At 33.0% G+C, this 121,896-nt stretch overlaps 1 protein-coding gene across 1 annotated transcript; it reads left to right on the plus strand.

The window, feature by feature from the left end:
- Positions 1-23,650: 23,650 nt before the first annotated feature.
- Positions 23,651-112,462, plus strand: OdsH (Ods-site homeobox). Its single transcript, XM_089637969.1, has 5 exons — positions 23,651-23,675; positions 24,122-24,418; positions 85,796-85,968; positions 109,936-110,075; positions 111,064-112,462. The coding sequence occupies exons 1-5, from the start codon at positions 23,651-23,653 to the stop codon at positions 111,620-111,622; spliced, it is 1,194 nt and encodes a 397-aa protein (XP_089494095.1). The 3' UTR covers positions 111,623-112,462.
- Positions 112,463-121,896: the final 9,434 nt, after the last annotated feature.

Raw genomic sequence — 121,896 nt, forward strand, 5'->3', positions numbered from 1 at the left:
TTGTATAGCGCCGTTTTTGTGCAAAAACACCTCAAGGGCGCTGTAATCTATATGGGATATACTTTCCAGGATGGTAGATACTCTTAGTATCGCACTGGATAAAGACCACCATTAAGAATCGAAACGTTACTTAAAATGGCTTAAGCCGTGTTTAGTGACCATATCTGAATCGAGTTTAATCTCCCCACCTTCCTTCTACCACATCTATATCCCTCCCTCCACTCCTACGAGCCATATTCCCACTATCTTCGCTTAGTTGGGAGTAGTTGGAACTCTTGTGCGTATTCATATTTTAAAAAAAATACATGTAGGTACAAAATAGAGACCACTTTGAGAATATGTAGAAATTGCCCCAAAAGTAAAGGTAGTACCTGAGTAGGTACAGGGTGTTAAGATACATACCTGACTGACTAACTAGGGATTCGTCGCCTTATTTAGAGTTAATAAATGTTTTAAACGACATTTTGGTCTCCGGTGACCAAAATTTTCCGTAGCAAAAATAACCAAAAATCATTCACTGGTCACTCAGCCCAACCCCCACCCCGATTAAAACTGTCCCATATCTACCGATTCTTTATGTTTTTAGTTGAAATTTAAAAAAAAGTCACCGGAGACCAAAATGTCGTCTACATGTTTTACTTAATAATAATAATAATAACATAACATTTATATAGCGCAGTTTTGTGTTGTTTCACTTCAAGTGCGCTTAACTATAATAAACTTAAAATAAAATTTCGTATAGTGTTCCTTTAAAAAAAATTAATTACATAATATGAAATAAAGAATAAACGGTTTACACAAAAGCAGAGAATAAAATTTAACAATAACAGTGCTATTTTAGTAGAGGACAACAATAAAAGACAGTGACAGTGCACGAAAAAAACTTTAAAATTAAAATATTATATAAAACAGGAAAACATTAAAATATTATATAATAGGTGTGTTAAACATAAAAGTACAATAAGGAGGAAACCGAAACCAAACAATTACCGGAAAACTTCAAAACCTGGCTTTTTATAGTATATTAAAAAAGAAGCTTAGATTCATGAGAATATAAATGATTTTAAATTATTAAATATGATTTTTTGAACAATTTTGTTTTTAAAACCCGTTTAAATTCAGCCAAATTTTGTATATTGGTTAGGGCTGGGGGAAGTTTATTCCAAATGAGTGGGCCAGCTACACGAAAAGAGCGATCATAGTAAACAGCTCGATTTGACCGAGAAAGTTCGATTAAACGATTGGTAACATCTATATCTGCTGACCTCAGAGTAAGCTGTCTATCGCTTAGGTTTTGTCGGACACATAATTCCGATATATAGGCTGGCGCCATTCCCTGCAATGCTTTGAAGGTCATTAAGCAGATCTTGAACTCTATTCTTTCAGGGCATCGAAGCCAATGAAGACGATCCCTTAGAAGCGGGGTTATACGACAATGCTTAGATTCACCAAAAATCATTCTCGCCGCAGCATTGAAAACGGACTGGATTCTGTTGAATTGTTTTTTAGGTAGGCCAGCATATGCACTATTACAATAGTCCATACGTGAGACAACGAACGAATTTATGAGTGATTTTGCTCCATCAAAGGGAAGGCATCTCCTAATTGATTTTATCTGCCTTAGATGGAAAAAGCCAGCACTTACAGTTTTTGAAATTTGCGATTCAAGAGAAAGACAATTGTCTAAAGTGAAACCTAGAAATTTTATTTCTGTAGAAGGGATTATATTTGTATTCTGAATACGGATTGGACTGGAGTCGATGAGGGCTTGTCTTCCAGGAGAAGCTATCCAAATAAATTCCGTCTTTGTCGGATTAAGTTTGAGTTTATTAACAGACATCCAACTTGAAACCGTGTCAATGAAACTAACCACCTCGTTTTTAAGGACGTCTTTTTCATCCGGGGAGCAAAACTTGAAAATCAAACGATCATCCGCGTAGCCTTGTGATTCAAAGCCAGCTGAGTGAATGAGTCGTTCGAGACGATTAGTATATAGAATGAAGAGAATGGGACCCAGTACAGAACCCTGGGGAACTCCAAATTCGATGGGAGTTTCCGGAGATGTTTATTTATTGAAAGTTACTGAAGCTACTCGTCCAGACAGGTACGATGACATCCATTGGAGTACATCACCTCGAACGCCAAATTCGGTTTCAAGCACATTTAATAAAATACTATGATCTACAGTGTCAAATGCCGCACTCATATCAAGAACAGATACCAAACCCAACTTACCTGCTTCCATCCCGATGATCAAATCTGAAATTACCCGCAAAAGGACAGTTTCCGTTGAATGAAACTGTCGATAAGCAGATTGATTTTTGGCAAATAGACCGGCCGAGTTCAAGTACCCCACCAATTGTTTGGCAACGATTTTCTCAAGCAGTTTTGACAGAAATGGTAGGTTAGATATTGGCCTGTAATTATCCGTATTTTCTGTATCAAGATTTTGTTTTTTTAGAATCGGAGTTATAATTGATTTTTTGAGTGTTCCCGGTACAAGTGAATTTACTAGTGACTTCTGGATAATTGCGGTAATTATAGGCGTTATATCCGGAAGACATTTCTTTAAGAGCCAGGTAGGTATGGGGTCTTGTGTGCATTGTTTATTAGGACAAGACATCACAGCACGCGTGACATCTTCTTCCGTTACAGCTGCGAAAGTAGTGAAGTCACCAGAGAGCGGACTTGGTGCTGCGACAGAAGGCGATCCTACTACACTGAGGGCCCGAATGTTTTCAACCTTATTTCTGAAGTGTGTTGCGAGGCTGTTTGCTTCAAGGGAGGAATCAACCTTGATGTTGCTCTCTCCAGACAGAGTCTTTATGTTTTGCCAGAGCTTTCGAGGGTCCTTTTCTGACTCAATTTGGTCACACCAAAAGTTTGATTTTTTCTTCGTCACTTCTTCCTTATACACTTTTTGCTTTGCAATCCAAAGCTGCCGATTGCTGAGAGTTGGGTTCCGTCTGTAAGCCCTCTCCAATTTACGCATTTCCCTTTTCCTTTGAAGACATTCTACATCGAACCATTTACTGCAATTTCTAATGCGGCAGATCTTTTCTGTGAAAGGAGCATTTTTATCAATTAATGCCAGTAGGGTAGAATTATAGAGAGTAACTAACTCTTCTACCTGCATTTCGCAATACTTTTCCTTATCACAGAGAGGCGAGGTTTTTAATTCGATGCAAAATGTCTCGAAGTCGAATTCTCTCCAATTTCTAGAGATAATAGATTTAAACTCCAGTTTTGGAGGATCGAAGGCAAACACGGATGTGACGAGACGATGATCCGATAGTCCAATGTCCGTAACATCTACGATTTTCGGAGGAAAACCGACCCGGGAAATTATTGCGTCAAGTGTGCCTCCTGCATCATGAGTAGGTGAGTTAACCCACTGGTCGCAGCCGAAGTCACGCAGAATTTTATTAAATTTTTTAGTCATGGGATTGGCTTTCTTTTCCAAGTGAATATTTATATCTCCCAGAATAACAACGTCGCAATTGTAATTGGAGGTGCACTCCAGGAGAGATCTAAATTCATTGAAAAAAATTGCAGTCGGTGTGCATGACCCGGGACGATAGATGGAAATTATCACGAGGGATGCACCATTAGCTGAAGCCTTGCAGCCGACAAACTCAAAAGTGGTATACACCTGACGTATTCCTATACTGTCTAAGCGAATACCATTTTGCGCTACAATTGCAACCCCCCCGTGATTTGTAAAATTAACGTTGCTTGTGTCCGTTTTGATCGGTCTTGCAGCTTCATACACCGAGAAACCGCTTGACCGAAGTGTTTTGATGGAGTATGAGTCTGCATTCTCATGCCAAGTCTCCGATAGCGCCAAAATATGAATATCTTTGCCCTTTATCAGATCCACAATATCTTCGTGTTTATTAGCAATGGATCTCGCATTCCAAGCCGCAACATTCAGAGACTTAGGTGGACGCAAATTTCTGGTTTGTGCTAACCGCAGATTTTTCACTAATTTTACCTTCCTTCCGGCTCTACACCCTCGTTTCCTTCCCTTACGTTGGGGAAGAAGTACACCATTGTCCTTTTCATTATCACCACTATTAAAACTATTATGATTGTTTATTACCGGTAAGGGTCGTAAGCCATACAGTTCGTCCAAAGTATATCTTATCATGATTTATGACCTTACTACCCATTTCGAAATGTTCCCACAAAAAATAAAACGTAACCTTACACCGGTCATCGCTCCACCCCGGCAGAAAAACATGTGGCATCCATCTGTGAACCCACACTGCACTTTTAAATACAGCTATGTCTGTTAAAAGTTTTTGAATAAAACTCTTACTTCAATATTTTAAATTGTCATATCTATTAGAATTTACACTAAACAACTATTTTAACATAAAAAACACAACAATTTTAATATTTCACTTATAAGGGCGAACTTTCAGAACACTAGTATAAGAACTACCCCGTCAGGAGAATTAAAATCCGGGAGCTTATATAGATACGTGTCTGCAGCTTCTAAGCGCGAACACTACCTTCATTAATCTCTGGAATCACTGGTTAAAGTAAATCAGGTAGGTCTCTTAATATCTTATATGTTTCCAATGTCTATCATTCTAACTAATTGACTTATATATCATGTCTCTGTAAGGGTAGATAGAGAGAATGGACTGACCAGAGCCGGGCCTAAGCTAAACAACGCTAGCGTCTAGAGCAAATCAAATTTAAGCGACTCTTGTCAAAACCAGTAGTAGATGCCTGGGTAGGTGACCACTGTAATCAATAATATTTGGACGATTTTTTGATATGTTTGTGTAGCGCCTTTTTTATGAAAAATAAGCTCAAGGGCGATATGTTAGGGATTGGTGTTACCAGCGCTTTGATGCTTGACGCCTTGGCAAAAGCCGGCGCCCGCATAGTTTGCCGGACCTGGGACTGAAACATAACTCTGTATTGATACGCACTCCTAGTTTCTGCACCAAATCCTCTTTCCCATTCCCATAACGTTCAGTGGCAGCTCGTGACTTTTGTGTGTGATAGAGTGTTGTTTAGTCCAAAAATTCGATCTTTTGTATAAAGATTTTCAGAAAATTTTAGTTTAGCCGTTCGCCGCACTGATTTCCCGGAAATTTTAACACAGAAAACCGAATTTTCGAATAAACCAAAAACCCTTTCGGGTAAAATAACATCAATAATGCCATTTTTTTTAATATTAGCACTCTAGTGCAACCAAAATTCACAAGCCGCATCTGATTGCGTTACGCCTCGTTGCATTTTCCAAATGGTTGTGCCATGGCCCTACAGTCCTACTGGAAATTTGAATTAAATATTAAAGTAATGTTTGAATTTAATAGGGGAAATTACACGAAATGTGCCTACTTTAATTTTTTCTCGAAATAAAGATAAATATTGTCAGGTTACAAAAATCATGAAAATATTTCAATTCCCCCCACTACAGGAAAATTTAAATAAATTAAACCAAAAATGTTGGTTAAGTATTGAGGAGGTTTTTAACAAGGCAGAGGGTTTAACAGATTAAAAATAATATTATATTATAGGTAGGTACTTTTCGCTAGTCTGGATTTTTAAAACAAAACACTCGAAAATGAAGCTTAAATTCAAATTCAAAGTTCGTTGTTCCGAAGTTACACACAACAGAAATTAATGTTTTTGATTACTGCGTTGTTGTTTTTAAAAAACAATTGTTTCGTTACTTTTATGTCTATTTTTTAATCTAACCTCACTAATAAGGTTGTACTTGGCTAGCGAATCGATTACTTTGTTTATCTTAACGTTTTACGGTTGCAAAATAATTGTTACAACTAGGCAGATAGGTAGACTAGCCTTTATCTACAATATTTTTAACCTTTGAACTCTGGCAACACAAAAGTTGGGCAGGCAGCCCGCCGTTTCAGTAACGACCCGCTCGTTATCCCGCCGAAAGGCTCGCCGGCCATTTTGCCCGTTCCTAATTTGATTATGCCCTTTTAAGCGAAGTATTACTTTAAAGCCCATTCGCCAGATTGGGGTTAAGCGGCGGACATTTTGTTGGCGGTGTTGCCATCGCGCAAAATTATCATTCCGCAAACTCAAAATTGCAATGAATTATGTCATTAGGATCGGGAAACGAAACGTGAACAAATTCGCTCCCGAGTAGGTACCAATCTACCTGGCCCTAACTGCGCTTTTATTGTCGGTCAGTCTGTCTTAATGAGGGAAAAGTTTTCATGGATAAATAAAATAGGGAAAATACAGTAGGTAAACTTAATAATAATAAAAACAAATTATAGCAAGGGACAGTGCTGGATCTAGGAATAAAGTCCTCCCCCCCCCACAAGATTTATTTTTATTTGCATCATCTCTTTTATCAATGATTAGTTGTAGTAAATAGAGAACCCAAAAACCTTCTAATAACTTTTTGAACCCCTCTGTGTCCCTTTATTTTCAGACTTTCTTTCAGGTTGCTGTTTGTTTCAATGTTTTTCTTTTGTTTTAAACTTATTTCCTATGATAACGTAATGAACACCTTTTTTTACACATCTCTTGTCCCACATCCAAGTTCCAGTATGACTACGGTGTTCCCAATTGGATGGATTCGTGATGTATATAGAAGAGCAGAGGAGTAGGTAGAGGCAAATAATTTTAAAGAGGGCATGACGTTTTAATGATATGTGCACACTCTAGTGGTTCAAACTGGTTCGAATTAGTTTAAAACACCCGCCCAAAATTCCCGCTTTAGCAAAGTAGACCTATGACACTGTACACTACTACACAAACAATAATCAGCATATTATAAATAAGCTGTACATGTTTAATCTTTTTATCTAGTAGATAAAACCATGTGAAGCAATGAATCGAAGCTAAATATTGGTCTAAAAATCTCTCACCAAGGCAATTCTGACAGTATGTTATAGTCCTTACCGCTAAGCTACCGATGACGTCTATTGAGATATAAAACTCCTTTGGATGCTTCAGACTTAATGCTTTAGAAGTTTTTATTTTTATTTTTGGGTGATGGGTCAAGAGTGCGGGGGTACGCGTACGTGGATACTTGGGTGCGTACACTTATCCTATTATATAACTTTTTGATTTATGAATTGTAGGAAGTTTTGTTTATGTTTGAATTACATTAATAATCAATTATCAAATCTATTATTAAACAAATAGTGTAATACAATATCCATGACATATAATATAAAAATCCTAATGTAAAAATTGCGTACAGTTACCCCACGTGACTCTGCACGAACACAAATATTCTAAAAATACCAAATGAGACTTAGTTTCCTCGCAGTATCTTCAAAGTACCTGTCAGACCTCACCTTTGCACAGATAATAATAATTATTATATATATCCAGGGAAGTCCCTTTATTTTTAGTGCCCACACATCGAAGTGTTCGCATCTCGTAGATACTATACACTCAGGTTCACATCTCCAGCAGAACCTACGAGGAGAGTAATGAGAAGTAACTGCCGACGCGTGACGTGGCTCGGTTTTAGGAATCGCAATCTTTCAAATTTACCTAACGGGAAAATAAACCTATAAATAATTTGTAAAAAATCAACAATAATGTTGTGTTGTTTTATATACCTACTACATCAATCGCATCTGATAACCATGGCAATGCACTACGAAGTAATGAAAAATCAAGTGTTTTTGGTTAGAAATTTCGATTGCTTCGAAATATTTTGGAAACTTTAATAAAACATAGTGAGTAGAATACAATTAGGCCTTTGAAATAATCGAGTGTTTTTATAAGCTCAGAAAAAAAATATGTTCAAAATCTCCTACTTACGAACCTATTTTCGGTTATAATTTATTGTTAAATGTGGCAAATTAAATTATTTATAAAATGATGGTAAAATATTTAAATATTTAACATAAAGTGGTGACCAATAGAGATGTAACAGTATAATCGTTATGTTTCACAAGGTTAACCGAATTAATGTTAATGAATACATACAAAATGTGTATTATTAATAATTAATTGCACATCATCGGAATAAAAGTGATAGTTGGGCAGGTAAATAAAATATAGTAACCAATAATTAAATAGGTGAATCAAATTAATTAACTTATTCATGGGTAATTAGGTACCCATTTAACGAGAAGCTGAGAAGAACTTCAACTGGCGGTAACTCGTCCCAATACTGAAATCATCCTTACTTTTTTAATAGGTTTTCAATGGCAAATGAAGCAAAAAATAATACCTAGTGAATCACTTTTCATAGATTATTCCATTTGAATATTTTGATATAAAAAACGTTGAAGTGGATACATTAGATTACCTAGCCCACACGAAGAAAACTTACTGATAAAACATATTGCAAATTTATAAAGAATTTCTTTATAAATTTGTCTGAACTATTCGTTATCCGGTTATAAACGGGATTTGCAGGCCATTAACGAATAAATTGATAGGTGTCCTGATAAACTTTTAGTAAAATACCAATTAATTGTCATGACTGCGAAACAAGTGTGCGCAAAAATCCACATAACATAACATTTTCACATTTCGTAATTAGATATATATTATCAAGATAAACGCTGTTGCATGAACACGTGTTCCGTTATTATTACAAATTTACTAAAATTTTATCAGGAAACGGCCTGTAGTCCTGTTTTTTTTTTTTAACAGGATTGCCAATCATTTGAAGATATTCTTAATAAATTAGCAATACCAAATTTTCTCCGTCCAATTGAAACTTTTTGAAATGCTGTTTCAATAAAAGTTTTACTTTAATCCTTAACAATTGACTGAATAATTTTTAATAATTATCTGAAAGTCTTACTCGCCACAAACATATATTTCCAACACAAAAATGTAGCACCACTTTTGGTCAACATCATTAAATATGTCTAGAGAAAAAATACTTCAAAAGCCTACCCGAAAATATCAGAACAATAGAAAACGATAAACACCTACTAAAAGCAATTAAAGAGAAGTTGAATGTAAAAATACCAAAATGATGTAACTATCTATTTAATTAATTATAAATTTTAATATTCATAATTACAACCAATAATATTCTTAATCTTGATGCTCACCACTCTTCTAGACACAAGCGCCAGCTTCTATAGAAGAGAAACATTAAAAAATCAAAAGCAGTGAAAACTAATTTGTATGAATTATTTCAGTTAACATTATTGATTATACTCTGTAATACTATTATACTGTAAATTGATTAATTATTTAATAAATACTTACCTACTTTAAAAAAAATCCTCTTTTGGCCGGCTGCACAGTTAACTATGTCGACTTGTACCTACCTATTTACAGTAAAACCAAGTAGGTAGGTAAATAGGTACTTTTATATTATCCACATAGTAATACAAATTTTAATACGAATATATCTTGTTCCAAATCTTTTTAATAATCATGGCAACACTATCCGCTATGTGTGTAACCGAAAAGTGAGATGAATGTCTTAAGGGTGAGCATTGAAAATAGAAAGAGACTAACATAGGTAGGAAAATGGGAGGGGGAGGGAGGTGAAAATAGGAAGGAGAAAATACTCCTACGTTCCTGGAATATGAAAGAAAACTAAATGAATTAACTATCTGCGGGCGTCTATGGACTGTAAAATAATACCATAGACAAAGGCGAGTGATTTATTTATTTGAAATTATTATTGTGCCTTTTTTGACAGTTTGTCACATGACTTGAATGATTTATGTAATGGCGGATTTGATGCGTTGATATTACGAGGCCATGACGGGAAATTTAATGGATTGCTTATAGTGTTATAATTTACCGCTCACCTTGGATAGCTTCTGATTACTTGGATTACTTATTCCTTATTCGATTACTTTTCATATTAAGGAAGATAGGTATTAGATTAGAAAGGCAATTAGGTTACCTAGGTAACCTAACCGAACAGTGGAGTGCATTGCTCCATGACCAAAGGTAGCCAATGTGTTTTTTTCTCAATATTTGGGTATTAAATTGAATATTTGAAAACACTCTTCTATTATCACCTTCCTTTGATTGATGTGGCTAACTGAATATATAAGCCTAAAAGTCTTTACTGCTCCGAGGAACTAGCGACATTAATCCCTTCAGCACCGGTGCATAGTCTCAAAACACCCCAAACGCGCGCACAACATACGTACACGGTTGATATCTTATTGTTGGTCTCTTCAAGACCTATCGTCACTCTTTCCTCTCCTCAAAAATACTCTCAACACAGCATCCGCAAAGATGATATAGCCCTTGAGGGAAAATATGTTCCTCAGGGCCTCCTGTGTGGAATTAATGTGACAAAAATGTAAAAAAAAAAAACATTTTGATCAGAAATTTGTCGTGTGTAGGTAGGTGCGTTTTTTTATATCACGAACTGTATTACAACCAATTTACATCCATTAGACACCCATGCAATTAGTAATTTTTTAATACCTATAGTTCTTGTAAAATCGTGAAAAGGGATTTCGTCCACCGCACAGTGGCTTAAATTTGAGCGCTGGCGCGACATTGACCCCAGACCGGCATGTTCCCGAAATGATTTTTTTTTTACCAATGCGTTCTCAGTTAATCACTGACATTAAATCATCACGCGATGATTATCACGCGATCGGAATTCAGGTTGGAAAACTCGCTGTATTTAATATCTACAAACCTCCCAATGAACTATGGCAGTCACCAGCTCTTCCTGCATACAATCACCCGGCGGTGTATGTGGGAGATTTCAACAGCCACCACTTCCTATGGGGCTACTCGACGACCGATAAAGCTGGAGAGCAGATCACGGATTGGGCGTCAGCACAGGATTGCCAACTTATTTACGATGCTAAGCAAAAGGGAACATTTTTCTCTGCGCGATGGCGACGTGAATATACGCCAGACTTGTGTTTTGTCTCTACAGCGCCGGACGGAAAACCTATGAGGGCTTCGAGAACTATATTGAACAGTTTCCCACATAGCCAACACAGGCCAGTCATGCTAAGCATAGGCATACAGATTCCGTGTATTTCCAGCAATCCGTTGCCGCGATGGAATCTAAGAAAGGCAGAATGGCGAGACTTCTCGGAATATGTTGACAGGGTTGTGGATAACATACCACCAAAGCCGAATTCCTACGACCGTTTTTCAAACCTTTTATTTATAGCCGCAAAGAAATTTATACCTAGAGGCTACAGAAAAGTGTATATTCCAACATGGAGCTCAGAAAGTGAACAGCTTCTAGCCGAATTCGAGAGGACGAATGACCCAGACACTGCCTCTGACCTTCTCCAGTCTCTGGACGACGGACGTATGAAACGGTGGAATGAATTAATGGAGGAAATGAATTTCGAGCACTCGAGCAGAAAAGCATGGCAAACACTAAGGCGACTTGGAGCTGCAGATCAGCCAACTAAAACAATGCCCAAAGTGTCACCAAATGCTGTTGCTCAGCAACTACTCCGTAGTTCAAAAACGACAACAAGGTCTAACATAAACCACCAGGTCCAAAAATCTCTGAAGGCGGCGCGGCTAAAATGGCCGGTGAACCCCAACACTGTGGTCGCCGTTACAGCTGACGATGTAGATATCGCCCTCACTTCAACAAAAGCTGGGAAAGCAGCTGGATGTGATGGAGTTCTCCCAGACTTTCTGAAACATGCTGGACCACGGACAAAAATATGGATCGCAAAACTATTTACTGAAATTTTCAAAACTGGAGAAATACCAAATACCTGGAGAAAGTCTAAAGTTATTGCGATCCTCAAACCCAACAAGCCAGCAGAGGATCCGAACAGCTACCGGCCAATTTCACTTTTAAGTACCATGTACAAACTTCTTGAGCGAGTTGTGCTCCGCAGACTTACTCCAATTTTGGAGAAAGTGGTCCCACAAGAGCAAGCTGGCTTCAGACCAGGCCGTAACTGCTGCGATCAGGTGTTAGCACTGACAACACACATTGAATCTGGTTTCCAGAAACGGCTGAAGACTGCGGCAGCGTTCATTGATCTCTCTGCGGCCTACGACACGGTGTGGCACAAAGGCCTCCTTGTTAAACTGTACGACACCATAGAGGATGGCAACACAGTACGACTCATTGAGCAACTGCTAACTGGCCGTACCTTCAGGGTTTTTCTAGGAGGGCGAAAAAGCAAAAAAATACCCCTCAATAATGGCCTTGCCCAGGGCTCAGTGCTGGCCCCATCGCTATTTAACATCTACACTCGAGACCTCCCTCACACTGAAGGCAGAAAATTTGCTTACGCAGATGACATCGCCGTCACAGCTCAAGCCAAAACCCTTAAAGCAGCAGAAGATATCCTCAATTCTGACCTAAAGGCTTTGGAAGAATATTTCCTCAATTGGCGACTAAAGCCAAATGGGTCGAAAACAGTTGCGACAGCTTTTCATCTTAGCAATTCACAAGCGGATGCCAAACTCTGTGTTCAGTTTGATGGAAAAAATATTTACCATGACCCCCACCCCCGCTATCTCGGAGTTACTTTGGACAGGAGCTTGAACTACCGGCAACACATGGAAACAGTGGGTAAAAAAACCAGGACAAGGCTTAACTTAGTTAATAAGCTAGCTGGAACTAGCTGGGGATGCGACGCCAACACGCTCAGAACAGCATCCATTGCCCTGGTTTTCTCAACGGCTGAATACTGTGCTCCAGTATGGGCTAGAAGCGCCCACACTTCCATGGTAGACGTTCAGCTTAATGCCACAATGCGAACCATCAGCGGGACTTTAAAATCTACTCCTCTCCCTTGGCTCCCCGTACTTGCAAACATAACCCCGCCAAACATCAGGCGAGAAATTGCAACACTGAGGGAATACAAGAAGGCGCTGCAAAAAAGCGCAATACCTCTACACGAAGATGTCGTCTCCCACCCGGCATGCCGCTTGAAGTCCCGAAAGCCCTTCTGGGCGGAAGGAGAGAGGCTCCTCCGACTACCTCTCACCCCAGAAGATAGGTGGAAACTTGAGTGGCAAACGGCCAACGTGGGAAATGCCCATCTCATACAGGACCCCACCGAGAGACAGCCTGGGTTCTCACTGCCTCGCAAAACCTGGTCCGCCATCAATAGGTTAAGGTGCTCCCATAGCCGCTGTGCCCACATGATGCACAGATGGGGCCTTAAAGAGTCGGCGATGTGTGAATGTGGTGCGGTGCAGACTACCGAACATGTGGTCAACGAATGCCCGCTCCATTCATTCCCCGGCGGGATTGATGAGGTCCACATGGCGACGCCTGAGGCCCTAAAATGGCTCGCAGATCTAGATGTCCCCCTCTGACCCCCCACCATACGAAAGAAGAAGAAGACTGACATTAAAAAAACCATTGAAAATAACATCCGAAGCTTACTTACTCGGTAATTACGCACAGAACTGAGATGTTCGGGCGCGCAACTATGCTTGCTGTATCTAGGCGAGTTTGAAGGCGTGCGGAATCAGGTTGTTTGTGTACTTGTTTCACAAAATAAGTATTTTTAAAAATTACTTGACATATTTTTTAAGATACGTTCTTTATTTAAATAACTGAAAAAAAATTTTTTTTTCATAAATTATAACTGTTGCCTTGGTTCAAAGTTTACCTTTTTTTACAATATTTTTTATCAAAGTTTTGCCTTTAATGGAGTAGGAATAAAAATCTTCACAAGTCTTCACGCTAATTTTAATAGGATATTATTGCTGTGTTTTTTTTTTGTACACGCACAAAAAAAATCACCACCAACTTTAGCCAGCCACTCCAGTAATTGCATTTTTAAGAAATGATTGTACTTAATTTTCGTCAATTTTTTTTCAGAATCCAATATTTGACTCCGATATGTCAAAGAAAGATCAACTGTATGTAATATTTAGTTCTTCGTAGCGCTAGAATAAAATTTAAGCTATTCAAAATTATTCACTGTCAATTTAAATTAACATCTGAAACTCAATTATTATGTAATTAGTCGCAGAATAGGGGTACACTGATATTCGGGCGCGCAACTATGCTGATGTATCTAGGCGAGTTGGAAGGCGTGCGAAATCATGTTGTTTGTGTACTTGTTTTACAAAAAAGTATGTATAAAAAAAATCTTGAGATATTCCTTAAGATACGTGCTTTATTTAAATAACTGAAAAAAAATTTTTTTTTAATAAATTATAACTGTTGCCTTGGTTCAAAGTTTACCTATTTTTAATTTTTTTTTTACCAAAGTTTTGCCTTTAATGGAGTAGGAATAAAAATCTTCACAAGTCTTCACGCTATTTTTAAAAAGATATTATTGCTTTATCTTTTTTGTACACGGACAAAAAAAATCACCACCAATTTTAACCAGCCACTCCAGTAATTGCATTTTTAAGAAATGATTGTACTTAATTTTCGTCATTTTTTTTTCAGAATCCAATATTTGACTCCGATATGTCAAAGAAAGATCAACTGTATGTAATATTCAGTTCTTCGTACCGTTAGAATAAAATTTAAGTTATTCAAAATTATTCACTGTCAATTTAAATTAACATCTGAAACTCAATTATTATGTAATTTGTCGCAGAACAGGGGTACACTGATATTCGGGCGCGCAACTATGCTGCTGTATCTAGGCGAGTTTAAAGGCGTTCGAAATCGGGTTGTTTGTGAACTTATTATACAAAAAAGTACTTTTAAAAATTACTTGAAATATTCTTTAAGATACGTGCTTTATTTAAGTAACTGAAAAAAAATATTTTTTCATAAATTACAACTGTTGCCTTGGTTCAAAGTTTAACTTTTTTTCAATTTTTTTTCCTTTAATGGAGTAGGAATAAAAATCGTCACTAGTCTTCACGCAAATTTAAATAGGATATTATTGCTGTGTCTTTTTTGTTCACGGAAAAAAAATCACCACCAACTTAAGCCAGCCACTCCAGTAATTGCATTTTTAAGAAATTATTGTATTTAATTTTCATAAAATACAAACTTAGCGCCCAAGTTACACGCTACTTTTTATAAAAGCATTAAAATTATTATCAACATTTCAACTAATAAGAATTAACAAAAAATAAGTGGTATTTATTATTAATACTTAAAAAACATCAATGGTGCCAAATAGTCGAACGCCGAGAGCGATGTCGCGCCAAATCATCATAATTGTCCACTGTGCACCGGTTCGTCGATCACTAATACAAAACTACATGTACAAACCATTTGACCAATGAATGTGATGGTGCGTTATAATGTAGATACATAGGTACATTTTTATTTATTTATATTCTGTACAGACACATAATATACAGGACCATACTTACCTGGGAGGTCATTTGAGGTTAACGCTGTTTATTGTTTATTAGAGAAATTTAGATACGGTTTGCGAACAGAGAGAATAATTTTAACACATTTAATGTGAAATACCATTATTAATTCCAGTATTTATTTTAATAATATATATTGATGATTGTTTTTCGGAGAGGAGAAGGAAATTTTAAATATTATAAATTGTACAAGGATTTGATTAGAAACTATCTATGTCATCTTTGGGGATGCTGTGTGGAGGTTTTTTTAAGGAAAGAAAGGAGAGGAAGTTCTAGGAAGGAAAAGGTACGAGAAACGGGTAGGTAATTAGGTATCAGTGTGTTCAGGAGTGACGGACGTATGATCTATCCTTCCCGCTGCCGCGCAAGGCGATGGGTCGAGAGCGACCAGTTGGAGAGGTCAAAGAGCTCAAAAAACCAACCACGCCACATAGCTGATGGGTAGGCGCAAACTGAACATACCTCACCCGATGAACCCGGGCACCCCTGCTAAGCCACCAAACGTAACGAACTACTTGGGTGTTGGTTATCCAATAAATGGTTCGCGGGGCGACGGTACCCAAAACCGCCTTCCTAAATGTGGTTCGTCGCTCGATATGTTATTATTATTATGTAAATACATGACACAATATAGGTAAGTACCTACGTACCAAACGATAAAGTTATTAAAATTGGTAAATATATATATATCTACACTAGGTATTAGGTACTTACCCAAGAACCTTGTAAAACCTGCCCAGTTAATTTATTTCGAAAAAGGTTTGACCCAATTTGAATTTCCCCCCGAAAATGTAATATAATATTCATAAATCCGGGACCTTTTGAATGTGTCGCAAATAGAATAAATTTATTCAAATCTAATTTAGAGCCTGTTCGGAAATGTCCGCGAATTTTGCCGTCAATTTTCTCAATGGAGATCTTCAGGGAATCACCCATAAAATGTTTCGTGAAACCCGAAACGACCAAAATAAAATAAATAAATAAAACATCGGAGTCAAAAAAATAATGTTTGTAGTTGTAACATAATAATATTACATTTTTTGATAATAGTTAGGTAGATGCCTACCGATCTATCCCTACTCTCCTAGACTGTTGTTTTTTAATTATTTTTAGAATAATTAATGAAAAAACATCATTGAAGAAAATATTAGCTATTCTAAAGCGAATACCTATATCTGAAACAAAACACCAGAAAAAGACTCGGCTACAAATTGTATTTGAACCCAGGACCTCTGTCTTGCCGGCGCATTGATCCTCGCAAATCCTAAAGAGCGAAGCTCCAGCAAGGATCTCAGCCGTCAATTCCAAGATGTAAACGAATTTCTTTCTTATTTTATAAGCAATAATTATTAGCCTGAAACATTCATCCACATTGAAAAATCTCCTGATAAAAGATACATGACGCCAACGGGACTTGAACCCGTGTCCTTTCGATTTCCGGTCGACAGCTCTGACCGCTGAGCTATGGCGGCTTATCTCTTATCCGAGAAATAATTCAATATATACTAGTGTTTCATTCAACAATTACTGCTTGTTACATTTTTCACCTGAAACAACCAAAAAATAATAATTAATATTTGACAAGTTCTAATATTCTCACCAAAAAATGTAGACAATTTGTCTCGACGCCATCTAGTGAGAGAGTTAGCACTTACAATGCCTTTCTCATATAAAATAAAGTTGGTTGTTTCAGGTGAAAAATGTAATAAGTAGTAATTGTTGAATGAAACACTAGTATATAGGTATTGAATTATTTCGCAGATAAGAGATAAGCCGCCATAGCTCAGTGGTCAGAGCTGTCGACCGGAAATCGAAAGGACACGGGTTCAAGTCCCGTTGGCGTCATGTATCTTTTATCAGGAGATTTTTCAATGTGGATGAGTGTTTCAGGCTAATAATTATTGCTTATAAAATAATTGTTACCCTTTGTGCTATGCATAAAAAATCTTGTCTTACCAAAAAAAATAATAATAATTTCTTTCTGATTTTCGTTTGAGAGTCGTTAATAATGTCGTCATTGATAAAATTAATTAGGTATTCACTGAAATTACCGGAAGAGATTTTTCATTTATGTGTGATCGATTTTTATAATCTTTTGGTTACTAAATACATGCTTAAATATATTTTTAGTAGGTACCTAAAAGTATATAAAATTATTTTCATAGTATTATCTTCAAGTTATCCACCATAATAGGTATAAATTTACACATGAAAATTGTCCTCAATAAGTGTGAAGGACAATAATACAATTTCTAATAATAATAAACACATTTAGATGAAAAATACAAATATATGTACTATTTTTAGGTATATATTATATAGGTAGTCCTGTAGGTATAGGGAGGTTGTACGTAGGTAGGTACCTACTTTCAACGAAACAAATTTGAGCTTTATTTTATAGCTTTTCAGGAAACTTATTTTAATTTGTCAATTTATTTATGTTTGAAACATTTTATCTTTAAATATTCATATAATTGGAGTAAAGTTTTTTTAATACATTGCCAGAAAGTATCAGAATTTTCATAAAAAATTTCATCTCAAAGAACACATTGAAAATATAAACTGAATATATATAGATATAAATAAAGAACTAAGGAACATATAATAACAATAATACATCCCCAATACACACTAGCCTGGCCTTATCATGGTAGTATCTCATTTAAAACATTATGTGAAATGTGCAAATTAACACATTTTCTATAAATGACCAAACATTTTTTTTTAATAAACATATATGGGAAGGTAGGTATATATTATTTGACAGTGTTAGCAAGTTCTGATAGAATAATATTTGTGTTTGAAGTATTAACCGCTGACAATTATAAAACCTACAGACAAAATTTTTATGTATAAAAACATTAATTTAAATGTACATTTTTAAATTTCTCATCAGCTTAAATTTTTGTGTCTGTTGAGAGATATTTATTTACGAAAGTCGAAACCATTTTAAATACATTTTTCAAGCCATACTTTTAATTAAATGCTATCCCAATCATCTAGAATTTATTATCAACCTGTTTCGTTATATGCGGGTGTGATAAATTCCGAGTTAATTATTTACGTAGTTCGCTCTCCGCCGCCCCGCTTTAAACACTTTGTAGGTGTCGCTAATTAAATTTGAATTCCTTCCCCGGTATCATCCCCTCCCCTCATTTCCCCGAGGGCGGACTTCGACAACGGACCAATGGCGGACTACGGAGGATCGGCCACCATCATCATGGGCGGACCTTGTTACTGAACTCCGCCCAGGCGATGTTTTTTTTTGTTCCGACAAAACCGTCAACTTCACACCGCGAGTGTGAAACGTCTTTCGAGTAAAATGAATAATGTAATTAATTAAGTTGGTAGTTGGGAGATGTTCACATTAATTAGCGCGTCATTAAAAATGGTTTATTTCATAGTATTTTTTGTTATTTTATTAGAACGGCAATATCGATTGTAATGTTCGATTATAAATATTTAAATTTGCTTGTTATTACCTAAATAAGAAGATAAAAAATTTACAGATAAAATACTGGCGCAATTGTTCACCATAAAGTAGTTCGTAAGTACTATGTATTTCCAGGGATAATTTTATTGGTTTCTTGGTTGTATTCTTGATTCTTGATTCTTGAATCTTGATTCTTGATTCTTGATTATTGATTCTTGATTCTTGATTCTTGATTCTTGATTCTTGATTCTTGATTCTTGATTCTTGATTCTTGATTCTTGATTCTTGATTCTTGATTCTTGATTCTTGATTCTTGATTCTTGATTCTTGATTCTTCATTCTTGATTCTTAATTCTTGATTCTTGATTCTTATACCCGACCACTACATTTTTGGAAAAAGAAGTGAGTTATTTTTATATTTTCGTGGATAGTATTTTACGCAAAAGTTGTAAACCAGTATCAGATACCTACCTAGTGTAGGTACAGTCAAAACAGATTAAAGGAAAACTCGTGGAAAAAGAAAGGCTTATAAAGTATTTGATTATTTCATTGCAAGTGACCATTGGAAAAGAAATGATTTTGCGTTAAATCCACGAACATCGCTCCTACCTATGTTTTTTGAACTGTACAAAAATGAACTTATACATCGTTAACAATGAATTCCAACTACATACACTATTCCATTCATTAGAAATATTTGTCAGGGAAAAAAAACATACCTGAAAGTTTTCAGCTATTTTCAGAAAACTGAAATACACTCTTCCCATTACTAAAATCAATCGACTTAAATAAATGCAAGATTTTTCCACGCCTTAAAAACATTTGAAATTTTTTAGATTTTCATTAAAATTTTCGCAAAAAGCGTCGAATTAACTGAAATTGTTTAATGTTAGTCGCATTAAAATCAACAGATTTTCATTTATTTGGTCCAATTTTCTTTTGCTTTCCCTGTCACGTGCCTTAAGTTGACTGCTCCATGTGCTACCTTTGGAGTGGGAGAGAGTGAGAAAGGTAATACAACACCTCCAATACAAAATTCTATGCGAATGAAGGAGAAAACCCATTTATCCTCCAAACGAAAGGGGACATCACAGCTTGAGTGTGAAAATTATATCATTGAAACGTGCGAGAGAACGAGAGGTCATAAAGATTAGACAGAGAGATAAAATATGTTTAAAGATAAACAGAATACAGCTTTACATGAGATGGCGATATTGAATTTGTTTTATAATGAAAGAGATAGAAGATGATATTGCAACGTGAAATAGATTGTTATAGGATCGCATGAGGAAAAAAGAGACAGTATGATTTAATATGAAACAGCTGGATAAGCTTTGAATAAAATTAAAAGCGACCGCGACAGAGTATTATGATGTATGGAGGCAGCCTTTGAATAACGCGTTGGAGCGAGACAAAACTAGTCTGCGTGTAATATTTTGAGGCGGTTTCACGCGGCAGAGAGGGAGAGGTGCATTTTACTAGAGAGGGATGGAGCAATACGAATTGTCGCGGGGAGCTTTTTGAATTTCGAGCGGCAGTTGGCGAAGGGAGCGCGAGAAATGTTCCACGCGTTCGGTATTTGAATTTGAATGTTTTCCATAGAACAGAATGACAGTTCTATTCGTTGACAGTTCGTTGTTTGGTTGTCATTCTAACTAGAAAAGTATGAACATTACTACGTATTGAAAATATTATTTAACAACGTTTATTTATTATCAGGTATTTATCGATACAGAATAAAATAAAAACAAACAAAATAGTAATATGTCTCCATTAAAAAATTAAATAATGTGAAGTGCCGTGATCAAAATATTGAACTATATACCACCAACTAAATTTAAATCTAAGACTTATTTAATTGAATTATTTTGTATTTAGATATACACTTTTTTCGAAAAGATTTAAGTGTCATCGATGTATTGTTTTGTAGATGAATTTTAGTGTTGTGATTTTATTTTGAGATGTTAGTGAAGAAAAAAAAAATAATGTTTGAAATGAAAGGATGAAATAAAAAAATGCCATGTAAAAGTGAGTCAGTGATAATTTTTTTTTTTATTTCGTTGACATTGCCTATTTGAATCACTAAACCACAGGGTTCAATTCCCGTGTAGAATTCTGAGAAACAGAAAAAAAGATAAACACTAGATAGTTTCAGTACAGATTTTTTTTCCATATGATATGATTCTGTAACATTTTATTTCTTAGTTGATACAAAATAATTAAACGGCAGATTAAATTCAATGGATATGGGATAAGATACGTCTTAACAAAAAAATAAGATACATAGTCTCTATCTGTTTCCCACTAAAAACTGTGATATCTGATGTCAATGCAGCTACGAGTATGTTCCCCTGGCAATGCAATATTCGTTTTTTGTGATGATGATGATTTTGTGATTAAATTGTGAAATAGGGAACTATAAAATATCTATTAGACTTACAGGCACCTAATACATGATGCCGTGTAGACTGTTTTATATATACAGGGTTTTCCAATAAGAGGTGTTATTTTGATATTCAATCTTAAAAGATCAATAGGTTAGTTGCTTGAGTGGCATGTAGCGCCGTTTTTTGAAAATAAACGTTGTTCAGATCAATACCATACAATTTCGGCCATACAAAATCATTAATAATCTCTCGATAGCGCAATCCATTCACCGTAACTGTTGCTCCAGCCTCATTTTCAAAAAGTAAGGTCCAATGACTCCGCCAGACCATAAACTGCACCAAACAGTCACACGTTGAAGATAAAAAGGCTTTTCAACAATAATTCTTAGATTTTCCGAGCCCCAGATGCGACAATTTTGCTTGTCAACGAAGCCACCGAGGTGGAAATGGGCCTCATCACTCAAGATGATTTGCATTTGATTCACTCAAGTGAATTTTAATAATTTAAATGCGTTGTTAAAGTGTTTATTGTTCCATTTTTAATAATGGCCTAGTTTCTACTTGTCAAATGTCAAAAAATAACAACTTCAAAAGTAACATCTACCGAAATAGCGGGCTATTTAAAATAACACCTCTTATTGGAAAACCCTGTATTTAAAAAAAATTATAAAAGAAAAAGTATTTTTAAAAAACATACCTAGTTGTAATTTGGTAGACGCTGGGTACGGTAAATAGCTCTAATCTAAAACTCACAGTATCTTCAAACTGTTATAATTATTAAACTCGTATCATTTCAAATTTGTTTTCATTCCCTTGACAGTTAGTTTATAAATTGATTTGTTACATTAGTAGAAAATTATTGCGATTATTATAATAATATGTATAATGAAGACGGGTAGGTACCCACAGCATATTATTTTAGATTTTGTAACATTTTAAGTACATACTTCTAGTAATTTATAGCATTAAATAAGTTTAATGTCCATCACTATTTCAAATTGAACACCCACAAACACAATATAAACCGCCCATGAATCAGGGGTGGACTTACCGGCAAGCTACCAAGAATTTAATGTAGGCCCAAGAGTGAAATCCGATCGGTCGATATGCCTAGCTGATCAAAAAACTGTCCCAAATTTTCATGTTACCTTAGTTAAGCTAGGCACAATAAAAAAATAATATCTGTGTATTTGCGCAGTTTGCTGTTCGATTTAGAGGTTATCACCGTCATTGTTGGATACCGGCATAATCAATCACAACCATTGCCGTATATTTATGTAATAATGGACATTGCTAAAATACAAACATAATATCTATGAATTGAATATCTTAATATCCATATCCATTACTTAAAAGTCAAATAGATGATACGGAACAATCGCCAGCGTTAATTTAACCATCTTCAATAAAGAATAAACAATAATACTAGAAGTGAGTTCGATATGAATTTGAATTGAAACGAATGTTCCATATGGCCCAATGGCTTAGCGCTTTGCCTCACTTATACATCCCATTTGAATTTTGTGAATACAGTTTTATTTTGGAAATTTAAGCCTCGATTAGGTTAATTTTTGGATCACGAAACACGTCCACAAGGCACTTCTGTGGTTATTCTTTATTCTATGGTTTCACCGAACCTTTCATGGCCCATTATTGGTGCATATATTTCTCTTACACTCTATGAAGTTTTAACTTTACCTGAACAAAACTTACAATGTCATAAAGGTTTAATTTTTGTTTATATAGGGAGTGATATTGTGTGTAAAAAAAATGATCGCATTTCGCAGTAAGACGAATGCAAAGAACATGAACGTTGGTATGGCAAGTTTTGTGTTATTAAATATTTGGGCCTATTTTAAGCTCCAATTCGCCCCTGTTTGCTGTGTAATAAAGACGAGAGTAATTCGATTGCAAGTTATTATGTCGTGGTGCTGTGACACTGACTCTGTAACAGCAGTGACAGGTGATACCACTAACTGTCACCGGTCTCGTGTCGCATGTGGCTGTAGATTGGTACAATGGGATGAAGCGTTTAGCGCTTTGTCACAGAATAGCTTTATCAGTTGATTTATTGTCACGCCATTTTTTATAATATGATAAAATTTTGGATTTTGAAACGTTTCCTGAATTATTATATGAAATTTATATGTAAGAAATTTTATATATAGGTATTATTATAGACAGATAGTTAGTAGTGGAAGTGTTCTAGTTGGCGTAATCAAGTCGAGTGGGGTTCAGAAGAATGTAAATCCGCTAAATATGAGACGAAATGACGTAGAAGATGAATGAAGATTAATATATTGGTAATAAGTTGTGTAAGAATAGTGGTATTGTTATAGAGTTAGGTAAATTACATCAACGATCTTTTTAAAGCCAATCAAAACCAATGTACTCAACGTATATCTATTGTATTGGCTTAGATGTGAAATGGTTTTCCAAAACCTTTATTTGTCAGGAAATTTTACTAATAAATTTCTCATTTTCAGAAGTAAAATACAACAACTAAGAAACAACAAATTTAAATCAGACATTTGAAAAATTTAAAACCCCAATGAAATAAACTTTTCAACATTAAATTACAAGTGAAATCATCAGTGAAAACAGACAAAACAACATTATCGTTAATTTAATGCAAATAAGCTTTGGACACCAAAGTGATTGATTTGATAATAATTACTTTGTAACACAAAAATCATTACTCTATATGCAATTTATTCACTGACACTATTATAGTAATATAGTGTGACAAAATTTAATATCAAAGATTCTAATCATAGATAAAAACATCGTTATTAATTTTTTTGTACGCTAAAATCACTGCTGTGAATTACTACCATAAAATTGATTGTTGAACATAGAATTCAAACACATATAAAAGTTAAATATTTGACCCAAGTGCGAAAAAAGAAACCTTATTTTAGTGATTTAAATTTATTGAAACAAATAACAGCAAAGTTTTTGAAAGAAACAGGAAATAACGACATTGAAAAAGAGTTAACTACTATAATTTTATCAACAGTTGAAGACAAATTAACGACTATTATTAACTGTTGGTCCTAAAAAACAACGGTCTATTCAATTTAATTAGTGTTAAATTAAGTCGTCAAGATTGTCGAGTCGTTCTTCGAGCTCAATGGTGACCAGGACAAGACGGTGAAGCTCTCGGGCCCGTCGTTGTTCGAGCCCCATGGGCGGGGGCCTGTAGCCGCCTTGCTGCTGGGCGCCGGCGCCGTGGAGCTCGCGTGGGGGCCCGGGGGGCGCCTGTGGGGCGGGGGGCGCGCGCCCTGCTGGCCGCCGCTGCTGCCCTTCCTGCCGGTGCCGCCCTTCGTGGCCCGCCCGCAGGCCCACCCGCTGGGGCAGCCTAGGAGGCCCCCTTCTACTGATTCCAATGATGATGGTGAGTTTCAATATAATTTATTAATCTACCTATAGACCGCAAGTGAAATAAGGTGCGCAGATGCACGTCTGTTGCTATGCATGGAAAGGGCGTGATTTATTAGTAGATCGCTAGCGTTCGTTGGTGGCTTGGGGTGCCGCACTCACCTCCCGTATAGCGCTTAATTCTGGACGACGTGTAAATAATGTGTAAAAGTCCTTCACATGAAGCAGGTACTTTGTTATGTGACATTATAATTTGAAATAAAACAATAAATTTGTATATACATAGTTATATCTACTATGTGGTGGTGGAATTGATTTCACTTTGAATTTTTGTAGAATTTAAAACGATTTCTAGAGCAGACTATTTTAATTTAACTTTATTTTTATTTAAGATAGGTATATAGTATAATAACACATGCACAGTCCTTCTCACTGGAGATTCCAATTCAGGATGGACTGTAGGTTGAAGTTACCATGAAATATACGTTTGCACTTGTTTGAGTAGGCCTTGATTGATTATTTATTATTTTAGATCTCAATTGTATCAGGGTAAAGCCTTTTTGTTTAGGTGTTTACGTTGAAGAATACAAATTAATGAGTGATAGTTGCGAAGAATGGACAAAAATGGAGGCATTTGAACTCAGAATGAGCCAACATGTGACAAAAGCATATGGGTTGTACCTCATATCATACATGTATTTGCCTATCCCATTAGAAAACGGCGGAGAACTTTATGATAGGTGTAAACTAACTAGAAATATCGGTACAAGTTATAGGTGTTACAATATTTATGTATTTATATTATACACCAATACGGACTTTAACAAACATGTGATATACCTACATAATAATTTAGTGGAATAGTAGGTATTCATGTAAAATTTGCTATTTAAATTGTATATAAATAACCCTTGCAGGAGAATAAATGGTACTATGCTAACTAATTAATTGTTATTAATATTGAGGTGTGTTATTATAGCCTTCTTGTAACTAAAGGGTTTTCCAATAAGAGGTGTTATTTTGAATAGTCGGCTATTTCGGTAGATGTTACTTTTGAAGCTGACATTCTTTGTCATTTGACAAGTAGAAACTACGCCATTAATAAAAATGGGACGATACATGCTTCAACAACGCATTGAAATTCACTTGAGTGAATCAAATGCAAATCATCTTGAGTGATGAGGCCCATTTCCACCTCGGTGGCTTCGTCAACAAGTAAAATTGTCGCATCTGGGGCTCGGAAAACCCAAGAGTTATTGTTGAAAAGCCTCTCTATCTTCAACGTGTGACTGTTTGGTGCGGTTTATGGTCCGGCGGAGTCATTGGTCCTTATTTTTTTGAAAATGAGGCTGGAGCAACAGTTACGGTGAATAGATTGCGCTATCGAGAGATGATTGATGATTTTTTATGGCCGAAATATGATGTTATTGATTTGGACAACGTTTACTTTCAACAAGACGGCGCTACGTGCCACACAAGCAACAAAATCATTGATCTTTTACGATTGAATATCAAAATTACACCTCTTATTGGATAATCCTGTATATTCCGTGCAGTTGAACAAGTCTACTATTTCACATGCAATGTAGGTACAAGCGAATATCTAAATAGCTCCTGATATTGTTGATATTGTCAAAAAAATTTTCGATCGAGTAGTTCTAGTTAATATGTGATAGGTAATTAGGTTGAGTAAATCAGGTCTGTCTATAATTCCATTAACAATTTTAAACATAAAATTCTAGTCAGAAATAGGTCTTTTTTCTAGAGAGTTTAAAGTATTTCTCCCATAAGTTATTATATTCTTCTCCATATAGTTAGAGAAATGATGGCGACTACAAAGGATGCTGAGATTTTCAGCCATTAAATTATATCCAGCGTCGTGCAGCATCAATGTGCCCCCGGGTAACTGGTGGAGTGGACACTATTAAACAACTTGCTTTAGAGTTTGAAGTTGTGCATTATGTATCAAATATCTACAGTTCATCAACAAAAATATACCTTAGCGCACTGTATACCAATATTATCGCCCCAAAAGCAAGATAACGTTTTTAATTAAATATTTATTTTAGAATTATTGCATTATAAGTAATTATGGTAAAAAATATTATTAAAATAATTCATCAAATTGATCGCGTGTTTCATCGTAAAAACCACTGTCATCTAATTAACATCAACGTCACCTAATCAATTTTAGCGAATATTTATAAAAAATACAAAAAACCTAACATTAGTCAACAGACTGATATCAGCAATTAACTTTCAATAGACTCGGGTGAGCTCATCAATAACGCACGGATAAAAGGGAGTATTGCTAATTTATTAAATTCGCGGTGAAAACAGGACAGTAGGCCGCCTCCTAATAAAATCTTAGTACTTTCTGAATACGTCAGAACACGTGTTCATGAACCTGCGTTTAGCCTGTCAATATATAATGACGAAATGTACCATTAAAACTTACTTTTTTAAGCTATCGTACCCTTAAATTAAATATACCATTCCTAAGAGTCCAGTTATATTCAATTTTTCAATTAAGACCTAAATCCTGTATCTAAATTTCGCCAATAAACCATTAGATAATGTTAATTAAGTGTTAATCTCAAGTGACCTACCAGGTAAGTATTGTACTGTATATTTTCTCCATAAATAGTTAAGTAATAACATAGATCACTGTAGAAATGTATTATAAGTTTGTACAGCGCCCTTGAGGTGATTTTACACAAAAACGGCGCTATACAAGTCATCCAATTATTATTATTATTTTATTATTATTATAACACGTGTTCCGACGTCGCGTTGATATAAACTTTTTTACTAAAAAAATAACCAAAAACCTAAAAATTCACTCGGAAAGGTTCACTTGCATTCCCGTTTTTTAACAGGAATAAGCATTATTTTAAATCAGTTATCAGAGGTTATAATTTCAAACGGATCTCTCAGCGGCAGGATCATACGTAAAAGGTACCTACGACTAAATGTATTACGCTAAATTCAATGAATCACCGCATAGCGCGTAAACAGACTGATGCAACGAAATCAACTAATATTGATAATACATACCTACCTAATATATCAATTTAGGTCTTCAGATACATTTTTTTATTAGTCCATTAATAATTATCTGTGTAACTAAGTGTGGGTGGTGACTCCGAAAGGAAATTACTTCCATTGAATTAAAATGATGACTTCCTCTAGGCGACTGCGCTTATATTTAATGGCTCAATCACAGATCATTATTGCCGTGGTCGAAGCTGGCCTGGTCGGTTGAGTGAGTACACTGTTAGGCAGGTAGATACTTGCCGACTTGCGTGTATTTTGTTATTTAGATGCTCGACTTTGTTACTTAGATGCTCAAATGACACAAAACTGCCAATAATGCAGGGATTGAGAATTGGATAAATAAGATTGCAAATCTAGTAGCGATGCCCAGAATTACTCCTACCACCTACTAATAAAGCTATCGGAGCTCATTGTAATCTATCACTAAATAACGTCTGTCTTACTAATTAGATTCTTACACGCCCGTTCAACGTTGGTGTGGTAAAGCCGGTTGGTTTAAGACCGTTTAAGCCAAAAATGTGTTTTGTTGACCCCGGTGTTTTTTATGTTAAAAGTTTTGAGACAAACCAAGCACCTGAACAACTAACAGTGTTTAATTTAGTTATTCAGGTGCTTAATTTGAATTATCATTAAGTGCCTTATAGAGTTTTGACGTTCACAAATAATCTTTAAGGATAAGTTAATAAACTTATGTCTACCCATTCAAACAATCAATCAATTCATTCGTTTGGCACATTAGTAAGAACCAACATTATAAATACTAATGAAACTGAGTAAAATCACTTTATTTGTAAATAAATACATACATAATAATTAATTTACCAATAATTTTCCTAATATCTCACCTTTTAACTTAAATACCAGTATTATTATTATTATAATGACTGTACGGTTTAGGATATTTGTAAACGGAAGTGGAGCCCTCTGTTATTTTAAATATGTTTTCAAACCTTTTTATCTGCTAGTTTTTTTTTGTTTTTTCAAATATCGAATGTCACCAAAACATTCTAAATCTGACGGGATACACATGACGTCATACGTACCTTGGTTTTGTCAAACAACAATTATTTCGGAAAAACATGAATTATTTTGAAATAATTTGTGATCCACGGTAGTGACCCGTGTGTGAGTATAGGAAGTGCAACTTGGCACATAATTCACGCGGTCGGCCAATCCGTGAGGTAGCCGTTTAAGTACGATCAGAACCCGCCGACCAATCACAGGGATATTGAATGCCTGACGGTTTTAATCGTTTTTAATTTACGATTTATTAAATGTACGCGTAATGATACGCATATGAGATATATTCAGAATCAGCGTTTATTGATCTACGAGTATATACATGTTTATTGAGCCATAATATTTTTCACTCAAGTACTGGCGATATCAATGCTCACAGGCTACTGACGGTTGTGTGCAGTTGGGACTCTTGTCCCTATATAATATTTAATGACTATAATTATTATTATTACATTATTTAGGTCTCCATCAAACATCACGACTTTAAATATTGAATTGTTAATCAAACGATACCTATCTCTCATAATTCTAGCCTGTGGTCTTAGAAACAAACACCACCTTTTCTAATACGATTAAATTACTTACGTCGACGTATTTTGAACCTATTTAGATGAATATTATTTATCAACTCGTTACAGATTTAAAAAAAATAACGTCTATTTTCCAATTCTATTCGACCACGAAAATTATTTTAAAATATAATTTATCCATTCCTACTAATAATAATACTTGAATCTCAGTATAGTTAATCTACGTAAGTACCTACGTAGGTACCATTATAAATTGTTTAATCGGTGTTTCGCATAAATGAAAGACGATTAAACACGAAAAATTTGCATAATTACGTACCGTTTTTTGTTCACATTTCAATAGTCGGTAATTATCGTTCTTTAATTTTGTCTGATTATGTAATGAAATCATGGAATTTTCGCGTATTGTGAGATTAATTATTATCCATACTAATTATTACCGAATTAATTGTACTAAAGCTGGGTTGCCACCTATGTTCTATTTCATGGAATGGAAACCGTTTAGAAATGGAAATTGTTGTGCGTTCACACTTGCTCTATTCTATTATATGGTCAGTTCTATGTAGAATATAATGAAATTTTATTCATCATTACACGGAGAAAATAAGTATTGCTAATTTATTGAGAATCTCTTCAAATTATGAGTAATCCGGTTTAAAACGGGATTGCAGGTGGTTTCATAATAAACTTTTTAGTACATTCGTAATATATCTTAACACGTGTTCGTGCATCTTCGTTTGTCCTGATAATACGCAATGACAAAAGGCGAAAATATTTTTTTATGAACACATGTTCCGACATCGCCATAACAAATTCGTGCTATACTGATAGTTTATTAGGAATCCTGTCAATTCATTCGTTAAAGGCATGAAGTCCCGTTTTTAACAGGAATACGAATAATTTAAAGAAATACTCAAAGAGGTGATTTTTCACAGAAACTGCGCTAAACAAAAAAAAAACAATTTTATTACTTTGGAATTCGTAATTCTCAGGTAATCGAGGCAAACCAAAACTTCCTAGATCACAAGGCCGGAACACTGAATGAAATCATCCTCCTAACTTGTATGGGATTTTACAAAAAATTTCGTTTTAATTTTTTTAACGTTTTAGTAAAATTTAAAAAAATACATATTTTTGAAGTTCTCAGATTGGGCAAATTAACCGTTTCTCTTCTTAGTAAAGATTTTGCAGAAATTTTACTTCGTAATCTAATATACCGTATATTTTTTGGACAACCTACCACGAATATTTTATCAATAACAAAACGTTTAATACTAAGTAATGGTTAGGTAGGTACCTATCCATAGGCAAGCCGCTGATAGCCCATTGTAACCTTTTCATCTTTCTAACAAATGTCGCATATAACAGAAAGAGATGTTAGAACGGAGCTCTCAGCGGCCGAACCATTACCTGATATCTCGGTAGGTACTTGATAAATTATTATTTATTCGACCGGTCTGTGACTACCGGTTGAGATCACTATTTTATAACTCAATTCGCGGAACCGGTTTGCTCGGTTGGTTCAGATGAATTCAATAAGATTAAATTTATTGTTACTAATAATTATTAGCTATTATAATCGGCAGACATTGAATTTACTTTTTTTAATGCCTTTATTAACGATTAACTTTTCCAAGAAAGATTTCTGAATCATTTAATTGAATCTGAATTTGAACAATATGAAGGCCAAGAAAAAAACCTACCAATCTACTAATGGTGCGAAAAGACTTTTTTCGAAAAAGACAATTTTCGCTAGGCTTAAATGTTTTATAGTTTTTATTTAAAACCCTAGATTTGCTGGCGGCTAAGATTAGGTATCTATCATTTTGTAATTCATCTTTTCTTAGGAAAAACTGGAAAAGCGTTCGTTTCAAAGTTCGACCAAATTTTGTGATATTTTCATAATTCTTGTAAAGAAACTGCTTTTTGTAAGAAAAACGTTGATGGTGATTAAAAACAACTAGTTTTTTTATTAGTTATTAATTCTTTTGTGAAATATTTAGGTGCAAACATTCCCAGGTTATAGAAAACCTGACAACTTTAATTATTCCTGTTACCATCGTCATTAAAAGCGGGAAATGTTGTTTATCCAATGATGGGAGACATACTACTTTGGCACTCGTTTTTTAAAAATGGGATCCTAACAATGTTAATTTACTTATTTAAGAAAAAAATGCAATGAATTTAAATGCAACTAATTATAAAAATACGGTTTAGGTTTCGAAGTAGTTGCTAACAACTTCGTTAACTGTTAGATATATCTTCTTACTAAAAGATTAATAAATACGAAATTATAATATTAATACCAAATAATTAATTTCAATTTGGGAGGCGGGTTTGGGTACCGCTGCCCCGGGAACCATTTATTGGATAACTAACACCTCTGCCATAGGTCACCCCAAGTGGTTTGCTATGTTTGGTGACTTAGCAGGGGTGCCGGGGTTTATGGGATGAGGATAGGTCTGGGCTGTGGATGCGTCTACCCACTTTCAGCGTTGCGGACCGGATCGAGAGAGATTGGTTGAGTGAGGCCCCTTGACCTCACTGGCTGGACTCATTCGACCCATCGCCTTGCACGGCAGTTGAAAGGATTGATACATACGTCTGTCACTCCTGGATATACTGACTCTCAGTTTCCTACCCACCCCTCGTACCTTTATCCTTCTCAAAACTTCCTCGTCTTCCTTTCCTTAAAATGCCAAAAAAATTCCTACATTTGAATGCCAAAAAAATCAGATAGACTCGGAAGAAGCAGGGAAATTAATACAGTAATAATGGACTGAGCGAAGCGAATTCTGTTTTAACTCGACCTTTTCACATTTCGTCCATTTGTATTTTTTATGTGTACGTCTCGTTTCCGATTCAAGATGGTGGCAATGTTAATGGTCCAGTAAAGATTCTTTTTTCAATCAATGTGAAATCGTGGTCTTTATTTGATATTTTTTACTCGCATTTTTTCAATACTATGGTACCTACCAAAAATGTCTAAAAAAAAAAAAATAATAATTAAGATAATGAAGTTTCTTTGGACAATGCGCATAATTCCTTATTTTTAATATTCAAAAAATATTACGTAAAATACACGTAGTTTATAGCAACGTAACTATGTAGGTATTTAAGTTTCTTTGGACAATGTGCATAATTCCTTATTTTTAATAATTAAAAAAATATTACGTAAAATACATGTAGTTTATAGTAACGTAACTATGTAGGTATTTAAGTATCTATTTAGAAATCTTATGATTTATCAAATAATATTACAAAAATACAAACAATATTTTTTAGTCAAGAGGTTTACAGTTCACAGAACTACTATTATAAAGTATAACAAATCTTAATACCTAAGCTAACCATTAAAAGAATCAACTTTTTACAAAGGTAAACCGAACATAAAAATGTTAGGTTTTAGGTCCTGGGCATCTGGTCGGTACTATTGAGTGTCCAGTTTCAAATGTGTTCAGAAAGGGTCTAAACGATTGAAACAGCATGTTTATGTTTTATAGCTTGGAAAACATTGTTCTTTTCCCAAATAACATGTCGTGTTAGTGGTTCATTTATTTCATTGTGTTTTGTACCGCGATTGGCCTGCCGCATGCTATACATATATGATCTTAGAAAGAGCATGGTTTTATTAAAATAATATCTGAAACTTGAAGCACCCATTCCGATTTCCAGCGTCTGTTAGGTGAATTCGTTTATCTATAATAAGCTATTTCGGGTTTCATTTCATTGAACTGCGTTTGTTGGCCGCGTGTTTGAAAGAATTTTAAAAATACGATCGTTATAATAAAATCACGGAAGGAAATCAAATCGTTTGGGGAGATCCTTTGACCTCTCCAACTAGTCTCTCGACCAATCACCTTGCCCCCAGTGGGAGGGATATACTCATATGCCCGTCACTTCATATCTTAAAAAAGACCCTCCACACAGCATCCCATAGGATGACATAGGCCTTGAGGGTAGATAATTATTTTCCGCAGAGCCTCCCGTGTGGGGTTACTGTAAAAAAGTAGGATATGTGAAGCTGAAGTATTTATAAAAAAATATATTTACCTCAGGATCACTTTTCAAATTATCACCTTTCAAATTACGGTTCAAAATTTACCTTTATAAAATCTGTAACATTTAAATTTTCCGTCAAAAATTTAAACAAAAGAAATACACATTTCAAATTTAGACCTATTTACCAATAAAACAATATTGATACCTGCTTTATCTCGTTGTCTGAATCGGGCCGACAAGGCAAATCCCAGTTCTAGAGGTCATTAAACTGGAGTTGCACAGAGACGCACCACCGAAATTATTATTGTTAATAACGTCTTCAACGCTGATATCTTCTGAACGCAGGGCTCATCAGATGAACGTATTTATAATAAGTCTGCAAGAAGAAGTGTTAGAAGATATAAAATAATGTGGCTCGGTTTTGCAAAAGCTTTTCCCGGGAAATTTCTGGCAAAAAGTGGCAAGGACTCTACAAGTATTTTAGCCACAATAACGAAGATGACGATGACGAATAAATTAGACACAGACGTTGTCTCCTGAAATTTTTATCTAAAATGTTTATAAAAAGTATTTTATCACATAATAAATTCACTCAGTGAAAATTATTCAATAAAACAATTCTATTTTATTCATTCGATAGCGGAAATGAAATACGATTCGCTAAGATAAAACTGGCAAACTTATTAAAAATAAAACCAGAACAATAAATAATGCAATTGAATGTTTAACTGAAATATAAACAAGTATACCTAATACCTACTTGATTGTTGATTATGAACCGGTTAAAGGCTTTCTGGAATTCACAGATATGTTTTTAAATCAGACAAAACACGTCGTTTACATTCTCGTTATGTTAATAACTATTAGCAATTCTTGATGTCTAAATTACTGCACAAGTTATTACGGGCAGGTATGTTGGTATATAATTATATTCATGGATAAATTGAATAAAAACCCACATTGCATTGATTCACATGTTCATTTACTATATCTTCGTATTTCATCATCGTATACATTCTGTCACAAAAGTTTAAGTTAGGCTATGACTTTTAGAGAGTCTTGGGGGCCTATAGAAAACGCCTCCAAACTGTTTTCTGCATTTTCATCCAGTTTCCTCCATGCAATTCTGTTCAAGAAAATTACCACAGTATGGTTATTATTTTTCTTTTATCTGTTTATTTTATAGCTCGTTTTAATCATAATAACAATAATTACAGATTTATTTACTTCTTTAGCATTTGCCGAAATGGGAAGGTTAAACGATCATTCAAAAAGAACCGATAAAGAAATGAAATAATTGTATGGAGCCTATATACCTAAACATGAATGATAGTGTGCAATAAAAAAATCTTCCTTGTTCTTTCAAATATTATATGCAGTGAAAAGTCTAATATGTTTAATTATTTTTGCTTGACCAGATGAGCCATGATCTAAAAAGGAATCAAGCCTCGGATATTTTGGGTTCAAAACAACAACATATTTTTATTTTCACTAAACTCCTAAGCAAGGCATCTTGTTACCAATTGACTGTGGAAACAGCAGGCAAGCGCCACAAAATGTTATTAAAGTAGATATCACAAATTATTATAAAGAAATAAAGAAGGGTCTAACATTGATCTCTGTGGGATTTCTGATCTGATGCATTTTGACCGGTGAGTAATAACGTTTGGTTAAACTCCAAACTGCCTTACACAAAATCGAAAAAATTCGCTTTTAATCGGGAAGTAAGACAGTATTTTTATATTCTCTGAATAATCGTGCGTTAAGACTTTCTTATTAATTAGTTTTTTTCCTCTGACTGGCGCGTGATCTTTTGCCGGTTCAATGGCGACAAACTCAGGTTGATTTTTGGTAAGCCATTATTTAACGAAAAAATATAACACCTTTTCACGAGTTTCTGCGAGTCAATGAGATCGATTCGTTATGTAACTTTTCCATAGAAATTTAAATTTTTTATTTATGTAGGTAGGTATATTTGAAATGCATGATATTGTTTTACGAAAAAAATTAGTGTTCATTTTAGCAAGTCAAGTTACATTTCGTAATGTTTCAGTGTTAAACGACTAGTAATTTATTAAATATTTTGAATTTACTAGAAAATATAGAAATCTCAACTTCGAATCATTAAAGAAATCATAATATAACAAACGCATTCCTGTCGCGTTATCACGTCTTTAGCCAGATTTCAATTTTACAAAAGGCATAGACTACAATGTTACTACAAATTGTAGTACACACTACAATGGCAGCTCGTGCTGTGGAGCATTTCGTAGGCAAGCTTCATTCGACTCTAAAATTGAACTATGTGTTGATTGTCGGCCATATGACTGAGACTAATCGGGGCTTCGGTCGCTCTGAAGCTAGCCGACTAATTTGTTACACACAAATCACACAATACATTCGGTATTATTCACTCTTTTCAGGGTTATTATGTTTGCATTATTTTACGGTAAAGTACAGCAGTTTTGTATTTAATTTGTTGATATTTAATATAATAATTTTCATAACGGCTTCATTTTACTGATTTAAAATTTTCAAATAATATTTATGGAAAAAAAATCCAGATTGGAATCCAGATTGTACTGCTGTGCTTTCTAGGGATTGTAGGAGTAAGATTTTGTTTTGTGCTCTGAGAAGTCAGAATTGTGAGGTTTTGTATTGTGTGAACTGCAAATTAATTACCACAACAGGAACTCTGTTAATATTTGCGAAATTTTTGTGAAATATCACGTTAATTTATTGTGCTAAATAAGCTGGAAAAATCTTTAAACTGTTGTCATATGACTTTGTTAAAATACTTGCTATAAGGCTTCATGAAATAAACGGAAATTGCTTTTTCCAGATGTCGCAAGCTGTGAAAAGGTTCAGACATTTTACATAAATTCTCAAGAATTATGAAATTTAAAAGAAAGAAGATCCAATTTATCTCAATGGGGCGAAAAATCGTTATCGGTGCTAAATTAGATTTAAGTTTTAGGGCTGGCTATGAAAAAGGTTTGAAAATTTATTATCTATTTTTGATGGAAAAGTATAGAAATATAAATCTGTATTTATATAATATCTCTATGCATATTATATATGCTTAAGTTACAAAAACGAAAAAATAATGAGTCAAAAGTCGAAATATTTTCAATTATAAAAAAATTTTCGACCAAGTGAAAAATTTCGGATTCTTTGCATAAAAATGACTAACTATCACAAACGCGAATTTTTCAAATTTTAATTAATTTTAATTTTTAAGACAAATTTTCTTTTAAGTCACATATCCTGAAATTTAAATTAATTAAAAGTATTTTTTGTATTTCTTTGGCATTCACTATGAAACAATTTCTAGACATTTTTGTTTCTAATGAGTTTTATTATTCCAACGTACATTTGTTACGTATAAATTTTATTAATTATCCCTCTCCCACCAAAGAACCAAACTTAATAAAACCCCATATTTCTGCACTTAAAAATTTAGTTTTAAAATAGCTAGCTAATGACACAGACGTGTCGAAACCGGTCGCTAATTAATAAAATTTATACGTTACAAATGTACATTGGAATAATAAAACTCATTAAAAACAAAAAAATATAATTAAAAGTACTCTGCAGAAAGATAGATCTATCACAATCAAATAATTTCACGCCAATTACACTTAAATAACAAAATAATATTATTTATCTACCAAAGAACGTTCCACTTATATTTTCGACAAGGAAAAATGATTTAGTTAATGACCTTTTTATCGGACACTTCAGTGGTATGAAAACACTCATTGAATACACCAAAAATACTTTATTTTGGATAACAACGTGATAACGCGCTTTATCGTTTGCAATTGACAGCTGTCAAAGGAATTATTATTTCATAAGTATCAACACCTTTCATTTCAGAATGTAGAAAATGTTTAATTACACAAAATAAATTATTTGGAGGTTCTTACGTCGTGTGATTTCTTGCAAGAGTTTCCATACTTCCCATTACCCGGAGCTTATGAAACTATGATAACCCCATAGTGTTGACAAAGGGCGGATGTAATGGGGGGGATTTAGGGGGTTCAAACCCCCTTACCCCTTGAAAAAAAGGAAATAGTACTCGTAGATTACTTTCCTGGAAAATACAACAATATTATTAAAAAAAATCTAATTAATCTTCCAACCCCCGCCCCCCTCCCCCCATTAGGGTCAACCCTCATCACATATGAATGCTATAGCTACGCCACTGATGATGATCATGTAAAGCTGAATGACATAGGCAGAAAGGTGGGGAAAAGAATGATTTAGAATTAAATAATTTATGTAAGAGTTTAAGTATGCAAAGAAAATAAAAACTTAAAAAGGAACGGCGGCGCGACCTTCTCCATATAAAACTTAAAAAGGAACGGCGGCGCGACCTTCTCCATATAAAACTTAAAAAGGAACGGCGGCGCGGCCTTCTCCATATAAAACTTAAAAAGGAACGGCGGCGCGGCTTTCTCCATATAAAACTTAAAAAGGAACGGCGGCGCGGCCTTCTCCATATAAAACTTAAAAAGGAACGGCGGCGCGGCCTTTTCCATATAAAACTTATATTCGGATTTGAGGCCAAAATACCCAACCAAACTGAATTATTATTTTTTAATCGAAAGGCTTAGTAAATATCTAGTACGAATATGTGCTGCTTTATTTATTTGTGTTTTAAATTAGAAAATATAGGCTATTAACTAATTCAATTTTCAAGACACTCATCTCGCTAGAGCAGCCTGTGTCGAGATGACCAGCTTTACAATTAAGTGTAAAGAAACTGTTAACCATAGTTATTCAAGCTATAAATTCCACTGTTGAGCAGTACATTTATAGTAAATTTATAGACAGCAATAACAATTCACTGACAACCAAATAATTTCGATGTACCTTTGATGGCTCCCTAAAATCACTGTAACTGTAATAGTATACAGTTACTCTAACGCTGCACGGAGAAAATTTTCTTATATAAAATATTTCTAATTTATTATAAATCTGGTCAACTTATTCGATTTCCCAACAAAGTATCAGTAAAACGCGAATGTGTTATGAGTTATGAGGACGGCGGAACACGTGTTAATAAAAATACAAATATTGTCGAATTATTATTTTATCGACCATTATTTTATCAGGAAATGGATTGCACGTTTTTAACACGATTTTAATAAATCAGACATACTTATTTTTCTCCGTGTGTCAGAAACGTTGGCTACAGAAAAATGTAGCGTAACACGGCATAAAACTCCAAAAATAAATCACGAAAATTATTTTGGCCATGAAAATATCAAATCATCTCCTAGCTTAAACTCATTTAAGACAATAGTTAATATTAATTATAGTGCAATAATTTACGAAAACGAATTAACTATAATTTTAATTTGACTTTGAAGGGTTTTGAACCCGTGACCTCTGGGTACAAATTTTTAGTCAATGTCAAAAATTAAGAAGTTGAACAGGCAAGTAAAATAATATATTTAAAAAAAAATCAAATTCAGATTAAAATATTTTTATAATTCTTACGATCTTTAGAGAAATTATTAAAAATATTTATTTCCATTAAAATTCTAATAATATGAACAAAACTAATAAAAAACATATCTCTTTTCATTATTGCCGTTATGCGACCATTAAATAAAGTTATTAAAAACAAAGCATGTAGTACAGAAAAAGATAAGCAATACAAGTCAATTAAGATAAAATATTAATGGCTGCAGGTCACAATGTACAATTACATGTGTTTTCAGATTTTTTTATCGAAAACATTTAGATATTTTATTGCATTTACCGATCTGGCTACTTATTGTGCATAGTGACATACCTAAATTTGATTTAAAAACACTATAGGTAGGCTTTAGTTACGACAATTTAAAATTACTGCAACCGTAAAAGTCATATATCTAATATTATGTCATACCGCGTGGTCGGACATATTTATTTTTAAATGAATATAATAAAAGATTCCCAACGTCCCAACCGCTGTTGACTATCCCGAGCCAGTGGTACTATGTCACTGTGCAGCTATTGGTTGTAAGACTTAAATGAGTGTTCAAGGAGATGAGGAAGAGGAAGGCTTGGAAGTTCTTACATGTGAATCCCCCTAAATTAAGATCTCTAAAGATTTAATCATATTTGACGGAAGTTAACCTCAAATTTACAAAAAGAGGTGAGTTATTTAATAACCCGTTATCTCAAAACAACTCCCCTGGTATAAAGCAATTATTTGCAGTAGGTACACATTTACGTAGTTTGATAATAGAAATTGTTACATAGTTAATGCCCAAGAAAAACGACAAAATTTACTTTTTTCTTTAATAGTATGTAGTTTTTTTTCTTCATAATTCTGCATAGGTTTTGCACTATGCAGTATACAATTTCGTGCAATGTTATTTACTTTTCTAATGCAAGCTGGTACACTTGTGTTTAGGAAAGAAAAGTGAAAAAAAGGTTAAACTAGTAACAAGAATAATAAAAACTATACAGAAACAAGATAACAATTTAAAAAAATATATTAAAGTACCTACGTCGGTAATAAATAGTACGAAATATCATCTGTGAATGAGATGTAATTAGTAATAGTTTATAATTTTTAAAGACTAACTAAAATAGCATAACTTGCATTTCACCATACTTAAGTATACACTAGAAAATATATATTATGTAATGCTTAACATAAGAATAATAATAGAATATATTATATTTGTTAGAAGCACTGTATCAAATGTACATACCAGATATAAATGAAAAAATTAAAGGACGTCACCAATCTTTAGGTACCATCCCTAATATGTTGCCAATGTCAACAAATTCACCACTTAAAAAAATAATATATTATGTAATATGCTTAAACATTCCTACGACGGTTTTGCTAGGTTTCTTTTTAATTATTTGGTATAATATCTACGCTAACAAAAAATGTGAAAAACCCGCATGAAAATACGGGCGACTTAAACCTCTAATAACGAGGGTTTTCTAGACGATCACATTTGAATTATTTCTAATGAACGTATTACTAAAATCTCAAATATTTCTAGATGGATCCCTACGGATGTAAATTGAAGATTAATAAAAAAACGGGACCTTTCCATTAAAATATGTTAAGTAAAAAGGTTTTGAAAATTTTATAAAACGTTTTCAAACTATAAAATTAGCTCTAAGCACCAGATTTTATTTTTCTAGACGATTAATTCTTAACTTCCCGAGGGATCCCTCTAGAAATATTTGAGATTTTAGTAATACGTTCATCAGAAATTATGAAAATAAACCCCAAGGAAAGGTCGATTTTCTAAACCTGCTACGGCAAAGTCAACCGTAGGTACGTCCATTACGCCGGACCACGCGCTGCATATTGTTTTTATACGACTTCATCACTTATGTTGTTAAGATTCTCACTTTATTTTAGAGATTTAATAGGGCAAATTCAACCGCAGGTCGGTCCAATACACCAGGGCCGCACGTCGCAATTTTTTGTGCACGACTGTTCAATTACGTAGTTAAGATTCTTATTTCATGTTAGGTTATTTTCTCGTCTTAATGTATGCGATATGTCGTGTACGCGATAAGTCGTGTATGCGATAGTCACAATGATTATGTACTAAGCAGGTATTTATTTAAAAAAATATATTATTTACAATAGCTAAGTTCATCAATCAAACATGAGATATTGAAAAGCACCGCCTTTTATCGGTTTGCTGAAATTGAAATAATTAGCTCGCTAGTAACTAACAATGTATTTTAATTCCTTACTTGTAAGTTTTTGTTCCTTTCAAGGTTGATATTTAATACACATATTTGATTTATTTCCATTCAAGGGGGACAATTGAACGCCTACTTATGTACGTGTATAGCTATCAATATGCTTACCAGTATTGTAATACCTGTTGGTATTAAAAATATATGTTTTGTGTTTTTTTCTTACCTACTAACGATAAATTGATAAAACGAAGATTCTCCATTTCTAAAAAATCTTTATAATTTGATTCGTTGACGTTGTACTATTCATTAAAAAGATTTTTTTTGTTAAATTCGTAAATGTATTTTGAATAATCTGTGATCAGAGAGAGAGTGACACAGAATTGATGTAGATACTTTATATTGGATAAAACCAATAACTATTAAAAAATACATTACGAATAGATACTTATAGTATTTAAAATAAAAACTATTTCTTGACAGCCCATGCACTTGGTCGACACTACGACCTGCAATGTATTCCACACGGCAGAACAGACGAGTTCCCCAGCAGTGGCGGCTAGTGACTTTTGGGTGTACTAAAGTGCTAATATTACAAAAATGCCATTATTGAAGTTGTTGTAACTGAAAAAAATTCTTTAGTTTTTTTCGAAAATTCGATTTTTTGAATGAAGATTTTCAGGAAATTTCAGTTTGGCCGTGCGCCGCACGGATTTTCTGAAAGTCTTCATACAAAAAATTGAATTGTTGAAAAATAATTAAAAAATCTTTTTCAGCCACAAAAACATCAATAATGCATTTTTTGTAATATTAGTACTCTAGTTCACCCAAAAGTAACGAGTCGCCACTGCTTCCCAGCATATCATGACAAGAGGTGCAGTGCTGCTAAATTATGTATCCAGGTCTCTTGACATTTTCAAAGTTAGCCTTGAAGTTTTCAAGAGTCATATTTATGTATTTAATATCAACGGTACATACCAAAACAAAGATTTCACGTCACACTAATTGCAAGCTACTAAAATACGAAAAATAATTTTTAAAACAACATTAGTTTTATGAAAAGATATGGCATTATAGCCTTCTTATACCTACCTTCATGTAATTTAGGTATAAGCGAGTGTTTGAAATACTCAGTCCTGGTATAGTTACATTTAAACAGGATTTTGGAAAGAGTTGCTCCCGTAGGTATATGAAATTCAAAGAGATTAATTAAATCAGGGCTGTCTATACTACCATTTATAATTTTGAACATAAATATTAAGTAGGATATCATTATTTGTTGTGTGAGATTTAATACATTTATTTCTTTCATTAAGTAATTTTAGTTTATGCTTTCAATTGGAACACCGAGTTTGAAATTAATATTAGGAATTTATAAAATTATTTTTATAATTTTTTATTAACAAGGCAAGAATTGTTAAATATGTGTGGGTAGGCATTATTTATAAAAAGTTATGTTAAACCGTTTCAATGGTATTAATGATTATGTAAAATACTTACATATAGGTATAAATAAATAAATATATTTGTACATACGTAAAATAATACGTAATGGTAAATAAAATATATATAAGTAAATAAAACTTTATTGAATGATATCTCTCACACTTAGATTAATAATTTTTAACAAACCACTATTATCACATAATAAAGAACGTGATTTGAGCGTCTTTCATGTTTCAAAAGTCTGACCAATCTTTGCTTAAATTTAAAATTCAGAAATTCGGTCTTTGTACAACAAATTAATACAAGATTAAAGTGTAAAATATGCCACCTTCTACAGAAGAATTCATGCAATTAACAAAATGCCATTTAGTATTTTGATTTGATTGATCGAATCAAAGCTTGTTTAATATGTTAATGTATAGAAAACGGCGGTAACAATGTGATACATTGAAAAAATATATGTCAAAAATTTTTGAAATATATTTTTGGTATTGGAATATTTGGTAAGTCAATCAAATTCATGATTCATTGATGTCTTTTTAACCTTACTACCGAAGTGAGCATTCCTTGTGCACCGCCTCTCCCTCCCCCTCCCCATCCCTAGGTGTCTGTCCCGCGAGGTGCAAGGAAAAGGTAGCGGCGGCAGTAGCAGGAAGGGGTGGTAAAGTAATAAGGGTGCATCTGCTAAAACGCGCCGCCATAATCAGAATCAACCCCAAACAAGGCCATTTCAAGCCTCATTCCCCGCACTGCCGAGCTTATTACTCCAACAGCCCGCATTAAAAGGGGTGTATTTACCTCAGACTGAATTATTGAAAAGGATGCAGTAGGGCAATGAAAATTATACGTTTTATTCATCAGTTTTTACTTACGCAGAATCCTCTAAAATTGCAGTCCAAGTGAAATGAAGATAATATTTTATGATATTATATTCAAACAATTAATAAACTTTTTTCCACCTATTTTATGTTTTAATGGTTACTGATTTCAGCTTTTTATAGCCGTTTTCAGACTGGTACCATTATTCTTTAAGCTTTGGTTTATATACACAAAATTTGTGGGAGGTGGTGGGCGTTTATAGGGATGGTATACATTCATTTTATTACAATTATATTAATTTTTCCATATTCGTATCTACGTTATTTTACAGCTAAATTTACAAATATTTTGTCATTACAAGCAGGCATAATTACTAAAGTTTCATAAATTTATTTACAAGATTACTTTTTATGGTTCCACGATAACTCAACACAGTGACTATTCAACACACCTTTAAACAGTTATATAAAGTCATTGAAAACGATGAAAAAAATAATTTTAATCCTAACCTAACCTAACCTACTTAACCCAGTTAATAAAGTTTTGTTTCATCACTTTCCATGACTTTATATAACTTTTTAAAAATGTGATGAATTATCATTTTGATGATTTATCCGGTCACTTCTTTTTATTTAAACCTTTCACTCAATTATTACAGTTACAGGTGTCTATTGCTATTATTTTTATATTCTTTGTTTATTGTTATCATATTTCATTTGTAGAATTCCATTTTAATTTTAAGTTCTTATTTTATAATATATTCAATATTTAAAAAAAGTTTATTTATAAACAAGTTCTGCTGTGTAATTATTACCACTCGAGACAGCTGTTTTGCCTTCTAAAGCCAATATCAAAATTTTAATCTAAACATTATTCCTTCCCTCGTAATGTCTTCAATCAAGATTTTTTTTATATGTAGTGATTCATTTGAAAAAATCAATATTTTTCTAATACATACATAATATTATTTTTAGAATATTCGTATATATAATTTCGACGGCCCCTAATTTTTTTTCAGTTTGACGTAACGCATCCTCTGCTCTTTCATCAATAAAATTTACTGGCAGGTATAGTCAGAGCGTAGAGACGGTTACTTTATTTAGTAGATCTTGATTAAAATTCGCCAAATAAAAGTGAACGGGTGGAAAAATTTATTGTTTTAATTTTCCGGTCGGGCGCGCGCCAAGGGTTAACTTCAAATTTGTAACGGAGGAAAATAATGGGTGCAATGATGCCATCAATATATAGATTTAACTAACTATGTTGAGAAATAGATATTCCCAGATGTATTTATTGTCCTACGTTTATTATTTCACTTTATGGACTGGGCCAATAAAAATGTATTTAAAATACATTTTAAGAGTAGATAAACAAATAAACAATACTGCTACCCGGCTCAGTCTAGTGAGTCGGGTAGCGCACATAATTTGTAAACAAATATTGATGTCAATAAACGCCCGGGTTACCGGCAATAAAAAAAAATAATAATAATAAAATTACATATTATATTTAACATAATTGAGTGATATTCCACCAAAATAGTCAGGCACTTCCCAAACTTTCTCTTCACATCTCCTTCACTTCCGCGCTCCCCTCAGCCTTACTTATAATTAGGAATGCCATAGTCCCTCTAGCTCTGAACAGTAAACAGCAGTTGGAACTCTTCAGTGGTATTCACATTGCATATGTGCAAGTGAAACCGCACAAGAGTCCCAACTGCTCCCAACCGTCTGGAGTCAGTGAGACTATGGCTTCCCCAATTGGGGTATGTATATTTATTTATTTTATATCAACGGTATAAATATACCATAGTTACATGTCACTGAACAACAATTAATTATGGCATTTGATCATAAAATGACGACAGAAAGTATAAAATTAACACTAGGAGATACAAGTACATAAAAAATATAATCAACAAGTATGAGTAGATTACGTTATATTAGTTATGATTTAGAAGATATGATAGTAAAACCTTCTTGTACCTAGCTTCTGTGCAGTTAAACAGATCCGCTACATCTGCAAACCCATTACTAACATCATATGTAATGTAGGTACAAGCGAGTGTTTAAAATGCTCAGTCTTGGAATTGTTACAATTAAACAGGGTTTTAGAACGAGTACGTCTAATGGGTACATGAAATTCAATGAGGTTAATTAAATCAAGGCTGTCTACATTATATTAAGTCGGATATAATTCTTCGATCTAATGTTGTTAGGTAGTGGGGAAGGGAAAGAGATAGGGAAGAGATTTGCTTGCCGAAACGCGCTACCAAAGTCTCCACTCGAGGAGGAGTGGGGCCCTTCCAAAATTCTTAATAATTTAATAGATATCCCATACCTTCTGGAATGCTATAAGTTGTTCGTACCGAACAACTACAGCCAGGGACGGCACCATGATCTGCTATGTATCCCACGTGGCAGAACGGACGTACTGGCTCGGCATAGCATGACACGAGGTATGGCGCTGTTAAACAACGCCTCCAAGACTATCGATATTTTTAATAGTAGCCTTGAAGAATTCAAGAGGCATGTCAATGCCAAAAATTACTATTTATAACTTATTATTTCTATTCTTTTTTATATGTAGTTAATGTTACATGTGTATTGTAAATGGACACACAGTCTGTAATACACAAAAAAGGAAGGTGGGACAGAACACGGTTATTCAATTCTGGTCACCAAACACGGACAAAGCCATTTCAAGCAACGTTTCAGTTCTGAATGGTGGTCTTACACCAGGGCGATACTGATAGTATTTTTCACTCTGATGAATGATATGAATGGAACAACGATTTATTAGACGTAGTAAATAGTTGGCGGGTAAGATGGCAACCTTACAGATCGAGTTCGAATCTGGCAACGGGTACCAACTTACTTCCTTTTCAGAACAACCTATTCTCACCAGTGAAAACATCTTTTTTTTAAATCGTGGGGTATTTGAGCTAGTAACAACTCCCACAGTTTAAGCTTAACTAATTTTACAAACATTAAAATTCAAAAAGGGTTTAGTATCAATTTTTATTTCTGTATTGCAGTGCATTTTTTCGTATTTTAAATTGATTGCCTTTTGTTTTACTTGAAAAAAATCTGTGACTGATGATGTTTGAATTCGTGAGAAAAAAACATCGATAAAGTCACATGGATCACTTTGTTACCCCTTTGTCACGCGAAAGGATAATTTAATAGAAAAAAAACAATCCTTTTCCGAACCCACGGAGAGTCGATTCGACCACGGTGCAATTTATAATATTAAAAAAAACCACCGCGCCGTGTCAAATTAATTTATCAGAAAAAAAATTGACAAAAAATGTGCGTAAAAAGTGCAAATTATTCTCAAAGCGTGAGTACTGCCATCTAGCGTCGGGCGTCGGAACAATGCAAATAGCCAAATAAAAAATTAATTTGTTTTTTTAATTTTATTTTACCAAGCGTTGTGTCGACATGATTTGTCAGCTTTCTGTAATGAAAGAAAATTGGGGGACAAAGATTTGTCATTTATTTGGTGCACAGGGTGTCCCCTTATAAACCAAAGAATAATAACTGCATAATCTTACAACTAAATAAAAAAATGTGAGATGTAATAATTTTTCTCTATTCCAGGCTAAAATATAAACTTAAATAATAAACATGTTTATTTAAAATACCTTTAGACACTTTAGGTACCCACGTGACGGACGTTTGAATACGTTCCTTCCACTGCAAGCTCAAAAGATCTCCCTCAACCATACTCTCGCGATCTGGCCTGCCACGCATATGGTGGGCAGAAGAATCCGCCACCAAGACCCGGACAAACATCACCATATGATCCCAGGAACTCCTACTAATACTAAGTCACCAAAGGTAGCGAACTAATTGAGATGACCTATGGTAGAGGTGTTGGTTATCTGATCAATTTTCGGGCGGCGGTACCCATTCCCGCCTCCCAAATTGAAAAGCTTAAATTAGTTGCTTTTGCCCGGATTTTTCATCAAATGTTTAAACCACCAAAATGAAACAGCATTACTTAGACAAACACTCCAGCACTTGAAAACCTCGCCGTGCAATCTTCTGAGATGATGACGGTGGAGTGCAGTCGCATAACAACGAAAAGCCCCAAATATTGCAAAAAATATTAAAAAATACAGCAACGCTTGTATAAATCTTCTCCTAATTTTTGTAAGAAACTTATTGTGTTTTTATTCAACTTTTCGTCTCTGAAATTACACTCCGAACGGTGAAGAATGCGAACTGTCAAAATCACCAAGACAATATAACCTATGTGCTGAAAAGAGCACAGACAAAGCACACTAAGCAAGGATGTATCATTCAGGATTCCAGCACATAGTCTTTATTTAAGGTTTCAATGATAAATTAACACAATGACAATTCAACAAACTTTTAAAATAAAGTCATTAAAAACGTTGAACAAAAACTAACCTGTAAACCTGACCCATGTAACTATGTAACACTTTTTAAAAGGTTTGTGTTAAAATTTTTTTTAAATTCCCATTGTGCCGAGTTGTCTGGTTACCTTATTTAGGATAGCTTATAAGTCACATAGGATATACCTATTGTAGACCATAGATAAAAAATAGGCGAAAAATGGCATCTATAACTCGTTATCACTAAAAACGCCACATAGGCTACATTATATAATATGCAGCTACGATTAACTAAAATGAGCAAACGAATTTACTTCGAAAAAATTTAACCTATTTCGAAAATTAATAACATTTGAATTCGGATTTTGATAATTATTCTACCACAAAGTCCATATTGTGTATCTTTATCAACGAATGACCCGCTTTTTATAAAATCGTAATCACAACATTATTGTGATATTATTATTATACCAACCCTTATCCCGACAATGGGCTAAACTCACCCCAAATCGCGAGGGCCAAAGTCACCCGAATATACAAACAGTTCATTTTATAAACATGAAGTGGGCAAGTGAGGGCGCGGGCCCTATAGCTCCTACCCTTGTACTAAATCAGGGCCAGCCCAGGGGTATAGACAACCCTTGTGCCCTGTGCCCTTTGTAAATGTGGGCCCAAAGCTCAAATGCATCACATTTGAAGTAAGGACTTCCCAAATCTGATGCAATCAAACTTTTTACAAACTAAAAGCATGATTATCTCTTTGACTACTTGAAGAAAATTATACGTAAAAGATAAATCTTACATTTCACAATTTTAAATGTCTAGAAGAAAATTTTATTTATATTTTAAACAGGTTCATAGTTATCTATGTACTTGAACATATAATTATTTAAAAAAATGGAATAAATCAACCACATATTTTAGTAATTTATGTTTAAAATTGTTTTTATTTTCTTCAAATTTTATTTCTTCTGTTAATCCTCCAAGTACCTTCATTACTGTATATTATTTTATATATTTATAGCATCTTCTATCCTCTTCCTATTTTCCTCTTCCTCTCCCCTTCCTTTAACACCAAATTAATTTTAAGATACTAAAACTTCATTTCTAATGCACTTTAACATAAGAAACTTCTGTGGCTTGACTTCAGCTAACTTGTATATTTATCTCGTAAATTATACAAAAGCTGTTTGTTTCTTACAAAATAAATAAAAAAATTACTAAGTACATCAACGACTTTTGATTCCGAGTGTTTTTTGGAAGTGTAGGTATTCTTTTTAATTTCTTTTCCTCTCGTGTCTCATATGTGTTTGTGCTACAAGTTTTCAAGTTTTTTAGAAATTCAATTGATGTATCCCCATTAATTATTTTGTACATCAAACGTAAAGAATTGAAGTTTAAATGACAATTTAAATTATTAAGGATGTTTTATTCTGCATTTAACATTATCGTTAATGATTCATAATCCATTTTTTACTAGGCTCGTCCAATATTTGGTAGAATTTTATGCAAAGTTGAAATCTAAAAATCTTGCAGTCTGCAAACTTATGTTAGCTAAAAAAACAGTTGATACAAAATCCACAGAACAGTTTTAACGGAAATAACCAGTTGTTATTTTTGTTGTCCTTCCAAATTTTTCTGATTTTGTTGCACTCGCCTATTTTTTTCTGTCTGCGTTGACAGAGATTTATTTGCTATGTTTTTACTAACGGTCAATTCGATCAGTTCTGTAACATATTATTAATCAATAAATCATCAATACACGTACACAAATCCATAAAATAAAACATTATCTGCGCAAATCCATTGGTAACAAAATATATGAATGGAAAATGGTGCTATCAGTTTTAAAATAAAGGTATCTCATATAAAAAAATTTTATAATATATATCTACATATTTTTCATTTCTAAATCCACCCTGTTTGAAATCGTAAACCCTGTTCAGAGGAGGAGATGAGGTAAGGGAGGGGAGAGCAGTTTGTTTTGGGGAATAGAATGCAAAGTGACTATTATTTTCGGTGTGGACGCGGCTTAATCCCACAAATTGGTGTTTACAAAAATGGACAGTCGTACAAATTAGTGTAAATATAGAAAAGGAGTCTTATTTAAAATAGGGTAAATAACATCACTTGATGTTATGTTGGTAGATGTTTATCAAATACGATTTGATTACCTTAGAAAATCCAACAGTGATATTATTTTTCATGCGTAGGTACGATCGCAATGCGAATGCAAATGGTAGCAGAAGTCGGGGAAGTCCGAGGAAGACATGGCACGATCAAGTGAATTAGATACTCGAGTCCAGCCATGTCAAGAGTCAGAATAATATAATAATAAGAGTATGTATGAGACGATGTATGGATGTGAATGAGGCAAGGAGTGTGTGCCAAGACCGAGTTGTTTGGCGGTCCGTCCTCTCTGCCTACCCCTGCGGGGAAACGGCGTAATGGTTAGTTAGTTTGTTAGTCGGTTAGTTTTAATTGTTGAATTTGGTTTCTGAACATATATAACGTATTCTACTCATCAAATTTCCTCCAAATTGTAAGCAATATCCTGTAAGCAATAAGGATATTTTTGTACCAGTATAATTTTTTTTTTCTAGAATGGTAATGTACATAATATTTGTACGCCAGACAGTTAAATACACCCCTATTATACTATCTCTTCTCTTGTAAATAGAAAAAAACTCGTTTGTCTGTTAATTAGCAAAATTATTTCATTAAGCAACCAACATCACAATAAACATGAAAACGTGTGAAAAAAAATTGTAAGTAGGTAAGCTCAGAAATCGGTTAACAACAATAACATAGGTACCTACCCCAAATGCAAGTCATCTTCAGTTTATTCGGGCTGATTCTTCCTGCCACGCGGCATAACCAACCCCCAATAACTGCCCCTCCATTGTTGGGATGATTGGGACGACCCCTTCTTATTGGTTAATTAACATTATTTATTTTTAAATTAGGAATGGCACCCGACGCGTGGCAACACCACATCAATTTAAATTCGGATGATTAGCGAGTTTCAACTGTTTTTTTTAGTAGGTAGGTAGGCAAGAAGTACCCAAGTAGTGATTCAAGCTTCATTTCGTAAATATAGGCGTTCCACTGACAGATCCGTTGTAGCCCGTCTTTATTGATTGCTTATAAACGACTCGTGTAGCAAAAAGTGAGGTTATATTGAAGCTCTAAGCCGCAGGTCTCTAACATGACCGGTCAATGGCTGAGTTGGCATCGCGTTTGGGCTCCACCAAGGCATAGTGTGTTCAATTGCTTGGCTGGCTGAGACCTCCATCACAAGCAACATTTTCCGCTTACTGTGGTGGTAGTAGGAGATTTTCAAATATCGTCAGGTTATTCGTAAACCGGGAATGTTTGTCTTTCTTTAAAAAAAACAATAAACTCAACAACCTCAGCCGTTTAAACTGATACAATCGTACGGTTGATATTAAACCTAAACTAAACTGACCTAACCTTTCTCCCAACCTAACGCAATATAAATGTTCACTTAATAAAAAAAATTACATTTTACCCCAGTCGCTCAGTTTGGTGACTTAGCAGCGGTGCCCGGGTTCAATGGGTAAGATGTGTTCAGGTCTTGTTCTGCGGGTCGGATCGGGAGAGGCTGGTTTAGTGAGACCCTTTGGACTCTCCAGCTGGTCTATTTCGATCAATCGTCTTGTACCGCAGCGGAAGGGATGGTTTCTCACATCCGTCACTCCTGGATACACTGACCCTAGGTTCTCAACCACCACTTATACCTTTTTCCTTCCCAGAACTTCATCACCTTCCATACAGCTTCCCCAATGATGACATAGGCTCTGAGGGAAATTATGTTCCTGTGTTGGGTTTATTGAAAAAATCTACGGAATATTGCGAAGGTATAAATCTACACTTTTAAAATGATTTAATATCTATTTTGATAGGCATTTATATAAAGAAATTAAAGGATGATGGATTAATAAAAAATATATATTATTCATTATGATTAAATTGTCAGACAGACGAATTTTTACTGACTTGGTAATTCTATATAAAATTCTAAATGATTTAGTTGATAGTCCGGTATTGCTAGAATTGATGAGCTTCCGGATTCCACAACGTAATACTAGAAGTAAGGATTTATTTCAATGCATAAATTCTGGGACTAACTACCATATGTATTCCTTTTTGCCCAGAATACTAATGGAAGGAAACAATTATACCAAGTCAGTGGACATCTTCAATTTATCTTTAAACAAATATAAAATGTTGTTAATGAAGCAATCCAGTTATGTACAATAAATGATGTATATTTCTTACCAAAAGTAATGTATATTTCTTCATATGTAAAACCCTCAGAAAGGGGGTTAGTTAATAATAAATTAATTAATCTAACAACTGCCAAGAAAACCCAAAAACCTGAAGCACAAAACCACCAGTTTTTATTTTATTTTATTGAATCGTTATGTTGATTTAGGACACTGCTTTGTAATACAAATGTATACCTATGAATTAAGTGGATCTTTTACTTTGATGTCAGAGCATTGTAAATCAATTTCATGTCTCAAACAATTGATATTTCATTGTTAATATGTGTACAATATAACACATTTCTGATTTCTGGGAAGTGTATCGGTGAGGCGGGTTGTAATTTCTGTATAAAGGCATCGATTAAACTCACCCTTATTTCCACGTATTGGCTAATAGGGTAGTTTTAGTAGGATAGTCTTTAGTTTCGTAACACCGGACTTTAAAAAGTTTAGTAACTGTACAATTAAGACATGACTATGTACATATATATTCTTTGGTCGTTGCTTTTGAGCAGGGTTAAATGAAATTGTTTTTTTGTTTTACTTTATAAGGCGATAAAATTAGTTTCAAGTAATTTGGTGTCTTTAAGGTGAAGGTGATCTATGTACTACTATTTCTGACTGTTATCCAATTCAATATCAAGGTAAATTAGCTTTTCTAACTGACCTCACGCGAGATTTTCACACACTTAAATCAAAAAAATTCTCTACTGGAGGGTAATTTAAATATCACGACTATCACGGAGGGGTTTCATATTTTTACAGATCATTCAAAACTCATGATGGAAATGATGTTGAAGCGTTTTCAAAAAAATCCCAGCGAAATACAAGGCGCCACATTATTTGTTCGATATTTAAAATCCGCGTACATATATAATATAAATAATAGGATCTCAAATTTAATATATCCCTATTTTTAGAATAAGCGTCCAAATCGAAAAATAATGTGTGTATGCTCGACTTTAGGTTATTTAAGTTGGCGCATAATTGCGTTCGGCAATCTCCGTCACGGTTCAGCTGGCCGAAGGGTCTCGCCTTGTTTATGGCCCGCGGGCTGCGAGAGGCACCTAATGTCTTCATTTTAAAACTAATGCGCCCTCTTAATAATTACGGCGAACTTGGTGTGAGAGACGCCATTCATTAAAAGCGCGCGTTTATGCCGAGCTTTTAATTGAATTCAACAAATTGTGAATCGAGAAATTAAAACAGTACGTTTTGATGGACGGTTGGATTGAGAATGTAGGTATAAGTATCGCAGCGTATGTTGATGCGAACACAGTAGGTACCCACACAAATGCACTTTTTGCATACGGCATGTTTCCAACATGTGATTCGATACGTATACAGTTACCAATACACAGACACACAATCTAATAACTCTTGGATTGAGCGACCTATAAACATACCTACAATAATGCCCTTGAGGTGTTTTTGCACAAAAACGGCGCTATAAAAGTCATCCAGGTATTATTATTATTAATGACATGATACCTACCAAAAATGGGTATTTCGCTCTTGTCTCGAAGTTATATTTTTTTGTATAACGCCTCTGTGACTGCTTGATTTGTGAAAATTTTAGAAACAGCAATATCTCGTAAATGGTGAGCTGCTGTGTCATGAAATTTTTAAAGCTTTTCTGCTTGGATTTCTTAGATTAGCGCCACGTTTTTCAGCTCGTAACGTTTTTTTCATTTATCAGCTTTGAAATTATGGACTTCATACCATTTTCCAATATTATTAAATTATTCACACATGAAATAGATTTCTGAACTTTGAAATGATGTTTTGAACTCCTCTGACAAGCAGTGTGAATATATTAACTGTGCGAGAAAAAACATTACTAAAAACTTAAATAATAAAATACATTAATCAAATTAGTATTTCATAAATGTAAGTAGATACATTGGATCTCACGCGTTATATGATCATTACATTTGGACATCATTAGGATCTAAATATAAAATACTAAATTCAATCTTTCTAATCATTAGGTTCCAAATACAAATAAATTGAGGCACGTTTCTAAACAAAAACTTTTGTATTCAGCACAATACAGTTAATTAATATCCACAATTTCCGCATTAAAAATACTTATTACGGAAATCAATTAGAAACATTAAAAATTTGCAGTCATTAAGAAGTTCAAATTAATTGCGTTTATTCTTGAGACCGAAATCGTGCAAAAGAAACGAAAGATAATTAATTTTGGTGCGGGAATCGCTTGCAAATTCAATGTAGTTTTAAATTGCAAATTACGCATATAAATTCAACATCTCACTAATAACTACTCAGCATCTCATTATTGAATATCTATGTTCCGAGGAGAACTATATGTTTTGGTGATCTGTGTTTCTGAGCTCATTTTGTTAAGTAATTTACATACTAATTCATGTAGGCATATCAATTTCCAATTCACTTGATGAACATTAAAAAAGCGATTTTAACAAACCTTTTTTAAATTTAAATACCGCACTAGAGTCCTAACTGCTCCGGAATCTGTAGTACTTCCCAACCTTTATCTTTTCCATATCCTTCCCCACCCCACCCCCTCAACACACTTGAAAAATATATGTCAAATTTCTGGAATCTAAGAAAATGAATTTCAAAAATATTTCATAATTCCCTTTTCATAAAAAAAATTAGGGTGCCTAAAAACCGGTTCCTAATAACTTTTTTTTTTTTTTAAATAAAAATAAATATCGACCATTTCTCATTTGACCAGTTCAAGTTTTGAATAATGTTGTTGTGGCTAAAATACTCGTAGGTATAAGGGAAGGAAAAGGCTTAAATATGCACTAACGAATAAAAAGGTCTCAAATATGTACTAACGAACAAAACGGTCTTAAATATGCCCTACTGAACAAAAAGATCTCAAATATGCACTAACGAACAAGATGGTTTCAAATATGCACTGACCGCCAAAAGGGCTCAAATATAATGTCCAATAATAATCAGTTAAATTAAATATTATTAAATGTATTACTTATTTTCAAAGTCAGTAGATTAATACGAATAATGCTCTCTGCTTGCTCCCTTTCAAGCATCGGTCTGCTTGTGGCTATTGGAATATTTTGTACATCCACCCTATCTAATTAAATCCGGCAGATAACTACAGATTAGTTGGTCCTTAGTTTTTGGTTCATAGCAAATGTTCCCAACATGTTGGGGTTAGTCCTGCCCAAGATTGCGTGAATTATCCCCCCCGGGGGAGGCATTATTCATCCCTTCCATTCCTTCCCTTAGCAACCTTACTTACATCCTCCCATACGGCGAATTCTGTATGCTCTGGAAGGAGGTATTATTGTGTTTGGATTTCTGTGGGGGTGTTTTGAAGGGTTGAATTTTCTCTTATAGCTTGTACGTTGTATAAGTATCTATTAGTTACACTGTATGAAATTAAACACCCCTACCGCAATAAAGTTTACTCATTTATTTAAATTTCAGGAAGTCCCTGCTTAAAATTTTTATTAATTATATATCGATAACGCCATTTTCGTATAGTCCACAAACGCTTGCAAAAAATACATGTGCCTATCATATTATCAATTACTTATAAATAACTACAATAATGCACTGTATACTCCTCTTCCACCCACAAGCTAAAACTTCAATTGAAGAGTAGTATTTTAATCTAACAGAATGTACAAATAAAATGTAAAATGTACTTACCTTACTTCTTTAACAAATCTTATTAAAAAAATATTATAATATCAGAATATCAAGACCTTGCAGCCCTCCTTAATTCAAAATATTTTAACTATTACTTCGTAGGTTCTTATTCAAAGCGAGAATGTTAATGTTATACTAATTTTATTGCACACTCATTTTTAGATCACTGCAAGCATTTTTTTCTCATTTGCACGGATGTATCTATCAGACGCACTCTTTGCATTTTCCTACCTCATCAATCATCTGTGGTGTAATAGTAAAGCTACTCGTTTATGGGAATAGGTACCTACAGGCCTGAGCAGGCGCAATTGGAGCAGTCCGTTCCGGGCGCCACCTTGCCTTGGCGCCAAAGAGCCAAGGAGCTAAGGTAATATTACAATGCTGATAAAACTTAACACGTAAAACAGCGCCTTGGAGGTTTTTACTAGCGCCAGGCGCTGTGTCGCTCAGGGTCGGCCCTGGTTACCTACACATATGGGAGTAAGGATTAAATAATCTAAATTAAAAATTTGTAGCCGAGTGGTCCATAGCATCAGGTTCACACAAGACACAGTTTTTTACGAGTTTAGTCCATCACAGCATATTCTAACGACACCAAAAACAAAGCGCTTAAACGATCCTTAGCAAAAAAAAAACTACCCTCCGGTCGAGCGGGCGTCGCACGCCTGGTCACGATAAGACCCAAGTATCAGTGTCCGCGTTCAGACCGAGGGTATTAGGTATCGGCCTCTTTATGCTGTGGCCTCCTAAGCTATCTCGAGGGGCATAATGGGATGTCCTTCCGCCCCAGGCCGCGTGGGCCGGCCGTGGCCGAGCGGTGACCTGGCTAACCATCTAACCACAGAACTACCTAACCGGTGTTCCTAAAATCGGTCATCAAAGAAGCACATATACAAAAATATGACGTATCTATTTACATCGAACCCATTCAAAATGTAGGTACTATATCATAATATAATCGGTAAATGGACGCGAGGTTCAAAGCGTCAGATTCCCTTCAAGGTGACGCATCGCGGGCTCTATCCTCTTCCTAGCCGAGTCCTCCGTCATTTCTCATGCAACTATTTTCGCTTATTATGAGTGGTAGTAAGAGGAAAGAAATTTATTTTTATTTAATATTTTTATATTTATTACTGACTTGTCACTATATTTTTTAATGCATAACGAAATATTTTTATTTTTGCAATAAAGCTTTATTATGTACCTACGTATTAAGCTTTTTTATGCTTCCGATTTTGTTGTCCGGGTTAAATCTTCCCCATAGGAAAAACTAAACCCTTCCACACACTTTTCCACAAATGATTATCTAGTCAATGAACATTGTGCAAGTGCATTATATAAGTAAAATAAATACAAAACAATACAAAAACAACAACACGTCAACTCACCAGAGATCAAATGGGAAAAAAAAATTCACCGACTCCAGATATTTTCATATCAGAGGGTTCGGCTCGGTAGAACTCCTAATAGGGCCTATAAATCCTACTGATCCCTCAACATAAATATTTAAAAAATCTTTCGTTATCCTACATGTATTCAAAATGACCGACTTTTGCATCTTTATATATTAATTTTTTGATAGATCTAATACGTTTAAATTTTTAAATTAAGAAAAAAAAATTTAAAAATTAAAATAAAAAAATAAAAATAATAAATAACTTAAATTTTTAAATTCTTAAATTTTATTGTAATGGTATTATTATGAACTATTAAAATGTCGTTTACAAAAAATAGTGAGTAATGTCAAAACAATAAATTAATCACTTAAAATAAATAATGACCTCGTTAAAAATATATTTATGTAATGTACACATGTAAAATACTAAAGTACAAAAATAATTATTAGATCACACTCGTCTTACGTTGGTTTTAGGATTACTGGCGCAATACAGGCATGTTTAAATTGTATTTAGAACCGATAATAATTACCTTACTAATTATGTTATTATCATCTCAAAATAGAGCCCTTCATCTTGCCTAAGACATCCGTGCATCGGGTAAACAATCCATCAGGTGACATTTTAAAATTTCCCCGTAAATTGCTAAAAAACAATATACATGTGCTTGGTCAGCCAAAGATAAGTCATTTCGGCATATCTCAAGGCACAGTCCTGGGACCTCTACTGTTTGTCATATAATATATAAATGACATAAAAACAAAATCTAAACATAAAGACATGTATATATTGTCACTTATATTAGTTTTTAATTAACTACTTTGAAAAAGAGGTACGAATTTTTTATTTTTGATATATAGACCTCTCTAGGTATCATACTTGTTCTTCATTTTAGAATTATTATTGTTTTTAATTATTCCATTGTGATTTAAACCACTAATATATAAATAAACAAAGAAAATAAATTACATAATAAACTTTGGTATCACTTTTTAGTGACATGATAAAAAATGATGCAACACTGTAATAACCTACCAGTAACTGGTTTTTTATATAATTTTCCCGGAATAAAACTTTACGGTAGGTCTTTTTGTAAAAAAATAAGGGTTGGACAATGAAAACGATTATTTTAGCTATGTGAAATGGCATAAATAGTATAGCACACTCCTGTACATTACGTACAATAGTTTATTTAAAAACACTTTTCGTGTTAAAAGTCTCAATGATATTATCGTTGTTTAATACCAAAACTATAATGAAATGCAATACATGATTATTATTTAAATTAATTAGTAGAAATCTATTCTTGTAGCAACTGAACGATTTTAAAGAAAAAAACATTTATTGGAAGCATCCGGTTCAATCGTAAAATATCCAACTTTAACCAATTCTGGAGCGGCCTACAATTTAATGGTGCTTTTCCGTCATAAAATTATGGGTAGGTACCTATCAGTTCCGGAAACATTTTGAAAATAAGGTTATATTTAAAAAAAAAAATTCTACTTGTATGACATCAGCAGGAACCGTCTAACCTAACCAAAACTAATGTTACATTTTATCGTTAGAATTATTATCGCTATTTATAATTATTTAACATACAGCGCCCTTGAGGTAACTTTGGTCAAAAACGAAGCTATACAAATCATCCAAATATTATTATTATTAATTCACCATTATAACCAAACCTAACTTTTTAAGGTTGAGCACCACGAGAATTCCAACATCCCGCGCCCGGAAGCAATTTGCTAATTCGGGAAAGATGTGAAGCTGAAGGTATTGCGAAAGAGAAGTGGAAGGTTGGGAAGTACTTGACTATTCAAATTTAGTCACTAAATATGACTAAAACCATGCCAAGTAAAATTTTCTTTTTGAATGGTTATATTTCAACGCCATCAAGAATTGTAGAGAATATCTACCACCGGCTTAAACTTTTGAAACTGATTTTAAATAATACCTACGTAATAGGTATCAGTTTATACCTAGATCTTTATATTATGTAACGAATTCTGAGTCATGTGGATACCATCAAAGTTTACACTAACTATCCGTCTAACATATGTCGTTTTTTACTTTCACACTAAAAAAATGATCGTCACATTTTTTCCCCGTATAATTGAAGCGCTATTTCATCCGTGCCGACCGACAGCTAAAAATTACTCGCAAAAAATGGGAGTAGGTCGTAAATCATCGCATAAGTAGTGTTTATGGCTCGCCGTTAGCAGAGCAAGAGGTTAAAACAATTTCCACCGGCAAAATGATGAAGAATATCCGAAATTGCTTACCGTCGTCTAATTATACAGCGCGGGAGCTTAATCGGCTCGGCCGCCATCTTGTGGTCCGACATGCACCGAATTTATATTAAATTTTATTAATAACAAGTACCTAAATACTTAAATAGATAGCATCTCCTTCCTGCGATATTATTGAATATGCTCCCGCCGGAACAGCCTGCAGATGGCGCCTGTTATTCAAATTGATTGCGTTCGATTTTCAAATGGGGAAGTGGCCGATTATCAAGTTTTTTTTTCTTAACATTTTTAAACAGTTGGTAAATTATGTAATAGTTTCATGAATTTGTTTATGACACTGTTTCAGTGACAAGTTTTTCAAAAATTGACTTGTTGTTATCACCCATGGAGGAAATCATGATCATTTAAAAAATGATTGCAGCTTTTCAAATGGGGTAGCCGACAGTATTTTTTTTTCAAATTGTTTTTCAAAATTCACAACAATTTGTAAATTAATTTAATACAAAATTTTAATAATTAAAATTAATAATTGTGTGAATGTAGACAAGCGATAAAGTGGGTATCTACCTACAATCAGAAAATTGTAATTTTGAATTAATTTAATTCTTTATTTGAAATGTGTATTTCTTCTGTTAAAATTTTTGATTGATGATTTTTCTAGTTAACTAACGGTGTTCATTCGAAAGGTAAATTTTTGCCGTCTATCTTTACTGTCAAAAAAATTATAGTATAAAGAAAATCGGCAATATTGGTTTTTGAAAGGCAATGTGATCCCAGGGCACTTTTGTTTCAGCTTCACAAATCCTGCAATTATAATATCCCGTGATTTTTCATGGGTCTGCGCTGGTGTTATAATAGTTTCACATTAATCGGTTTTGCACGACCACAAAAATATTATGAGTACGTTTATGTTCAAATCATTTGAATTTTAAAATTTTTATTTTATACGGTAGGTATATTTAATGTTGCAACTAGTGCAAACACTAGTGCACTTTTATTGGTCGACGTACATTTAAACTTATACCAAAACCAATAGAATATCACAACTATGTAAAAGAATTAAAATTACGGCTGAACAAATTAGATGTTAAAACACTATTCTCATAAATTCTATGCAAATCTCCATGTTTAATTTTTCAATACCATAACTTCCAAATTTACATTATTTGTATACCTACTTGTTTTTTTTTTAAATTTATGTAACTTTATAATTTACATTACAACTTTTTGTGTTGTATTATTTTATTTTGTTTAGAAGGGTTATTTCTTTTCTTATTTTATTATTAATTGTTTTATATTCCCCAAAATTAAATTCACAATATTTACCCATAAGCAGGCTTTGTGGGTTCCCTTATCTTACCTTTTAAGGGAACTAAATATTGTATTTTATTTTATATTTATTATATCAATCAATAATTATTATATATTTCGAAAACGATTATACCTATTCGGGTATTTTTAAAGTTATATTTTAAATAGACACTACTAACTGAAAATCGAACTTGAAGTGAAATGACACTAAATTGCGCTATATAAATTCCATGTTTTTATTATTAGAAGGTGTGAATATCACGTAAAGCAAAGGTTAAGGACGATTGAAATTCAAAGACCATGTAAGTTTTTTTTAAATTTATTTTGTTGGCTTTTGGACCATTTCACATATTAAGTTTTTCATATTTCAGAGCCATTAAAAATATGTTTTACAAATTACCGTCAAAATGAAAAATTTGCTGACATTAAAATATTGGTAACTAGATGATTATTAGTGCGTATCAAACATGAAACATTATTTCTGGAACAAAACGTTTTGTCGTCAGGTACATAAACTTTTGAAATTATATACCCTTTATTGACACCTGCCTTAAAAACTTATAATTTTATCACGTATTTTATTTAGCAAACTTGATAAAAAGTTTTCTCGGCAGTTTAAATAATTACATATTAATTTAAAAGTCGATAATCGGTGAACTCAATTTATGTACAATTAAAGTTGTACTTCTCATATTAAATCAAGATATCAAACCCTATTAAAGTTTTCCATTCTCCGTGTATGACTTTTTAAGGAGGTAGGTAAATACATAATTGTATTTTAAATTATCGCTTATTTGTACCGACATTTTTCGCCAACGTGGATAAAAAATACATTAATCGTAATTATATTGTTAATAAATACGCGGAGAAAAATGTATTGCAAATTTATTAAGAATTCTCTTCAAATTATTGGTAATTAGGATTGCAGGTCTTGCGAATGAATTAACAGGACGTTGCCGGATAACAAACGTTAGGCCGCGAATTATCAGAATTTTCTGATAAACTTTTAATAAATTACGGATATATTGTCAAAAAACGTTTTCATGAAAATCCTCATATTTTAATTCTAATAAATGTTTCTTTGTATCGTCATGTGATATAGTATCAAGGAAAATTGATAAAAAATTCTTAAATTGATGTTTTATTAATAAGGGCCTGTATTTTATCGTGAGGATAAAAATCGATTTCTTCCCGTGTAGGTATTTATTACATTGATCTAAAAAAAACATAAAGCTGCAAAGTTTAATCGTTGGGTGAATTAAACTAACTAACTAACCATCACACCATTCCCCCGAAGAGGTAGGCAGAGAGACGGAACGCCAAACATCTCAGTCTTAACACCCTCCTTGCCTCATTCAAATTCATGCATTGTCTCCCTTCTGTTATTCTGAGTATTGACATGGCATGACCAAGTATTTGGTTCATTTTACCATTACATTCCCCATATTTGGGCTTCCCCGACTCACCAATTACATTCGCGTCATATATTTTCATCATACCTACTTCGTTCTTCGTGCATTTGCTCTACATGCCCAAAGAATATAAAAATCATTTTTTTAATTTAACTCATTACGCTTACATCAGTCTTGCTTTATGAAAATTTTCAAGAAACCACGTGTTAAACCAAGCAGTAAAACGTGCGAAAAAAACAAGCAATCCATTTTAATTGCTTTTATAAAATCACAAATGTAATTAATTATTACAATTATTGTGATGGTTTTTTTTTACCTATAGTAATATAATTAAAGCTTTACAAAGAAGTTGTGTAAGCTACCTATCAAAGTGTCAGTGATTGCCCTTCGGCCTTATTAAGGGTTCCCTGTCAGGTTAAGCCGTTAATTGCCGCCCTTGCAAAGCAAATGGCCAATTGCGTGGCCTCACCGTGCAATTATCCGTATTGCGCAATTTATCAGTCTACTCAAATAATTGATTTGTGCAAGTGCATGGTGTTATTATTCCGATACTGTCAAACTGAAGCGATAATTATATATGATTTCCAAGTTTTTATGCTTTGTTTCAAGTTATGTCGTGACTTTTCTTCTGATTTTCTTGACTTTGCATTGCAAACAATTTTAATTGGTATTTTTTATACAAGATAAAATCTTACATTAATATTTAATATACAAGTTATAAGATTACTTATATACTTTTCAGAAAACTTTGAAAATCAAAAAAATATTTTACTTTGTAAAGGCTCCTTAGAAAGCGCTCAAAGATAGTTTGAAAGGAAATTATGTAAGTAGAAATGTTAGAGGGAGCAAGTTAATATTCAAAAACGAAAATAATTAAGCGAAAATTGTGAAAATATTCAATAAAACACTCGTTTGAAATAGAGCAAAAATCTATCGACAAATGCTTTAGTTGCATTCAAAGATACACTGAGATTTTGTTCATACCTAAAACGAAAACAACATATATTTATTTTGGAACTTAAAAACTAAAAGTGTTAAAGATGTTATAAATTGTGTAAAGATGTTATAAATTGGTAGAAATTGGGAATGCAGGGTATCTACTTACATAATTTTTAACACACTTATTAAACTTACCAAATTCAGTTGTCGTTGCATGACTGCAAGCGTGAAAAGATGTAAAATGTTTATAAATATTCAAGTTAAGTGAATTTTTATTTTTTCAAATTGGACAAGTATAAATCGTAAAATACGAGCGATAAAGAAGGTGCCAAAATTATTGTATTAATTAAAAAATCTTGATTTTTATTGTGTATTTTTTGGTTAAATGTTTGACAGATGTCGTAATTTTTCAAGTTTATCAACAATCGAAATATAAATTTCTTCTTTTGAAAGGCAATTCTTTGTAAATACTTTCAGCTGCTCAAATCCCAGAATTGATTTGATTTTTCAAATTTACCTTTCGAATTTAAGTAACTAAACTTGAAAAAATTAGGTACAACAACTATCCGATGACAATTTAAAAAAAGATATGTTATATTCATACTAATCAAACAAAAAATGGGGGAAAAAATAAAAATACAAAGAACGGGTTGCTAAAGTATGTCCACTGGACCTAGTTCATCTTAGATCTTCACTCTATTATGTTTAAGCAAAAAATACTCATTTCCATTAGAGACTTATTAACTAATAAAATATTTTTGAAACTTTTATTTTTTTTAAAGTGAAAATTGTACAAGAGTCCCAACTGCTACCAACCATTTGGGGCCAGTGGGACTATGGCATCCCCAATTGTGGTATGTTTTGAAGCTGAAGCTAGTGGGGAGGGGAAAGAGATGGGGAAGAGGAAGATGGGGAAGTACACGGCAATTCAGATTTGGTCACCAAACATGGCCAAAGCCATTTCAAGCAACGTTTCAATTCTGAATGGTGGTCTTACTCCAGGGCGATACTGAGAGTATCTTCCACTCTGGGCACACATTTCCTTGCATGTCTGATATTGATAAAATTGGTTCAGTAGTTTATAAAATTTAAAAAATTCAAAATTCACGCATTAGGCAGAATAACATCACATAACCGCCAACCGAAATTGGTATGTTTAATAATGGCAAAATTTTAAATACCAACACAATCACTTTGGCCTTTACACCATGACTTCATCTCGATTATTTACACAAAGGCACGATACAACAAATTCACTTCTTTAAAGAAAACAAACAACAATACTTTACTCTTGATTGTTCGTATTTCTTTCTTCCTTAAAAAGGGATAAGTACATTTTTATTGTGAATCATTTTTCACGACATACAAGTCATCCCTTCTTACACAGTGTTGTGTCAATTAAAAAATCCAACTAAAAACATGAAGCTTTTATCCTAGTACCAGAAGTCGCCGCGAGGCATGAAAATTAAGACACGTTTTGGAAATCAATGGCCGCGTTCGAAATTTAAATTCAAATTTATGCGCTTCTGAGATTGATTTAACTATTTTTGATTGATTAGTTGTGGCCGATGGTAAAAATGGTGGTCATCTTTCTATCGTAGTTAGTTGGCGTTCAAAAAAAGAGGAGTTTACTTAGAAGATATTTCATTTAATATTTTTAAGAATTATTTATTCTTTGTACGCACCCACGTAATAATTCAATATATAATTATATACATTCCATGTTTGAAATCAATTTTTTTAAACATAATTATGAAACAGGGATATGCAATTGCAATTGTTTTGTTTTCTCTCACATTTTTTAAATTTCATTTAAAAGCCAAATAGTGTTACGACGCTGTTTTTACCTTTCCAGTCTATTGGGTGACCTTTCTCTGCTTCCCTGCCAAACACTTTGCCTCAGTTTGGCGAGAAACATGTCCAAAGTTTCTTAAAATACGTCGAAACAGATAGTTGAAAGCCTATTGTGAATGACAACTCTTCCAAAATGAAATCATTTGTGCATCTGGCTGTTCATGGAATCCATTTCTTTTGCTGGCTCCAAATGTCCATGTTTCCTGTATATAAATCTTCATAATTGATTCGTGGCAGTATTAAGCTAAGATAAGATAAACTTATTGAAAGAAAAACAATTATTCTCGTGTTACGAATAACTTGACAATATTTGAAAATCTCCTACTACCACCACGGTAAGCGGAAAATGTTGCTTGTGTTGTGATGGAGGACTTAACCAACGCCTGGGTGGGACAACTCGCCCACTGACCGGTCTTAAAAATAAACATGATCACTTTAATACAACCTACAAAATTTTTCTATTGAAGTCTTTGTTTTATTTTTGAAAAAGTTAACATTTTCAGTTAAAATTAAAAGTTTAAGCTAGTGAAAAGCAGAACAAAAATGATAAAAGATTTGAATAAATTGATAAAATACCTATTTAGCGGTTTGTTCGCCTTAGAGCCTTTACCTTCCTTTTTCGGTTAGGCATAATTTTAGTCGAATATACCACACACTCTATTAAAAAGGATATTTATCTATTAAGCTTAACCATCATTAAGAAATAATTATTTTTAGATATTAATTGATTTTATCACGTTATATTAAAAACTCAACTTGTAAAACTTAAGCAATGTTTTGCATTCTAATAAAAATAATTAAGAAAATTTCTAAGATAATATTATTTTACACAATCTCTGATACAATAATTAGCTTCTAAAGACATGAAAAAAAGTGTCCAATAAAAGAATCGACAATTGCACATAAAATCATTATTCATGAAAATATGTCTTCATATAACCATTTTTAACGGTTAATCTTAATTTTAAGGACGGTTAATCTCAGTTTCACGGAATTTGAACAATTTACCAAATTTAAAGTTAAAATTCAAGTTCACTTACTATTTCATAGTAGATTGGGTATTTCACAGTACTTGATTTTAACAGCACTGGAATGGAACTTTCAAAGAAATTGAAATGAAAACTTTGAAATGTGATGATTTATTTTTTAAGCTCTGTAACACGTAATAAGAAAATAGTATAATAACGTTATTTTTAAATATCACTTTATTATGAATATCTGCTTATTATCAATATATTTTATTAATTACAAAACTAGCTGTACCTCGCAACGCATTACTGTGGATCGGTCTGTCTGTGCAGACAGATAAACAATAGCGCGTGTTGTTTTCAAAAGAAGCTCTTTTGTCCAGTTTTTTTTAAATGATTTTACTCGTCACAGGTGACGTCAATATAATATAGGTACATAAAAACAAAATACTCTGAATAATATTTGTCTTAACTCTAACATTGACATTTTTTCGGATTCACTGCCCAAATTCAAACATGGCATCATGTCAATAATTTAAACTATTCAATGAGCATACATACAGACACACACAAACAAACACTCACACATACTTTACACCGTCACACACACACACACACCTATAAACTACACACTTCACCTGGTAATTAAGGAATAAACATACCACTTAGCAGACATTACAAGGAAACATATCATTGGTACCAAACATGAAATATATTATTTCTGTATATTGTTTCATCTCTGTAAATCGTGTACTGTTTGTTTCTATAATATGAAAAAAAAGAACACGCGTATTCGAACGTTGTGTCGAAAATTTCAAAGCAATTTGTGAAAAACTTTCGGAGATTTAAGATTTTAAACAACGAACACTTATATTTTTATTTATATAGACAGATAATAGAAGATTTCAAATTATAACAGTACGAAAAATCATTTATTTTTGTAATTATTCTACTACCCCATAAGGTGAGCTCCAGTAGCTCGTGTTTATGTGAGGAGTAAGATCTTAACACAGTTGTGAAAAAAAGTATTGATTTCATGGTTTCGTAACATTTTCTGTTCACATTTCTTATCAATCAACGTGAAAGCTCTATTCCCACCACGCGGTTAAAACATTACACTCCACTTCGAGCGTTCAACTTATGCCCATACGTGATTTATACGCACCAAAAGCGGTCGTAACATATAATCACGCCGTTTAGCATTGGAACGCTTTGTGGATATTAAATGATGATATATACTAGCGGAGTAACGCCAATAGACACCATTAAAACGTTTTACGAAGACACATTTATAAAGATAGAGACGTCAAGTAAATTGCTGAGAGGCAGGCCTGGATGATTTTATTTAGGAACTTGCAGGGCCGTAATCGAGGTAGGTTACTATTTGAAATAAACTTTATTGCAACTTAGAAGGTACCTACCTATCTACATTATATTTATATTTAAACGATTTTTTCTTCTTTATTTGAAATGTGTAGTATTTTTGATTCTGTGGAAACAATATTTCTCAGTATCTTAGCAAGTCAAGATAATAAACTAGCGCAGACCCGTGAAAAATCCTACATCAATAATTAAGGCTGTAATTAAACAACAAAAAAGCAAACTATTGAAATAAAATTTTGTATTAGGTGTATATGTTTAATTCATTTAAGTTATCTTTTTTTGTAGAAATGCAATACTAAGCAAACTATATAATGTAAAAGAAGAAAACATATTTACGAAATGTTTTAAAATATTAAAATTTATTGTGTCTTATTTTAAAAATATATTTTGAAATCACGGGATAGATTCAGTTCTGAATTCTTCTCACGATCAGTTCCAATTTTAATCATCATACTTATATTCAACGCAATTCAAGTTCATTGAACCGGAGTTACACGGACAGATACACAGCGGACATTAGTATTTTTTATGCTAAAGCTTAAATATGAACAGGTTCATGGACAATTTATTAGATAAAGGTAATTTTATGAATTCACTAGAATAAAATTTCTGAAATTTCGTATAACCCAGTAAAGTTACAATCCGGGATTGATACAACAGCAACTGATGTAATGATTAAAACACTTTTTAGATTAGATTAACTGACTAAGAACGAATTCCACACACATAAAATAATTATTTAGCTACCAACTAACTACACAGCGATTAAAAAACATTAAGTATAGACTACAACATAAAATTAAACCCCCTCAACCCAGAGCAAGACATTGATTCAAGTTGGCCACTGATTCGTATTAGGTTTTCCTATATAAATAAGTTATAAGCCATTCATCCTAATGTAACAGCTTCATTAAAATATTCTGTATAAATAAGCAGCCAACTTGAGTCAGTGTACTGGCCTAGGTGTAGGTGGTTTTGCTTGCACCGGGTTTATAAAAAAAAACAACCTCAACCCATGCTTGAAAACTGAATCAAGCTGGCCTCTTATTTATATTAGATCCTCTTTAAGGATTATGTAATAAGACATTCTACCAAATATAAATACTTCATTAAAATATTTTATATTACTTCTGTTTAAATAAGCGGTCAACTTGATTCAGTATCCTAGCATAGGTTGAGGTGATTTTTCTTACAGCGGGTTTATACTAAAACCATCTTAACCCAGGCCAGGACACTAAATCAAGCAGGCCTCTTTTTTATATTGGGTCCTCCTATATAATTATGTTACTAGGCAATTTACTTATTATAAATACTTCATTAAAATATTTTGAAGTACTTCTGTGTAAATAAGCGGCAAACTTGATTCAGTGTCCTGGCCTGGGTTGAGGTGGGTTTGCGTACACTGGGCTTATATCAAAAACCATCCCGAACCATGTTAGGACACTGAATCAAGCTGGTCTCTTATTTATCTTAGATCGTCCTATAGGATTATGTAATTAGATATTTTGAAGTGTTTTTGTGTAAATAAGCGGCCAACTTGATTCAGTGTCCTGGCCTGGGTTTTACTAACACTGGGCTGGGTAGGTAATGGCTCGGGGCCTTATACTGGGATGGTAGGTAAGTACCACGGCTAGGTAGGTACTACTCACACATCTCCGGCGCGCAATTACTCCCGAGATAATGTCTGTATTTTACCCGGACCTGAAATTGATTGAGTTATAACAGAAAATTAAGTCGGGATGCCCATTGCCCGGTACCTACTCTGGGCCTCGTTATTTTTACGGGTGGGTTCACACTCGAGCTTTTGTTTTCATTTATGAAGAAATCCGTTTATGTTTAGTGCGGAATCTAAGATTTTCGTTTCAAAAAGAGAACATAGGGCAGCATAATTATGTCAATTATTAAATGCTAGACGGTAATTTCAGATCTGCCAAGAGTGAGCGAGAGATAATATGTAGTATACACAGTAAGCGTGTCCATGTATCCGAAGAAGCAACATTTATCTTTATATAATTATTTATTTATTTATTACACGCCCTTCTAGGCATTTCTTTAAAAAAATACAAGCATTTTGTATCAGAGTAAACACTTAAAAATTAATACAATAAAGAAGAATGTAAACAAAATGGCAAAAATGAATCCTCACGCATATAATTGAATTTAAAAGATTCAACAAAACAAAATAGGAGAAGCGGAGAAGTTATTATTATTTTTTTTATTATTATTATTTTTTTTATTTATACGCCCATTGGGACACCAATGAAAAAATAATAATCTTAATTCGATCACAGATATGAATTTCTCACTTATCGGACCTCATGTGAGGAAAATTTGTTCATGATAAACTGAATTTGCTTTTTTGAAAGATAAATAAACAGGTTTATGGCTACTTCTTCTGTAGTAACATTACATACCCAGATTTATCCGTACCTACTTAAAGTTAACCTTTCTGTGATCCGGGGTTCATTTGGTGCCATTTTTTTTAAGGCAGACAATGTAACCAGTAACCAGTAACCACCCAACACTTTGCGCCCAGTACAAAAACATTAAAATGCACAGTAGTTGCATTAATTGCACGACCGTTAAAAGTTTTTCATCAGAATTGGATACCACTCTATAAGCATCACACAAGACAACCAAACCATAATCAAAATAATAATTGCCAGTTTAATATCAATACCAGGATTTAAGCTAATTTAAATATTTAATAACAAACCTGCTCCCTTTTAAGTCGAAGTAAAATCAGAGCAGCAATGACTTAACCATCGTCGGGCCTAATTTGCATAAATTTAAACTGTTTAACTTTGCATTTAATCAGCTCATCGCTCAGCCTGTGAGCATTGTAAACCATAAGTATTAATTATCACACTTTCTGATTTCCGCAGTGGAAACCCCCGGGGGTAAACCACAGCTGTCGAAGTATTTCAAAATTGCCCAGGTAAAAAATATACAAAAAAGGGATAAAAAAATAAATAAATACGAGCATCCCGCCCCGGGATGAATTTCAGGGCCTTCGTTTGGTGGAATAACTTAATTGAATATACACGGGTCTAATAACAGGGCATATCCCATCAAAAAATACTTTCCAGAAAAGCGAGCGGACATAATTTGATTTTAACAACTGCCGGGAAAGTGAAATTTTATTGGGTTATTCGAAATAAATTTGTCGATTCGCAGTTCGCTTAATGACTGCTCAACATGGACTTAAGTTGAAAACGTTAAATTATTTTCATTAAATGTTATTCAATTATTATGAATCAAATGTCGTGAGGTTGGGTTTAGATTGCCATTTTACAAGCAATGGAAATTTGATTGAAATTTTCCTAAATAGGCACAAAGGAAACACGAATAAGAACTCCGAGGAAATTGATTAAAGTCGTTTCAAGTAAGTAAATGTGGGTAGATTTATTTAATAAAGCTTTGAACTTTTTCATATGTTTCTGTTTGATACAATGCTTATTTTATAACATCGATGTGTTCCTTTCTACCGCACACAATGATAAAGTGATAATGATACTGTTGAGATACTATATTTGTAAAAATGTTAGTCGTTATGACTCCTTGATCACTGTATTTGTAAGAAAAAATACTAGTATTCAGTCTTTCATCACTGTACTTGCAAAAATGTAAAAGTATTGAATCTTTGAACACTCTATTGATTTATAAAAAGATATTAATATTTAATTTTTGAAAACTGTAATTTCGAAAACAATACAAATATTGAATATTTAAACATTTAAGTTTTAAAAAATGATATTCGCATTTTCCCTTTGACACAAAATTTAAAAAATGATGGATTTTTTCACTTTTAATTTGTGTTTCTTAAAAATATCTCTTGAATATTTTCACCAACACAACTGCTCTGTTTATTAGATAGTGCTCTGGAAACAAGTTAAATTGATAATATGTATTCTTAATCGAAAGAATTTTTTCGATAACGCATAATTATAAAATTAAACCCCATTATAATATTGACGTGAAACAGTTTTGTTTACATTTATAGAAAGTTTTAAAATGAAGCTTCGATTAAAATAATAATCGGCTACAAGACAAAATCGACCCAGTTTTTTAGTTTCAAACAATTTTACGTCGTAGAATTATAAATAACTTTTTTTAAGAACTACCCGGTTTCGCAACAGAAAATATATTTACCAATATTTAATTATTGTTAATATTGTTATTTTCATAGATTTATAATCAAAAACTTTACAATAAGGCTTCGATAGGATTTTTGTTCTAAAATTTAATGAATCTTTCATAGCCCCACAGCTTGTGTTGGTAAAACGCTATTACCCGAAAGTTATTACTATAAACAATAAAATTCAGACAAAAAATAATATGTGCGTTTTCAATGATGTCACAGCTTTTTTTGCTGTTTTACAAAAACAGGAAAAAAAACATTTACGATCGAATACCCATTTTTACAATCTTTATTCTACATATTTTTGTCCCAAACAACATACCTATTTATTACTATTTATTTTAAAGCTATCTTTTCAAAGGTACCTAATAAAATTATTCTACTTTCAATCAACCCCCATAAAAAAATATTACCATACATACAAAATAATGAAAGGTCTTATTCAATTTTCCATATCTACTGCCATGATAAATATCTGCGTATTGAGGGCATTCCTGGGGAAAACAATTTTATCTTTATTGCCATCAAACGCCGGCAGAAGAATCTATTTCGTTTTCATATCGCGTCCGCGACGTACAGCATCCCATGCATAAATAAAATAATCAATTTCGGAACAAACTACTCATGATTCTGAAAATATAACGATGAAACGTAACTGATCCATCAACCATTTTGTTTGGAAATGAATGCTATTTATTAATAAATTTTCCTATGCCTGTTTCGAAGGAAAATAAGGTTAAGAAAAATGCTTATCTTTTCAATAAACCCAACAATACTCATATCTTACAATGTTGAACGAAAATTATTTGTAATCAGTGACGAAGGTAATATCAACAATTCGCAAAGATAATTTGAAACATAGAAAATAAAAAGGTAACGGTCATAACTGCGACTTGAACCCAGATCATCTTGTCTTACTGGGACTCTACCAGTTTAGCTATTGTCACACCATTACAATCCGTCATTTTTATAAATGTCAAATTTACTTTTTCAAACTAATATGACCTTATGATATAATTCTAGAACTGTAGAATGTAGAGTAGGTTTCCATTTTCAAAAAGTTTTTGCTGAAGAGAATTCAGACAAGCTATAAAGTACATTCATAGCCAGGTTGATGGAGAGAAGTTTTTTAAGATCGTGGTGGCGTATGCGTCTGCCCACTTACTGCGTGGCGGGCAGACTGGTTGAGAGAAACCATTTGACCTCTCCAGTAGGATTCTCTCGACCCACCTTGCCCGAAGTGGGAGGGATGAATTCATACGTCCGTCATTCCTGGATACATTGACCCCAAGATTCCTACCCACCCCTCATAAATTTTTCCTTCTCTGAACTATCTCTCCTAACTTTCAACACAGTATCCTCAAAGATGACACAGGCCAGTAGGGAAATTATTTTCCTCTTTATTAAAATTATTTGAACTGATTTGTCAAGAATTCGGATTATCCTTACATGAGACCTAAGCTAAAAAATTGGTTCCACTTTTTTACCTCCAAGTCATCCAGTTTGACCTCCAACATGCTCTAATGGAGTTCAGAGACGATCAATGTCAGTTTTTGGCAGTACGCATTGAAGTGCAATTGACGGAACTTCAATCAAACCGTCAATATTTTCGCTCCAGTTGCTTTGTTCACGTCTGTGAGTAACTAAACAGTAATTGCGAAAACAGGGTTTTTCTGTTTTATTTTACTTTTAATAATCTGGAAATCGCGGTATAATGCATTCGTAATTTTTTTTTGTTCCGAAATGAAAGAAAGAAAATTCTAAAAAGCTCGATAGATAGAGCTGTTGAACGAAAGATTGTCAATCGCATAGAGAAACGATCATTCCGCTGCGTCAATGGCGCTTGTTTATGTCTTTAAACTCTCAATTAAAATACACAACATTACCCCATCAATGTTAAATATCAATTGTCAATCGCTTCAATTGCCTCAGTACACGATCAATTAGCGATTGACGTATGAATGGCGTAGGTAATTGAATGGTACAAATTGGCGTCACTATTGACAATTGATATTGATTAACGCCGAACGACCGGAAACCACCGAATCTGGTCTTCGTGCAGTGATAATACTGGTATCAATGATTATCCAGTGATTTATTAGGAGTCTTCGCCAGTAATATGCCAGTTATTGCATTTTATGAATAACACCATTAATTATATTATAAAATGTATGTACTTATTGGGTAGGTACCAAACATTTTTATTTTTCAAACATTTTGTTATTTAAAAAAAATACTCGATACAAGCCGATGATCCTGAATTCGTAAACGAAATGACACATGATATGAGATGAAATTATTGGATTCATTTTTACTCATGTCGAAATAGCGGATAGAACATCTCAATCAATTCCCCATAAACTTGCCTTCGGAGAAGGAATAGCTCCCTATCTGCACCGTATAAATTGTCGGGATGGAGATATTAAAAGGAGATAGCTTCCTTTTGGACAGAGCAGAGAGATGCGGGGAAAACATCCATTTTCAAGCAAAATCTTTAAACTTAACATTGAAATCTGAAAGTCGGTGCCTTTTTATCATTTCAATTGACTTACGGTATTAGTGCTTATCTGAATCAGCAAAAACTATTGAACAGTGAGGTCTTGGGTCATGAAATTATCAATGTTTTTTTTTGCCGAATTTCTAGATAAGAGGTCCATTCCAGCTCCAAAAGTAATTTCTATTATGAGCTACGTAGCTTTGCTCTTCAATTTTTCGTGAAAAAAAAAACTATTAACGTCAAATAATGAGATATGTTATTAGTTCTAATAAATTGGTGTATAATAGTATTTGGCAATGTTCAAAAATATGTGCATTAATTATCATCTACTTTTGTTTTGTTTTATTTTATATTCGTCCGAACTGCATCATTAAGTGCACTTCATGTAGTATCCTTTTCTTTTCACTATATTGCTACTACATTATGTCTATGTAATATTATGATGTATTTTAATTGCTACAAATCTAGTATGAAAACAATACTGCCTATATGGGTGGAAACGCAGATCCTCCTTGAGAATCTCAAGGGTACTGCTGCGTTTTTACTTATGACGGAATAATATCTAATACTTCGTCCAACGCATTGGGCCAACGTGTGCTAGGGACTTTCATCCCCAGTGTTAATTCAAATTAACATAAACTTTGTGATTTTTTTTACCGTAATGGTAGCGATTTAGAAAAGCCATGTTTTTGTTTTCTTATAGCTTGTAATCTTTTCTGTAGCATCTATTTTTTCCGCTTGGTTGAAATTCTTATTCCCGCCACAACAACGATAAATATTTTGAAATCTGCTGATTGTGAGTTTCATCGAAATTCTGCCGTCATTGATTAGTAAATTTAAGGTAAAATATCAATATTTTCTACTCGAATTACAAATATTTTAACGCATAAAGATGTGTTCTATAATAATAACATCAGTTCAATTCACTGTTCACAGTCATTTGCCAGAATATTGGAAATGAATTTCAATGTTCATTCAAATTAACACTGGTAGTGACGGACATGTTTTCGACTAGTATGGCGAATTTTTAAAGATTTTTTATCCTTGATTAATTCTTTATTTCTGAATGAATTTTAGTTAAAATGTTATTCGTTTGTACCTTAGAGATTATCACTATATTTTAAATGTGCATTTTTGATATGAAACAGTTATTTTTATTAATTATGTGTTGTGTTTATTTTATCTGACTATTTAAAAAATACCCTCTGACGTCCAATGTTAATCCAAATCAACATGGCATAATTTCTACAAAATTAAATACCAAAAATTTTCAAATAATTTTTGAGGTATTATCAAGCATTAGATATTTTATATATGTGGAAACAATAATGTGGGTGTGAAAGGGTTAAGCATGCAAACACCTCAGCACCTTTAGCGAGGTGTTCACAAAAATACTACTGCTAACCCATACAGTTTATTTTTTCGATGACACGAGGAAAATAATTTCCCTCAGGGCATAGGCCTCGAATAAGTAATGATATAGATCATCTTTTGGGATGCTGTGTGGAGGATCTTTTTAATAAAAGGAATTATAAGAAGTGCTGGGAAGATAAAAAATATTAGGGATGGGTAGGAATCTAGGGATCAGTGTGAATCAAGGGTGACGGATATATGAACCACTGCGGTGCGAGGCGGTGAGTTGAGAGACCAGTTGGGTAGGTCAAAGGGTCTCTCCAAACCAGCCTCTTTATTTGAAGTAGCCTATAGCAGAGGTGTTGGTTATCCAATAAATGGGGGTACCCAAACCCGCCTCCCAAGATACTGATTATTAACATTTTTTGTATAACTGATACTTATTAGATATGTAAACTGTATGTAAGAGAATAAAAATGAATAAATAAAAAATAAATAGAACTAATTTCATATTTCTATGCATAGGACAGCATTAAACCTTAGACACACTAGGCTATTTAATGCGCGCATAATTTGGGCGTGGCATATACGTATAATTTGTTGAGGTGACATATTAAGCTATAATCTTCCTCATGGGGAGGGGCTCCGATCGATTGGGGGACTGCCACGGCATATCATTTCTTTGTATGAGATCTGTCATTCTGAAAGATGACAACCGCTTAATTACGGTGTTCCGTAAATTGTTCTGACCTCCTCTCCTGCCATTACGCATAATTTTCAAATATAGCCTGGCTAGCAGATTACGGCGCATATCGTCGCCACGCCCACACTTATAACACATCATCTTTTTAGGTATGACACGTCTGTATGGGATTGTATGGCGAGCAATATGGAGTTATATAAAATACTGTGAACTTATAGCGTAATCTATCACTCCCTTTATAGCTCGCTAGTGGCCTGATAGTTTAAGTTGAAATCATTACTATTATGACTTCATACCTATCAATTTTATGGGAATTTCCATTTACAATACAACATAAACATTCTCTATTTATTAATACCACTTTAATTGTCTCGGATTGGCCTCCGTAAAAAAAGCTTAGGTAATTTCACATTTGAATAAAAATAAATACTATCACCTTTTATGACAGAATGTTCATGATGCCTAAACGCTCTCATTAATGTGGATTTGAAAGAAAAAGCTTCTATTTTTAATTGCCATTGCCAATAAGACATAAAAAATATTGAGTGATTTAGGAAAAATTGATGGCACCAAATAAATATGAAGTAATCGAATCCCCCTTCACTCCGAATACTATGTCCATATTTTGGTTAAAAAATGAATAAATTAGGGTACTTTCCTGTTTTATGGACAGATAATTTTAATTAAAATAAATTGCAATCATACCGTTATTTTTTCCATTGTTTGTTTCTCTTTCCACAGTCGCATTTAACAATGACAATATTAAGATTAGGTTAAGTAGTAAAAATTGGTTTTAATTTTAATTTAACTGATGTGTCATGTAACCGGAAAGTACCAAATTTGGTTTATTCGTTATGGTCGACTTCCTAAATGCTGATGGTCGATTTCTTAGAGTAAAATAATATTCTGAAAATGATAAAATTTGGATGCCATAGTCTCACAGTTGGGACTCTCATGCGGTATTGAAATACAACAAAAGTTTTTTTTTAAATCCTCAAATGTTAATCGGAAGCCCACCTAAATTAAATAGTGACGGATAAGATAATTACAATCATAAAACGATGAAGAAGAGATGGTGTATGATTGTGAATAAAGCAATGAGTGTGCTAAGACACAGTTGTGCGGCACAGTTGGTGCCTACCCCCGCGAGGAAACGGCGTGATGGTTGATTTTATAGTAGCTACGCAGACTTTCTTATATCTAACTCAAATGAACACAATATTATACTTTTAACATTAACTACACTAATACATAAACGGAAAATATTGAAACAAACATTTGAGTATTTATTCAGTATAATAAAAGAGCTTTGAACAAATTTAACTGGCTTAATGCCTTTAGCAAATTAACTTATTCTATTTTCCTTTATAAATGTGTACAATAACATTGGGTCACAAATCACAGACAATACAGGAGAGGAAAAATAATCAACTTCATTACTTACAAGAATATTTGTAGTGACAGCTCTGTTGTTTCAGTCCGGGTTGTAATGGCGGTCCCAGGCTCGCTCCCACCCTTATCGCGACAATAAATCTGCCAGATGTTTGACAAATGGCTGATGCAAGACTAAACTACCCCCCAACTACCCCAGAACTACCCTCGAACTGGCCAAGTTGCCCGCAAACTACGCTCAAATGGCCGACGATTGTTGTCGGAGACGAGGACTGCTCTCGCTTTGTTTGTCGCGTATTAATCAGAATATAATTTACTAGCGTATATTTTGCAGCTGAAACGACTTGGTCCACACGAATGTTAAGTTCTGGCATTGTTAATTTGTTTCAGGAAGTAAAAGCACTGAATAATAATATGTAAACTTAGTATCGACTATCGACTAATCGACAATTTTCCCGAAATATTTACATGTTTTCAATTAAGGTAAGCTGTCTTCAATAGCAGAGCGGCATGTGTCTCTAGGAGAGGACAAAATAAATATGATTTCTTTAAAATGTAAGAAATATTAACACTTTTATCTTATTCCAGAAAAGTATGATAGTAATATCCATTGCTGAAAAATTAGAAAAATTGCTTGAAATATCTTTAACCGTTTTCAGTTACTAGCTCTGAATATCCACATACTTCAAAATTTCTCCGATTCATCGCGCTAGATTAGAAATATTTATTCATGTTAAAACGTGTCTTCAAGACTTGATAAGCCGCGTAAGCATCTTTATTAGTATCTAGTATTACGTAAAACGCAAAAAAAACAAATATTAAAATAAAAACACCAAGTATACAATGGGTTGTGATAACATAACCCAGATTTAAACCCAAGCCACTACTGCGGTACATTTATACATCCATACGGATATTACGCTGGCGGGGAAAATTGCATGCAGAATTGAAATGAAATTGAAAATGGCTCCTTATAGCGGACATGCAAAGCTAAAGGTACGAATCTTCAGCGAAAATAGCGGTCTTTGTTTATTAATATTCGAATCAATTTAAACTTGGCATTACCTCCAAAGGGAATTAATGGCATTATTATTATGGAAATGTAATAGCCCTGGAGGGTTTCTTTTCGTTAATGAATTTCATGCAGAATAACTATTAAGTTTTGACGGAAATTCATTAAGTTGGTTTATGCTTTGGGCCTTTACTTTTTTTATTATTTTTAGTTTCATTTGGTTTTGTGCCATGACTTATTTAACCTCTCGAATTTCGTAACATTATGTTTAAAAAGAGATATCTGTAATATTCTTACTAAACATTTCACTATACGTATCAAAAGTTATTAATTAATTCCGCAATACTATTAATACATAACACCGTGCTGGATTTTTTTAGACAACATGATTAGAATTATTGTGGATGTTTAATTTTTACCTACTCACTTCACATGTTTAGTATTTATACAATAAACTAACGAAAACGACCTGCTTCTGGATTGAGGTCCAAATCCCAAAGACTTGTCATTTCACAGACAAAAGCTATATACTACTGTTGAATTGTTTCGCTGGTTCTAGAATATTTCCTCTCTAGACTTCTTGGTACTGTCCCTGCAATGAGATTAAATAATTTAACATCTCTAAATAGTATAAAACGAAGTCACTATCCGCGTTTGTTTGTTTCTTCGCTTATTTCTTCTAAGCTACTCAACGGATTTTGACAGGATTTTCATTATCATTTAGAGAATTTCTTCGAAAAGGTTTATATATATATATAATACATGTACAGTATATTTATAGAAAGTAGAGAAAATTTGATGTTTTAAATCAAATAAATATTTTTTCAGGACGCTTACATTGCTAACGCTGGCAAAACCTTATGAGATACATCAAAATAATGTACTACGGAATTGTATATCTTAAAGGGCACAGTACCTCAAAATTTTACCCCAAATCATTCATAAGTCTCAGCTAGTTCTTACCTATATACAATGATTGAGAGTACAAGAACTGAATATCGAAGTAATGGGGAAGAGACAATGTTGACGAGGTAAAATTACGGTACAGATACAAACTCGTATCGCTCTCCATTTTTCACTCTAACATCAACTTTGTATTTTTAAAAGCACAAGGATCATGAAAGCAAAAAAAGGATGTAAAAAATAAATCAACTTCGAAAAGATATGCCTACTGCAATGTTTGTGTGTGTACATTACATCTTTATTATCAAGTTTTTGGTTTGTATCTTGTTGTGCTCACTTTTGAGTTACCCCAAGCCAATTAGGCATTGTTATATGAAGATTTATCGAGTCAGACACGAACGCAGGCGCCTTCCACAACTTGAAAAGGATCATTTACGAAGTTTAATTTAACTTGGGAGCATTCACTTAGTGACTGAAATTTATGAACCGTCTTTTCCTTTGTCTGTAGATTTATACACTCCTTCTCTTTATGTTACCCCGGGCGACGAAACATGCAAGATCGACCGAACTGATTGTCCTGCAGTAAAACCACCCCTTTTTAAATCATTTTAATCTTTAGACAAGCTTGTAAAGAATGGTTAAACAAAGCGTTGTTAGGAAAATGTGTCAATTGCTATACATACCTACCGGTGTAAAAATATAAGGATAACAAAGGGTTTTATGTGAAGATTACTAAATAGCAGCAATGCATGACTGAAGTAAATTTCTAATACCTCAACAATCTTTGATTGGCAAAAGAAAATCATAACCTAGGTAAGGGAATGTGTAATAAAATCTTGGTCGTACAGAAAATGTACTAAGATAAAAATATAAGAGTGCTTTACAAAGCTATGAAATATCCTAATTTAAAAAAATGTGTTCAAATTACCATATAAGTAAACAGATTTTTTTTTAATTTCATTATTTTAACATTACATTTAGTTACAGAAATCACTTATTGCCCATCTTACTAGGTGTGAAACGCCTGTGTTGAGATAAAAATTTACAGGGTGGTTGGTAGCAGGGTTTTTGTTTTTGTGATGAGCAACAAAAACTGGTATTTACATATTTGTGGATGGAACACCCTCTGAACGGTTTAAAATTTTACTGAATAAACTGTTAAAAATATTATTAAAAAATATATTAATACGTAATAGATTTAAATTACTACGGTGTAGCTATGAAAAATGGTCTCTGACGACGGGTTTTTGAAGTTTGACGAATTGTTCAAATTCTGTGAATCAACCCATCTTTACTGAAAATAAGTTTATATGAAAACAGGTGGAACTGAAAGATTTTGAAAATCATTTTCACTCACTGAAAATTAACGCAATAGGAAACCTAATAATATCTACGTTTTCTCTCAGAGGCAAACCAGAAACGTATTCATTTCCAACGTTCTGGTTACCTTCCCGGCTTCAGTTAATTATATTTTGAGCACCTAGTTAAAGCTGATAATGACGTTATTACTTGTACTAATTATGCTCAATCCCTTTGTTTACCCGACAATGAAAACACTCGTCTGTTCCTTTACATTCACTTTGTCGTGGAAATTAATAAATGCAGACATTGTGTTAGCGGTTATTACTACTTTCATCCCTGTTTTAATACTTTCCATTCTATCCTCATTGTTATTTAACATTAAATTACGCCTACGTTGTTTAATATGTTAATTAATTTTATTTTAATAAAGCCATAGTTAATAAAGGGTAGTCGCAGTAGATATAAGTAAATATGAAATCTAAGGTACACCTACTCGTTTAATTATTTTTCTTAATTAGCATTGATTACCTTATTATTTTTCTTCATAAGCATTGATTACCTAATTATTTTTCTTAATTATCACTGACTTACCTTATTTTGCCGCGGCTTTTTGCTTTTGGTTTTCCGTGCAGCTGAAATCATCAAATAGTTTTCGGTAGTTACAGATTTTTTACAGTAATTTCTTAGTTTTTCAATAACCTAAAGGGATCTTTACTTACATGAATAACAGGTACCTAAGATTACATTCAAAGAATGTGAAACTTAAGGTGATGCACCACGTTGTGTAAAATTTTGAATCGGGTGGCTAACAATAATACTCCTTATGTAGATGGCAACAATGTTAAAATTCCCGCTTAACACCAGCCACCACTATGGTTTATGCAAGAATAAAACATCGTCAAAAGGTGTGTTTTATTATATTTTGCCAAGTTCAGGCATAACTATTTATTTTTATTGACTTTCACACTAAATGAAAAATGTTAATTTTAGACCTAAACTTACAATAATCACACGATCTTAACACCATAAATCAGAATTTTATTAAATAATACATCATGTATGTGATTAAAAACAACCTAACTCAGCCACCCCCCGCCTACAACACCACCCACCTCCCACTACCCCCAATCCGCTACCCGGCTATAACGTTTCTACATTAGCCCGGCTGCAAGATCCTCGCACGGAATGAAGTGAGTGAATTAAGCAATGCCCCTAAGTGTCGAGCGGGGTGCAGTTTGTTTTAATTCCACCCCTATCGGTGTCCCTGTCTGGCGTATATAAATTAACTATATCCGTCTCCGTCCCGCGGGGGTGATTCCTTTCTTGCGAAGCGAGGCTCAATCTTAACCCAAGACAAAATATAAGGAAAATCGTGGCACTTCATAAAAAAAAGTTATCCACATAAAATGGTTACGCAAAATTTTTATTTCACTGTTAAAAATAACGCTTTTTACTAAATCGTATTACTTAACACCAAACTATTTAACCAAGCTTTGTGCAGATTTGAGAAAGTGAAAATTAAGCTCCACTAAAATGATGGCGCTCTTCAAAAGGTGGATTAAGTTTTCAGTGTTGTAATTTTCTTTTGTTAACGTTAATTTAATGCTTTTTATGAGTGTTTGTGAAACTTATGTTTGTTTTTGGCAAGTTGAGGACGACACCTCAGTTTTCCTAGATATATGAAGTCTTGGGGTTTATTTTAATTATAAGCAAAGGTTTTATGGGACCTCAGGTTTATGAAGCCTGACTGTAGTACCACCGAGAGAATTTCGGATAACTCAGGAATTAATTGAGTACGATTTCAATTTGAATCAGGCGTTAGACTTGGTCACGTCTTACAGCCATAGGCCTTTTTGGCAGGTAGCTGGTAGTTTTGTCGCAACTGAAAAATCTATAAGAAACGTGATTAAAAGAGGGACTGAAATGAGACGTTTTTGCATTACGAGGGTTTCATTAGAATTGAATCTTTAAAACAGTGCAAAAGTCAAGATTACACATGTAAATAATACAATATGGTTTAAGCATTACATATAATATGGACGATTATTAATGGAATATTTTCTATAATACCTTCTATGCCTCCACCTTTATTTATTTATTACAAAATAATAAAAAAATTCAAATAATAACAGAATTCAATTCAATTTTTTTTCCTAATTTTTCTACTACTCCATGACCTCCAGAAGCTAGTTTCATGTGAGGAGAATTCACATATAAAACGAAAATAATGCTTAAAAGACGATGTGTAAACAATATACAAAGACTGATTATTATTTTTTAATGATAACTTAATGTTTATAAGATAAGGTTTTATGCATGGCATAAAGGATAACAAATAATTATAAGCAATAATTAGTCGCCTGAAATTTCCATACAAATTGAAAATATCTTCATAGTAAAAATAAATGCCGCCAACGGAAATTCAACCCGTACCTTCTGATGTCCGGTCAGGTGCTCTGAACCACTGAGCTATGTCGGCTTATTTCCTTTATCCTATGCTATTCTTTGTCTAGTAAACACTAGACTAATTATTGCTTATAATTATTTGTTACTCTTAACGATTTTCAATGCTTGTATTTTATTTATTTATTTATCACAATTTTAACGAAATGGTTGCTCACAAAAATTTTACGGAGATGTTAAATGCTAAATTAAGTTGTTAAGCGCCCTTGAGGTGATTTTTTCACGAAAACGGCGCTATAGAAATGATCCAATCATTATTATTATTAAGTGCACTACAATATCGAAGAGACGAAAAACCCATAAAAACAGGTAAAGGAAAAATCTGTTTATTGGCCTCAATTGAGTTTAACTTCTTAATAAAGAACAACTAAAAAAAGTTTTTTTATATTGCAAGAACGGTCCATCTTCAACCCGGCACCCTCGTAAATCACTGCAAAGAATAAGGGGTCATTCGATTGCTTTATTGAGACTTTATTCCACGAAATTTCAACAAAATCCTGAAAAACGCCTTTAAAAATAACATTCCCCGTCCCAGTGGCGTACCTCGTGGGGTCATGATTGTAAATTTTTGCGAAGATTTATTTTTTAACAGCCACCCCATGTGGGAGATAATGGCGCCATTCAATTTTCACTTAGCCCTTGACGGTATAAAAGTGTCGGTAAATTTTAAAAACTATCTCCGGCTCTTAAACGAAAGGGGACAATAAATTTGAAAACATTTGCGATGCTTTTACTAACGGGAAAGTTATAAGATTATTTGTGAGAATAATGAGTGTGACATCTTAGGACAGGTAAATTTATAGAATTTAAACAATTTATCAAATTTCAATGTTGATTTTCAAGTTCTGTTATTATATCATTATTGGCCAGTTGTTTCATAAGACTAACAAATAAAATCCAGACTGCTTTCCAGAACCACCAAGGTATTAGTGTACAAAACACTAATTAGACCAGTGCTTACGTACGCAGCCGAGACGTGGGTTCTAACTAAGAAGAATGAGCGAGCACTGGACGTTTTTGAAAGGAAAATTTTGAGGCGCATCTTCGGACCGGTCCTATAAAATGGATTTTGGCGCAGACGTTATAACAATGAGCTCTATACTCTGTTTATGGAGCTAAACGTCGCAAAGTTCATAAAACTGGGATGACTTCTTTGGCTAGGTTATGTGGAGAGAATGACCGAGCATCAAGAACCAAAGTCCCTGCTGAGCTCAAGACCGATAGGGAGAAGGAGCCTGGGAAGGCCAAGGTTAAGATGATTCCTCATCCTCAGTCCTCAAAGATTTGTCTGCCTTGGAGCTTCGAAACTGGAGAGAGCTGGCGCGGGACCGAGATGAGTGGAGGAAGACTCTTGAGGAGGCCAAGACCCACCAGGGGTTGTAGAGCCAAAAGTGATGATGATGATGATGTTTCATAAGACTGAAATAATGAGAGAAGTTGAATAGAACCTTCAAACAACTTGAAAATCTAAATTGATGAATTTTTCAAATTCTATGAAACAACCCGACCTTAGTCTTATCGAACGATTGTTTAAGAATCATCAAAACTGTGTAATATTGATAAAATAAAGTTAATAGCATCGATAATCGAAGGGACACGGGTTCGAGTCCCGTTGGCGTCATGTATCTTTTATCAGGAGATTTTTCAATGTGGATTAGTGTTTCAGGCGAATAATTATTGCTTGTAAAATAATTAATATTCAAGATCAACTGTTTTTTAAACTTATTTTGTAATATATCATTGAAAAAGACGATAATACTAAAAAATCTAAACGAAAAATGAAACAGAACACGACACAGAACACGACACAGAAAAAAAAATGTAACGGTGACAACTGGGAATCGAACCCAGTATCTCTTATCATACCGGGACAGGATGAACAAGTTAATATTATTCATCCTTGATGAGGTTGTTATAAATTTTAATCAATTAACATAATATATTACCGTGAGGGGTTTGAATACCATAAAATATAAATGTAAATTATTGACCTTAGATTTTAATAAAATAGATAAGATTGTGACCCAGCATTACGTAGGTAGAGTACAAATATCATGTTAAAAAAGTGACTGCATGCCACTTCCTGATAAAATATTAGTCAGTCAGAATATATCGAGAACATGTGTGCTTTTCCTAATACAAATCATGACGGGATGCGACAATATCAGTATGTCAAAATCGATATCAGCATGAACACTTGTTTCGCCGTCCTCATAAAACATTCGCTTTTGACTGATACTTTATTGGGAACTCTGTCAATTTATTCGTTAACCTGCAATCCCATTTTTAACAGGGAAAGGAACAATTTGACAGATTTTGGGTTTTCATTTTAAGTTTACTCCGCTGTACTGCATTTGATCTCACTGTGAGTTTATTAACTCTTGGTAATACTTCTAATTGTATTATCCAAGAATTAATTTTCATTCGTTATAGGCCTGCAGGAGAAGGAATAATTTGACCAGATTTTTAATATCATAATGTAATATCAGTAGGTTTTCTCCGTGTAACATCCGAAGTTATATTGTTTAGTAATTATTATTATGTTATGTTTTAAGTAAACGTTGTCCATATCAATACCATCCAATTCCGGCCATAAAAAATCATTAATCATCTCTCGATAGCGCAATCCATTCACCGTAACTGTTGCTCCAGCCTCATTTTCGAAAAAGTAAGGTCCACTGACTCCGCCGGACCATAAACCGCACCAAACAGTCACACGTTGAGGATAGAGAGGCTTTTCAACAGTAACTCTTGGGTTTTCCGAGCCCCAGATGCGACAATTTTGCTTGTTGACGAAGCCACCGAGGTAGAAATGGGCCTCATCACTCAAGATGATTTGCATTTGATTCACTTAAGTGAATTTCAATAATTTCAATGCGTTGTTGAAGCGTGTATCGTTTTATTTTTATTAATGGCGTAGTTTCTACTTGTCAAATGTCAAAAAATGACAGCTTCAAAAGTAACATCTACCGAAATAGCGGGCTATTCAAAATAACACCTCTTATTGGAAAACTCTATAAATTATGTCCTTCAAATCCATACAATTTTCTACTTTTCAATTATTTTACGTTATCTTTTCGTGGCAAGATAATACATGCAATAAAGGGATCACTTTGGAAAAATAATTAAAAACTTTGTTTTCTCCTTTATCCTTTGCCATACAGGATTGATTTCAAAGTAAAAATATATATTCAAAATATTATCCAAATGATTTAAATTTGAAATTTATTTAATTCCAGGAAATCACGACTGTGACGATGCCGACGGGGGAAAGCGTCGCAGATCGCGTACCAACTTCAACTCATGGCAGCTCGAGGAGCTGGAGCGAGCGTTCCTTGCCTCGCACTACCCCGACGTCTTCATGAGGGAGGCTTTAGCCATGAGGCTCGACCTGAAGGAAAGCAGGGTGGCGGTAAGTTGTTTTATTTTATTATTTGAACCTGGTGGGATAGGAAAACCCCAAGTGAGGAATTTTTAAGTACCTACAGCATGCTACATTAATAAAAAAAATTTAGAGAAATATATTCCCGAGTTGCGAATATCCTGACAATATTTGAAAATCTCCTACTACTATCATTACTAGCGAAAATGATGCTTGTGGGATGATGCAAAACTTATTTAGTGGAGCAATGATGTCAAATGTCATGATAAAAACGCTAGGTTGGAGGTACATTGAACGAGCAATGTGGAGATCCGCAAATAATGCAAGGCTGATGTAAGCGTAATGATTAAGATTAGGAAAGGGATTCTTAGATGGTTTGGGCATGTAGAGCAAATGATCAAAGAAAGGAGAATATTTGACGCTAATGTGAATGACAGAAGAAGTCGGGGGATGCCCGAAGAAAACGTGGCACGATCAAGTGAATCAGATACTTTAGTCAGGCCATGTCAAGAGCTAGAATAATAGAAGAGTATGTATAAGACGATGGATGGCGAGTTGTTTGTCCGTCACCTTTTCCAACCCTTGCGGGAAACGGCGCGGCATTGTGGTTAGTTAGTTAGTTTTTAGTTAAACTGACGTTGTTAACATTCGTAAGAAAATAAACTTATGCAGTCCGGCGGCGGTTGTAATTTTACATCATACTAGTGTAAATTCATGTAAAATCACGTGATATTATAATTGTAGGATTTGTAAAGCTGAAAGCTTTTATAAAAAATATATTTCCTTTAGAATAATTGACTTTTAAAAACAAACATTATCAATTTTAGAAATTATCAGTAATTTACTTTTCAAATTGACACCATTAGTAAACATCACAGGGTATAACTCCGATAGAAAATTGAACCCAAAATATTGTGACGTCATGTGATTGCCTAGCTATATCCACCAATGAAAAACTCTGAAAGTCTATGGAATAAACTTTCAGTCTCCGAAGGAGAATTTTACTGTCTATGTATTGGCATATCTATGGATTTTTAGGACTAATTTGTTTCATACAAAAAGCCCGAAGATATCGTTCTAGTGAGTGGTTTATTTATGATAAACATAAAATATTATGACATCTGTGAAAAAAAATAGCCATTTCAAAAAAAAAAATTATAATTATTAATAAAAATTAAATAATGTTGGTACCTACTTTATCGCTTGTCTGAATATTGTTCTTGCAATCAGTTCCAAATTATAAAATGACAGTTTTATTCAAAGCGAATCCAAGTTCTAGAGTTAATTTTACTGCAATTTCAGATAGAAACACAACTGAGATTAGTATTTTATGTGATGAGTTTAACTTTTGAGCCTTACTGTACCTATGTAGGCGTAAGTAAGCGTCATAAAACCAACTACCAATTATACAATATAAAGTCCCTCGCATTTTATGTTAGGGTTGCAGATCATTTTTTTATTGATCTCTGTTTGCGCAATTGGTAATTTATAAGAATTTGTTCGCTATTGCGCATGGCTGTTAAAAGAGAAAAAAAAAATGCAATTTAGATATTTTGGATAGGGAAAGAAATGATTTAAAATCAAATATCAGAGAATAAATTCAACCATGCTAGATACGAAAATTTGAAATAAAAAAATGTAATTTTAGATAATTTCATCAATTCAATTTACGATGTAAGAGACTTCAGACGTTCGCTTTAGGGACCAATGCTTTAGGAAGGAAATTTCATTTACCCTTCAGTAACTTTTAAAGTGAATTTGGTTGTTTATTTTCAATGGAATAATATTTTTATTGAAATATGTCCCTAATAAGATGAAGATTTTACTTAAAGAATCGGGAACGTTTTGACATGAATATAAGCCTGTTTAGTTTTAAAGTAAAATGAAAGATGATACATTTACAAGTATAGCCCTTGAGGTGATTTTGCACAAAAACGGCGCTATACAAGACATCCAATTATTATTATTATTATATATCAAACTAACTAATGAACGGCAAGAGGGGACGTCGTGAACAAGTATAATATATCCTGTCTTCAAAACATTCCAAAACAGATATAAATTCCGAACTAAAATCAAAATTATACATTTTCTGACTATCGTAGTACTCGCCGCATACTGCAAAGAATCCTCCTTCACATCCGTGAGGTAGATATTATCTAGATACGTATACGGCATTTCATCTCCACACTTTTCCTGGGACCCTGGTTCCACCTTAATGAAAACACTCTCTGTATTCTGAAGATCCATGGCTTCTGTGATAATTCCGGTTTAATATAACGATGGTGGTTGGTCCCAGCTAAAAATAAATTACGACCTACAACAGAATCGCAAATGCTCAGTAAAATATCGTAAATCTCCGGGACAATATTTACATGTAAAATAAAAAAATCTAATAAATGTATTTATATTAAAAATAGGCATTTGTGACTTAAGGGTAAAATAAATAATTCATAATCTTCTCTTTCATAGAAGGCGCTAATTTAATTATTTCATTTCCACTCGTCCACTCTTCACCATTCTTTCAAGAGAGCCATACAAATACAATATATGATTGAATCACCGATAATATATTGTATTTGTATGCCTTTCTTGAAAGAATTGAGTTTTTATACGGACAAAACTATTTATTCATATTCATATTGCGTATTTACGGGCACAAATAAATAATTCGTCTTAATATTTTAGAGCATAACATATAAACACCTAGCTTATAACTATAACGAACGTCGCATTTAATCTTAAATATTTAAAAATGAATTGCGCTATAATAGCGAGTTAATTTTATGCAAGTTTTATGTTTATTATCTAGTCTAGTAAACATAATAAAACTAACGGATCTAAATGCAAAGTTTATAACTTATCAAAATGGCTATCCATTTGACTAATCGCACGCCTTATTCTCGTTTTATTGCGATATTATAACGCCGTAAAGCTGATAGAGTTTGCTGAACATTTCTCGAAACCTTCGTGTCGATTTGAAATGCTAAGGGAGTCAACTCTTTTGACACCTCGTAACTTGTAACACACGACTGAGCGCAGCAAAGAAATGTTTTAACTCGACCATTTGTCATTTCATATTTCTGTAAATTTATTTGTTACGTTCCGGTTTCAAGATGGTGGCCGTTTTATCAGTAAACCGTTTTATCAGGTTCAGACCTATCGTGCGCCGAAGTATTAAGTGGCATGATAAAAATCCATTTCTCTGAATACAAGTAGATAGCTTTTCTGGGGGAAATGCTCTTGGTAATTATTTTTTTTATTAAAAGTATGTAAACACATTTTCTGCAAAATAACAGAAACATTATTTTGCAAAAGCAAGTAAGTTATTACACCAAAAGAATCAGCTATGCTGGAGATAATTTAGCGTCGGCGCACGACAGGTTAATGTTCAGTAAAGATTATTATTATTAAAATCGTCGTGTTTATTATATACTTGGTAGGTATTTAAATTTACCTACAAATCTTATAATTTTGGAACAATTTTTGATTTTGATTTAAAATACGAGAAAATTAGAAACCTACTTTTTGTTCACATAACTACTAGTTTTACGATCATCTTTAGGTTTAGTATTACTGAAAAATCATTTAACACCATCAGGTGTGTTCTTATTTATAAGTGTTGAAAAACTATAAACTTTATAATTAAGGTAAATACCTAAAAAACTATGAAAGAGTACCTGGCTATTCAGATGTGCTCACTAAATACGACATAATCCATTTCAAGCAATGTTTCTATTCTGAATATTGATCTTTCAACAGGGCGATACTGACAGATCGAGTAAGTACGATAGTCGAGGCTTTATGGAGTTTGGATAAATTTAGCATTTATTTTACAACGGATTTCTTAGTACACTCACTAAGAAATCCGTTGTAACCTATCTTTCTTTGAGATGCATCGTTCACGAGAAAAAAGGAAAAAAAAGGATCAAATAAAACCCGCAGTCGCGGTTTGAATACTTCAACATTTATTTTTGAGAGTAACAGATGGCGCCACATCCGCTTACAACGACTCTAAACTGTACAGTTGATAGTTGTTGCGATAATAACAGATTGTTTATAATATAAAGAAAAATATATGCCAAAGAAGCGTTGGCAAAAGGTTTATCTAAATGTTAAAAAATACTGTGAGCAAAAATAATTCATTATGTTAGGTTATGTAGGTTGTGTTTAGGATAGGTTAGGCTATATCACACTTTACAAACGGAGCGCGAGCTAAACGGATGGTAAAATGATATAAGATTTCATCTACACAAAAGTAAGCATTTGATATAAGCAAAAATAATAAAGGCTTGTATTTAATACCTCCTCTTTCGTTTTGAGAACCTCCGCTTAAGACGCCATAACTAACATATTGCATCCGTCTCCCTCTGTGTTATGGAGAGGTGTATTGATTTTCTCGCGCTCTCCCCCTCGCACACGCCAAGTAAGCGAAATGACTCAATCAGCGCCATAAAGTGTTAGCGCGTACAGTCAGCGAAATGAAAAGCGTTTATTTTTTATGGGTTATTTAACGCCTTTAGTTTTATTAGTTTTTCCTTTGAGGAATATCCTTAGATAAATGCGGTGAAGAATTGTTTTACCTGTGATTATGTTATTGAAGTAGGTACGAACTTACTTTTGTTTTAATTTGTAAATAGGTGTGGTAACTTTTTTGCGACTATTATCTGCCTTTATAAAAATGACGTTTATTTTGTACATATCAAGTAATTTACTTTCAATAAAATAACTAAAAAAAATATTTCACATAAATGCCCCAAATTTATAAAACCTAAAAATATGGTTATAACGGTGAAATCTTTGTGGATTTATCTACTTTAAGCCGCAGTAAGTAGTTTTGTATGTTTCCATATTAATATTTTCAGTAATGGTATTAAATAAATACTATGTTAAATGTGAATACATGTCACTAATCGCTCCAGTGCATATAGGCAAATACGCACTGACTACCCTACCTTACTCGCATAAAAATTAAAATAAGAAAACCAAGAATTGCGTGCGCGCCGCACTGACAGCTCTAGGCATGTATCAAAGGCAGGAACTAAGAATGTAAAACTATGCACTTACATATTCAAATATTGTCTTCATTCGACACAAACAATGCACATGTGTGCGCGATGCTCATTCAAGACTCGATTCGTCTGTGTTAGTATCAAAAAAGGCCGTGCCTTTTATTACAAAGTACGAATGTAGCAATCAGTGCCATCTGTTGGTATTTATATTAATTAGTACAACTTTGCTAAAGATTACTTATCATATTATGTTGTCCTTCTTTTCAATGCGGTTGAAAAATGTGGAACTTTAAATATCATTAATAATTCGGTTGTAATATACGTATATTAAGTGGTTATTTGGATATTTCATCGAAATAAATATGAAAAACTTATTTTTTTATATCTGTTAATTCGTTTTTATTCCTACTGTCTATCCTGATAAAAACTCTGATCATGCAATTGCCTAAAATTCAATATAATATAAGTAGGAAGTTAATAGTAGTTCATAGTAAGGTGGGCCTGTTTCGATAATATTAACTAATGAATTTATAGCTCTATGAACAAAACGGGCGTTGGCGTCATAGACATTCTAATGGACATTGATTAATAGTTTGTGTTCGTTCAATTAATTCTCCTCTTCATAGAAAAAACTTCAATTAATTAGATGACTTGCGGTTTGAGTTATTTATTGGTAGTCACCTACCTATCTACCTGTCAAAGTTCATTCCTCGTGTATAGAAAACTTGTCAGGTATGCGCGTCGTAGTATTTAACCAACCACTTGAGTAACTATTTTATGTACCCTTGTAATATGAATGCAGTTATTTTTGTGCACGGATAAAAATGGGTATTGTTAATTTATTAAGAATCTCTTTAATTTATTAGTACTCCGGTTATAAATGGGATTTCAGGCCGTTTCCTGATGAACTTTTAGTAAATTTCTAATAAATCTGAACACGTGTTCGTGCACCTGCATTTGGTTTGATAATATATAATGACGAAATACGAAATAAATAAGATATTATGATGATACTAAAAGATATTATGATGATCAGGGAACTTATCAATTCGTTAAGGGCCTGCAATCCCGTTCTTAAACGGATTAAGAATAATTTAAAGAGGTTATACTCAATTTGGAACTATTTTACTTTAATAGTCTATAATACATTGCAAGGTGGGTGGAAGAGAGGTTAAGTACATGATAAAAAGTTTTTAAAAAATTTGGTGTGATTAACATACATTATAATTTTACAATTTTTCTTTCTCATTTTGATTTTATACAATATAATAGGTATTATTAGCATGTATTTAAATCTTGCTCTTTATTATGATTAGTTATTAGATTTATTTGTCCTTATTATCTTTTTTATTTGTAATTTTATTTATTTATTTAATATGATTTTCATTGAAATAATTTTAAATAAATAATGTTTTCCCCACTGGAATTTCCCGTGCTGGGGAAATAATATATATATATATATTTTTTTTTTTTTTTTTTTTTTTTTTTTTATTATTTAACATTATAAATGATAACAATATGCAGACTTATAAATAATTTGTTCATTATTATTCTATTTCTCCATAAGTTGAGCTCCAGGAGCTCGTGTTTATGGGAGGAGTCTTTACATTTAGTTCTAATGATTTTTTAAACAATAATCAAAAACTTTTGAAATAAATACAAACGTATTGTATTATATATTATTATATCTTTATAATACTATTGTGTAACTGCATTATATATTATTATGATTACTAAAATATATAAAATACGTTCGACTACCATGGCAAGTACTAGAAAACGTACTTGCCTTGTGTATATGTAAAAAAAAATAATAAATAAAATATCTCCTCTTTTCTGATAAGGTATACATGACCAACTATGTACCTAAATATGATATATTGCAAAATATGTATGATTTAATGTAACTATGATCTATATTAAAATAATAAAAAAAAAAATAATAAAAAAATCTCCTTTAGTTATTAAGGTTGTTTTGTGTCATTTGAACAGGCAAGAACCATATGATGAACCACTAACGCACAGCTAACTAAGCAAAATTCCTTCATTTTTTTATTTTTTTTATATTTTTTTTTTCTTTAAAAAGAAAGACAAACATTCCCGGGTTACGAATAACCCAACAATGTTTGAAAATCTCCTACTACCACCACAGAAAGCCGAAAATGTTGCTTGTGTTGTGATGGAGGACTTAGCCAGCCGAGGAATCGAACACGCGACGCTCGGGTGAGACCCAAGCGCTATGTCCACTCAACCACTGACCGGTCGTTCATATATCATAATTTTACAACCACACTCCTTGGAGTCACACTGGCGATCTTTCGATCCTTTATAACTTCAGATACTCATATCATGTTACCACCATTCTACCAAATTAGGTACTATTTGTTTTAAAAAATGTAGGCAATATCTGAAATCATGTATTATATATATTATACTTCAGCTGTTACATAACAATTTGTAAGTTCTCATATCTTTTTTCTTTTGTAATCACTACATACATTCCCTTTTGTTTTATCTACCCACGTGAAAACGTCAAAAAAATGGTCAAATTAAAATTATTTCTCGTATCTTAGAAATTACTCAATTTTCAATGTAAACTCTCCGAAATCAATACGGTGCTCATCACTACATTTAAATAAAAATTACCTAAACGATTTTTTATTTAAAAGGAAATGAAGCCTGATTCTTGCGACATAATTATATTTAATTGTTTTTTAATCGTTTAAATATTGCAAGAAAAATAATAAATTTATTTTCTTCTTCAATTTTGAACTTCATTTTGCTGTCAATCTTATATCTAGATATCTTAGTCTTTTCGCATAAAGGTATCGACTATCTAACTAGGTACCTTCGTATGTCTCTTTATTCGAATAGGAGACCTATTTTCTCTGTTTACCTACAACATATTTGATTTCTCTCCGCTCTTAAAATAAAAGCTGTAAATATTGTAATGTTTATCTCATAAACGTCTATCAGCTATACCTATCTGTATATGTTCTCATCATAACAACACTATATTTAGATACATACATGAAGCGTCTTCTGATAAAAGAAAATAACTTACAATAATAATTATTCTTCCAGGTTTCTAGCGTCGGAAAATATTAGACTCAAGACAAATGAATGCAGTCAGTGACAGAGTATGGGAAAGCTCGATGGGCGGCACTTTATTTGCTGTGGGCGGAATGTAAAGACACGCCCAGTTTTCTCATTAGACAACAAACACGGCCCTACAATACTTCTAAACACATCAGGAGGCATTCGATAAATTCTATTTTAAGAAGATATTGAGTTCGTACTGAAACAAATTCATCTGCAATTGAATTATTTCTGTGGCATATTCATAGTAAGGGGTTTGACTCGGGTTTAATACACATTTTTTTAAATGTATGTTTTACTTTGAACTTTATTTATAGGAATAATTTTTGAAGTAACACAGTTTAATCAAATGAAGCACAGTTTATTTTGTAGGTATACTGCCTTTTTAATGAAATTCCGTTTCAAACACACCAAACATTTTAGTCAGAATATTATGAATAATCCAAAAATCAACACATAAAACCTCTCTTAAAATCCGTCAATACCAATGTCCCACCTCTCAGTGTGGGTGCATAAAGTAGATGGAAATATTTCACAAAGATGGGAGGTGATGTTTTAATAGTATTCGTTTACCTTTTAAATTGTGACAAAAACCAATCAGTATTAATATGTTTTTTTAGTCGAATTCTGTAAAATCGTGCCCGACTCATTTTATATTTTTACAATAACAATAACATTCCTCTCATTTTTAACATGGGTACCAGTGGCGGTCCGTTACTTTTCAGTGAGCTAAGACGAAGTGAGCTGACACGTAAGATTGAAAAATATGACATGAAAGAAAGGATTCAGTTTGGAAAAGCTTGGCATCCTTCAAAAAATACAAATTACAAAAAAAAATCTTTTCAGCCAAAACGACATAATTAATGTCGTATTTTTCGGTTGTATGATAACTCAACACAATAACAATTCAATACAGCTTTTAAAAGTGATATAAAGTCATTAAAATGCGATGAAAAAATATTCTATAAACCTAACCTATGTAACCTGGTTTTTGTTTTATCACTTTTCATGACTATATCTATTATGACGGTGTGTTGAGTTATTCGGTTACCGTATTTTTTAATGTTACCACTGTAGCTCACCGAAAAGTCACGAACCGCCACTAATAGGTCACTCTATAAGTATCTCCAATAACCTTTCTTTATAAAACTGTTTAAGATGTAACGGTTTATTTCATCAAACTGTGCAACAACCCATTCCTAGTACACTAATAGGTACCTCTTTAAGTATCTCCAGTAACCTTTCTTTATAAAACTGTTTAAGTTTTTAAAGGTTTATTTCATCAAACTGTGCAACAACCCATTCCAAGTACACTAATAGGTTCCTCTATAAGTATCTTCAGTAACCTTCCTTTATAAAACTGTTTAAGATGTAACGGTTTATTTCATCAAACTGTGCAACAACCCATTCCAAGTACACTAATAGGTACCTCTTTAAGTATCTACAGTAACCTTTCTTTTTGAAACTGTTTAAAATGTAACCGTTTATAACATCAAACTGTGCAACAACCCATTCCAAGTACACTAATGGGTACCTCTTTAAGTATCTTCAGTAACATTTCTTTATAAAACTGTTTAAGATGAACGGTTTATTTCATCAAACTGTGCAACAACCCATTCCAAGTACACTAATGGGTACCTCTTTAAGTATCTTCAGTAACATTTCTTTATAAAACTGTTTAAGATGAACGGTTTATTTCATCAAACTGTGCAACAACCCATTCCAAGTACACTAATAGGTACCTCTTTAAGTATCTCCAGTAACCTTTCTTTATAAAACTGTTTAAGATGTAACGGTTTATTTCATCAAACTGTGCAACAACCCATTCCAAGTACACTAATAGGTACCTCTTTAAGTATCTACAGTAACCTTTCTTTTTGAAACTGTTTAAAATGTAACCGTTTATTACATCAAACTGTGCAACAACCCATTCCAAGTACACTAATAGGTACCTCTTTAAGTATCTTCAGTAACATTTCTTTATAAAACTGTTTAAGATGAACGGTTTATTTCATCAAACTGTGCAACAACCCATTCCAAGTAGACTAATAGGTTCCTCTATAAGTATCTTCAGTAACCTTCCTTTATAAAACTGTTTAAGATGTAACGGTTTATTTCATCAAACTGTGCAACAATCCATTCCAAGTACACGTGGAGAAAACTTGTCTAATCTTAAAATAGTATAAAACAAAATCGATATTCGCGTCTGTCTGTTTGTGCGATAAGCTCTTCTAAACTACGCAATAGATTTAGGTAGGGTTTTTATTACCATTTAGAGAATTTCTTCCGGGAGGTTAATATATATAATATATGAATTTTATATTTGAAGAAAGTAGAGAAAAGTCGATGTTTTGTGATCAAGTGTTAAAAAATGTATTTTCGGGTGTTTATATTGCTAACGCTAGCTAAAACTTATGAGATACATCAAAATAATGTACCGCGGAAATGTATATCATATGTATATCAAATGTATATCATATGTATATCAAATGTATATCATATGTATATCAAATGTATATCATATGTATATCAAATGTATATCATATGTATATCAAATGTATATCATATGTATATCAAATGTATATCATATGTATATCAAATGTATATCATATGTATATCAAATGTATATCATGTCTATCTCCAGCAACGCCGGGTACACGTCAGCTAGTACTGCTGTAAAAGTCTGGTCAAATTATTCGTTTTCCTGTTAAAAACGGGACTGCAGGCCTTTAACGAATGAATTGACAGAGTTCCAAACAGAGTTTCAGTTGTAAATGAAGTTTTACGAGGGTGGCGGAACACGTGTTCATACAATTATTGATAATGACATACTGATTTTGTCGCATTGTGAACTCACGTGTTCTCTTCCCAATGAAAGATAACACGTGTCTTCTATATATTCTGAATGACTAATATTTTATCACGATATTGGAATGCTGTAAATTTTTTTAAATGATCATTTTTCTCGTTGCAGATCGACGTAGGTAACGTTGTTCCAAAACGTATCCAGTGATAAAGAAAAATTCTCAAAATGTATTCCTTTCGGTACCCACCCACTTCTCACCTACATTTATAACTTAATTTTGTTGAATTAATACCGATTGGCAATACACGAGCTTTACTGCTTTAGTATTGAGCTTTACGGTCTCAAACGGTGGTAAAAGTTAATCATACATTGGAGAAATGGGATTAGTGGGCTGTTAAACTTTACGTGCGTTAAATTAGGTATTTGCTCGACAGTAAACGTAGGATCCACTTTATGGAATGACATTTTTATTTGTTCTTGAAACATATTATCCGGTACGAAAGTCAAATTTTATTAATTGTGTTTTTGCTTTAATAGATAGGCAACTACTCGTACGCGCTTTTAGGTGTTGTAATGATAAATAAAAAAGGTAGGTTATATAATGTATTTTTAATAAATAACAAGGCAAATTTTCCCTTCACATTTACTATATATATCCTGATGATGAACACTGTAAGGCTGTCTAAGAAAACTAGAAGATGGCTAAAGGAGGAGCAAGCGTTTTTTGTCCAATAAAAAAATTGTGAAAATCTGTCGAAATGAAATCAGGGGAATAATGACATTTTAAGAAGAGTTTATTTCATAATAAGTAATATTATCTCTATCAATTTCACGAAATGAGACTTGGTAGGTCATTCGTATCCCGGGATTGTTTGTCTTTTTTTTATTATTTTTAAGAAATTCTATATGAAGTACGATTAAGAAGAATATAGCTCCTTTATTCTTGGTAAAACACCATTTTTCCTCTACGTTTTCTTTGGTGAACAAAGAACACACACTTTTAACAAAATGGAAAAAATCAATTTTCTTTAACAATATAATACCATGGCATTAAAATAACATTGACACGTGTACCATAAACATTAAACATGGTTTAATACAGTAAAAGATTAAACATGATTAAATATATAATGGTTTTCAGGGTTAAATACAGTTAAAGATTAAACATCAACGAAATTATGCATATAAGATCTCCACACGCCAGATATAATGTCTTCGATTTATACACACATATGACTGCATACATAAAAATGCGGCACAGCCCTGCTTAAGTGGAACTATTGATTTGATCATCAATTATGTATAGTTGGTTGTAACTAATAATGTACATGAAATGGGATGTACACTTATCTCTGGCTGAATCCACTATCCGATATGAAAATTCTTGGGGATGTTATTATAAAACTATTATAAGTTACATTCAAACCTTAAAAAACACTACTAAATTGTTTATCTATAAATACACAGAAGTAACATTAAATTCAGACAATATAACATGTTTAGGAAAAGAGTTCATGAACATAATACAACATTCACTCAAAGGATTGGTAGATACGAAATATACCAATACATACGGCGAAAGATTCCTAAACCATATTGTGCCAAAAATATTTAATAAACTACCAATGAAAATTAAAAATAATACTTTTTATTCTGCTCAAGTCAAATATACTCTGAAAATGGAGAAAAACTATGAAAATGGGTAAATATATTTATGCCGTACTGAAGCACTTGCACTGGTAATTGGAATTCACATTGCGAAATTTGTAAAATCTCATCTGCATCTTGGAAACTAGTGTTTAATTGTACTTGTTTGTTATAATGTCTATACTGATATTTATGCTTATACCATTCGGTTAATTTAACTCATTGATCTAAATAATTTTAACTTGTCATCATCAATACTATACATAAATACCTTTTGAAAATGTACCATTTTATTACATATCATGTTACCAATAGGTACCTGCTGCATACTAAATTTAGTAGTTAAGCAGGTTTGAATGATAATTTTAAAAAAATCGCTCACGTTTATTCGTGTAACTTTTATGGTATAGAATAAATCCAAGCATACGTAGACTACGTTTATACAATGTATAATGCACATTGTACACCGTATACATAATATACAACCTAATAAGAAGCTCAAGCGTGTAATATTATTAGTTACGAGTACCTTTAAGGCTTTCGAGAGCTTCGGAGTGAATGAAGCCATTGGAACCGTCCGCGTCTTAGAGCTTAATAAAAATGACGCTTATAAATCACACCTGAGCAGGTAGCTTCTAGCCACGGTAGCTACCTGTGTAATTAGGCATAATATTAAGCTTTATTGCTTCTGGAGTTACGCTAGGCGGAAGATTTTATTATATGTATACTTTTCTTGTGAGAGGTTATTAATTGGATTTTGTTATGTGAAGGGTTTTATAATTTTGTGATGTATGGGTAACATACTTAGCTTTTAATTTGTAAACATGTCTACACTTTGCTGTACATGCGTATAACAATCCTAAGTGCTTAACGCAAGATATTTACATGACGATATTACAAAAAATTGTACTTTTCTAACTTTCCGGGTAAATGGGTATTTCATTAAAAAATGTAGGTAGTTTAAAAGACTAAACATAATTGTGTCAGTAATTAATAAATGTATCAATGTTTAATCACAGTATAGATTGAATTATCTCCTACATGTGAAAGCAAGCTGTTAATGGTTTTGCCGGCAGGAAAAAATATATTGCTGCTAAATAAAATCTTAAATATTGAAAGATGTAATCTTCACCACATCCTTCTATGTTTATAAACATTTAATTTAGTTTTAAATGAACGTTCTGTATATTTTTTTTTGCACAGTCAAAACAATTTTTTTACTAATTATTATTAATAAATACAATAATAGGTTGAATAATGTTTATATATATTTTATTATTCATTATGAAATCGTTTTATCGAATGAATTATTTTCGTGATACTAAAGTTGAAATCGAAAAAGAAGATATATTATTTGAAAAAATGCAAATTTAAGGTACATTGAAGAACTTGCAAGGGTCTAAATCTTTTGAATATTTCAAGCTATTTTTACCCTTATACTCAGAAAAAAGATTTTGTCTGAACGTTGGGATGATTTGGAAACAAGGGATGATACAAAACGCAGCATCAACTGTAATCGGTCCCTGGGGAAGGGGCAAGGATAACTGGAAGGAGGTTGTTGCATCGTGTTAGATATTTGTAACATTTATTTTTACTTATCCTTTCCACAGACACAATAATAATACATCGAAACGATATGCTAGACCGCAAAAAATATTTACAATTGACTAAAATGTATTTGAAACTGAAACTGTCTGTTAAATTGTATTTATTAAATTAACCATAAATATATCCATCTACCAACGAAACTATTCATAGATACCAGTAGGTATTTTACAGGGAAGGATATTTTTTAACTATCAAAAAGAACGGCTGCATAAAGTTAAAACATGGAAGAATAATTTTTAATAATTGAAGATAATATTAACAAATCTCAAACAAAAAATGTGAAACAAAAAAATGCAAAACGATTCGGTCACATCTAGGAATCGAACCCAGAATCTCAGCCTTGTCGGGGCTTTGGTCTAACCACTGAGCTAATCCAACCGTATCCCCTTCTGTCATATTTAACTTTATCATACTTCGACTAAGAACTACCAATATTATTTTAATTTTCTTTAACGGACATCTTTTGGCTGCTAACTTTATACGTGATTGCAATATTCTACACGAATTCTACTGCTATCTCGATAGTATCCTGGATAAAAACACCTTTTTTTAATTTTTCTGTTTCACTCTTTTCGTTTGAGAGGAGTTAATATTATCTCTAATGATTTGAGATTTTTACGGCCAAAAGTATTACAGTGATTTGTTTTTGGGGTATTATGCCGTTTTCTTCTTTAGCCAAATAAAATTACACGTTGATGATGGACACTGCAATGCTGTCCAAAACATTGGCTAAAGAAGGAGGTAGCGCAACACGACATAATACCCCAAAAACAAATAACTTTAATTGTGTCAAATGATTAAATATTACATTTTGAGATTTACTTGAACATTTAATCGTCGAAAATAAAATAAACTAATAGACGTTCTCACATAATAGGTAGCCGACATAATCATCACAAACCCCACGCTTAAATAGAACTATGATGGGCACGTATTACGACTAAAAAATGACATTTAGAATTTTTATAACATCAGATGGTGTCCTTGACAGGGAAAAGACACAGTGGTCACCCAACCAGGTCGATTGGTATAGGGTCAATATCCCCGTCAGTAATGGAATTAACGAAGAAGAAAATGAATAGTATTAGATAAAACTAAAAAAATAAGTAAGAAACTGTAATTAATCATTCAACAATATATCATCTTAATTATGTATAATTTGATTTATCTATCATTTCGATAACCAAGATAATATCAGTCATATCCGGAGTGAACCGAATTATCTACAGTTATAATAAGGTAATTGAACAAAAAAACAGATGTTTATCTATGTTACTGTACACAAGTATTTCCAATGAGTAAAAGGTTTTTTATAATGAAATTACGATTGTAAATTGAAATGTCTAAACCCGTTAAAGAGGTTTTTGTTCGAAAATAATCTAATTTATCAATACAAAAAAAACATGATCTTTATTCAAGTGAATGTTTAAGAAAATTGGTATTCGGGTGAGCAGGAATCAAGCAAGAATCGAGCAAGAGTTAATAAATTAACTGTGAGATCAAATGCAGTACAGTACCAGGAAAAAACTTACTGATATGAAATACTGCTAATGTACTAAAAATGTAGTCAAATTATTCATATTCCTGTTAAAAACTAGACTGTAGGCCTTTAACGAATGAATTGACAGAGTTTCTAACATAGTTTTAGTTTGTTTATTTATTATATACTTAAAATACAATTACAGAATAATGAATCTTTGACTGTTTAACTGGGAACATTTCCCGTTTCAGGACAATCAAATTGATGAGGTTTAGTTCATATGAAGTAGGTAATTTAACACAAATACATAACAATAAATTCATATCATTGGGGAAATTACTTTTTACGTAACATTAAATTCATAACACTGCGGAAATTACTTTCATGTTTACAATATAAGAGGTATGTTAGGTAAGAATCTTAATTTTTTTCGTTGTTTCTATAATGTGTAATAATATATGTAGAAGAATTATTAGTTTATTTATTAGTAAAAAGCGAATGTTTTATGAGGACCGAAGAACACTTCATACAAATATTGATATTTATATTGATACACTGATATTGTCGCATTCCATCATTATATTTATAAGGAAAAGAACACGTGTTTTCGATATATTCTGAATTACTAATATTTTATTAGGAAATTATTTCCAACAGGATCATTTTTCTCCGTGTAGATACTACAATTTCGACCATTTATAGTTTACGATACATTCTGTTAAAATCAATGTTCTCAGGTGTTGACACCAGTTACGAATAAAAAATTGATTTAAATTTTATTTACCTAAAAATTATATATTTTATATTAGAACATCTGTAAAATACACGGAAAACAATGCAATAAAAAAATCCACAATCTTTTACATAATTTTCCATTTTTTTCATTAGTTGTCCAATAAAATGTTGAATAAAAGCTAGGGTCAATATTAACCATGACATATCTCGGAATAAATAAGTTCGAGAGCGAAGAGTTCACCGGATAAAGTTTGCTACCCCCTCCCCCTTCCCCTCGCCAATCGATCTGGTCTCCTGGGGTGGGGGGTTAATAGCCTCTATAAATGGAGAACAAATGCCTCACTGAAAGGCTGAAAGGTCTGGTCCGCCAGCTGAAAGATGCTGAAACTAAACATAAGGGGCTGAAAAGGATTACTTTATTGTACGGCCTTTGATGTGAATATGGAAAAATAACAGGGAATTTTTACGTTGAACTACACATTTATTTGTATACTCGTGCAGACCAGTGAAAAATCACCGAATATTATCTATATTTCCAATTTTGAAAAAGACAGTTGATTTTCCGTTAAAATATTATATTTTAGGTAGGTCAATTTTAAGTAGAACAATCAATTTTGAAATTGACGCACATACAAGCGAATAAAGCATGTTTGATGGTACTATTTTTGTTAATAAAATCAAATTCAGGTGAATTCAGCAATTCGTCGGATAAAAACTACTTTTTTATTTTTTTTATTGTCTGAATCCCCAGTTATATGTTAAAGTCAATTAATGGTATTACGGCTAGATTAACATATCTCGAAAATCGAGTTTTGTCAAGAAAATGTGTAGGGATTACTACAATTTGTTGACATATTCGTTTGTTCTATTGAAAATGAAGGTAGGTACCTACCTTTTTATCCGCAAAACTATTTTTTCTTATTCCAAGATTATTTCGTAAAACCTTATATAATAAGATATAATTTGGCAAGGACAAAATTGTTACATAAAATCAAGGATGAGATAATTGTACGTATTTGATTACGTACACATGATTTTATAGAAAATGTTTTCAAAAATGCCCTTTAATTAAAAACAACGAAATACCATAAAATCTTTATTTTATTTTTTTATTAATAAACTTTTTTTACAAACAATTCAGGTTTTATAATTGGCTATTTTATATCTTAAGATTCATACTACTCTTCCATTTCATTTGATTATGGATGAAAACAACATTATCTCCACAATTTAATATATGTAAGTATAATAAAAGAAAACCTAATGGAATCTTTTTCCAAAATAGTCTAGTCATCTATCTACCCACCTCTAAACACATCACTTCCCTTCTAAACACATATGTGAATCCGTACTCCCTCTCCCCGGGGTCCGTTTCCAGCCGACCGGAAGCGGCGGTAGGCCGCCATCTTATTTCGGCAATTTTTCTGCGCTCTTTCTACCGGAAGTTGGCCGCAGCCTCTGGGTAGGTCCGCTGCAGCCGTCGGGAATACATCCGCTTCCTGCTCTACGATGTGATAATCCCCTGTCAAGCCTTAACGTGTTAAATCTTTACCGTTTTGTTTCTTTTTCTTACCCGGAAAAAGTTTATTTTGATCAGTGTTGTATTTTAGATTTATTTGTACGACACATATAAAATAATATGTTTTTATTTTCGTGCATATTTTTGATATTGTGCACAATGAGGTAAAGAACAAGCAACGCAATAAATTTAGTTATTTAGAATATATCTGAACACGTGTTCCACGCAGGTGGACTATTCAAAAAAATATAATGGACGAGGTGCGACAGTATATATTTTTTTAAGAACACGTGTTCTGACTTCCTCATAACATATTCGTGCTTTACTGATAGTATGTTATGAAATTTGTCAAATCGTTCGTAATGTGCGTTCAGTCCTGTTTTTAACAGCAAAACGAATAATTTAACCAGATTTTTTTAATAAATTAACAATATTTAATATCAGTAAGTATTCTACGTGTAATGTCTTTAAGATTCTCAAAGATGAATCGATCAAATCGCTCATTTAATGCAATATTTACGTTCCTGTTTCTTTCTGACTTAATCTAATTTCTGATTTTGATGAACTATGGTTTTTGTGATTCAATGTAATAGATAACAGTGATGTATCGTTCGCTCTAGATCGTTAACACACCAATAAAATCGACAAATGGGAACAAAACATTTATTAATGCTTTTTATCATGCTTCGGAGAATACTATTTTCTAGTTATCGCATTTGTATTACAAGATAATATCATTTTAGTAAATCACAATATCATTGTATAAAATCACAAATTATCATTGTGGCGTAATGGAAAGCTTTAAAAACAGCAATGGGCTTTTGGTTCGATTTCCGATGAAGTTAAAATAAAATATGTTTGGTAGAAAGCTTTCAGTTAAATTTTGTATACACTGACGATGATTGTGTTAAGCGAAACTGGTCGGTTGTAATAAATTAAATACATTCGTGGTTATAAATAAATTAATTACTGTTTTATTTCATTAAAATTATAAGATTTTCATAGTTTTCGGTTTGATAAAACGAGGTTTTTAGAGTTTTTTGAAACTGTCAATGGATTCCAAGTGAAGATTTTCCCTGGATTAATATATCCAAAATTTTAAATTCTTTTCGCATTGTTTACGTTTATTTGTATTTGCCACACAAGGCACAAGAGTTCCAACTAATTTTACATTACTTAATTGTGAAACAACGCAACTTTTAAAGCCTTATATCTCGACCACTGATAGTATTATGTACAAAAATATTCAAATATTAAATCAAATAATTGTTCGATTCGATCAAACCTCAAAAGAGAAAATTAAAAAAATCCCTCCCAACAAAATACCTGCTAAGTGCGTGTAACCACCATGAATCCTGGGAACAGCTTTCCCTTTTAGTATTCCAACCAATCAGGTCACACCCTCCCTCTCCCCCCTCGATATCTACATCAGAGACGACACCCCTAAACAGATTTCCTCAAACCCACACAGTCACGAGGGTATTTTATGTTCTATCTTTAGATAGATATGGATGTAATTCAGTATTGATTCAGGGCTGACACCTATAAAAGAAATAATAATACATTTTTAAACCACATCATAATTTGTTATTATTAACCTCCTGATCCACACAGGATTTCTAGAGGGAAATTATTTTGTGCGTGGATGGTCTTTTTTAGGAGAGGAAGTAGTGAATATGGGTCTATAAGAGACCCATGTTTTAGGATGAAGGAAACACAGAGGCCGGCAAATCATTCCATAGCCGAGCTGTTGAAGTCAAGAACGAGTCGTAGAAGCGACCTCTTTTCGCGTGACAAATGTCAACCGTGTACATAAGTTGGCTGCGCGTTTGTCGCGTTTCCCGACTATGCACCGATGCCGAATGGATCAACGATGCTAGTTTCTACGAGTATTAGATATTATGATCTGAGATTTTCACAGCCAAATTTTTTTGAGTTACTACGACACGTTGTGTTTTCTTTGTTGTTAGCCAATGTATTGGACAGCTTTACTGTGTAAAGAAGGAGGAATCTCAACACGGCGTGATAACTCAAAAATGGATCGCAACATTCTATTTCAAATTTCTCTAAGAATCATTATTATATTATGATTTTTGCTAAAGCGATTGATGTACTTATACACATAACTAGTAGCATTTTATTTTGTGCACTAGTGCAGATCCACGAAAAATTCCGGGATATATGCAATTATGAAGATTATTGCACAATCAGTGTATATACTCTGAAAATAATAATAAAATTATTGTCGAATTTTACTATATTATGGTACGTATACATTTGCAAACTTAAGCGCGAACCAAGCCGCGAATTACGGGAAAGGAACGAAGTAACCGGAAATGTAAATGTAAGTTGAGGTTAAGTTCGGCAGTTCGGCTCGCGTATGTATACGTAGCATTACATACGTTAACATCCGAAATCACATTGTTTGATTATTAAACTGATGCATTAGGAGAATCACTAGATAACTATAAATAATCGACTAATAACGTTACTTGATTTTCGAAATAAGCACTCTTAGAAATCATCACATTCACCAAAAACAATTAAAAATCAAAAAAAAAATTCTAGCATTATTTTGGCCATGGCATTTCCACTCAAATCTTATTTTGATTTTGGCATGATATCGTAAAATAAACATTTTTTATTTTTCGAAAACCTGCTATGCCATTGACTGTAAAAATAACTTCAAAGCCGCTTAAACTCTCATTTAGGTAAAGGAGTTTGAAAAAGTTATAGAGTATTTTACATTCAATTCGAAACAAATTCAAGTGACAAATAATAAAAGTGGAAGAAAAAACACCCAATGCATATATTAAGGCTTGGCTGTGAATCTCAATTCAGCCTCCATCCCATCCCCACCCTCGAATCCTATATCAACCCCTGGAGTAAACGCGCCCTTAAGGAAGTAACATACCGCCAATCGATATTTAATCTTTCCACCCCAAAATCACGAGGATTCTTGCATCCTTGTTCGTTCCATTTGGTGTTTTCCCACTCTATCATTCAGTGGCGTACGGTACACTTATTTTTCGATGTTTTTGTACATTTCACGCAAGGCTATTTCATATGACTGCCTCAACACAGGCTAGCCTAGTGAGGTAGGTTATAAGAAACCTCAAATTTATCAATTTGTTAACATGTATTCTTAGTTATAGTGTCAAATTTCTTCAAAAAAAAAATATTTATCATATCTGCATTAATTTTGCAAAATGATAATTTTACACGAGAATGTAAAACGATTTTTTTTAATTCGTAAAACTAATTGAAAATCTTTAAATCTGTATGAAAACCATAATTTCTTTTTCAAAATTTAAATATATATTTTAAATTCTATTTATAATTATTATAGATTTGAGGGTTGAGTTTTTTCTTGAAATAGACTCAAAAATGTATTACAGTTGCCTTATTCAGCAAAAATGACTTAATCAAGTTGTTCTTTGAAGACTATTCTACATGAAACCAATGAAAAGTAACATTCTCAAAAGATGTTGCTTGAAGGGTAGTAAGCGTTCCCAAAATACTGTCGATATGTTAAACCAAATGGTGTCGTATTTTTTAATAGATACTCGTAACTTTAATTCAAATCTTCATAGCTCATGATGGAAATGATGTTCTAAATTGTCTAATTCAGCGAAATTCAAATTCAACAAAAAAACACTTCTTCTGTATTTTTAATAATCATTTAAATTTTAAAAAAAGGATAATCATTTAATAAATACATTGCACCCCTTTGCACTTTTCTTGCATTTCCTCCCCTGAGAGCGAAACCTCCTTGCGGTGAGGGTGAGAATCAGTAGAAAAAGCCAGACGGTTTAAGAGGACAGTGTTTTTATTGCCTCAAGGGCTGCCGGCTGGGGCGGGTTGGCGGGGTCGGAGGCGGAGGCAAAGGCGGTGGAGCCTCTGGGAGGCTTTAAACTCCAAATAGATGCAGTCAAGTGGAAGGTATATTGACAGATATATAGTCCTGCGCTTTCACGAAGGAATGAGGGTTTTTTAGACCGCGTTTCTTGAAAAATAATTCTTTGAAATGTATATTTTTTTTATAAAACTGAAAGAAAACGGTAATAATACCACTGGCGTGCATGAAACTATTTAAGTTTACAAAATCATGGAATGTTCTAATTCCTATTTTAAAAAGGCGATTAAAATAATTTTCTATTTAAAAAAATTGGTACTTTATTGCTTATCGGAATTTTTCCATGGAATTTTGAAAATGCTGACATTTAAATATTAGAGTTTTAGAGTTCATTGAATCCAGAGTCACGGACACGAAATTAGTATGTCTAATTAGTATCATATTTAAGTGTTGAGATATTTATGTTTTCACTAAAAATTCATATGAGCAAATCTGAGTTTATTCATCTTAGAGTTACAGACACACAAACGAAATTAATGTGTTTTATAATAATATTCCGTCCGTTGAAAGCTCGGCTATTCTTTGAAGTTCTTGTGACTTATATATTTCTAATAGGTTTTCAGAACCCATAGGTATGAACTAAAAAGATATTTAAGGCGAAACTATACAAAATAATTTGAATTTGTTTTTGGTTAGAAAATTTAACCGCTTAAAAATATTTTAGATAATTTAATTACTGCGAGTAGAATACAACTTGACCTAAGTAATATGAGTATTTTTTGAGTCTTTTTACAATCCCAGAAAAATATATAGTATCAGAACTATATAATCTGCTTTAAAGTTTAAAACCTACTTACAAACCCATTTTCAGTTATGGTTTTATTGTTTTATGTAGAAAATTAAATTTCTTAGAAAATGAACGCATAATTATATTTGTAGGAATTCAAAAATTTGTAAAAATGGACTCGCTCAAGTGTTTTTAAATTTTTCATGTTTACAAAATTTACCCAAAATGATAAACCATGGGAGGAATAGTGGAAACATGGTAAAGGAAGCAGCTATAATCAGAAGAAGAGACAACTGGGTTACATATAGACAATGTCGCGAAATTGAATTTAACTAAATTTACAAACCATATGATTATGTGTTATTTTTTATTAAATTAAAGAAAAATTGTAGAACCTGCAGACAAGCTGCCTTGTGGCAGCACAGTGTGTCTACTTTTTATTATTATTATAATTCTAGTAATATCAATGTTTCATAATAAAAAATAACAAAAAAAAAATTCTAAATATTTGTGGCTTCAGCCAATAAAATAAAAAATACCCTTTTTGGCGTTTTTTTGCATAAATTAGAACAGGCGGCTGTATGAGAAATGTTTTAGTCAGTGGACCGATTCCAAATTTTATACGAAGTGGTGCATCACCTTTTAAAAATAATTGTCATTTGTTTAATGACACGTTATCTTATTTCATTTTACCTGTATTACGAATATACAGGTAAAATTCTATGGAATCCATCACCGATAGGTAACGGAGTAGGTACTTTTAATAATTTTTCACAGATTTTCAATGGGTAACTCTGTTGATGTTCAATCTACATTTCTAAATTAGAGTTATCTCTGGATTTCATGCTCATTTTCATCATCGGTGAATACAATTTGTAACTTTATATCTATAAGATATTGGTTTGTGTTAAATAAAACACGGTCTTTGTTCAAGGAGACAGGATGAACTAGCGTTTATTGAATAGGTTATCGTACACACACAGACGGCGTATCAAAATAACGTTCACAATACCTATATTACAAAAGGAATATAAACATGTTAATTTTTACATTCTGCATACCCAGCAACTGCATAAAATAATAATGCTTGGTTTTAGCCAAACCCTTTGTAAATATATTTATTTATTTATTTTATTTTATTTATCAAAAGAAAGTATAAATATCTGCTGGCATTTCAGCTGTTTCCAAATATTTCAGTTCTACAATTTTATCACTCACATATTCCTTACAAAAGTGGTATCGTATGTTAATGTGCTTAGTTCTTTTATTAAAGCTATTATTTGAAGACAGCTTAAGTGCACCCTGATTATTATTATCAGGCTTATACATTCGGGTAGGAATTACCTTATCGCATCATGATACCGAATTTAACAAATTGATTTATCATTCTAATTTGACAGTTAACATTTTCCGAATAATAGCGTGTTTGTTTGTTTGATTGTTCCCAGGTTTGGTTCCAGAACAGACGCGCTAAATGGCGGAAGAAGGAGCACACCAAGAAGGGCCCGGGGCGGCCCGCGCACAACGCGCACCCGCAGTCCTGCTCCGGGGAGCCTATCCCGCCCAACGAACTCAAAGCCAGAGAAAGGTAACGTAATCTATGATGTGCACTCCTTTTCATTTTATATTATAGTAGATGAAATGAAATCTTCAAAACAAAATACATTATAAACAATCTACATGTAAATATCTCAAATAAATGTGTTTACAACATGTCTACTGACACTCGGCGCACGCAAACAAACGAAGATGTTACAAAGTTGAAGGCAAATCTAAATCACAACAAAACTGTTTTGAAAATTTGATTTGGTTTTGTTATTGGTTTGTTTATTATTATACATTAATACGATCGTATATACTTACGTAATCTATGTATTCACTATACATACTTACGTAATCTATGTATTCACTATATATACTTACGTAATATATGTATTCTCTCAATATTATTTTATATTATACTAGCTGAAGTCCCTGACATTGCCCGGGCTTTGCGAAGAGTTTTAAAAATTAAATTGTAATTTCCCTCTTAGTTCGAACGTCAAGTGTGCAAAATTTCATCAAAAAATATCACAATTGAAATTGTAGATTTGTATAAAAGACACTCTTCTCTTTATAGATATATAAATTCTTTAAAATTCAATATATTATTCTGTACCCATCACGCATGTAATATATTAAAATGAAAAAGCACAAATAGAGCGTTACTAAATAAATAAATAAGTAATCACATCTAAGGCAGTTTCTTGGAGACGAAGGTAAAATAAAAGATAAATGTAAACACACGAAAAACACTTTAGTGCGAAGACAAGCATTTGAAACAATGTTAATATTTGTAGTGTCACACTTAATTAAAAAATTCATTTTGTGGTTAAAACAGACACCTACTTAGCAGAAAGTCCTCAAATAAACCTCGTTTTCAACAATAACCTATCTAAAATGATTTGTTCATAAGTGGCATCACTGAGCACAATGTGTTTTAATCATGTGCGAAATATACATTAGATTTGAAGATATTTACGACGTTGTGTGCTTTATCAATTTAATTAATTAATCTAACTCTGTTTTGTCAACAGGGCGAGAAGAAGGAAGAAGCTCGCCAAGGCACTGGACCGCCAAGCGAGGAAGCTGCGCGCAAAGGGCATCGCAGTTGACCTCGAGGCCCTCCGACAGGAATACCTCGCCCAGCACAGAAACGCTGGCATCATGACTGACTCGGATGGAGATAATGATGGAGAAGAGTGCATGATAGACGTGGTAGGAGGAGGCGACTCCGACGATGACTCTGGACCGGAAGACTTCTCCATAAGACGCCACCTCACGGACAACCTAAACTCCAGTCACAACTCTGACAGTTCAGCCTCTGATGTTCACAGCACTAGAAACTTCAGTCCTACCCCTGGAAAGATCCCTCATCCTGCTAGCTTCTTAGCCAACTCCTTCGGTCCTGCCTCGATAAGGTTTGATCAGACTTCCGCGCCTAGATTCGACTCCTCGGCTACGAGGTTTGATTTTGACGGGCAGAGAGCGGTGTCCTTGGATTTGACTGCAGGGGGAGCCATGGCTTCAGCCGATCAGAAAAATGGACCCAGAAAACATAACCCCTTCAGTATAGAGTCACTATTGAACACGTGAATCACGCATCTGGAGGGTTTAATATCATGTACATTTTTCTATAATTCTAAATGTAAATACGTATTGTAGAAACGTTCGAGGTTTTCTTAGTTGCGAAGTTAAATTGATCGATTATTTCTTTTAAAACAAACATGCCTTTGATGGTCGCGTCCGATTGTAACCGTAACCTTTAGAGAGAACACCAATCAGAACATAAATATTGTTTGAATTGGTTTTAAATATGTTTATTGACTCAATATTTCGGTATTTCGCAACCTTCATCTTCCCCTTCTTATTTAATTCCCTTACTTTCTATAGCTTCGGGCTGTAAAAACATTTTTTTACGATTTATAAATGCAGTATCACGTGTTTAAATATATGCAAAATACATATGTCTTTGATTTAAACTGTTTCTAAGAGAACTGTGAAACGTTTGTAGATGTCGAGAGATTAATAACATCTGTAAAACAAAGTAATTTTAATTGGCAATCGAGTGTCAGAAAACACATTGGTCCGCGAGGACTGGCATTAGTTGAATAAGTGATAATTTATTGTACAGGTAATTATTTAAGACTTGTTAGCAGCCAACTTCTAATGAAATAAATTCCAACACCTTCGTTCTCCATGGCAATAGGAAGTAGAGCATTATATTATATTAGGAAACAGATAAATTTCAATACTGAACGTGTTTAAATTATGTTACAACTCAATACATGTAAATTTGTGATTCTGACAAATCGGATACAGACACGCTAATATTCAGGGAATTAAATTAACACTTGATATGTAAATATCACCTTTTCAATTTATTAAATAACAAATGTGGGATTTTATAAGTTCCCACTGTGCATGTAAAAATAAATTAGACCAAAATAAAAAATTAATCAAAGCTCACAACATTTATTGAACCAAAGAAGATAAATTGAATACCATTAAACTTCAGGCAGACATATTTATATTCGAATTGATTTATAAATAAATTCATTAAACTTAAAAACTGTAGGTATTACAAAGAATTAAAAAAATCATTGTTTATTTATGTGTTTATAAACTCAGCTATATCGTGTTATAAAACTTTGTACAAATATGAATAAGTTGTAGAGTATGTTTTAAAAATCACTGATTAACATTTATCACTGATTTCTGTGACCAAAATAAATTCGTGGGAAAACGAAACTTTAATTATTCTACATTTGAAATAATACAGTAGAATTTCAAAAAATATATCATCAATATTATTTTATTACTGTGAGTTCTTTGCAGAGCCATTTGGCATGTTTTTTCAACTCTAATTCACATTAGAATTTACGTAATTTATTTATTTTATGGATTATTATTGGTCTCTTTATAATGTACATATTATGACAGAAAGCAACTATTTGATAAATCACAATAATAGAATAATTTTAACGGTCTCAAAATCCATTCCTTAGCAACGAAACTATATTTTTAGAAAGTTGTGACTGTTGGTTTAAAAATGATATAAGTCAATCAATATCATTTTATTGATTGACTTATAGAATTGTGACTTATGTGGTTTGAATCTAAATAGAAGTTAGCACATTACAATTTTTAAGAGAGTTGAATGGAAAGTGGCTATGGAAATGTGGAATAAGGTGCAATAAAAATGTTCATTTTGTAAAAATTTTAATCTAAGCTTTTTGCGAAAATTAATTCACGTTTTTATTAACAAGTTGTTAACAGGTCATAAAAGTTAAATTGCGATAGCACAAAAAATTACTTACATTATTAGATCGATTCATTCAGAATGATGTGTTTGCACAGAAATATTTTAAATGTTGGATGCATCGAAATAGAATACTCAAGATTGGTCTCTATGTTCTATTATAATGAACCCTCGACAAGAAGTCTGGTTATGTGAAAAGATGACCGATTATTACGTCACACGACAGTGAAAAAGAGTATTTAACTCATTAACGGACACAATATCTATTTACATCATTTAAGAGGAGATGTAATAAGACACAACTTCTATTCACGTCGTTTTATAGGAAATGTGATGTGACGCTATGTACATGTACATCTTTTATCAGGGTTGCAAAAGGACACAACGGACTGGAAAGTCTAATTTTCTATTGCATTGTATTTTTGTGTCACAACGCGATTACCTTATCATCGATTTAACGAAGACTTGTCCAATGAAGAAAGACATTTTAGAGCGTGTGTTGTATAATAAACCTCTGTTTTCCGGTATTCCGCCAAGTGTCCGTCAAATGTGTTAAATCTGACATGACTTAGGTTGTGTTTTCAAACTCCATCACATTTGATGACGATCACACCTACTTTCAGCGCTATTGTGATTTTTTGAAATTTTTATCTTGTTTCTCCATTGTACACCAATTCTCGGCCCATTCCAATTTTTGATTAAATGTCAACATTTCAAAATTTTACGATCATCAACATGTGATAGGGCTTGAAAACCCCAACCTAAGTATTTATTACGGTATTTGTTTGTAATTTAAAAGCTACAACTAAATAATAACACCCATCACTCAGGTGTATATCATTTTCGGAGTTCTTATATAACATTTTTTAAAGTTTCTATAAAGATTAACATACTAAACTTGGAAATGTAAATAGGCTCTCTAATCATCATAAAATTTGAAGTTTTGCAACAAAAAGCATAAATCCGAGTAAAAATGTTAATACATTTGTCTAGTTTAACATTAGCATATACGATCAATTAAATTTGATAACGTGATCTCGGTAAATTCAAAATTGGACATTTCAAATAGGTAAGTTTAACTGCGAAATTATGCAAATTATAAGACAGTCATATGTATGAAATTCACAGACCGTTGTTATTGTAATAATTTCAAACTAACTTGATTTGTGGGCCAGCGTTTTTGTAAACCATGTTTAGCGTTGAGAGATTTATGTTTTTACTAATAAGTAACAAAGAATTGCACATTTCACGGTTTCAAAAATACAATAAAAACTTTTAATAAAATATGTTTGCGATTTAAAATTCCCGAACTATATGCAAATATGGTTCAAACCAGTACGCACAAATTGCAAAAAATCTATGTACCGTCGGGAAAAATGATAAATATTTTGATATAAAATTAGGAGTAACCATTCGCAATACACATCCAAATTAAATGTATATGAGTGTAAAGAATGAAAACCTTTGGAGAAGTGCAAATATTTCTCGTCCTAATGTTACTTACAAAGTACTTCACATGTGTATCATATACCGTACTTAAAAAACTATTATATGCTTTTTATTTGTAATAATTCAGACAAAAATATATTATTGAAATTAACAGTGAAAATATTATTTATTAAATAAAGAACATTTAAAATTGATAAGAAGCGATATATTTTAAGAGCTTTATTTTGATTTTCACCTCGTTTAAAAGATTAATACATATTAATGCTATTATTTATACATTTGTTTTATACAATTAATTTGTAAATGTTTTCAAATCATACTTTATTTTATTAATGAAGTTTCCTAGTAAAAATAATTTATGACCTTTTTTCGCAAACATGTCATAATGAATAAGTGGTTTTCATAATAAATGTTTAATTTTACATAATTTTTTCCACAAAACATGTCATTATTTATGATAACTTATACTTAGTACTTAAACGGAAATATCACTGTATAAATTATCTCTAAGCCTGTTTATCACTTAAATCTTAATTATTATTAATTTATTGTACTTAATGATAATAGACTAGGGTTATAATGTATACCGTAAGCAATCAATATTTAAACAAACAGAAAACTTTCCTCTGAGAGAAAAGGTTGTATCAATACAATATTGGTTAGTAAAAATAAATTATAGAAAACAATATTAGTTCAGTAGAAATAATAGAACTTAATGAAAACTATTTATTAAATGAAATTATTTCAGAAACAGTTATTGTTAATTTATTTCGTGTTCCTCTAAACATTTTTTCCCTTACCATAAACCAAAAGAAAGATGGTCTCCGTGGTCAGGGATATAAGGTTCTCGACTACGGATAAAGAATTCGGTGGTGTAATTTTAATAAAAGTACATTTTATGTAATTAGTTTTACAATTAATTCATTAAAAATAATATAGCATAATTGCGGCAAGTCCCAGAGTGGAAGATATGCTCAGTATCGCCCTGGTGAAGTAACAGCATTCAGATTGGAAGCGTTGCTTGAAATGGTTTTAGCTATGTTTGGCGACCAGATCTGAATAACTAGGTACTTCCAACCTTCCTCTACCTTTTCTCATTTCTCTCCTTACTACCCTCAGCTTCACTACATACCCCAATTCGGGATATTATAGTCCCACTGGATCGAGATGGTCGGGAGAAATTGGTACTGTTGTGCGGTGTTCACAAAAAAATGATAAAATGGATGCCTATTCCGAAAAAATCTAATGAAATTTCTGAAAATGTGCTTACCCTTCAGTAAGCATGTGGGGTAACAGAGTAACCACACCATTATAATAAATTCTGATTTGAAATAATTTAATTTACGATAAAAGAATTCTATTAAAAACTCAAAAACTTTGTGTGGGTAAGTAAAAAGTCAAAAGTGACACTGACAAAGTTGTCGAGTTTCTAATAGCAACAACTAAAATACGATGAGTTACATTTTCCATATCACTATGCTTAAATATATAGGGGTAACTCAGTGACCCCGCACGGGATCCCGTGTTATATTTTCCACCTTGGTTTGTGAAAGGTTAAAACAAACGAACAGAAAAAAACCCAAATTAGCTGAATAAGAAAATGTATTAAAAATACTCCTCTTCATAATACAGAGGTTACGATCGCTGACCATAGATAAAGGGCAAATGAAATTTGTTGGTTTGATTCACGTCGGAGGGTAAATTTTATGTGCATTACCTTTTTTATAATTTTTGTTAATCTTATCGATTTCCGCTGCACGCTTTATAAGCAAAAAATTATAAACAGCACTTGGTTTCATCTTAATTACTACAATAAATATATATTTATGTGGTGAAAGATGGTAAAAGATGCATTCTAGTTCCATTTTTGCTCAATCAAAGTTTGGTTTGAAGGCTAGGAAACATACAAAAATTATCTAAATAACTTAAACTAGAACCTACAAACCTATTTGGTCTTGTTTACTTAAACCCCCGAATAATTGTCTTCGTTCGATATTTAAGTTGAAATCAAGTGTTGTTTTTTTAAAAAGCCTTTGCATGCAGCGGAATTCGACAAGTTTACCAAGCCTCGCAGTAAATTAATGGTTCCCGGGGTGACGGTACCCATACCCACCTTCCAAATTGGAATAGTCCAAACTCGATGTATTCAGCTCAGCTCCTCACAACTTCAAACCTAAAATCTATATATAACTTTCACACAATACATATTATTCTACACTGGCTAGATCCATCTCCTTCCTCTCCCTCACACCATCCATTTCTGTTACTGTCTGTTCTGAAATATGTTACTGGTTCTGTTTTTAAGTATATGTTTTACCTCACTTTATAAATATTGTAAACTAATGATTTCCCAAATAAAATAAAAGTTTGGACAGATCATTGTCGCATGTATTCAAATAGTGGAAAATATTCAAATGGTGCTAAGTATTCAAATGGTGGTAAGTATTCAAATGGTGGTAAGTATTTAAATGGTGGTAAGTATTCAAATGGTGTTAAGTATACTGATATTACATTAATAGTTATGGTATAAAAAAAGTAATGCGATTGAGTCCACGATATACCTGAAAACAACAAAGTATAATAAGTTTTTCAATGCAGAAAGACATTGACAATCTACAAAAAGAAGTTTATCGGGATTTTTCTCTTTTTATCTGACATTATTTATTGTTTTTTAAATGATTACAAAAAAAATATTTTCAAAAAATATATTTTATAAGGGGCCTAAGACTCTAACTTCGCATTTATGTGATAATTTAACGCTTATTATTGTTAGTCGACATTCCCGAGCACCACCGTCGATCGCTAGCTTTGACAATAACCGATATTGTCGATAAAACTTTTATAGATGTGCTTGTGTTAGGGTGCTTAGGGGGTCTGGCACGGTTAAATCGATAACTTGACAATATCGGATCTATAGGCTTAACTGACATTGATTTTATATCAAATCCCGGGCACGGTTGCGCTGTCGCCAAACCGATATTGATTCGAAATAAATCGTTTAACGATGGCAAATCCTAAATGTCAAACGTCAAACGGATACGTAAAAATACGAATAAATTGACGAATGATGTCGAATTGAAATACTCACTATTATATACTCATACTCATACTGTCTTTTTTACTGTAAAAGTGATTTAATTCGTTAAAGAGGTATTTAGCCATAACTTGGTATATTTGAACAACTCTCGTTTCTCCAAGCCCGAACGGATTCAATTGATCGCGTATACGACGTTTTCAGTTCTAAGAGCTTCGTTAGTTCACCTCCGAACATTAATAAGCCGATAATTTTGCATGAATGACATTTAAAAAAATACATTGACAGTTAAGCTTATATGATACTTTGGAGGTAGCACTAAAATCAGACGGTTTTGTCTACCGACTATCAGAATAATACACTGACCGTGCTTGCAAATACCGACTGTTGACCATAGATGACGGATTTAGATTTGACACAAGTTTAATCAATCGACTGTCCTAGATACTCAGATGGGTCTAAGTATATACTTATAGGTACGTCACATTACGGCGAGTGTATAAATAATACTCAATACGTAATGAGTAATGATCGTCCAGTACCATCAGCATCATCAGCCTCGGTAAGCAACGAGCAATGTGCATCTCTCGGCTACAAAGTGCATTAGTTCCCGTGCAGATGCCGGGTGTGAAATTTCCACCGGGGTAGGCGGATCCCGCGAAGCAATAATTGTTTTATGGGGCGCACCGAATCACAGGGCCTTTGTTTCGCCGAGCGGCTTGATATTTTAATTCCGACTGGCAGAATAAAAGGCAAACACTTTGACGACCGGCTTTGTTTGTAAAATCAGACATATTTGGAATGCATAAAATATGTTTGAAATTTCGTCTGCGAGTTTTTTATAATTTTTTTTATAAGACAAGGTTTTATGCATAGCACAAAAGATAAAGGATTTTTTAAACACATAAATTATAAACTAAACTTACACTTCTCAAATTATACCGAGTCCATTAAATTTCATAATTTTAACTCCCTCCAAACACGACGTCTAATTTTTGATCAAATCTTATAATTTAAAATCCTAAATAATGGTCTGGACTCACCAGAACTTACCAATTGAATAAATCTTCATATTCCGTCTAGATCAACCCGACAATCTGATTTATTTTATCTACCCTCGTGCAGAACAAACATTCGAAAAAATTCCCCAATTCCTCGTATATGTGCACAATATAATACAAAATTTTACAGCATTGACATTTTTGGTAATAACATAAAGAAATATCGATATGAAGTAATGCATACGATCGATTATTAATATGAGAGTATGGAATGTATCGGCAGCATCTCCCATCCTCTTCCTATTTTCCTCTTCCTCTCCCCTTCCTTTAACACCAAATTAATTTTAAGATACTAAAACTTCATTTCTAATTAACTTTAACATAAGAAACTTCTGTGGCTTGACTTCAGTTAACTTGTGTATTTATATCTATCATTGTATATTATATAAAAGCTGTTTGTTTCTTACAAAATAAATAAATAAATAAATAACAAATTTTTATAAGCAATAATGAGTCGCCTGAAATATCAATTCAAATTGAAAATATCTCTTGAGTAAAAATAAATACCGCCGACGGGAATTGAACCCGCACCTTCTGATGTCCATTCAGATGCTCTGTACCACTTAGCCACGTCGGCTTATTTCCAACCCGCCAAATAATTCAATATGTACTAGTACTTCAATCAATAATTACTGCTTATTATTTTTTTTTCACCTGTAAACAACCAACTTTATTTTTGTAGGAAAGGCTTTGTAAGTGATAAATTTCCCACTAGATGGCGTCGAGACATATTATATCTACATTTGTTGGTGAAATATTTTGACTTGTCAAATATTATTATTTTTTAATGATAAACTAATGTTTATAAGACAAGGTTTTATGAATAGCATCAAGGATAACAAATTATTATAAGCAATAATTAGTCGCCTGAAATATCAATACAATTTTTAAATACCTTACTCGGGAGATATATATATATAGTAATAAGAATTTTTTTTTTAAATGTTAACTATTTTAAGAAAAACGTATTAGGTGCCTTGCGGTATAGTCCGAGTTTAGGATTACGTTATTCATAATTTTGTTTTTATTTATTTATTTTCTTATCGTTTTCAAAAATAATAAAATAATGTAATTTCTGATCTAATGTAATGTACGTAACATCCTAACACTCTAAAATACCTGATACTTATATTTTTAGTAATATTAATAATAATTAGATAGTAAGGGCGCTGTACAATTTATTATAAGTTCTAACTCTCTATCCGATTTTGTTATTTACAAACAGATACAGAAAAACATAATCACCTTACAGTTCACTTCAGATAAACACACTTTTGCACGCAGAGGACACTATAGTAAAATAACTAGCCAATAATTTTACTTTTGCTATTTTGTCCTCCAATACTATTGATATTTCATATGTTGGAATAGTAGTGGCAAAAGTAGAGTTGATATTTATTTTTAAAGACTGGAGAATTTTTACGAAATTACCTTAAAAAGCTTACAAATTCTTAGTTGACATTTAGTTATTTACAATGTGAAGATGAAAGGTCTTTATGTATATGACTGTTTAAAAAGGTAAGTTTTATGTTTAGATCTTTTTTTAATTTTTTTATATTGATTTTATTTTAGTAATTTGTACATTTAAGTTTACAAATGACTAATTAATTATTGCATATAAATATACTATGTTTTTTTTTCTTGCTTGATGTGGCTCCTACACAACATCTTGAACTTTTCAATTGGGGCAGACTTAAGGTTTTCCGGCAGCGCGTTATAGTATTTCATCCCTTTATATAATATACTATTCTGGGTATTCGCTTTGTCCTTCTTTGGTAGCCTGATTTGATTGCACGTCCTAGTTTTATGTTTGTGTATATCCTTGTTGTATACAATTTTATTGGAAAAACATTTGGGTAGCAGGTTGTTTACTATTTTGTGTAAAAATATCATCGTGTTCAAGGTCAACATCTGTTTCACCGTTAGCCAATTTAGTTCGTTTAACATTTTATTTACTTTTGAATACCTATTTCGTATGAGTATTGTTCTCATCGCCCTATTTTGGAGAATTTGAAATTTATTTTGCTCTCGGTCGTTACACAGGAAAAGGATAGTTGAGCAGTAATTAAAATGTGGAGCAATAATGGAGTTATAAATGGTGATTGCAGTTTTTTCGGACAGTTTTTGGCGAATTCTTCCCAAAAAAGATATTTTTTTCCAATTTTCTTTTGGGTATATTCCGCATGTTTGTTAAAGTTGAGTTTGGAATCTATTATAACTCCCAAGTATTTTATATTGGTAACATTTTCAATAATTTCACCATCAATTTTGATTTTGCTTTCACTGGATGTCTTCTTATAACCAATTACCATACATTTTGTTTTTTTTTTTGTATTTAATTTAAGCTTATTTATTTTTAGCCATCTTGATACATTATCTAGTTCATTATTTAAAATATGTATTAGTTCTTCATAGTTTTCTCCAATTATATATATAAGATCTGAATTTAGTCTAGTCGGAATTTATTCCGTCATTATTAAAATAGTTGATAGTGTAATAGTCAGCATATTTGCCTTCAAAGCAGTTGATAGGGGCTGAAAAATATTTTATTTAAACGAAAAAAAAAGTTTTTGTATCCCGTGATTTTTTTGTCTTCGAGTCTGATATCGTAGAATATTCATAAATCAAGTAGTTCACCTATTTTCATATTGAACAAACAAATTAACGTAATAATAATAATTTGATTTTAAAATTTAATGCATATATTAAAGCTCTACAGCCCATGACGAAAATGAAGTTCTCAGCTCAAAAAAGTTGTTCTAGCCAATAATCAAAACAAATTATTCAACAAACATTGATCTTGAAAATTGATGTTAGGTGCTTATAATAATTAATAATTCGATCCCTTCAGTAGCTTTGTTTTCATTCTAAAGATATGGTTCGCAAAGTGTTGAGAGCTTTCGACGATTTATTTTATTTGGGCGGGGTTTCTTTTGAAGTCTGCAGTTTTACGGTTTCTATTTCGGTTCAAGTTGCCCGCATATACTTTATGCGATAACTACTTAGTAAAGCAATTAAACATACTTCCCGTAAACTCGCTAATAGAGATGTCAGACTTAACGGC

Source organism: Hesperophylax consimilis, chromosome 12 (genome assembly GCF_061612785.1).
Source record: "Hesperophylax consimilis isolate HC1 chromosome 12, BYU_Hcon_1.0, whole genome shotgun sequence".
NCBI classification, from domain to species: Eukaryota; Metazoa; Arthropoda; class Insecta; order Trichoptera; family Limnephilidae; genus Hesperophylax; species Hesperophylax consimilis.

Bases quoted from the DNA above. Each gene is read 5' to 3' on its own strand.
- OdsH (XM_089637969.1), top strand. From the start codon at position 23,651: ATGCAAATAAGCTTTGGACACCAAA. The intron at 24,419-85,795 runs GTGAGTTTCAAT...ATTTAATTCCAG, and splicing joins TACTGATTCCAATGATGATG to GAAATCACGACTGTGACGAT. The intron at 85,969-109,935 runs GTAAGTTGTTTT...GATTGTTCCCAG, and splicing joins TGAAGGAAAGCAGGGTGGCG to GTTTGGTTCCAGAACAGACG.